The sequence below is a fragment of the Numida meleagris genome, chromosome 4, assembly GCF_002078875.1.
Source record: "Numida meleagris isolate 19003 breed g44 Domestic line chromosome 4, NumMel1.0, whole genome shotgun sequence".
NCBI classification, from domain to species: Eukaryota; Metazoa; Chordata; class Aves; order Galliformes; family Numididae; genus Numida; species Numida meleagris.
Window position 1 is genome coordinate 2832661 of NC_034412.1, and position 144179 is coordinate 2976839.

General features: G+C 40.0%; 2 protein-coding genes and 2 long non-coding RNA genes across 7 annotated transcripts in view; all 4 read right to left on the minus strand.

The window, feature by feature from the left end:
- On the minus strand, nucleotides 2331–12648 carry LOC110398235. The gene is made up of 3 exons (XR_002438275.1): nucleotides 12607–12648; nucleotides 10219–10277; nucleotides 2331–3976 (listed from the first exon to the last, which is right to left on the minus strand). It is a non-coding gene; the product is annotated as an uncharacterized LOC110398235 (long non-coding RNA).
- On the minus strand, nucleotides 53623–59095 carry LOC110398854. Its single transcript, XR_002438702.1, has 4 exons — nucleotides 59052–59095; nucleotides 55791–55899; nucleotides 55038–55497; nucleotides 53623–53701 (listed from the first exon to the last, which is right to left on the minus strand). It is a non-coding gene; the product is annotated as an uncharacterized LOC110398854 (long non-coding RNA).
- SI (sucrase-isomaltase) lies at nucleotides 61184–106847 on the minus strand. Of its 4 annotated transcripts, none has more exons than XM_021396956.1 (48): nucleotides 106564–106846; nucleotides 104920–105043; nucleotides 104155–104228; nucleotides 100319–100439; nucleotides 100120–100229; nucleotides 99290–99441; nucleotides 97145–97316; nucleotides 95884–95983; nucleotides 95122–95234; nucleotides 94440–94565; nucleotides 93552–93683; nucleotides 93266–93385; nucleotides 92540–92653; nucleotides 91580–91664; nucleotides 90343–90460; nucleotides 89800–89971; nucleotides 88994–89110; nucleotides 88157–88311; nucleotides 87487–87571; nucleotides 86546–86602; nucleotides 85791–85915; nucleotides 85309–85397; nucleotides 82623–82672; nucleotides 81942–82112; nucleotides 81364–81513; nucleotides 79695–79901; nucleotides 78672–78826; nucleotides 77119–77287; nucleotides 76201–76297; nucleotides 75977–76089; nucleotides 75770–75895; nucleotides 75376–75504; nucleotides 75157–75264; nucleotides 74827–74889; nucleotides 74445–74579; nucleotides 73870–73954; nucleotides 72810–72948; nucleotides 69366–69499; nucleotides 68878–68912; nucleotides 68670–68786; nucleotides 67136–67284; nucleotides 66039–66123; nucleotides 65880–65936; nucleotides 64940–65064; nucleotides 64580–64668; nucleotides 63567–63616; nucleotides 61749–61919; nucleotides 61184–61435 (listed from the first exon to the last, which is right to left on the minus strand). In XM_021396956.1, exons 2-48 carry the CDS (start codon nucleotides 105041–105043, stop codon nucleotides 61373–61375), a joined length of 5433 nt encoding a protein of 1810 aa, XP_021252631.1. In that variant the 5' UTR covers nucleotides 106564–106846; the 3' UTR covers nucleotides 61184–61372. The 4 variants fall into 4 exon arrangements, with proteins under 4 accessions (XP_021252631.1, XP_021252630.1, XP_021252629.1 ...); XM_021396955.1 differs by having other exon boundaries at nucleotides 79695–79904; nucleotides 106564–106845; XM_021396954.1 differs by having other exon boundaries at nucleotides 75770–76089; nucleotides 106564–106847.
- The window catches only part of SLITRK3 (SLIT and NTRK like family member 3), an 8310-nt gene continuing 7231 nt past the window's right edge, over nucleotides 143101–144179 (minus strand). The window contains exons 2-3 of the mRNA XM_021393603.1: nucleotides 143687–143822; nucleotides 143101–143187 (exon numbers count right to left, since the gene is read on the minus strand). Coding sequence (XP_021249278.1) covers nucleotides 143101–143187; nucleotides 143687–143822 — 223 coding nt within the window. The remainder of the gene's footprint in view (nucleotides 143188–143686; nucleotides 143823–144179) is intronic.

Below are 144179 nucleotides of genomic sequence, written 5' to 3' on the forward strand. Positions count from 1 at the left end.
GGTGCTGGGAGGCTCTGAGAGCAGTGTCATGGATCAGGTGAATTTAATTCTTCTGAGCTTGAAATGGACGTTCATTTAGGTACCTGGAGAGCTGAGAGCGATACGTTCAGTTAAGCAGTTTTATAAGGGTTGAAATTAAATGTCTCAGAATATCATTATCCGGCACTGAAAGCTTGTGCCAAGGCTGAGACTGGCTGCACTGGAATTGTGAGGGCTGAATTAGATCACATGCTAAGTGACAGGTGAGCTTAATAGGTTTTGACTGACACAAGCAGAGCTGGCATAAAGAGACTGCATTCCTCAGCCCTGTACTGAGCCTGATTACAGGCAAGATAATGTAAGTTCTTTCTCCTCAGATGAGAAATGGCTCTGCAAGGGCTCAGCTATTAAAACTGGCCCTGCTGTAGGCACTGAGCATTCATGGCAACGCGGTTACCCCAAAAGCAAAGAGTGGTCATCTTTCCAGTGCAATTACAAAGCTAGAAACATATCAACAAGCGTGCACTTCACACCATGAATTCTTTCTATTACAAAGGCGAATGGTCACCAGAAATAAAGAAAGAGAAAAGGGGAAAACCTGGCTGTGCTCCCAGCCAACTGTAAGTGCTGTTCTGCCCAGCGCTAACATGGACTCATACGGCGAGAGCAGCAGTGGGGGAAAGCAAGCAGATGAAGAACATAAGACAGAATAAAGCCAATGGTTGCTGCTTGAAAGACTCTTCTACCTGTGATAGTGCTAAGAGCCTGGCTTAGGCTGAAAATGTCAGAGAAACCAGCATTAAAATGTGAACAAGGCTTTCTGAATAGGATGTGGAAGGGGATACAACTGGGAGGAGTGGGTTTATTGGGCTCTGTGGCTCAGCAAGGACCGCACTCAGTGCCCAGTATCAGAGGGCTCATGGGCAACTCTGCCCGCAGGAGCTGAGATAGAGATTAGAAAGATGCAAAGTTCTTCTCTCTACAAATAATTTATGGTCTTTAGTGTTCATAGCTGTTTTGAAACGTTGTCTTCAGCCGAAGTTTAGGTGATAGCTCTGTCAAAAGCGTTCTCAATCAGCAAAACATTAATAAATACTTCATGGCAAAAATCATAACACATACATTATAAATATGACTTATCCTTGGAAAAGAACATAATTCAAAGTAATTGTTGACAATCTAATACAGAAAGGCTTTTTTTTCCACACTTCTCTGCATCATCCCCAAGACTTGAGAAGTTTGACTCAGTGCATGATGCAATAGGAAACAGATGGCAGATTTAACAGATTTCAGGTTTAGGTTATGCTGGGTGAAACCCTGTAAGAAATTTCATTTTTTAAAATATTAGCGGCCTCATTTTAGGAACTGATGGCAAAGGATTTTTTTTTCTGATAAATGTTTAACACTCTATTTAATCAAAGTGCTGGAATACGGGAGATTCGTGGTTTCCTTCCCTTTTGTTTAGTTTTCGTCTTTTGAATTAAAAGTAGATTTATTCAAGAATTTTAAAGGATTGGGTCTCACAGGACAAGCCTACAGTGAAAAACAGGTAGTAGGAAAATAAGGTGCTAAAATTACATAGCACGTTAGAGTTAGACTCAAAGCTCAAACAGACTCAGATATTCTTCCTCCAAAAAGACCTTTATACCAAAATACTTGTAATTAATTTGTAACTGAATATTTGTAACAGCCTTGAAACGAGAATAGAGCCATAGGTGGTATCTTCAGCCACAGATACGTGCCAGAAATCGTTATGATTACTAAAAGAAATCATGCTATCTTGTATTTTTATCCCTTATATTTGACTGAGTTATAAACCAGGAGAGAGCTACAGATTTCTTGGTTAGTGCTCATTGCAACCCTGAAAGCCATTTAAGAATCTCATCCTAAATCTTCATGCAGTTAAGATCTCATTTGACTTCAGTATGCATTGAGCTTCACAGTTGCCAGCATCACCTGCTGGGTTCGGCAAAGAGTACCAACTTAAACGAACCAAAAAGGAATATATTTTGTAATGTTGTCATGGAAATTCAATCTTCTGCCATCACAGAACCCCAGAAAGCACTACACAGAGAGCTAATGCTGATAACAGAATCTTTATATCTTGTTTTTTATATGAAGTGTCATTTCTTTGAGACCTGTGTACCAGCATCCACATAGAAAAGAAAGAATAAAAAAAGTAACAAGAGTTACCTTTGTGGATGCTGAAGTCTTCATAGTAGAATATCTGTAATGATGGAAAGAGGTACTGATGTGACCTCAACTTCCCACTGAGCGTTCTCCTCTGGCAGAAGCTGTGGTTTTTGCAGACAGATGACTTTGCAGGAATAGGCCGTACACTGACTTTAGGAAAAAAGTGAATATATTCGCATGTGAATATCATGATTTTTCTCATAATTCCTGTTTTATTTTATTGAGGGGATGACATTGCTTTGTGGGAAGGGCTTTATACATGATGTTGTTTATGCTGAGATGGTAATACAAATGAGAAGGGGGAATGCCCAGAAATTCAAGGTGGGCTCCAGATCAACTGGGATCCAGCTGCTGGGGTGCTTTGTCTGCACTGACTGTATGAGATGGCAAGCCTGGGAAGCAGGCATCAATACATTTCTGCTTTTCCATTTTGTTCCCAACCTAAACTTGCTAATCTTGGCAGCAGTTCAGAATTAGGAGTTTCTCTGGTGACCCAGAACCCTTGCAGTTCTGCATCTGTTTTCCAGCTCCTTCCCAACAGCTCCTTCCAATCTGCCATGCTGGTGCCCACCTGGCTTACACAGAGGTCCGTTCGTCTGCTCGGAAGAGGCTTTAATTGAGGAGCTTCTAAAATCACATTGTTTGATGAAGTTAAGGGTTTCAGTCTGGCTTTGGGCACATTTCTATCAACTGGTAAGCATGAGCCGCAGTTCTTCTCATTGAATGACAGGCAGCATTACAGCAGTCAGTCAAGCAGCTGTTTGAAGATGCCTCAGATGATTTGTCTATGCTGCGATGATTCATAGCTCCCTTCTTATTTCATAATAAGAAGAAAACAGACAGGATTCTGTCTTCTGCTGCAGCCCTCACTACGCTGGATTGCCTACCTGTATCCGTGACCTCTTTTATCCTATTTTTAAAATTTCAGCAGAAAAATAAATCTGAAGTATCACAGGAACTTCATTGTGAAATACAGACCTCTTGCCTGATTCTGGCAGTCGGCTCTTTGCTGCCAGCAGGCTGTTTTGAATACCTGGCCTGTCTGGAGGAAGCTTCTGGCATCTTAAAGCAAGCGTGGTGCAGAACTGCAAAGAGCTTGGTTTATCCAAACTTCTGTGTTTGAACTGTTCTTCCGCAGTATGTCTCTGCTTTGTGTTCCGTGGCACGGCGTGCCCCATTCTTTGGAATAGTGTCCTGACTGTGATCACATAGCTGAGTGCGCTAATGGCACTCCTAGTCCAGAGCGAAGCATTACTTCTCTCAAAATACTGGAACAAACATAACAAAATGGAGATGGATGTGGGGCTTTCCATGCAATTTCACACTTGAGGTTCTGACTTGTGAACGCTACTGATTTAACCAGAGAGTTACATGTTCTGTAGAAATCCTAGGGTTTAATTGTAAGAGGCGGTGTTTGTGCACAACTCTAACCGAAAGCATACCCGTTCTGAAAATTGTCCTATAAACGATTTGTCAGGTCCTACACAGGCGTATAAAATGAACTTACATGGAAACAAAAGACTGGTGGTATCTATGCTTTGTGCAGTCCAAAAAACCACAGGTGTGGAGCAATAGGTAGTTAAAACCGTTAGATCATTTTGTGCAACATCAAAGGGAACGTTAGAAGACATAAAATAAGAATTCCACTGAGTTGTAGGTAACTCTCTGGAAAACACCGACCAATTAAGGTAGGTCTATAAGGATCTTGTATGCGAATCTCCACGGTCACAGGGTCCATACAGAAGGGCTAGGTGCATCTCAGTCAATTGGGAATTCTGCACACCTTCAATATCAAGTTGGGTTTCTCAGAAAAGATAAAAAAAAAGCTCTTACCATCTAAACCAGCACCCGTGACTTACTTTCCAGATTCAAATTAACTCGTGATATTTGGAAAATACTGTCTGGATTAGAGTATTTTCAGTTTTAAAGAAGCAGTAAAACATCACAATTAATTTTAGTAACTATTTTTATAATACCTCTAATTTTAGCTACATCTTTATATGCCGGTGTCCAAGAACTGAATCTTATCTCTATCTGCTGGCCTGAATAATACATTTTCAACCTTGTTCACCATGTAGTTTCTGGTAGGCTTTTAAGTTTGTTTTGATTTGCACTGCAAGGAACTCTGAGACTCAAATATGGAATTTCTGAAGAATCAATCTAAGAACTGATCTTATTTGATGTCTTCTGTAGTCCTCTGGAGGAAAATGGAAGTATGCTAATGAAACTGGCTGAGAAAATGGGATACACTGTAAAAAGAAGAGGGCGGCAATATCACAGAGAAATTTGCGGATGACATTTGACAAATAAATAGTAGATGCTGTTTATAACCTAAGAGCATGAAATGTGGTGTTATGCATTGGAGAATGAACTATTTGAAAACGAACAAATTGGCAAACTTTATCAGGTGAAAATGATTGATAAATACATAGAGGCATCACTCAAACGGGACCAGGTGACGAAGATAAACTATAGGGACCTCAGGAATGGAAAGGGAGACGGGAAAGAGCAAATTAATATGGGCAAATTTTGTGATTAATTACTGAATAAATTACCAGCTGATCACAATAACCGTGCTGTGTGCTGTCTTTTTGTACTCCCTTGCACGGTGTGGTGTGCAGGTTGAAGGTACCTGTGGGGTGCTGATGACCACACTGCACCTCTGGGTGGTTGTCCCCATTATGACTATGCACAGTTATGGCCTTGGCAGGTAATCAAGCTGGTTGCATTATTTGCCACGTGAATTTCCAGCTTTTCTTTTTTAAATTAATCCCAAATAAAGCTTTCTTATGTTGTCACCTTTTATGAATAAGCTATTACGTTACACAGAGTTACCTTGTTAGTTGGGTAATGATCTAGTCTTCATAAACTTGAGTTTGATTGGTATTAATTATACTTTCTTAGTTCTGTGCTTGATGAGCTTTGCATCACTCATTGCCTTATTTGACCTGGAGTCTCTATCAGGCTGATAATTGTATAATTACATTGCCATTCTGTTTATCCCCTGTAAATGTTGACAAAATACTACGCTTCTTCCACTAATCCAGTTTTTGAATAGGAATTAGAAATCAATGATAATAAATATATTACTTTAGAATGATAAAATCCTTAGAGTTGGAAGGGACTTTTCCGAAGGCCATCTAGTCCAACTCCCTTGCAGTGAACACTGACACCACAGCTAGATCAGGTTGCTGAGGGCCTGATCCAGCCTCACCTTGAAACTCTTCAGGAACAAGGCATCAACCACATCCCTTGATAGCCTGTTCCAGTACCTCACCTCCTGCACTGTTGAAGATCTTTTTTTGTTTTGTTCTTTAAATGCTACCAAATAGTACCAAGCCACGTCTTGGAAACCTCTCTTTTCAGTCTAATACATCCTCACAAGTCCAATTCCAGACACTCGCAGAGCCACAGGTACTGCAGTTCGATTTGGTGGTGACTCCCAGATGCGAATCCCGCTCTCATTTGCTTTGTTCCATTTCTGTCCTTGTTCATTTTTACAAAGCAAAGGAAGGGAAGGCAACACGACACAACCACGGCTCGTAGCCACCGCCATTACACAAAGAAGAGCTAAGATGCTGAGGAAAAGAACCTCTCAGTAATTTTTCAGACTCCTCTGTTCATTAGTCACAGTTTTGACAAGCAGCTAACTCTAAGATTCACTCCATCTCCATGCTAGAAATGACAAATCACTCAAAGTTTAGGCAACAAGTTGATCAAAGGCTCAGCAGCGATAATGCTACACTTAGTAGTGATAATGACCACAGACACTTACCAAAATGGCTTTGTCAGCTCTGCTTTGCTCACGTATTTAAGCCACCTAACAGGTAGGCAGGCAGATAACCTGGCAGACAAACAAAATGCCTCAAACATGACCGTCGTAGACATCAAAATCTGAACTCCTCACATCTTCCCATATACACGTTGTTTTCTTCCCCTATTTGTTATGCATGGCGCTTTCTGATTTCCTACCCCCTTCTTTGCAGTATTGCACTCACTCAGTATGGATGACTTTGAAACTTTAAAAAAAGCAAACTTTATAGCCTTTCCAAGTGTTTATAACTTTTTTTTAAATGCATGTACAGAGCCAAATTTTGGCTGCGTAAGTTCTTCAGTCCCAAAGTCACTTGAGTGAGTACCCATATTTAGGAGATAACGGCCTTCAAAGTGCGTTTGATATCCCTTGGCAATCTTTTATGAGGATACTTTTTGCTTGTTTTTTTTTCCATTGCTTATGTCATGCAGTAGAGGAGAGAGCAGCGGCATAAAAAGAGAAGGCAATGTGTAGTAAAATGGAGAGAGCTATTAAGTGATTCTCTTCAAATAGAAAAGTTTACCTTGGAAAATTCGCATACTAATCATGGCTCAGGGACACACTGTTTTATTAAAATGGAAACATGCTGCTGTAGAGCACAAGCTAAATAAAGAAATGATCTTGTGCTCCAGTGACCGGCTATTACAATATGTAAATACATGATTCCGTATGAGCAAACTGTTATTAGCAAAAATTTGTGTAGGTATTTTAGTATAATGATGTAGGAAGACTGAAAGGAAACTAAGAGTCTCTTACCTAATAAAGAATCTCGTTTTTATAAGATCCCGCTAGCAACAGATTAGACATACTCATATCACGTAGATATACTCATATCACTGTCAGTACCAGTACGGGTTGCCTTTCCCATCCACAGCACAACTTTCCCTACAAATAACCCTCAGCAATCACATTGAAATTTGGAGTTTGTGTCCTAGCAGAAGTTCTGACATTTCAGTAGTTATTTTTGATCTGGAAATGTAAAAGAAGAAATGCTTCCTTGCAGTTCCAAGCTCAAGAGCGTACTGGATGTTTCCAGAATAACATTTCCTAGCATTGTTTTGTTGATCACCTTTAGAGGCAGTTCATTCTCCTATTTTATTGTTGGTTGGAAAGCGCAGGACAGACGCACTCAATCTTGCTCAATACACAGAGGACTCTCCCTCCCTTCTCACTGTGTTTGCAATTGCCTCGACTCAGAATCCTCCCACACTGTGACCTCAGCTGACCAAGAGAGCTGTAATAATAGCTTTCTTCTGTAAGTGAGCATTCATTTTTCAGGATAATCATGACGATTAAAGCCTACCTGTGTTTGCGCATGAAATAAAAAATAGGCAGTGTTAGAGAAATGTGAAGAATGTCAGCATCAAAGCTACAACAAGCCAGAAAAATAGAATTACAGGTTCCCAGTCCTGCGTTTCTATCATTGCCCCACGGTGATGCAGCATCAGTTACAGCACTGGGCTTATGGACTTCTGTACTTAAGTTTTTAAAACAGCTTTGGATTTTTCAAATGAAATGTCTATTTTTACCACTTAACCTTTTAAATATTCCGTGTATCTCTAATGCCATATTCAATAATTCCACCCTTAGAATAAATTGGTAATATAGTAAAGTGTCTGGGAGGTATGAATTCATGCAACAGCACAACTCACTGCTAACTTACTGTTGTTGAAGCTTTTGTGTGCAGAGGCATAAATATAACCTTGCAACTCTTATGCACTGGGAGCAAATAATAAAATTCTGTTTTCAATGTAATATATACACTCTGTTATTTTTCTAACTTCGCAAAGTGCCAAAAATTCAGTTCATAGTTTTAATTTCTGATGTTTATACAGACATCATGCTAGCAGCCCTCCGTTCCACACATGTTATATACCTGAGGAGGGGGAGAGGCTGAAATACAGCCACACCATCATGTCATGTTTTAGACTTTTGCACTTGGACATGAACTCTGCTTAAAAGCATCCTGTTTGTCCACATACTGGAAGGTGAAAGTTCGTTAACCCTATTACAAACTAGGTTGTAATGCCTTGGAAGTCTAGTCAGGGATTTCTTTTTGTGCCACAGATTCATTATTTCAGGATCTTTTTCAGAACTGAGCAATGCAATAGTAAATCAGCATTTCGGCAGGCAATTCTTGATGCTGTTTGCTGCACTTGCTGTTTTATCACACAAATCAAAGAGGTAGCATTGAAACGCCAAATGACAGCTCACTCATTCATCTAAATACTAATATACTGAACAAAGAGAAGAAACCAAAGGGAAAATAAGGATGAATCGGACTGAAATAGCGGAGCTCCATAATGGTCAGTCTGGTTACATATGTACTGAGCAAATACACACCCAAGTTAGCAGCTCTAAGTGTAAGAGTAGCCTTCTCATCCCATGACTGTTATGGGAAATCAGACAGCACACAATACCCTTCTTCTCTTTATGGAGATGTTAATCTAAATGTTTCTGCTTTTTACCTCCAGAATGCTATTCTTCAATGATTGAATGCATACTCTATGAATAAAATCTAGTGTATTTCCAGTCAATACAAAGAGATGGAACTGAAGCGTTCAGGCCAAAAGTTGCTAATCCCAAAATGCACTGGTTACCATTTATGCACCGAAACCGAGTATCTTTTGCATTACTTAGAAGTTCTGTAGGAAACTAGAATTACACTTCAGTGCTGGTCAGAACCATTCCAGCATAAGCAGCTTGTCACAGAAACCTACAGCAGCCCAAACCAGAAATGAGTCTTCCACCACCTGGAAGCACAGGCTGTCGTTTGCAATCAGGCTCTGCAGCTGCAGCAAATTCCTTTCCAGTCACTGCCATTGCAGAAGACACAGGCAACTTTACAAAACACTTTCTGAAAACACAGTGATCAAGTAGGCTGCCAAGCCAAGGGGCCTGGTAAGGATGGGATTCAGTGGCTGTAGACGCTTTGAGATTTTAGGTGGATCAACTTTTAAACCTTTGGTTGAGAAAGCCTTCGAATCAGAGCCCCACATTTGCGTAGTGCGTGGCTTAACCCCTAGGTTAAAATATAAGATAAAGGACAGATGACACACCTAACATCACAGATTCCATCTATTTTTAAACCCCTTCACTGACAAAACTCATAACATATTTCAGTCCTTACACTTCAATTCTTAACTTTCTAGGTGCAGAACAGGGTTTAATTTGATTGAACAGCACTTGTGAGCATCGTTATCTCGGTAATGAACTAGGCTTCTTCTTGACAAAGACAGGTTGGAACTGCAAGCAGCCAAGCATTCCTGAAGTGTATATACGTAATTTCTATTTGAAATGTTCTTCTCAGTCCTACCATTCTCTCTCCTAAGGTGTGGTGGACCCAAATCTGCCTTCAATTCTGCTATTGCCTTAGCAGATTTCTCTTCCCATTCTCACTATCACCATTATGCTTTTTCTTTTGAGAAGATTCCACATCATCCTTTCTTACTGCTATTTTGCAGTGCTTCCGTGTTCACATTAGCATCTTTCAGGTAAATTCACTTTCTGAATAGTAGCTTCCCTTAACATCTCAGGGCAGACATCCCTACATGCAGGTGAAAGAGTTTATCATCCAAATAAACATGAAAGGGTGTGTTTAATCACACTTAAATAATACCTTTTCCAAAACCAACCAATTTAAGGTACTCTGTGAAAATACAAGTTGCTAATGGACAGCACTTCTGAATTGTCCTCTCAGTCTCCTGGGTTCTTGGCCAAGTCCAATCTCCTTAATTATTGGTTGCAGCTTATTCTGACTATGCTGCCTTTAAAGAGGAAGAAGAAACTGAGACTTCCACTAAACATTCATAGTGACTAATTACAGACTAAGGAGCAGCAAAATTCAGTTGTGGAAAAGTAACACACTGGATTTTGCAGTGATATATATATTTTTTTCCCTGTGGTACACACATAGTGCTGTGAAATCACTATGAAATTGCCAATATTGTTCTTCAGTGCGGTACCCAGAAATTTGTTTAATACAATCTCTGCAGGTAATTTACGCTGGAGAACAAGGAGGTGGTACAACACGATAAACGAGATTTCAGTAGGAAGCTGTTTCCTATTCCAGGCCACCGTTGTGCTCCCATTGGTTAGCACGGCAGCAGCTCGCGCTAAAGCTGGGGTTTGAGTCAGGTAATTTCCATTTAAATACAGGTAAACTATTTCTTATAAATTAGTAAATGTGAACTGACAGTGGGAAAGGAAAAGGCAGTCTTACTAATACTTACGTGTGTTATACTTGAAGCTGGCTGAGAAATTAAGGAAATCTGGAATGGCTTATCTCTCTCTAGAAAGAAAATTAGCTTTTTAAGTGTATTGTCAGCACGTGTTACCTCCCCACTTACTGTAATGTCTCGCAGCAGTTGCATCTGCATTACGTTCATTGAGATGTTTTGATGGTACAATCTGTAGGCCTGCACTAGAAAGGTTATTTTATCTCCTATAATCAAATATGAAGCAATTTTAACAGACTAACACTTGGCTTTCAATGTAAATAACACAATATTTGGCCCAGAATTTCCATTCTCTTGCACCAGTCCTGTTGAAGTCAAAAGAATTGCACTAGAACAAAACCAAAATGGGGAAGCAAGCCCACGAGGATGTCCAGGGTTTTGTGGAGTGTGTGCACGCTGTGCATAGTCTTCGTCTCACAATCCTTCCCACATGCTGTGGGGGTTTGCAGGTACCATGTTTATCACTGGGGTTATTATTAAAAAGATATTTTATTCTGGGAATGAGCGTGAGACAAGAACTCTGCAAAGAATACTGAGGAGAATAACATGGCTTCAGATACATGGTAAGGAAATCAGTCAACAAGCTGCGCTAATTGCATCACTAGGAAAGGATACAGGTTGTATTTTTGGAACAGCACGGTTTAAATTCCTCCTGTGCATTCATAACGAGGAAATGAGAATAAGTAGAGCCTTTCCTCCTTTATTCATGCACAGAGATATTCCCTTGGTGGCAGGAGGTGGGTAAGGATGACTGCAAGACCATCAGTGTACATTTCCCACTTATGGAGGAGTATTTCATCCCAGTGCAAGCTTTCTGAGACTATCCATGGAGCAGCACCTCTATATTGTGACAATGGATTGTGATGCTTCTCCCCAGTCTAGAAGTCATGACACTGGGGATTTTGGTGGGATCTTATTCTAGGTTAGCCCTGCAGTTCTGACCTGGAGCATTTTGGAATCGTGTGGTTAAAATGCTTTACTATCTTGCTCAGCATCTTTGCGCCTGCTGTAATCTATAGCCCGTGAAAGCGATGATTTACAAACATTCCCTTGCAAATATTGCTTTTTTATTTTGTCAACACAGGCAAGTACTGTGGCAGTTAAACACTGCTTTTATACAGTTTCTGGAAGATTTGTGTTTATGAAGAAATGGATCCATTTACAGGTTTTGCCTTTAGTGCAGTCCTGGAAGTTTAAACACTTTTGCCTTACTCCTTTTTTTTCTCCCCGTTGTCTTCTCTTTCGCTTCCCTCTTCCTCATCAACAGTGAAATTTAACTTAATTTGTGGAGCTCAGAGAATTCTGAGTGAGAAAATAGAAGGAAGAGTACTTTACTATTTCTGCTTTCTTGTGTGTTCTTCCTTAGAAAAAAAACATCCACTAATAAACCAGTTCTGCTAGAACACCATTCTTCATCGGGCAACTTCAGAGAAAGAGAGAGAAAGTCAAAGTCATCTCCTTGGGTTTCAGAAGATGGGAAAATAAGAATTTTTTTCTGTAACTTCATCAATACTGACAATTTTCTCTTAAAGCCTAAAGAGATGCTGTAGGTTAGAAAGCAGTTGATGTTTACTGGAGGCTCCTATCAGCTCCTCTTTCTAGGGAGAGATACTTTGTCCTTCTGTGTAGCTAGAGAGGAATAGCCTTTCAATAGTATTTTTCTCTAATTAGAGAAAGATTTAATCTTATTAATTATTAAATAGCCTGTAAAACATAGCTAATCATAAATATGTATGCAAACCAACTCTGTGTTTATTTTGGCTTGTATGTAATTACTGCTTTTTCAGTTTTCAAGTCTTGATGACTAGCACGCCAATGAAATGTGTGTTATCCATGTACCTGGTAGTTTCAATACACTTCAGAAGATATTTGTAGCCATTAAGGTAATTTACATCTGTTAGCTTGTAGCACTTCCAGATGCAACAACAAAACCATATAATTTACAAGCACTAGACTAGTTGGAAAAAAAAAAGTCATCAAACGTGTATGACATTGTGACAATTTTCTGAAGAGATTTTAATTTCCCATATTTTCCCTGAAAGCTAAGAGAAAGGTGTTAGGAGCTTTTATTTCAGTCTAATGATTCATAATTGGCTTGGCAGGAAAATGACATTTTTAACTTCAGATTTGCATTGCACGTCAGAACTGATTGCTTAGTCATTACAGAACTCTGTTATCAAAATTCTGCAAAGGGAATGGTATTTTTAATTTGGCATTTAGTACCCAGTTCCAGCACCGGAAGGAGGGGAAGGAATGACTACCTGTAACGTGATAGAAAGCATAACAAGATAGCCAAGCAGCAAGGTCTTCAGCTACAATGAGTGAGGATCTGCTTAGATGTGATAGCAGTGAGCACAGAAACAAGAAAAAGAAGCTGCTTACCTTTAGAAGACTCATAAAGCCACCAGGTATGCAGGGATCTCCAGGTGAGATGCCCTCACCTCCACTGCCAACCCTTAAATGAGATCTGGAAGGGGTGGATCCTGCCTCCAACCCTTCCAGTCATCCAGGTGCATTGCATTGTGTGCACCTGAGCTCCCCTGGCTTGGCCCTGCCTTCCTACCAGGTGCTCAATCGCTGCTTCAAGCCGTGACTTAGCATTCCCACTACACCACCCCACTGCAGTTCACGGAATCATAGAATCAATAAGGTTGGAAAAGACCACAAAGAACGTCCAACCCAACCCCAACCCATCCCCCCATGCCCGCTGCCCATATCCATCAGTGCCTCATCTCCATGGTTCTGGAGCACCTCTATGGACAGTGACTACTCCGCTCCTTGGGCAGCCTGTGCCATTGCCTGACCGCTCTTTCAGAGAAGAAATGTTTCCTAATATTGCGTGGGGTTGGCCTGGGAGCAGGGCTGCAAAGAGGCTGTTTGTTGGGCTTTTTGTTGCTGCTACAGTCATTCATGTGTTGTTTTTTTTTTCCCATTTGTCATAGAATACCTGTGGCTCAGAATGGCAATGGACTTCTGTGAGGACAAGGTGTAGAACGCAGATATCCCTGGTGTTTGGTTTCCTTGTCCTTATGCTTAGAAAATGGGACAGAGATGAAGGCTTAAAACTGGGGAGAAATAGTTCCTTTCTCCTATTCATTTCACTACACTGAACAGTTGTACCAGAGGAAGACTCGAGTAACAGCCCACTCCTGATATTCTGTTCTAATCTGAATGCAGATCGTCTGCTAAAATAATAAAAAGCTGTGTTATTTAATACAGAGTTGTTAAAAACATTTAAATCCTGTCTGGATCATTGTGCACATTATTATTATTTTTAATATTACACGAGCGTCTCTCTTGATACAAACAAATGAAATTGCTTTCATGTATATAAAATATAATTATGCTCCACCAGGGATGAGGCAGTAAACAGCATGTATCAGTGCTCGAGATCCGTTGTTTAGCATTTAAAATATTGATTAAAGATGCAAATGATCTGTTCTGCATCATTTTGTAGTAATCACATTTCTTCCCGGGAACGCAGCCCCGCCGCACGTGCTCCCTGCTGCACCGAGGGCTGCAGGGGATTGAAGCTGCAAATGCAATGGGCAGCGATGCTGGCGTGCGTTGCTTGAAGCGGAGGTGACTCTTCCTCAAGGGTTGCTTGGAAACTTAGGAATGAGTTTCCCAAACTTGCTCGTTCTTAAAATCTGGACAACCAGAGGGAAAACTTTACGTCCTCTGTCCACGGAATCCATGCTGGGGATGGGTGCCAGAGTTACAGACCAATGGGTCTCGCTGCAGGATTGGTACGTTAGCTGAAAAATAGCTATAGAGTTACAGTGAGCGTGATACTATAAGGGCAAAACAGCTCTGCTCCCAAAAGGGAAACTGCCTTTCCTCCAGGATGTCAGCAAAATAACAGATAACTGAGAAGTGATAGATATAATTTATTTGGGGTTTTAAAAAGCTCGAGAGGCTATTAAGGAAGCTAAGAGTAATCACAGAGTAGGACATAATGGACTTGCATGGACTGGAAGCTGATTAAGAGAGGGAAACAAAGAATGAAGTAAGTACTATTAGCAAGTTAAGAACTGGACTGAAAACAATTCTCTTCCAAAATCGAACGGATTTTATTTATGGCACTGGGTGATATATTGTCATATTTATGACACCCAAGATTCAGATAAATGGGCGGCAAGGAATCCTGTCTATCAATCCAAACCGCTCCTCGCTCTGTTCCTCGCAGCTTCAGTCAAATGCCATTAACTGTCATTCTCAGGAAATCTAAATAGCTGGAGATGGGAAACGTTTTCATCACTTGGTGGATGAATAACATTTTCAAGTTCACAATTTAGGTGCTGCAGTCTTAGAATTCAACGTTAGTTTATTTATTTTCATTATCAGAATGACAGATGGTGTTGTCGTGATGAATATGGATACAGAAAATATAATTAAAAATACATTATAGAAAAAAAAACACAACAAATGAATAATAATAAAAAAAACAAACACAGTAGATCATCCAGTTAATGTTTCTGTGCAAATAGAAAATTTTCTCAGAAATGCTTCTGTGTGCTTTTTGTAGGCAGCTTTCAAGTGATAGGATTTCATGAGCATTTCCTGAGTTTTGCTTACTCCAGTTCCATCCTCGTGTTGTTAAGATTTTTCCAACCCTTGAACTCTTAAAATATTTCAGTGTGAAATATTATTCTCAGCCTTGGCATCATAAAACAAGATTTGTTTCATTCTTAGTCTCGAGGCTGCGTGCGTGCATGCGACTTCATGCATACAGGCCTGGAAAGGAAGGGTTGCTTGGTGTTAGATGGCAGAAGACTTTTCATTGCTAGATGCACTTTACAATGGCTGTGATGTCTTGAGGATGATGCAGAACAGCTGCCAAATGTATGAAGGGCATCTGCAAGAATATGTAACAATACAGGAGGGTGAATAATTTCCAAGAAAGAATATTTTGTCTGAGTATTAGGAAGAAAGGCTTTTAACCTGGACTGTTAAAAGACACGGAAACAGTTGATAGGTATCTTCTCTGGAGATCGTCAGAGTTGGACAAACATCCCCAAGGCTGGATGCAACAGCAAAGCTAACTTAATTCTCCGTGGTTGTCTTGAAATTTTAGCTCAATTATTCTAATTGGTGAGACGGTTCAGGAGAATGAGCGGCTGGGCTCTCTGCTTTGAGGGTTATCAAAGGAGGCAGATATGCTCATTGAGACAGTTGTACCTGTCTGAATTTCTGCTATTAGCGGGCTGAAGAGATTACGAATTTTAGTTCCTTGATGAATTTCTCAATTGCGCGTTTAATTCCCCTGCCCTAAGCCCTGCATTAGTTACAACTCTACTGCTCTTACTCAAGGCTAGTTCAGGACTGGAGATCCTGTGCCAGCACAATGGAAGGGTTTAGGCATGGACCTTGACAACTTTATAGAGCCGCAGTTTTCCTCGTAAAGCTCCTGTTGATGTTAGGAGCGTAAGGATTCATTCACTGTGTTAACTGCTACAAATTTATTGATTTTTGTCGTATGTTAGAAGGTGATAGTCCCATGGGCCTTTTTTAGGTTTTATATGGGACAGTATGAACTTTTATTTGACATTTTGTAAAATTATGTTCCTCTGTCTCTATGAGGGTTGAACAGAGGGAGAATATGATCTCTCAGTGCACCTCAGGCTGCTTCTATTTAATGATGCTAGGTTCCTTTTACTTAATAAGGGACTTAGTACTATCAAGACAGTCATGCAGATTTTATTACAAGTGTGCAGAGATGCTGCTTGATTCTATTCCTTGGATGGATGAACAGTTTTTGACGCAAATCTGTGTGAACACTTTTGTTTTTATTATTTTATAAAGAGGCCACCCAGTGTGCTATTTCAGTGGAGAAAAAGAGCGTTTATATGTACCTAGGGATGATGATTTGATGTAACAATAATAATAAAATATGCTGATGTGATCATATCGTTTTCACTGCATACGGGTGGAAACTGAAACTTCTGTTTCTGATGAGGTACTGATGATGAATAATCAGCTCCATATCCCAGAGAGGTAAACACAATCTGTGTCTGAATGTATATCAAGGGAAATCCTTCATGTATTTTCATGAGTCTTCGGGCACGGGCAATATTCTTAGATTCCTTTTCGGCACGATGCTTTTTTTATTCAACCTACTCATTTTTTTCCGACAGAGGTTGTGCTGGAGTGTATCCCATCTCCTCCCTCAGCTCTGGCAGAGAGGGAATGGGGTAGAGGGGAAAAGGGGGCACCAGGGCATGGTGGGGGGCCTGGGCTGGCTCTGGAATAATCAGTGATGTTTGCAGCTAAGTTTTTAGTATTACAAAAGCAATGTTGTAGAACGGGGCACTCAGCTACCACTTTACCTGCAAAACACATTATGGCTGCAAGGATGAGGTTTTAAGCGTCACATCATCCCAATTTTCTACATACATAGGCATAACCCTTAACAATGATGATTAACATATGCTAAATCATCTTTCCATATGATTTTTTTTAATACTAACTATTGCAGTGAGTATGGCCATTTATCTCACATCCCAATACATGCCTGAATTTTATCACCTGTATCCGAGGAGTCGTTTTCCTGTGTAATAAAACAAATCTTCCCATAATATAGCATAATGCAAAAAAGGTAGTGTGTTCCAGTAGATATGTTAAAAATGTGGAAAAAAGATTTTGGCGGCAGAAGCCATTTAGATAGATCAGTTCATTAGTGAAATTTGGCATAATTACTTTTCCCTCTCTGATTTTCTTGTACAGCTGTGTGGCCCTCATCGTATGTTTACCAAGTTCTCTTTTTAAGTGGAAATCCCTAAATGGATTTTTGTTTTTGAAAGTTCTGATGTTCCTATTAATCAAGAGTGTAAAAGACATCACAGATAAAAACAACTGAGAGATCTGAGAGAATTTTCCTAGTAATCAGTCTACTACTAAATGCTGCTGTGAAACCAGCAGAAACCAGAATAAGTTACAACAGTGTGAAAATTAACTATGAGATACGTGCTGTGGTCTTGCCTGGTATTTGAGAATCCGTTCTACAAAAAAAATGAATTTTTCACTTTGGAACCATAAGTTTCCTTCAGTTCTAGTTTAAGGATTACTAGACAGAGCTGAAAAATTCTGGAAAGTAGGTCAATATCTTAGTCACAAGAATGCTGAAAAACTGCCAAGAAATACACACATTTCTTTTTTGTTTCATCTTATACCTGGTAGTCCGTAGCTGTTTTTTTCAGAGCTAATATTATGCAAACGGGCAGGCACTCTTTTAGCTCAAGTTAATCTATTTCTCCACCATGGGAGGACTATGGATTGATTACAAAACAGAAAAACAGGCAAACCAAATTCTTGGGTTGTTGGTGGTATGGGCTTTCTGTTGAATTCTGATTCAAAACAAGATTTTCTGTTTCAAAGCAGTTCAGATTTTCCTAGGTGAATGTAATGTTTTCTTACTTTTTAATTACGTATTTGATGATGGAAACTTGTTGATCTACCACAGCGATATTTGAGGCTAATAACAGTGATGCTGAAGAAATCTCTCTTGTGTGCTCTATCTAGTTGTCATCATGGTGTTTAAAATCATTTGCAGAATGTAAGTCATTAAAATGTTAATGTTTATGGGTTTGTTTGCTTTTAGTTGTCTGTTAACAAAAATATTGGAATTTGACCGTTTTGTTCTGATGTTACTGCATAGCAGAGCCTAGATATGAAAAAATAACGCTTTTATTGGTGTCATAGACTTATTAATGAATTATTTGTTAATAACTTCACTTTACTTGAAGGCAAAGTTCTAGTAGTTGGATCACAAAAAGACAATAGTTAAATTAGGCAGTAGATAGAAGATGATGTTAAGTATGGTTCTCATGGTTAGGAGTGGATAATTAGTGTTGTATGGGGGCATTTGGAAGATACCAGACAATAGAAGATAATTTTATTTCTTTGCTATGCTATGATTCACTGTAATCAGAGTATTTTGGGGGCAACGGCCAGATTCTGCAGGCCTACAGCTTTTGGATACAACTTGCATAAACCTAAGCTGATGAAGCTAGTTTCACAAAGAAAGCAGATACCAAGCAGTTCTTGCTTTGGACATGATTTTTTCTTTTTTTGTTTTTGTCTAGAAAAACACCTTTTTTTTTTTGTTTGTTTCTTTTTTTTGGAAACATACTGTGATTACCCAGTAAAAAGCAAAAGTCGACATAATTAAAACATTCAAAAGGCAATTTGTAATAATTAGAACAAATAGAGCTTACCGAAAGAAGACGACAAAACTCCCAATTTCCGTAGTGTGGCTTTACCCCAGCGGTACCTCCTCCAAAAGGCAAACTGTAATCATGAAAGAGTTTGTGGTGAATGTTCACTTTCAGGCTGGGTAACAGATGGCATTCAGCTACCTATGACTAATACAGATAATTTTTTCCTTTTCATACTGTGAGCACAACATGTTCCAAGATCCAGAAAGCCATTGTACACAGGGAAGTAGCCGTGCTGCTCAGAGGAGCAATTCTTTTCAGACCACTGAGCAGCTGGTGTGTAGGGACTGCTCTGCTTTAATCTCCTTTTCTGACTTGCAGCCATAGGTGCTTGAATCTGGCATGACTCATTCCTTTGTCCCCTCCAAAATCCCTCCTTGATTGCAGGGAATTTCCTGAAACCAGGAGTGCATGGGGACGGTGTGGAGTCTCCTGCAGCTCCTCAGAGCCCGTCCAGTGCAGCAGTGCTCAGGATTTTGGTTTAGATTCTAGCCAAATGAAAAACGCCGTACTTTGTTAAATCTGCTCCGTGCCCATTGGAGATCGTACCTTTTAATTGCTTTCTGGTATTATTTGGAAAGGAAAGTGCCAATGCTGGTGCTACAAACGTCAGAGTATTTTTGGCCTGTTTCATGGCTGCTATGGGAAGATGTGTCAGTAGATGGTAGGTGAACCTGGTGTTAATGGCTTTGCTTGAGCAAAAGGTTCATTATTTTGGTGTAATGTCACCATGGGATACGAACCAAATCTTCCTGACTGAATCTTCTGTTTCCGTCCTTCAAGTCCACAAATGTCAAAACTGTGAAAAAAAAAAAACAAGAAACAAAAATGAAATTCATAAAAGCATAAGGTCACCAGAAGCATGCAAGATTTCCGGCATCAACAGCAGACGGTAAATTTAGGTTTTGCATCAAATATGAAATCTTTAACAATTTGTACAGAAGCTTTATGCAGAAGTAGTCCCAGTTAAAAGTCACGCTGAAAAAGGGAAGCTGAAAAGTTACATGAAACCTTCAACCTTTCTTCTTTTGGTGCTGCTGTTGGTAATCAAAACTATTTTGAAAGGGAGAGGGTTGCAATTCACATTGTAAAAAGACCCTGTTCTCTTCTTACTGATACTAAAGCCCCAGTGGTATTGTAACATGAGTAAAGAACTGTGTATTTTTGTACTCTATCCTCACTTCAGTTCTTTCGTTGGCTATTTTTCATTATCATCCTAAAAATGGGATTGCTGTAACGTGGAGGGGGAGAAAGAGAGGGAGACTGAACGCTGCTTTATTTTTATTCTGTTTACAGTTCTCAGTGCAATTAAACTTTGACCAGCGCATGGGCACAGCATAGGGATATAAACAGTTTTATTGCCAACTGCTGTTCTATGGGGGAGCGCTAACGGTTGTATCAGAGCTGAGTGAAGGGCAGAAGGGAGGGCAGAGAGCCCTGCCTGCAGGAGCTGCCTTGAAGGGTAAGGCGAACTGGCTGCAAAATGCATGAGAAATTAAAAACAAAACAAACAAAAAACCAAAAAAAAACAATAAAAAATATCCAGTTGTTGGATAGCACCAGTCAGCATCCACCACACATCTCCCAGTGCTGGAGGTTCCCAGCAGCAGAGTCTGGAGGATGTGCTCTGGTGCTGATGTGGCAGAAGCCAAACGTGTTTAGGAATTATTTTCTTCATTAAATTCCTTTACTAACTAGATCCGTAATCTCGGCTTAAAAACCTCCCAGTAAAAGCTCACGGCTGCTATTGGCCATGAAATTATACAATCCTTAGTTTGGATTCATTAAATAGTTATGTGGAAAGGGGAGCAAGCCATCTGCAATAAGCTAAAATTGCTGACACTGTGCTCGTAATAGGTTCTTTCCCAGAGGTTTTTATTGCAGTTATATAAGAAATCATTGACTTATGAAGTTCAAAGAAACTTTCAAAATAGATCTTTTTTGTTATATTTTTGAGAGATTTAGCAGGAGACCACAAGGATATGGCTCATAATAATTAGAGCTGCGAAACCTTGGGAAAGCATGCCTAGAGACAAGGGAAACTTTATTTTACAGAAAGTCTGAAGAATGCTTTAAAATGGAGGAATGTATTTAGAATCCCAGTTAGAGTAGCCACTGACTATGGAAATCGCTGCAGTTCGGTACATTAGACCTTTTATTTTAACAGTAGTTCAGAGGAAAATAATATGCAGAGCTAAACCAGAAAACCTTCATGTACTTGTGCAATGCAGTCCCTATTTTGGGTCCTCTTTCCTTTGTTCCATGATAACTCCATTATGAAGCCAGGGGGATTTATTATGTGGGTAATTCCAGGCTGTATCTAAGGGACACAGAGTCACAGTGTGGAGCAGAAGCTTCCACCCAGCAAAGCTACCACATTCTGGTAACCACACCACTGGGGTCTTCTCAGATGTTGGCAGCAGAATTATTGTGCTGGCCAATGGGGTGGAAATGAGATCTGGGAGCAAAGGAGGCCTGGGGAGTTTGTGGGGGTTGGTTCCACATGAGATAGAGGACAGCACTGAACACAAGCTTGGGAAACGAGCTGTTCCCATTACCCTTTTACTTTTTTTAGTGGGCTAAAAAGACCCCACTTGAGGCCTGATGCACTTTGTTTCATTATTCTTGCCACAGCAAACACTTAATGCCTCTTTCTTAGCTCTGCAGTATCTCTCTTAAGTTGGACATTCTTTGCCTTGTAGTCATCTCTATACTTTTTAACCTCTTGATCACCTGCCTGCTTAATATTTGCTCTAGACCAACACTGTAACTCAACAAATGCACTGAGAGATCGTTTCTTTTGCAGTCTGCACTGCAGATGACATCCTGACCTCCAGAGCAGCAGATTCATTAATTTTGGCAGCAAACCACAATTTCTACTTTAAAACTATTGATTCCCCCAGAAATACCGAAATGCCTTGTCATTAGCACCTGTTTAGACAACTACAGAAATAGTACAGCTTGGTCATTTATACAAGATTAACCAATTAATGATGCTTTTATTTCCCCTTTGTAAGAGGAGGCCCTGAGAGCGCATACACCATAACCACAGCACATCAGTTACACTTTTTTTCACCAGCATGCACAAATAAAACTCCTCGCCTAAGGGAGAAAAAAATCCAATTTTCTGTTTCAGAAAAAAGTCTGAATAGTCAATGAATCTTACACCATGCCAATACACATTCAGGATCAGTTAAACCAAATCCAGTAACAGCTACATTTTTTTTTTCTTTTATGTTAAGATCTACAAATGAAAATAAACAACCCCATAGGTAGTTCAGGACCCAATAATAATAAGTAGAATTTAAACAACAGTTGCAGGAACACAAAAATCAGTGGAATTAACAGAAATAGAGCTAAAGGGATCTGTATTCCTTTAAAGCTGCAATATTTGAGAACATTTAAGACAGATGCTATTTTTGCAGGTTCTTGGAGACATTCAAGGTCAGGCTTCCCCCACCCCACCCCCCCAACCCTTGTGAGACCCTACCTGCAGTACTGCATCCAGGCCTGGGGGCCCAGCAGAAGAAAGATGCAGAGCTGATGGAGCACATACAGAAAAAGGCCACAGAGATACAGATCTGGTGAAGTTTATGAAGTTTAGAATTGCATGGATGTGCCATCATTTAACTGTTACGTGACAATGGCTGAAACCTTTGGGAACGTGTGCTTGTTGATTATAGTTGTAATCAGTGTCACAATTTCCATATTTTCTGTCAGCATCAAGTACTGGAATTATCCTTTCGTGGATTAAAAATGCTTGATATAACTTTGGGAAACGCTGAGGATCTGGAGAAGATAATCTGCTTGATGATTGTGTTATGTTAGCTCTAGGCCTGCTTTAATGCTTAATGTTATAAAAGAGAAGAGGACCATTAACTTCAGAGGAATTCTTCGTGATGCTTGACATTTGGAGAGGTGAAAGTCTGTGAATAATTGCAGTTAGCAGTAATGTGCCTGTCCTTTCACTCTTATTGACGGGGGAGGATTTGAGGGACAGTTCTATTATCTACAATTCCTACTGTTCGAAGGGAACTGACATATATTCTTTCCAGTATCTATCCACTTGCCATAGTAACCTTTGAGGCTTCAGTACTGGGAGCAAGAGCCACCAAGCTCCTGGTGGGATGCGCTGAAAGCTTGCATGCAACTGAAGAGGCTGTAATAGCCAGTGTGGCTGTGACCTCTGCCATTGCTGAGTAGCTGCTTTGGTCACCACCCAGATGGATTGGATGCTCCAATCCAGTCCTGTGGGAACGCCTGGACAGGCTGGAGAAGTGGGCCCATGCGAACCTAATGGGGTTCAACAAGGCCAAATGCAAGGTGCTGCACTTGGGCCAGGGCAATCCCAGGTATCTATACAAACTGGAGGAAGAACTCCTCAAGAGCAGCCCTGCGGAGAAGGACTTGGGGTTCTGGTGGACGAGAAGCTGGACATGAGTCAGCAGTGTGCGCTGGCAGCCCAGAAGCCCGACTATGATCTGGGCTGCATTAAAAGAGGAGTGACCAGCAGGGAGAGGGAGGTGGTGGTCCCCATCTACTCAGCTCTTATAAGGCCCCATCTGGAGTACTGCACCCAGGCCTGGGTCCCTCAGTACAAGAAGGACATGGAGCTCTTGGAACGAGTTCAGAGGAGGGCGACCAAGAAGATCAGAGGGCTGGAGCATTTCTCCTATGAGGAAATGTTGAGGGAACTGGGCTTGTTTAGTTTGGAGAAGAGAATGCTCCGAGGAGACCTCACTGTGGCCTTCCAATACTTGAAGGGAGCGTATCAACAGGAGGGTGAGCAATTGTTTACGAGGGTGGACAGCGATAGGACAAGGGGGAATGGTTTTAAACTGAGACAGGGGAGATTTAGGTTAGATGTTAGGAAGTTTTTCACACAGAGGGTGGTGACACACTGGAACAGGTTGCCCAGGGAGGTTGTGGATGCCCCATCCCTGCAGGCATTCAAGGCCAGGCTGGATGTGGCTCTGTGCAGCCTGGTCTAGTGGTTGGGAACCCTGCACTCAGCAGGGGGGTTGAAACTCAATTATCTTTGAGGTCCTTTTCAACCCAGGCCATTCTATGATTCTATGATGAATGGAACTGGGTGGTGAACCTGAAGCAAAGGGAAGTTGTAGACTTATGCTCAGGAACAGCTCTGTAGTAATTGAAATAACGTCGCAGCATTCTACATTCTATTTTTTGCACTTCAAATGTAGCCTCTTGTTAGATTGAAAGAGTTACTTCAGTAAAATCAGCCCTACTAACTCATGCTTAGATCTTGAGTTCACACTTGGATCTGAAAGTCAAAGAGTTTTCTTTCTGGTGCCCTGTCATCAGTAATAAATGTTTTGCAACTCCTAACTTGCACCTTTCATGGCCTCATTGCCTTCTGTGGGTTGATCAGATATAATTAATTCACTTTGGAGTTGTTTAATGATGCATAAAAGGGAATAGATTCTAGTTCAATCTCATAACTGCTTTGCCTCTGAAATCTAACAGGATTAAAGCACCATTAAAAAATCCAAGTCGTTCTGTGAGCAGTGAAACTAATGAAGCCAGGATTCCTATGGATTTGTGTCTCTTGGTTGATTGACTATTTAACTGATTTATATGAAGATTATGTTATCTCTGCATATACCTATAATCCCTTCCTGCAGAATATTTTGGCAGTGACATGCTGGTTGCTACAGGAATTCCCCACTGGGATCAGTAGTTATTAGGATAAAATTGTTCAAAACCTGCTTTCTCTTTTACCTAAACCCCTACTTATACAAAACTGGAACAATTTAATTCTTTCTTTGTACCTTTTGCTGCTAAATTTTAGTGGGGAAAAGCATACATAGCCACAAGCTTGATAATAAGGAGAAAACAAAACAGACCAAAAAAAGTAAAATAAAGAGTATATCCTTCAATATGATCTACAGAAAAGTGAGCTTAATGAGAGCAATCCAGAGATGTCTCACAGAGCAATCTTGAAAACTACCAAAAGGATGACAGTATTGGGAAGGAAATGCCATGACCAAGACAAAGAAAACTGTGATAAGTCAGATCAAGGAATTGGACTACAAAACCACGTTTTTACTTTTGCAAGCTCTGTTATTTTACAAACCATCGGGAAATAGTTCTGTTCAAATGGAAGAGAAACCTTTAAGTTCACACCATGCACGTGCTGAATGGGCAACAGGCGCAGGCTCCCTCTCTGAGCTACCAATAGTAGGACATTTTTAGGAAATACTGATTAGATCTTTATTCAACTGTCAGATCTGTTTGAAATTGGCCCATGGATTCCACAGCCATTCCCAAAGCACTTTCACAAGGTCTGTTTATCAAAGGAGGATGCTACATCGGCACCCAATCCCTCACCTCCCAGGTCTGCAGAAGTGGCTGCGTCCAGAGGAGCGAGCTGGTGCTCACCTCTGGTGGCAGCTGCACAGGTGCAAGAGATGAAAACCTTCCACCTAAAAGATAAGTAAGTTAGGAATACTGCTTGTTAGTTTTTAAAGTCTGTATTCTTGAAATAAGGCAGAGGCTTACAGGAAACGTTAGAAATACTAGAACTATTTAATCATCCCAGTTCACTGGGGAATGGTGAAGCTTTATCTGTGAGGCTGTGCCTATACAGGAATAGAGCAAGCATTTATTTTCATATAATAAAAATTCAAAAATGCTTGCTTTCACTGCATCCTTGGTCTCATTCTCTAGACTTTATTTGTTATCCAATCCATGCCTACCTGTCACTGCTTCAGCGTTTGGTAATTCTTTATTTTAAATAACTGTGCTCTTTTCTACAACAGTGATTTTTAATAAGGAATGATTTCCAATGATTTCTCATAGATACCTATTTAGTTACTCTATTGTTTGTGGTTCTACCAGTTATAGGGAAATGAAAGAGCAGACAACCAGTTCTAAGTTACCCAAAAATGGGTGACAGTCACAATCCAGCTAAAAAAAAAAAGATTTGCTTACCAATCCCATCCCAAAGATCAGGGCTTGCTAAATACTCCAAAAGGAGGAATCACCAGTTAGAGACCCTTTCCTTCTGGCAGCCAGCCCTTAAATGAGGCTTGGGGAGGGGTGGAACCTGGTTGCACCTCTTGCAGTCACACAGGTGAATTGCTTTCACCTGTGCTCCCAGGGCTGCTGTGTTCCTTCACCAGGTGCTCAGTCACTGGTTCAGGCCATGACTTAGCAATTCCCATACACCAGTTGTAAGAGTAATGCATGTATAATTCAGGAATTCAATAAATCATATATTAAATGTCACTTACTGCTCCCTAAGCTTTAGAAAACTTAAGCTACAGTAGTTCAAAAATTCTCAAAGCGTTATAATCATTGAAAGCCAAGAAACAAGGAAACCAGGGAAAAATCCATTGCCTGGGAATTACATTAATCTACTCAGTTTCTCAGGAACTCAAGAACATGAATAGAATTAAAGTGTATGTGTTCATTATGGCCTGTGTAAATACTTTATCTGTGTTAAAAAATCTTACTTTTTAAAAAATATGTATGTTTGGAATTCCATAACTAGACCTAAATAACACTTTTTCAAATTTAATAATTCAAATCCTTGCGTATCCCATGACTCAGTAAGAGACTCTCCAAATGAAGCCTTAACTAGAAAACAGATCATATCAGAATAATGTACTTTATCATATATGTTCTGGTTATTGCAGTTGCATTGCAGTTACAGCAATACATAGATTCAGGCTGTATACATCCAACTGATGTAATTCAAAGAATATCATTTTTGCAATTGCAGCTGAGGTTAGAACAGACAGCACGTGTTAAGTTCAAAATCATTCGTCCATTTTCTTCCTTCTGATTCTTCATATAGGAGAACTTTAGATTGCATTAATGTGTCTTTTGTTCAACTAGAGCAAAATTCATTGCAGTATAATTCAATAAAAATGGGTAATTTTAATCAACTCGGTCTATTTCTCCTAGGCTACTATATTATGAATCAATAGCAGTAAATCCATAGTTAAGACTCGCAAGCCATTGAGTAAGGATTCAATGACTTTTCTGTTTCAGGGTCTTGCAGAAAATTATGGAGAAGAAGTAATTAAAGTTTAATGTCTGACATTCTTCTAGTCAAAAGATGTTTTGTACTTCTTTCCAAAATCTATGATTAATTAAGAAACGCCATATAGACCTTGTGACTTTAAACATTCAACTAATCCATTTATTTATCCTTCCCTCACTATTTCTCTGCCCCTCTTTTAATTGGCCTTTCCGTGTTGTAGATCTCTGTGAGTGAAACACAGTGGCAGAATTTCTGGCCTAGCTGCGGGAGGTGAAGTCCTGATGAGAGGTGGTTGTGTAGTGATGAATTCATGTCCTTTAAGGCCAGCACTTGAGGAAGCTCCTCCTTCAGGAAGCTCAGAAGAGAGATGGGTCTCCCTGCCGGACAGGAGGAGTTGAAGGCATCTTTCAAGATAAATGTAAATACGCAAAATGAAACATTCTGTGTTACCTACATGAGACAATTTCTGAGAGAACAAGTAGGTTGGTGTAAAGGATGAAACTTAAAGCGAAACTGGGGAGAACGGAACTCGACTAAAATACATCTCTTACCGAGAATTTCCCTAATTAAATTGAAAAGTTGGCACATTTGTCAGTCTTGAAAATTAAAAAGAGAATAATTTATGAATCGTGGTAATCCCTGTTTAATGTTACAAGTTTGAGATAAAGCATTTCCTAGACCTTTTCAGATCAGACCGCGAGAACTGGGACCTGAAATTCTGTAAACCAAGTAACATCAAATTATTTTAAGGTTACCAGCTTTCAGTGATGAAGATCAGGACAGTGCAAAACAGACCAGTTATGTTCTATCTGTGTGTGTGCCCAGCAAGCACTGGATGAGTTGGACTCATTGCTTATGCTCACAGTAATAGCCACTTTCCCAGCTCAATTCAGAAACCGCTACTCGTAATTAAAAATAGATAAAGTGGCATTTGAAAAAAAGTACAAAAAGAAAATAGAATTGAATAAAAAATGGCAGCCATTCTGATTTCCTGAGTAGAAATGTTAGGTCAGCTGTGAGAAGAAACACTGAAGATCCCATTCTCTATTAAGATGTGAATCTTGTTTTTCAGAAGCCGGCTGATATTTAGCATTGAGTTTTAATGTTTTCCATCTTGAAAGGGGAAAAATTCTTAACAGATTCATAGACATATCTTCTTTAAAATATATAAGGAAACTGAAATTCTAGCATCTCTACCACCTATGAAAAATGTAGAATCCCAGAAAGGAATCTTGAGAAATTCTGTTTGACTCCATAAAAGTTAACAAGTGGCAGAAAGAGGAATATTCCTTTGCAGCTAACAAGCAGTTTTGATCTTTTTTGCATGTCTGAAGGCTTGCTTGTGGTGTTAAATGTGGTACAAAACAGGGCCATGTGACTTCGTAATTGGAAGAGCAAGCAAATGGTGAGTGTTGGGCAGAGCCCTTTGGGTTCCTCTGAAAATGATTTGCATTGCGGGGTGGTCCTGCAGCAAAGGCTGAACTAACAGCACAGTCCCAGTGTTCATTAAGTGCTTTGATAAAGATTCACTGGCCAAGATGAATTAGGACAGGCAATACTGTTTTCAGCCTAGTAAATCATTTGTGGACAACAATGCTGGAATCGCATTTATCGGTAGAATTAGGTAATAACAGAAATATATGCTAATGAGTTTATCAAATTGAAATATGAAATTGAAAACCATAGCAGGCTGATAGGAGAGTAGCAATATTTTAAGATATCTTTGATACAAATTCAGTTCTGCTGCTCAAGTGGCAGAGATTTTTTACAAGATTTTAATAAAGGGGACTTCAATGACTGTAGCCTTAGTAGGGTTCATGCACTTTACAGCATCAATAATTTACAGTAATTTAATAGAGACTTGCAGAATATAAAACAATGCTAGCGGAAGATGGCTTTATTGAACCCTTCTTCTGTGGCCAAAGATTCTTTTAAGTATCCAGTTTCATTGAAAACACTAAACATTTGTCCGTCCTCCATATTTCCATTTTTGCACAGGAAAGAAACCTTGTTCAATAATCTTAGTGAATTAGTAGATAATGCTTGTTTAATTGCAAAGAAAACAAATACTTTTCTTGGGCCTACTTCTTAAAAATTGGTTTTATGACTTGACCAGAAAAGCATTTTATAGTTTATATAATACCTGGTTTAAAACACGTGCCTAAGTACACTGCTCACGTGTTGTTTGCTTGGTGTTCGTATAAATGTATATACCCAGTTCTGATCTTGGTCACATCCTCCTAAAAACCCCAGTACATTTGCAGTGATTGTAACAGAATTAGCTTTGCAGGGCTGGGATGGGGAGCCCAGTTTGAGTTACTGTGCCCTGATAGCCTTCCTGGATATGGTGGGCAACGTTGTAATGTCATGTTGACTTCATCTTGCTTTCTGAATGCATATACGACAATGAGCTCCATCTTTTTGTCTCAGTTTATGCATTTGGTAGCTCCCTGCCTCTGGAATCTCTTTATCAATCTTGTCTCAATTTAACAAAGAACTAGAGCTATTAGTTTAATAAAAATAAAAATCCGAGTGGAGACATGAGGCCCCTTTATAGATCCCACTGTTATAAAGGCTCTGCTTGCACTCACCCTGTTTTGTTTATCACGTAACCTACATGAGAGATCATCCTCAGACAAATGCTTATGAAATTAGTTCGTGTTACTTCAGCTGCTCATGAGGCTCCTTGTTTTATGATTCCCTTCATCACTTGGTTATGAAAAAGATAATAGGAAAAAACAAATAAGCAAGCAAAACGTTTTCCATGGTCATATTATTCTGAGATATTTGACATATATCCTCATCTATTTTGGATCGTTTTCATTAACTTAAGTAATAATTCAATTTTCTTTAGAGCCCGCAGTCTTTTAGGAGGATTTTTTGTGGTAATATCCTCTGAATTTGACTGGATTTGGCTAGGGAATTCTGAAGATTACAAACCCAGCGTTAGTCTCCTGCAACTCTTTCCATCCTCGCTGTTGTCACAAGACTTGTTTTACGTTACCATTGCATAACTTCAGTGAAGAACATAGGTCTAGTCGTTGTCATAATCAATTTTTTGATTATGTAGAGAAGGAAAAAAATGCTGGAGCATTAACAATTTTTAAAAGTACATTTAAATCATTATTCATTTATAGGGTTGCATTAATTTCTGAATAATGCAGCACTGCAGATGGATGATTCACAGCGATGTAAAGTCTTTTGTAGTCATTTAGAGCCTCATTATATGAATATATCACTCACTGTTTCCACCCACAGACACTTCTTGAAGTGATGAGGCAAAAATCATTATCACGCAGATGAAAGGGAGTGCCTACCAAAACAAATAAAACAACAATTTTAATTAGGCTAATGTATTTTAATTCCCACAAGGTTATAAAAGCACACTTCCAACTGTTTCTAACACAAATGGATCAGGGCTCGATTCTTCCCAGTTTGAAAAAGGGAGTACATCCAACTGCAGCTCCAACAGGGACCACAGCTCTCCTTAAAACAAGTCTCTGGTAAGTCAGCAGCAGGAAAACGGCATATCCAAATTGACTGAAGAATATGCTGATTTAGCAGCCCCAGTCCTATTTTGGCATGTAAATACATTAAGAAGCAAAACGAAATCTGAAACAGAACAGTAAAGACCGAAAGCATAAGAACCTAGGGGCACTTGCAGACCCAAGAAACCACAAAGGGATGGAGATCCAGCTCCCGACTGCTGACTCTTGCCTTGTTTTGCTTTATTTCTATTTGATTAGTGGAGAGATTACTTCTCTTTACTTTTTGGCATTGATTTCTTTCGTCTTTGTTTTCTTTTTGGAAAAATATAACAATTTTAGAGATAGGAGCACGTTATTAATGGAAGGATTTGCGTGTTGAGAGAGGCTAAAAGGCTTCATGAACCGGAAGCGATGCATTTGGTTTCATGCACATCCCCAAGGATAAGATCAGAGATGAGCAGGTCCGGGTGAAGCACAACAACAGGCTTTGACAAAAGAAAAGAAATCGGTAAATTTCATATGAACATTTTTTAGGTCTTTATGAGTTATTTCATGAACCACTTTTTAAAAAAATGTATTTATTTTTTGTGCAGTTATTTTTCACATTGAAGCTATGGAAAATAGGAATCTCTATGCAATTACCTTCGGGCAGCACTAGTTTGAGAGAAATTGTGTGTTTCAGGCAGATTTTGTTCAATAGTGTAAATTTTCTGAAAAGATGAAGCATTTAATTCCTTTATTTTTAGCTAACCGTTCACCATGTCTTCCTGTCACAAAGGTACTTGAATTGTAAAAAAGCTTGATGCTCAGAATCTGCCATTGTCTCTTCTTTCATGGCTATATTTAATCACACATAAAATCTGTATCTACCTGTTTGCAAGATTTCAAGCCTTCTCCTGCCCTTTCTCTCCTGGTCAAAATGGTTAGGTCCCTAACCATTGGGAGAAGGAGACAGGTATTCAGGAGGCTGGCCACTGCCACTGGAAATAAGGGCAGAAATATATTTATTTGCTGGAGATACTACAATAATCCTGAGCATACATGCTCCTGTTCTTATCAGTTTGGTATGAATACAAATTGGGTCTCGTTTGAAAGTGTGCATATAGCAAAAGCTGTAGCTTCTGGCCATTACAGGCACCATTAAAGGAAATGTAATATTCTATGTTCAAAACCATTTTCTATATCAGGAAGTGAGCTAGAAATTATTCAGTTGAGATAGTTCATTAATTATGCTGTGAACTAGCTTTCGCAGCCTCAATTTCTCTCTGGATTGCCCTTTGCTAGGCAGAAGGTCCATTACTACCTCACGCTTCCACTCCTCTCTCCCTTCAAAACCAACAGCAGAGCCATGGCTTCCTGCATGAAAATCTCCTCCATCAGGAGTTTTTTCCTCTAAAGCACGAGAACACTGTGGAAATTTTAGTCCCTCCCAGTGATTAGAAATTCACCTGAAGAGCCGTTCCTCCAATACGCCCAGGTACCTGCTTTCTCGTGGTGTGCAGCAGCTGCAGAAAAGACTACCTGGAGGTCCTTGCATATGGAAGGCAGTCAAGAAACTTCACACACATGATTGACATTGAGAGGCAAAGCTCTTAGGGGCTTTCTTGATATGGTAACATTTTAAGGTGAGGAAAGATAAAGACTACCATATTACTATAAAACACATAAAAGCAAGTAACGCAGGCTTGCTGGAAATAGCTACTGATAAGTTCGTTCTGAACATTACAATACACAGAAAGGCTTCACATTATTTATTTGCCTTAAGTGGGTAAAAATATGGAAGGATCATATACCAGATCCCACTGGTGGTATTGCCATCCTCAGACAGAACTCCCTGCGCATCATGGTCACTATGGGTTGTTCTGGCCCCAGTAGCCCCAGCCCTGCTACCACTTGCTCTGCAGTGCAGAAGGAGCAGAGAATTTGCTTGATCAAGACTCTCCCTGCTCAAGAGAGCGCACAGTGACCTCTCACAATGCTCGCCGCTTTCTCATGTTTTAGCCCCAGACAGTCACTGGGTGCTACAGCCTTGACATCCCACAGAGCGATCAGGGAATATGGAGCACTTTTCAATTAACTGCTCCTACCAACCATCTCCCACCTAGCTGTCATCTCTTTTAAACGTGTTTTTCTGAGTATTTTAAGAGATCATACTGCAAGATGGCATGGCTGACATGGTCTCTTACGGTGTTAGCACCAGCTACCTCAGATCATCGAATCTGACCAATCTCAGTTGCTGCATAAACAAGATTATTATTGCTCCTCCAAAATTAATAAAGTATGCACAAATCAGAAGCAATACATGTGAATGTAAATGATGCAGAAGGCCACTAATAGCATACATTTTTGCAGCTTACTGCTTTGCTTGGAAACCACAGCCAAACAGACAGCAGACTGATCTCCCCAAGGAAAGGCAGGTTATGGAGAAGTTATATTTCTATTACACAGCATTTGCATGGAAATGATTGCTTCCTATGGGGCTTGATTAGAAAGTCAAGAAGAAAAAGAGGAACTGCAATGGTAAAACACCATGGCACCATCATTATTATTATTTTTTTTAAACACAGAAGGGAGAACTTGTTATACCCACGTGAAGTGGTGATGATGGTGTCAGTATGAAGAGAAGCTCAGATATAGTCACCTGGAAGTAATGCATGTTAATCACCTGCTGCTTACAAAAAACTAATAATGTTGGTGATGTATTAAGGAAAAAGAAAAAAAGGTGTATTTTTCAGTTCTTATGGAAATCTGAATTTGCTTTTACATTCTTGATGAAATATGCAGTAGAGAAGCCAGGAACAAAACATGATACTTCCACACTCACTTATCTCCTAGACATATTTTAGGCACATGAGCAAGGAAACACTAGAAAGCTTTAAAAACGCCGCTCATGAGGAATTAAAATCATTAGACTTGTTTCTGACAGGCTTCATTAAGTATAGAGATGCTCTCTGGGAATTGAGAATTCCTTAATGGAGCTCACTGAGAGCTGGGCAAGAAGGCTGAAAAAGTCCCATTGAGGTGAGTGGCAGTGGGATGGTACCAGTACCCTAGCACAGCCTGGAACACCCAGGAAGTGCCTACAGCTCCAAGGGGATGGATGGAACAGCAAGCTCTGGGCATCTTCATCCAACAGCACGCTGGTTTTTGGAATGTTACAGAGGAAAAACAAAATGTGAAGGCTCTGCTAATGGTTGTGCATTCCATGGTGGATTTATAATCTCATAGTTTAGATAGGCTTGCTTAGCTTTTATTTGTGATTGTTCATGCTTGTTCCCTAATTGCTCCTTGCCCACTAGAGAACACAGCTATGTGTTTTATAAACCAAATGGGAAACAACAGTCACGGCAGGGCAGCTTGAAGGCAGGCCAGGTGATGCAGTGATTCAGCACCATCATTTTCCTAACAGGGAGCTGATGAGCAGAGTGATGGATCGTGTGAATTTCTTGGGAAGTGCAATCTGCTGGCACGAGCTGAATACTTTATGGACCTGCTATAGAAGCATATTTTCCCTCACTGGAGAGATTTTGAAGAGGACGAGAATACTCTCATTACAATTTTTGCCATCAGGACAGATTACTTTCTCCATTCTCATTAAAGCCTCTGTCAAAAAGAAGTGGTTTGGAATGTGAATGCGTGTTTCTTACAATTCACAACGTTTGTGCTGTAAGAATCTGACCTTTCTACTGCTCTGTGACTTGATGGGCTAGCTACTATTTCTTCAAGCTCCAACCATTTTTCCCCACATTGCAAAGAGATGTAATTAAGGAAGAATTACATGTTTGCTCATCATTTCTTTCAGCACTACAGGTCACACGTGTCCTACTGTAGCACTGAAGTTCACTGGGTGAAATTACAAAGCAACCATTCCTTTTTCTGGTGTTTATTTCTCCCACGTTATGAGAGTAAACTATGCAAGGTTGCCTTCAGACATGAACATTAATGATCGAGGCAGAAACTCACCATAGTGGAGGCTTTGCAAGACGCCCAAGCGTTGGCTAGGATTTTAAAATAGCTGCTTTCAACAACAACATTGTCTTTCCACTCCAGCAGTGTCCTTCTCCTTGCTGAAGACCTCACAGATAAATTTAATGCGTTTTATAAACACCTCCTGACATACTTTTCAATTTGTTAGTGTTGCTTTTCATCATTCTCATAATTTATGCGGCCATTGTACAGAGTGCAAAGTATATAGCCATTAACGAAGTATCTCCGGTGACATATTGTCCTAACCTCTGAGTATTGCTAAGATGAAATCCTCTCCCTAGCTGACATTTATATTAAGCTATTTGCAGTATTTATTTGTGAATAAAAGTCCTGAATAAAATCAATTCCAGTTTAGCTATATGGCTTCTGCCTTGGAAACCACAATATCCTGATAAAAACGTATATCCAGCGAGGAGATTATAGATTACATGCACCTGTTTTTGAGCTTGCCAGGTCTGTCAGATCTAAACACTGTAAGTTAATGTAAAATACTACCAACATTCTGCGTGGACAGAATTTTTATTAATAGCAGAGAAGAAATGCTGTGAAGCTTAGCTTATCTCACAGTGATCTGCTATGTCCTCTCCTCAGTGCTCATGGTTTGGCAGAAAAACACTTGCTTTAAAGGGGTTCTCTGGGTGCGAACACACTGCTTTTTGATTTCACTGGCCAAAGACACTTCAATGACTTCTTGTTGATGCTGTGGTACTAACACATCCGTGTGATAGTGAGAGGACAATGCAGGCAGAACTGCTGCCCGTGTGGTGTCAGGAAGGGGAAAGCACAGTTGGCTGTCTAGTATTAAGGCTAGCCTGGAGACCAGTCCCTGCTGGTAATTCAGTGGGAGGTTTGCTGCGTGGACTGGTTGACATTCAGAGGTCTGAAACCATTTCTGCAGGTGGCTTTCCTGGTTCCTACTATCGGGTGAAAATTCCAGCACAGTGCAGGAAAGGCAGAACGAGCTGCATCCAGAGATGTCAGCTCCACACTGCAAGCATCTTCAGCCGCAGGCACATCACAGAGTTATTCCTGCTTTCTTTTTTCCAGTTTTAAGGACTATACTCGGTAAAGAGGTAAGGGAAACTTTTCTCATAGGCAGACTTAATTCTGTACGGCTCTGCCTGCAGCTTCTTGCTAATGGCATTTATTCACATTTAAACGAATGAACCATCTCAGTTGTTCCTGCTCTGCCTTTTCCCAGTTGTCCTAGGGCAGTTTTCCAGGGCCATGCCTGCAGGAGGACACGCTTTGCTGAGCTAGATGGCATACCCTACTTTCACAGCTGATGCACTGGTCTCCTGAGGACTGGTACCAGTGCTGGCACTGGCTGCTCTGTGTTCAGGGATAGTTTATTAGCTATAACACTCCAGAACGGCTCCTTCTTCACTGGCACAAGTAGGAAAACCTGCAGTCTTCCTCCTATAGGATCCTGTGGGCTCGTAGAAGTCTGCTAGTTCCGAGTCTGTGCTGCAAAGCACCTCAGAAAACTGTAGTTGTGATGTAACATTTCTTTTCTCTCGACAGCCATTGTTACACACATAGAAGTGTGCTCCCTACAGAGACAGCCACAAAAAAAAACACACCCAGGAGCCTGGTGACATTATTAGAGACAAAAGGCTTAATGGAACTCACATCAGGTACTCACTTGAACAAAAGAAATTAATCAAATAATCATTATAGGTTATGGAACAAATTCCTGTGTGCCTGTAACACAATGAAAAGCACAACAATGCCAGCAGAGCAGCAAGATCCTAAGCCAGAGCAAGTGAGAAATCACTCAAATACAACAGCAGCAGGCACAAAAATAAGAGGAAAAAAGCTGCTTACCTTCAGAAAGCCTCAGGTAGGCAAGGGTCTCAAGAGAAATGCCCTCATCTTCACTGCCAACCCTTAAATGAGGCCTGGAAGGGGTGGATCCTGGCTCCATCCCATCCAGTCACTCAGGTACATTGCATGCACCTGAGCTCCCCTGGGTTGGCCCTGCCTTCCCACCAGGTGCTCCATCACTGCTTCAAGCCATGACTTAGCATTTCCACTACTGTGCCTGTGTTCAGAGGGAATCTAAACAGAAGTAACTCATAACTCATGCCTTCTCCTTGTCCTCTCCATACGTACATGATGTCAGCTTCAAGTTTTGTGTATCCTGGTGGACTCTCTCTCACCAGCCACCCCCTGTTGCACCCTTATGCTAAAAGTCTTATCTGTGCCTACATATAAAAGAAGCATAGCTATAGGGCATTTAGCATGAGGGTTAAATGTTTTGGAAGTTTAAATTAGTGATTTTTCATGTACTTTATACACCAATCTGCTCTGTGACATGAGCCCCATGGCACTTTTAGCACCTGCCTAATGCTCACATCCCCTCTGGTCTGGAGTTAGAGAGAAAGGTGAAGTGTTGTAATTTAGCCCTAAATCTCAAGGTTTCTAATTTCAATCACTTCATCTTCTGAATTTATTTCCCCCTATAACTTCCCTTCAGAATTCAATGAGGAAGCTCTGAGGCAGATAACAAGAATGATCAATCAGTTTGTCAGGCTGGGAAACAACATTCTGTTTGGGAGGTGAAATCACCACTTACATGGTCTAACAAATTAGAAATTACTCAGTAAACTCAGGGAATTTAGTCATCGAAACAGGGCTTTTCAGAGGGACCACCTTCTTCAGACGCATGGTTGTGAAAGTTTCTTTTTGTTCCCCTGCCCCAATCAATTAGGAGAAAAATGAATGGAAAGAGCTTTTTGGATGAGATATTCAGGAGGTGTGGCAGGGGCAGGTAGGAGCAGCTCTTGGGCACAGGGAAAGCATTCGACTTCTCCACTGGGAGCAGGAGGTTGGGCTTGACTGTTGATCATACTGGTGACATGCTGGTGATCCTGAGTGACCTGAGCCGTCTTCTACCTGGCATCAGCAAAAATCCTTAATGCTTAGAAACCAGAGTTTCCAACCCAATTTTGCTTGCCTAACGCTTACTTTTCTCTTGGGTGGATGAACGAATCGGCTTTTTGAGTTGCCCTGATCTTTTGAAGCAGGCGTCGTGGAAGAACCGTCTGCATCGCTGTATCATCTGAAAACGATGAAAAATTCTGGAAAAATTCAGCTAAGTGAGATTCTGCATTTGCTGAGGGAATTCCCAGCCAAAACGGACCGGGACGGGCAGATTGGCAAATGGAGCACCAGAAACATCTGAAGAGGGAATGGGGTTAAACATTTTTGTAAGATGAGGTACAATACGCAGTTGAATTCCTGCGGTAGCTTTCTAGAAAGTAAAATAAGATTTAATGTTTTCATTTGTTTACTTACATGTTTAAAGCAATTTATTTTTCAAGTGACTGTAGCACACGTCTCTGCTTGCTGATATAATTTTCTTAAATTGCTGGCTGGTTTTGCAAGCCTGTGTCTTCCCATTTTTCTTTAAACTTTATATTTCAAGTCTACGTAGAAAATTACCCACGAACTGAAGATATTTTCTCTGGAACTTACAACTTTGCTGTGCCTTCACTCTGGCAAACAACAGCAAAGACTTTTCCCTTTTAAATGAATGAGAGAAGTCATCATAAAAGATTTATTTCTGCTGCCCCATTTTTCTTATTTACTCCTAACATTCTACCCATTTGCCATGAGCTTCTTCACATTTCCAAAACAGCCAGTCTTCTGTGAGAACAAATTGTGCTATTTACTTCTGTTCTCGGAGGAAACTAATGGTGCAGTGGGTGAAACGTCCAGGACAATAAGGAGAACTGGTGCTGTGTATCCCCAGCTGGAGAAATATATCTTAAGTAAATTGCTCTCAGCTGAAATCATGGAATGTCATGGAACCAGAAAGTGATTTGTATTCTGCTCTTTGTGTTTCTGAAGCTCAGAGCCTGCCCGTGGGGAGGAAAAGGAAGGCCTGGGCATCACTATGTAAATCATTTGCTTTCATGGGGGGGGAGGGGAATGGCAAATGGCAAATAGATTTTTATTGTATTTTTCAAATGCGGTGTTTACTGTTTGTCTTTAATATAGTTCTCTGTTTTAAATCAAGGAGGAAACAGCAAATTATAAAGGAAAAAAAATAAAGTCATTTGAAATTGCAAGTAGATCTGTGCTGTCAACAGCTTAGCTCTCCGATTTGGTACAAGCCCCAGTCCTACATGCTTACCTGTTTATATTCTTGGGCTTGCTTGGTAAGGCTTGGCTTGTTTCGACGTACAACAAAATCCAGGATTTTTTCCCTCTCTTTTGTTGACTGACTCTGCACTGGTGCAGCACTGTCCCAAGGCTCCCAATGGCACACTCCGCTCTGGTTGACACCTGCTCTGAGCTGCTCTATTCAGTCCTGGCATTTCAGATGTTCTCCAGACTGAAAACTCACCAACTGCAATCCTTAGATACACAGAGTGGATATCTAGAGAATGTCTAGCCTAGAAAGGGCCCGGGTCAGGGCCTGTGATGCAGTGGCTTCAAGTGGCCGCCTCCAAACCACTGTGCCCACAGCAGGGGTACAGACCAGTATCCAGCACACCAGTAGCCAGCACTAAGTGGGGTCGCAGATGGATTCGTACAAATTCCAGTTCTGCTCCTCTTTGGGCCTGTTCCGAAGCACACTGAAGTTGAAAGATATCACTTCAACCTCTCCTTCAGTCTCAAGTATGTGGAGATGACATTGCTGCGTAGAGCTTGCATGGTTCATTCTGCAGCTTTAAAAGGGTTTTTTTTAGCTTTGAAGGTAGAAACATAAAACGATAATTTCAAAGGTACGTAGGTGCAGTGAGGCACTTCCTGCAATGTTTCAGTAGTGCTAAAAAGTCAATTTCAAAAACCTCATTAGGTACCTCCACGCCTTTGAAATCCAGGCTTTTAGTGTTGCTATGTGTATTTAACATGATTAGAAACGTCTCCCAAATGATCTTTTCCTACACTTCCTTTGCACATTGCATAATTTCATTTGACATTTTGTTGACAGTCACTGGTATATTCTTATGTTGAGTCTGGCAGCAGGTGAATCTTGATTAGAAATGTGCCATTTCCTTTGCAAATATGTACATCTGTATGCTAACATAATATGACTCTTGATGTCTCTGATATATAAAGAGTTTGATAAACAGGAAAGCAATTTCCCTCATGAACATGATTATTATCAGAATCTTATTTTTTTTAATTGTAGGAATAAGTTGTGGCTGTAAGGACATTTCGATTGAACCATTTCTGTTTCTGTTTTCTTCAACATTCCTTGCAAGATGAATAAGTTGTGTGGTAAGAATAAGACATACTTTCCACAGAGCAGATACTCCGTAAGTCTAGTGTGGATTGCCAGGATTTGAGCATGGGCCAGGCAAAACTCATTTCCTAAATCCAAATAGAATTCTGGATGACTTATAGTATCAGGATGTATCTCCGAGAGAAGTTTAAAAGTTGAGGGGCTTGAATTTTTCTTTTTTTTTTTTTTTTTTTTTTTTTTTTTGCTCGTCTTCATTGTGTATTTTGCCTTCTCCTCACCATCTTTTGGTGGAAAAATCAAAAATATGTATCACTTTTTTTTTCCATTTCCAGATTAGGTTCATGCTGTTTTTTTTTTTTTTTGAGTTTGAGTTCAGGTTTGCTTGAGAAAATAAAACCTGAATCAACAGCTTTTCTGGGCGAGTATTGAAAAGGGAAAATCTTGGAGTTCTGAATGGCACAGCTCTGCCTACCCCATCTGGGAGCTGGGGTGCAATGGGGCAGCTGGAGGCTGGCAGCTTGCTGAGTTCTTTGCCTCTCTTGGGCTCAAATACACAACTGCGATGTGTCAGCAATTAGTTCTCCATTATTTAATGATTTTCTTTACCTACTCTATGTAACTAACTGTAAGAAAGAGAAAAGGAACTCTATGCTGGGTGGACAGGCCCATTCTCAATGCAGAAAATGTTATCTTTTGTTGAACCAGAAGCTTCTTTTGCAACTTCTAGGATAAGAATATAGCAGTTCCTATTTTTCACAAGTCTTCTGTTCAAATTATTTACTATTTGGAACAAAGGCTGTCATTTGTTATGCATTTGAACAGTTATTCCTGTAATTGAGTCTTTGAATAGTTTAGGGGGTTATTTAGAACATAAATCATAGCTACACATTAGGCAGAGGGAAGAAAAGGTTTTATTTAATTTTGCATACCCACAGACCTGTAAAATTAAACAAATTGCAGAAGAAAACCAGCACAAGCCTTCTTCTGATATTACAGTGCAGCAAACATGCCATCTGTTACCAGCACTCTTCCTGTCCGCTGATGAGTCCCAGAGCACACAAGAAAAATGGTCTTTGTGAGACCCTCAGAGAAATATGTACCACCAACTTGAGAAATTGAATCAGAATAATATTGGAATGTGAAGATTGTGCCGTGGAAATCCAGTTATGATCTCTTACAGGATTTATTGTGTTGCCTTGAGAAGTTAGTATAGAAGCAAGCCCTTCCCAAAGAGCTTAGTTATCTTGGTTGGCGGTCTTAATGTAGCCACCACCGAGAACTTCACTTTTATTACTTTTGTTTTTCCTTTTCCTTTTGTAGCGTCTCTTTTCCAGGTGACCTTTATGGAACTCTCCATAAAAATGCACCAGATCTTGCTGACCCTAGCATCTCAGAGGAAACATTTGACCATATGACATCAGACTATTGTTTGCATGGAGTTGACTTGAATTATCTGGTATCAACTCTTAAAAACATAAGGACAATGAAACTGTATACGTTGAGGATGGAGATCAACTTTTTAACGTTTTTGCGCAAGTACATACCTCCTCCATGCACATTATATGATAAGAGACATCTGATTGAATTTTACTTATCAAGAGATGGGATATAGTTTCTTCTAATGTCTCATTTCATTTGAAGTTACGAAGTGATAAGCTCAACTGATGCTTGTTTTGCTAGGTGAGCCCAAACCACCTCATACAGCTAGTGGCTGGCTTCCTGTTAATCCAAACTGTTTTCATTAGCTTTTCTAACAAACAAAAAAAAATCTTAAAAATGTCTTTATGTTTTACTCTTTAAAAAGAAGTACTTCGAAATGAAGCAGTGGGAAAGTAAAAAATAGAAACAAATTTGCTTTGAAATGTTGAAGCAAAATAAAACACTTTGATGTCTCCTAAAACTATTTTCCTTAGAGGAGCCAATCTTTTGAATTATATACAAAGAGTCTGGTTGGCCTGAATCTGCATTTTTCAGCAAATACATTCTTTGACCAGCAAATAGTAAATATACACATTTAGGTGGTCTGTTTGAGCAACGGATAGTGCAGAATTTACTGTGGCTTTTTTTTTTTCAACGTTAAAAACAGATGTATGGGTGTATTGCTATAAGCAAGCTTTCACATTGTTCTGCAGAAGAAATTGCTGCGTAAAGTACTCAGATATATATCACAAACTCTTCTGACAGATCCTCTGTAGTTTCTGAAATTCCTGTACATACACCTCTAAATAAAGATATACATGCCAGGATAAAAGAATCATTTGTATTTATGTATACGAAAGCAAATCTCTTTTTTTCAAAGCAAGGTACTTGCATGCTTTCTATTTTTTGTTTTATTTACTTTCTTCTATTTTTAATACCCTTTTCTTTAGGTTTTATATAACGTATGTATTTGACAACACAGTCTGGCTGAGACTAATTTAATGGGAAAGGCAGACATTCTTATTTTTAGATACGTGATCTAAGTAAATGTTGAAAAATGTACAGTAATGCAAAGTTTTCTCTTACAGCATTTCTATTCTCATGCAGTTTCACAAGGTTTCTTGTTTCCATGCTTGTTGTGAAGTCAACACATCTTGACAATTTGACAGCTTATTTTATTGTTAAGGGGGACACCTAAAGACAAAAATATACACGTCTATATATCTTCTTCTCACTCTCTCTTAGCCTCACAAAGCATATTGTTAATTTGTCACTGATTATAAAAGATTTTGATCTGCTGGATCTTCTTCTATATATGCAAAATTATTTTAAAAAATATTCATTAAAAACTATGCATAGCTATGCATGAAAGCCTTGATCTGAACTGACAAAACGCAAGGGATCCCAGTTAAAGCAGCTACAGATTTTCCCATTTTGTAGCACATCTGTTTCTGTAGCCAACACACATTTCTGGCCCCATAATACCTGTCCTAAATTGGATAAACATAAGGTAGAATGACAGTTTTGCATAAGTGACTCCAAATAGCACAATGTTAGTTCAGCTGAGGCCACATCTTGCAGCAATATCGCAGAGTCCCAATGTTTTGGAATCCAAAATACATTATCCAAATAATGAAGTTGTATAAAAATATTCGAAGTCCAAAATTAACAGCATATACGTATATGCACGCGTACAATATCATGCTACTTCTTGCTTTTATTTATACAGGTAGTGGGTACACGAATTAAATCATTTTTTCCTATATTTAAATGGCCCGTCTAATCCAAGCATTTGGCATCTCAAACTCCTACTGAAAATACTGCTGTTATGTGGTTTTAAATTCCTTGAGATGTTCTTTTTTCCTAATGGCAAGAACATGCTGAAATGTTTATCAGGTCTTATTCTTTTCCCTGAGAAACTCAAAGTATAATTATGTTTCATAATTATCCGCCGTTGCCTCTAACAGCATTGTTCACCCTCTGGACCTGTTGTTCTGTTGCTGATCTACCTAGCACAGTGAAATTCTCTTCAGCTTACTTAAACAATATTAATCCCATAAAAAGTGACTCAGATAACGCCACCAGCTAAGACACAACATTCTCAAAATATCTTGCTGATGCTGTTTTATAATGTCCTCTTGGGTGTAATTAAGTTATGTCAAGAGGATTGTCAATCTGTGGCTAGAAGAACAGCAGCCAGGTACGAGGTTGTTTCGTTTGTGCCTTGGCTACCAGCTCAGATGAGCATTCACCTTCACTGTGCCTCTGGGAGTATTTTGGGAGCACCTTCCTGTGCCTGTGCAGGCGCTGAGGGCCAGGCTGGGCCTGTAGGGTCTGTGAGAGGGCTTACTTTTATGGGCCTAGCTGCCCTGCCCCTTTCAACCACCCTGCATGAAGGACAGGAGTACTGTTCTGGCTTGTATTTGGCTCTCATGGTCCAAAATTTGCTTTAAATTAATGGAAGTAGTGCCAATAACCACAGTGTGGAACATCACCTACTGGAACCAACACTGGAAGTAAAAGGGACATGATTTGGTCAACTGTTAGTTCTACTAACGTACTAAACCTGTGATTCATGTAGCACAGAGTGCTTTAAATGCTAGATTTAGTAGTTCATTATCTATTTAAGATTCAAAGCAAACCATTTAATTCATTGTATTCTCTTCTTCAAACTTTAATTATTACTTTTGTAGTTAGCAAGAGCTTTAAATGCGCTGCACGACATCCTTTGTTAGCGGTAATTCTTTATATTATGTAGCCATCTACTTTTTTCAAAATGGTGAAGTACTAACACCAGTGATCACACTTCCTAAAGATTTAGGAATTTAAACTAAAATATTTTACAAAAATTGCCTTCATTTTAACACAATCTTCGCCTTTTTCCTGGAGTCAACTTTTGAGTAGAAGCGTTTCGGAAAACAAGATGCTTGCACATTTAAGAATAAATGGGTCTGTTTAAACTTCAGCCACACTGCGAATTAAGGGAGTCTTGTGTTTGTTGTCTTTAGGTGCATCCAGTTAAAAAATAAAAGAGGCCATGAAACTGAGGTGAAATATAGATCTCCAGAATTTGAGATGAATCAGGAGGTTGCGTTCCTTCTCATTTATGCTGTGGTATTTGTAAATAAAATGACCACGTATTCCATATGCTCACCTTCTGAAAGTCAGTCATGGTTTCTATTATAAGAACAAGTTTAGGAATCTGTAGTGAATGCAAATAGAAGTTCTTGGTGCTGGATGTACTGTCCATCTCCTTTTTCAAACACGAGTCTTTCTTCAGACAAAGCGTTTGAGATCTACGTGAAATTCTGTGGGTGGCATTTAAAAACAATGTACTCCAAACTGAAGTTAGCTTTCATTGTTGTTAATTGCCTCCCACAGAAGTTCAAGTGGATTTTGAACTGAGGAAGGTACAAGAATATCTGAAGTGTTCTGGTATTGAAAAAAAAAAAGATTGACAAATTGCATTTGTACATCGAAAGCCCTAGCATTTCATTATTAATCATGTAGACTATACTGTGCTTTTCAGAAAAGGAACTTCATTTCTGAGTGTAATCTTATTTCATCACGTAAGACAATCGTAATTCTTTCCTTCCAGAATAGTTTGTTAGGATGTTGGAAAACAGTCAAACACCTAGCATGTTTTGACTGCGAATAGGGAAAAGCTATTAATATTTGATGATAATATTTCTGTAGTAGACCAAACGAAATTCTCTGCGAAGTGAAATAAAACACATAATAGCTGAACCTGCAGAGGAAATGCCCTGAACTCAGTTTGAAACTACCTCATTTTTAATAACATGTTAAATCATGTGACTACTATAGCAAATAACGTACATAGTGAACTTGAATGTTCCATACATCCTTCTCAGTTGCAAAATGAATGAACTGTAGGCAGAAGAGAAGATAGAAAATGCCCAGAGAAGGGCTGGAAGGGCAGAAGATAGCTGCTGGGCAGCTGTGGTGATGCCACACATGGCACAAGAGTATGCCCAAACCAGAAAAAAAGCATTCAAACTTCTATGCAAGAGCTCTTTTCCTCCCAGGCCTTTTCCTTGCAGCTTCTCATAGCTCTCCTGGCAAAACCATCAAGCCTACTCAGCACATCTGTGATCTATTGAGGCTACAACCACAGAAAGAACACGTCGGCTTTTCTACAAACAAGATGTATTTTATAGTATTTCTAACATAGCCATAAGGGTGGATTTTAGCTTGAAACTTGGCACTAAAGTTTCCACCAGTGCATTTTGCTTTCTATTGTTTTCAACAATTATAGGTTCATGTCGCTTTTTTTTTTTTTTTTTTTTTTTTTTGTGGTAGAGGGAAATGGAAATGTGGGGGAAAAGTCACCAGGCAGTGTTTAAGAGCTCTCTCGATACAGATAGAAATGGTTTTAGTGTTAAATTCAAGGAACACAACTAGAAAAGCACAAGGGTACTTGCTTATAAGATAAAGTTGTACATATCTGCCTCACTAAAAGTTTGAAGAGAGAAAAATGTGAAAAATTAAAGCCAAAAATACAGTTGCCCCGTGTTGGGAAGTACCATCACCCAGTGTGTGAGCATTTGCAAGTCAAGGACTTTTCACCTGCGGATTTTCTCCATTAGATTAATAAACGTTATACCTTTCTCCAGGAAGAGTTATTTCAAGTGTCAGCACAGGCTCAGTTTGTGAAATGGGCTGAAGATACTGTTGGAGGACCTCTGAGTGTCTTCATGAAGCCGTTTGATGACGTATTTTGTCCATACAAGCTCTGTAGCATGGATAAACTTGTACAGAAGTTATGATTTCTCCCTAGGTTTAGTTTCCCTAGAGACTCCTCTGTTCTGTAACTTTCTCTTCATTATTAAAGAATTTCCAAACTCTTTAAATCTGATTTTTAATCATTTTAGCCAGAATTCCTAGTGTAGCTTGTCTGTGCCAAACCCACGGATGTTCATGGTTGTATCGAGAATGCATAAAATTCCCAGTGCTCTTCAGATGTTGCATCATCTTCAGGAGAAGCAGCTTGGCAGCTCTAATGGGGAAATGATGAAAGAGCTCCACAGCAAGCATATCAAATAATTGCTGATTTCACAATACTGAGGGGGGAAAAAAAAGAATCCCTCCACATTTAGCAGAAAAGCAATAGGATTTATTACCACCAAAATCACTGAGTCAGCACAATAAGCATGCGGGTATCTCTTGATCACATAACCTCACTCTCCTGTAAGTAAATGTGCATTCTGCAGTCTCTATTTCTTCTCTTAATGCTGCTTCAAACTGCAGGTTCAATCCTTCCGTGAGACTGAGTATTGGTTTATATTACTGATTTGTTCACCACTTTTCTAGCCTGTCCAAACCATCTGCTGCTGCCTTGCATCTGACCAATAAGCCATGAAAGCTGTTCAGTTCTTAGTACCAGCGACCACCCAGGAAACCTCTCTGCAAGATTTATGGGAAGATTTGTGGTGAGCAGACAGAGTATCCTCAGCACAACAAATGATGTTTTCTCAACATTCACCTGTGTCTATTCAAAGTGCCTGAGGACAGCCAGGATACGTGATGGATTTTGCAATACAGGCTAAGCTGTGGTCCTCCCTCATGTGCATAAATGATAGCAATGGGAAAACTGCAGATGTTTGTAGTTGTTTGGTGGGCTTATCTGTGGCTTTTTTCCTTTTTTTGTTTTAAAAAAAGATATCTAAAAGGGCTGAAAGTATCTCAAGGCCAGCCACTGCTCAGCCAGTGCTCAGGAGCTATGAAGGGATTGTGGTTGAAGGAATTTTTTCCTCCTTCCTCACCAGTGGCAAATTCCATTGAGCCAAAAGCTGAAAATTCCCAAAGAGACACAGCGAGAAGTGTTTGGAAAAGGCTGTCGGAGGAGGAGTGCTCTGTTGTGTGCATCTAGAGGAAGCAAACCAGCTTGGTGCCATCCAGTGCACGTGGTTTTCCTTCACTGTTGGGGAAAGCTTTGTCACTGCTGTGCCCTTCCCTCCAGCCCTCACTTAGCCTCTTCACCATGGGCTAATAGCATAGCCTTGTTTGGGAAGTCAGGCCATGACCTGCACAGGGAAACAAGTGCTGCAGTCCAGCAGCAGAGGACTATCCACTGAGGACATCTCGGGAAACAGAATCGAATGCTTGAAACCCATTTTTGTTGTTTGAACGCATCATCAAGTAATAAAAATAAAAAGCCATTTTGCTCTTTACTTCTTCAAGCATCTCTGTATTTGCACCGCAGAGCTCTGTAGTAGGTGTCTGAAAGCCCAATGGTTAATGAAATTAAATTTTAGGAGTGAATTCGACCTGATGATGAATGCCTTAGAGTCTGCTTATTGACTTCGTTGGAGGAGGTCATAAAGTTGTTAGACCATGCATGAAGTTAAATTCTCCCATTTTCTGCTCTTTGCGCTTTAAAGGGGTTTTATTACATTCTTTCATTTTTTCCCCCCATTCCTGTTTTGTAATAATACTTTGTCTGTTACATTAATACATTCTGGCACGTCAAATTTATTGCATTCTTTCCCATTTTTCCTAACCCTTTCATTTTATTTTTAAAAATGGGTGGAGTGGGAGGACTTTCAGAGCTGGCAGATGTTCTGACGAGAAGTCTGCTAACAATAAACGTGTTTGCAGGGTCTAGCAACTTCCAGGATGCAAGGGTTTCAGTGGGTGGTGGTAGGCTTGCATCTAATGTAGGCCATTCCATCAGAAAGCACTCCCTCCTGCTACTGGATGGCATTTTTGGGACAATCCAGGGTGATGGAGTGGTGTTTGCTGAATTGGTCTGAAGCCAGAGGCTGAGTCCCCACCAGATCAGTCCAGAGCAGATGATTTCCACTTTGATGAGATGGGAAAGCGGCTCCGTGCAGCTTGGGTGGATCTAAAATAACTGATATCAGGCGCTGGATTTCTGGATATTCTCCTCCAAACCCAACTCTTGGTGGAAGTTTCCATGCCAAATGATGCTGTCCAGATAGCAGAGTCATTCTGAGTAACACATTAGTCTCCCATCTTCCCACCCTAAGGTTATTTCTAACCCTTCTCCGCAATATATGCAGCCTAGCTAAGCTGTTAAATAAGGAAGAAGCCGCAGTGCACTAAAAATATTTAAATTGCTGCCTTTTCACATTCTTTCACTGCTGTCTAATGGGCCTTCAGAAGCAGGTTCATTGTTTCCTCAGCACATTGTGCTGTGAGGCCTTGCAGAAAGATTTCTTCTGCCTCCAACAGTCCTTGCTGTGCCCCTCCGGGGATCAAAATGAATGCTGATTTCAGACTAATAAGCAGGCTGCATTTTCTGACAGCCTTTTCAGTGCAGTATTATCATCACGTATTGTCAATTAGCTGGAGAGAAAGTGCCACTCTCCCACCATCTTTATTCCTGTGACCGGATCCTTTTTGGTACATCATTTGTCAACATGTCAGCGAGGCGAGCTTGCTGGGGGTTTTTATGAGTCAGAAAATATTCTTAAAAGAAGTTCTTTCATTATCAAGTCTAGGTTTAGACCAAATGCTTTTGAAGTAACGCCGTTAGGCTTTGGAAACTTCAGAAGTTGACGACAAAAAAGGCGACTTGGAGGTTGGAATTCTTTTGTTTCAGCCATAATGCTGCTTTATTTTTTTGTTGTTGTTAAAACGTGCAACTCAAAATTAAGGAAATTAATTTCTTGGTCTTCCTTTTTTTTCTTTTTTTTCCCCTGCAGGAAGAAAACTCCTTTCCCACTGACAGATACCAGGATTCAATGCAGTGATGCTCCTGTCCCAGACAGCGTGATTTTGGGAGGCTCTCCTTTGGCTGACCGTCCTCCTCTTGTATATTTTCCTATGTCTCTGCTCTTCTGGTAGCATGGCAGTAAAAACTTTAATTGTACCCGAAAGTTAAACCAAGTAACAGCTCGGTCATCTCGCAATAAAAGCTCGCTTTATTCCACGGATGCTGTTTAAATTAAATATTCATGAGGTACCTATAAAGTAAATAAGAATAAAAGCAAGGTACTTGCAGTAAAGGGACTAAGGGTCTAAAGTTTCTCAGCAGCATTTTCTCACTGCTTACAGTCTTTGCTGTTTGACTGCAGCATGTTTGAGAACTGCTGCAGATTTGCTACGGAAGAGCTGTATTTTCCTCTGCAACAGATATTGAGCACTATCTCCAGTGAGCATCTCAGCGTGAGGATGATGCTCTCATGCACATCTTGTGATAAGTGCATAGCTGCTACTTTGTGTTTTACGCGACAGTGAAACAAATGGATTCTTTTTTTTATATATATATATTCAAGAAGATGAAAATGACTTAAAATCATAAAGTATCAGGCTGCAGGAATTACTTATTTTGTAATTGTTATTGAAGATAATTGCAGATGTATTACGATTATACAGCTTTAAGCCTTGCATTACAGAGGAACAGAGGTATTAAATTCCTCGATAATTTAAAACAAATTCCAAAGGACAAAGGAAACACATGGAATGTACACACACATCTACACACTCGAACAGAGAGCTGTAAAGTTATCCATGGAACTACATGGCACGTAGATAACTGCTTCATCCTAAGTGTAAATGTCCATAAAAACAAACGTCCTCAATCTCTAAATGCGTTAACTTCTTACAGAGTCACCGTTATATGAAAATAGTGTTGTTTGTAGCACCACAATAAGTTATTTTTATTGTATGCGTTATATATATTCAGGGGAAGGGAGAGAAAAATGGCATCTTTTGTCTGGCAACTAAATGGTTCCCAATGGACACAAGCAGTTTTCTGGAATATGCAGATGGATGTCTCTGTGAGTAAATATTTAACATCATCGACGCTTTTTGTATAGGTATATGCTACACATGAATATGCAATCCACATTCCTAGCAGATAGAAATACGTCCTCTCTGGGACCTTGCTTCTACACGATTTGAAAGAATAAAATAATCAAAACCAAACCCCAGGACGTTGTGATTCGTTACCCAATATGTAAAGGAACTTTCACACAACCTATGTTGGATATACATAACCTCAAATTTTGACTTTTTCAGGGTGCAGTCATTAAAAGGAAAGCTTATTTTGATTTTCTTTCCTTTGTTTAAGGAAAAGTAATTTCCTTTTTGACCCACACATTTATGTGTATTCTCGTAAATACACATTATGGTTTGCTGGAAAGGATATTCACTGTCTAACATCTATTAGTAATAAATAAAAGAATCTCTAAGGAATTATGTAGCAGTAGGTGGATAATTCTAACTTTTGTTCTTCCCTGGCAAGGAAATATTGAATAGAAGGAAAGCACGAATTACCTCTCCAGGACTGTAATGCAAGACTCGATGAGAAATGCATTAAAATGCATTATGAGAGGCAAAAACCTGACCCAAAATTCTTCTCATAAGATATTAATGAACGGTTCTATTTATATATAATATCTGTTTAGAATGAGCCTGGCTAAATCATGTTTATAAGCATATCTTCAGGTGTAAAAGTCCCTGGGTCAGATTTTAACTGCAAATTGACATTCCTTACACTCCTATGCACTTTAACTTCAGTTATATAGGCAGTTTTCCTTACTGCTGTGTCATCCAGCCCTGCCACACCTCTGAAATGTTAATACACTTGATTTGTATTTAAGGCCTGCTATAAAATTCTGCTCTGAGCTCAAGGACCAGAGGTGTTGCCCCAGTGAAATACAGCATGAGACCTAAGAGTCTCTGAGCTCTTCGTGCAGAACACAGCCATCATAAGGATGCTCAAAAAAGGGATTTAAATGAACTTTGCTGTGCCAGACTCCCAGTTCTCGCTCCACTTCCTCAGCAGTGTTTTTTACCCTGTATTTTCAGTTTCAGTAAGGTGACTCTTAGTTAATGACCACCTTGTTAATACCCTTCATTTTCAGAAATAATCTAATCTCAGATTATTTTATTAAAACCATCTCTTTCTGCTTTGTTTGCTAGGTGCTGCCATGCAGAAGGTGCTGAGATGACAAGAGAGAGTAACAAGCTCTCTCAGGAGCCCTGCTAGTGAAGGAAACATCACAACTTCCCTTGGTGGCCAACACCCTCAGCCTGTGCCAGCTCTCATCATCAGTGTTATTGCTTAATGTGAACTTACCGGTCAGCAGAGGGAAAATCAGATTAAGCTACGGCACAGTGGTTCCTCAAGTCACCTGAGCGTTGGGTTGTTCCAGTAGCAAGGTGTTTTCTCCATGCTCCTATTTCAAAGTTTGGAAGTTTTGAAGTCTCCTTGTGTTAATGCTGCATGGATGAAGAAAAGCACATTAGAGTTGCTTCAGAGGCTGACACACATTCTGACAAATGGGGTAAGAGGAGATACATACAGAAAGAATGGTGGTATCTCCACCTGCATTCAATATAGCTTTTGAATCAAAATATGCAGCCTTGTCTGGAGCAAGTTCAATGACAAAATGCACCAAGACTTCAGTCGGTAGTTCTGTTTCGCATCATTTCATCCTTTGAGTCTCCTGTCCTTAAGTGCAACTCCATCCTCTGACTTTCTGAGAAACCATTCCCTCTGTGGAAGGATTCGTGAACAATTTTATAGTCAGAGTTTTATTTATTTTTATGTGTATGCTAGGTAAGAAAATAGTCTTGGCCTGGGAGATGACGGTGAAAGAAGTGGGGTGGGATTTGTGATGAAAAAGGGTATTCCCAAAGAGAAAAAGCACTTCGATAAGTGCACCAAGACTGAAACTGTCATATTCACTATAAATTGCTTTGATCTGTGTAGTTCTTGGTTTGAAACTTTGAGCAAGAGAGGACTGATAACTATTTACTAGTCCATGCAGAGTGCATATAGAGGCATTTCTGTTCTGAATTCATTCCAAAACGTATTAAGATTCTGTTACCTGAATCTACATCCAAATAAGAAATCACTTAATGCAAGCCCTTCAGACTGCGCTGCAATTGTACTTCAGCATGTTTGGTTGGTTGATTTTTTTTTTGCTCTATGTTAATATAACATTTTGCTTGAATTATTTATGTAACCACATGTTCTTTTGAGCAATACTGTTAAACTGGGTATTTAAGAGAGGGCTTGATGATATGTTGGCAGGTATGTTTTCTATTAGGTGTGGAATATTTACTGTTCGTTAACAGACCCTCTCTATAAATAATAGATAGGTAGTTTGGGATTGGTACCTACCTAAGTGACACAGTTTGTTGCACGTTGCCATACTCCGGCTGCACCGTCTGAGCAATTTAAGAGCTGTTTTTCCATACAGCCCCTTTTTGCATTAGCAGTCATCCAGACACTTGTCACCAGGAGAAGCACGCTTCAGATTTGTATATAAAGGCTGCTGAAACCCAGAACAACCCAGTTGTCACTTCTTCCCCTCTTGCATCACCAGATTGTTTGCAGGATCAGAGGGAGGCAGAAAAGACAGACATAAGCAGGTGTAATGCTGAAAAAAAGTGCCAGTCACAATAAGCAGTTTGTCATCATTTTCTTTTTAGTTTTTATTGCCAATTTAGTCATCCGGAGGTTTCAGAGCCCCAGCAGAAATGTGGAACATCTTCAATAGTGTCTGTCACCCGGAGGGAGTAACCCAGAAGCAGTGAAGGAAGTGGGATGTTTCATCTCTCTACTCCCACTGGAAAGAGCAATCCCTCTCACCCCTCTCTCTGCATCCTGTCCATGTGGAATGGATTTTCTGAGTGGAAATGGGGCATTAATCCAGCAATAGACTTTGCTCTTTGCTGCCAGGCAGTGCCAAATGGACCTCTGATTTAGTCAGTGGGGTCAAGTGAAAGCTCTGGGCAAGCTGACCACAGCCCATGGAGTATGCTGGCCCAAGTCCATCACAGACAAGTTCACTTTTCTTGTGTAGTCTATAATATGGTTAGTCCTGAAGTGGTCAGGCAGTTAGACTTGATGATCTTTGTAGGTCCCTTCCAACCAAACTATTCTAGTCTAGTCTATTTTGTTGCACCCCATTCCATTCATTAGTAACATAACCGAGATTTCTCCAGTGGTTTTAGTCAAAAACTAAACAAACAAGGTGAATAAAACTACCCTTTTGGGGGGAAAAAAAAGTTATTTCACCTATGATAAGGTGTAGTTACGCAAGAGTTACAGAAGAAATAGGACAAGGATACAAGAATGGGGTAGCTATCCAAGAGTTCAAAGGTAGGCAGCTGATCAAAGGTTAAATACAAAAAGGAATTATTGTATTCAAGTTGAAGATAGGATGTGTTAACCTAAATAGATGTTTGGCTTCAATTAAAACTCTTAGAGAAAGCTTTTGTGCTGTGGGTAAGTTCTGAAAGTCAGGCAAACTTTTTTTTTATGGCTTGAAATGTTACATGGAAAGAGAGATTAGGCTATCAGTGAAGGATGGGATATCTCAATTTTCATTTGAAAATGTTTCTAGTTATAAAAGGTAGAGGGCAGAACTGATTAGATCCATTTAAAATTGCAGTGTGTAGAGGTGGCATGAAAATATTTCCTTTTCTTAAGTTAGAGATGGAATAGGTAGAACCCCTAAAAGCATTTTCTCAAGACTGATAGCTGCATAGAGGGAACAGAAGGCAAAGGCTTGCAGTGAAAATGAGAAAAGGAGGAGCTGAGGGAGAGATTAGCTCAATTGTGAGAGGAATTTCATTAAAGGAATCAGATGAAAACTTGTAGAGGAAACAAGAGCTGCCTGGTATGAAAAATAACAAAACATGCTTCCTAAGCACCACTGTTTGCTTCAATAGAAAATGAATCGGGGAATATTGAATAGCAACAAATTAATCTGAGAGTTGGTATATGCAGAACAGGATGTTCTGTTTTCTTTCATTCATTATTGAATATTAGGAAAGAACAGAATTTTGAAATGTCAGAGAAGCCTGTGATTGACCCTGCTGGAAGAAAGTGACTAATTCTAGTTAAGCCTTTGGACATCATCTTGTTATAGAAATGATCCACAAATATAAGCAACTGGAAGGATGTTGCATCGTCTGGTATACTCCCATCTCGGATATCTAGTCCTTGACTCGCCCTTGGTTTGGATATCCAAACTAATGTAGTGCTTGAACATTTTCTATGTTGCAGAGCAGATCCTCCAGGCCAGCTCTTACCATGGCAGCAAACAAAGACACAAACCTGGAAGAACTCACCTGGACCAGACTTTTCTTTCTCCTACAGGCACGCAGAGAAGCTGAGCAGGGCTGGAGGGGACTTCTGGATGACAAAGCCCTACCAGGAAGAAAACACCATTGGTTATCCCCAGTCCTGAGCACATCGAGGTAATGACCATGAAAAGGCCACAGGAGGGCAAAATCCTCAGGACTGCTTCTAAGGCAAAAACTGAAAACTGCTGACTTCCTGTAGCCTCTCCAAAACTTAACTTTCTCTATACTCAATGAAAAACTGTGGGTCATAACCAAATGACAATATCCAACACTGCCCATGTTGTTAAAAAGATATATAATCTATTCCTGGTATTTTAAGAGGTAATTTATGGAAAATAATGTTTTTAACAATTAGTTTTTGGTCATCCCACATGAATGTCAATGCTATTTGCCTTTTCTGCAAGGAGTTCTCAATGCAAATTGCTTCAATTTTTGTGAAATAACTGTAATATAGTAGTAACAGCTGACCCTGATTATTGGTTTATATCAACAGAAGTAAATTGTGCCCTGTATCTGCGTGAGAGGTCTCAAGTGAATGTTAAAAGGGAAGCATTGGTCAGAGCATTTCTAAATTTCTTGTAGTATAATTAGTATTATGTACATAATGCCTTGTGCACTAAAAATTCAACTGAAAAGTCGCAGAATTTCAGAATAGCTGCATAACAAGTAAAAAAAACCTTATTTTACACAATAGAATACAAAATATTAATAACTAATGGCGCTGACTATGTTGAAAAACTGTGTTTTGCAGCAGCTTATTTGCTCTATCAAGAAGTGGTACTGTGCTCTTCGTATCTGTTGAAGTTTCCATAGAAATAAGGAGGCAGCACTAGTTTTGGCAAAACCACTGTGTATTTAAACACCTGACCTTTCCACGGGGGTCCACATAGGACCCTTTGAAGTGTTGCGTCCCATTGGATTCCTTTTCCACAATCCAGTTTCAACTCATCATTGTTCTAGAATTCATAACAATTTGCATTACAATATACTCATGTTACTAATACCTGTGAAAACGTCACCAAACTTGTCCTAGTCCTTAAAACAATATGAGGTTAGCTTCTTCAGCAAGAATGAGGGATGGACAAACGCCTTCTTGGTGTAGCTTCTTATCAAAATGTCCCATTTTAGATGGGCAAAATCCCATCAACTGACAGTACAAAAACACCTTGAATTCTTATAAAACAGAATAGAGATATGAATAGTATTGCCTCTCGCTAGAGATGGAAGAAGCTTTAGAGCATCCAAACAAGCTAGGTTTTTCACCACCTCACAATACATCAAATATAAGAAGGTGGAAAGTCATAACTCCACCTTCCAAGTGAGAGGTAGAAATTGTGCCAGGGCAATGACGAGGTTTGAGTGGTGGAACAGCGCTCACTTTTCTCAAGCAGACCACATACCTCCCGTGTTGCCAGATGTCAGCTTCCAGCTGCTACTTCCCGACACCAAGGAAAAATCCAGTGCACTGTGTGTGTGTGGCAGCTTCATCAGAACAGGCCCAGCCAGGTGTGCATTGATTGTCACTTCTTCTTAGCAGCGAAAGAGCTCCTTTTGAAATACGATCATTACAAGGAGGTAGATCTGATTCTAGAGGCAGGGCAAATGGGAGCAAGAGAATTGCTTGTGGGAAAGTGCCTGAACTCACAGCCTCCTGTCTGCTTCAGTGGGATTTTCTACAGCAAACCGACCTGAATAGGAGCACAATAGCTGGGGGTGCCCCCGGGCTGCAGCTTTCTCCTCCCTTACAATGCCACCGGGTGGGGACCACGTGCAGGGAGCAAATCCTGCACTCAGAGCCTTGCTGCTGATATCCTTCAGCTGCACCACACGACAGGAGGAAGGATGATCATTTGGCAGCATCTTACAAAAGACAAAAGAAAAAAAAAAAAAAAGCATCCTGACTACATGCTAGTCCCCAAGAACCAGAAGCATTTATATAAGCCGCTATTTAGGCAGCACATGCTGTAACAGAGCAATAGCTCAAATCTGTAGCATGTCATCTCCCCAGACAGCAATAATGTCAGGTGTGACACTGCAGGAATTGACCCTGCAGCCTGGAGGCTGAGATTCTGACCCTTAAGTATCCTGGTAAGACTGGTATTTTGCTGCTGTGGCCATAGGTTTTCAGTCAGAATGCATTTAAGGTAACTTACCCTGTGGTTATTGCTGGGCACTCCTCTGAAAACGTCCTCCAGCTACTCGTCTGGCAAGGATGTAATTTACAGACCCGTCACCTCGATAGCGCTCATCACGTTATGATTTCTAGGAAGAAAGCTCCAAGCTATTTCCAGGCTTGCACTTCATGTGTTTTATTACTGAGGAATCCTTGGATTCTTCCACTTTCAAAGCATTAGAAAGGTAATTAGCTCTGAATACTGCTCGTTCCTACAGTCCTGTAACCGTATTTAAAATACAAAGATAAACTGCTAGCGTGAATCTTGAAGATAAGTGCACACAGGTGCAGTACACTTGCTACTTCAGACGTAGGCAGGAAACAGAGTGAAACGCATACCCATTTCTGCCATTTTTCTGCTTTCAAAGACCACAGAAGCAGTGGTTTCTTAGTGGGGCAGAAGGGGCCCAGCTGGAATCCCAGCAAAAGCCCTACCTTGGCCTTACACGCCAACAGCAGGGCTTTACAGCGTTTGGAAAACCACATGAAAGGTGTTTAAAGGGTAATTCCAGGTAGGCCAGACAGGGTGGCCAGTCTTATCATTATCTTCTCCCTGACTGGTGGAAGGGTTGGTAATTGGGTCCAAAATATTCAGTACTGAGGGTCATGCTGCCCATCATTGCAAAGAAGATGATCCCTCTGCCAGTAGCGCAGCCATGGACATGGCCTCCATCAGTCCTGCAATGGCTGGCCCATGGCTCATGCTCATCTGGGGAGCTCGGGTTTGTCTGGCACCATTACTGGTGCAGCAGGAAGTGACTGCAAGGAATTTTCTTTAATGCAGTCAGGATTATCCACCAGTACCTGAAAAGCTGAGGGGTGGTCCCTAGGCATTTCCTCAGTATCCACTGCTCTCTTACAGCAATAACACTATTCATCTTTCAGAAGAATATGACCATAATCTGGAGAGATCTGCACAGCCACCGTTAAGTACAGTTGCTGTGCTTTGCTGATTTTTTTTCCACATCCTTTCTGCTGTATCCAAACACACCTTGTGCCAAGAATAGATTTTGCTGCAAGCTGTCTCCATCCTGTCTGCTGATCCTTTGCTCAGGGCTCTGACCGTTAGGCTGTATGGTTATAATGACTCTGCAGCCACCTTCAATGTGCAGAGATAAAGTAATACAGAAAATACAAAGATAAGAGAATGTAGCAGGGGGATGACTAACTTTTTTTGTGAAACACTTGTATTTTTAAAGAACTCGGTAAAGAGAAAATTCTCTGCAAGAGGTAACCTTCCTGTGTAGCTGTTAGCTCTTTAATCCCACGTCTAAAAGCCTTTAACACTATTAACATCGTTAATGTGGTAGAGAAATGAATACTGGTGCAGGGGATCAAAGGCACTCATGCATGAGTATTTGCTTGAGGGTGCCCGAAACAAAACCAGTAGACAGAAAAGGGAGACATGGACTTGCAGTCACCATGATTAATCTTTGGGCTTTATGTTCTGGACCGATGTGACATTCAGTACCTACTAAGATCAAGCATGGGATACAGCAAAAAAGGTTGAACGGACTGATTGGGGAAATACAATGGTAGAATTAATTGGCTTCATCTATTTTCTTCCCTTCCACGTTAGCAGGATGGCTGGTACTTCCACACTCATTTACCTGCCTGAAATCATGATTTATACACATTCCAGCCTTCTAAGTAAAGTCAGTTTAGCATTATCAAGACCGTGCGCAGCCACTTTCCCACACCATTTACATGTGAAATTAGGAAAAAAAACCCAACAATTTCAGTTCTCCCAATCACACAGCTAGGATACACAGTTCTACAATGCCTATTAACCCGTTACTTGACCTTGAATTTAATCTGCAGGCTGGGTCCTTGGCCTGCAGCAATGGATTAAAAGGTCTTTTTTACTCTAGTCAATGAAGCTGCACCCATGCTGAGACCCATGTTAGAGACAGGAGATGGGTATTACATTGTACCTGAAAGGCCCTGTTCTTATCATCCTCTGTTCTATTCCCCCTGATACCTGAAAGTTCCTAAACAAAAACGATCCAACAAGCAAAAATAAAAAGAAGAGCTCAATGAAGAGGATCCCCACTTGTAAATGATGAAATAAAACATGTATTTACCTGTGTATATGATTATATATATATTCATGGATATAACATCACATATATGTAGAGCTCTGTTTATAAATATATGTAGATGTATATACGTATAGATAGAATTACACATATTGCTCTTAGGTGCATATAGGTATATATGCATCTACCTGTCCACACACTCTCTTGACATCTTTCTCAAAGTTCAGTTGTGCATATGACACCATGTTAAAATGTTCAGAGTTCAACTTCCACTCTGATAAGGAATTAAAAATGCAAAATGCCTCATTAAGAAGTGAGCTCTCCTATTGTCCACTTGTACAATGGTGCAGATACAAAACTGGGTACTGACCTAGAGCAGGGAGCCATATTGTCCAGTATCCCACTTCTGGCCACACTCAGTCTCAGTTTCAGACCAGTATCCATATCAAGTGGTGTTTTGAATATACTCTCCCAATTTCCAACAATCTGTTGGGTCTTCTGCTCTATTAATCTCCTGGTAGTCAGAATCTGTCTTCCTGTGCTATTCATGAAATACTCTGATGCTTTAATACCAGGAAAAATTGCACTGAAAACTTTAATATACCAAATATATGACTTCCTTCAAGTATAGTTTCCTCTGATTTTATTTATTTATTTTTTAAGTATGCTCAGAACAACAGCCAATAAAGTTAGGCAAGATTTTTGAAGGAAGAACTTCATATGTTTCGGGGAAGATGCTGGGCCTTCAGTGAGAATTTTCTAGCGGAATGTGCTTGCAATAGGCAGCAGGATTACATCAAACCTCAGGACGTTGCTATGGTATTCTACATGTAATTTAGTATTATTATTTTTATTTTAAGTGCTGGAAAGTGAAACTACTTGGAAAAAGAGTCAAAAATTGATCTGCGGGGAGAAAAGATAGGAAAAAAATATGCTTCGATAACTGGTTTAGGGATCAGTAGTTGTGCATGAGCTTACCCAGTCTGGTATTACTTCACTGTATAATTTGATAACTTCTTAATTCCAGAAATCTCAGCTTGCCAAAGTAGAAAAGACTTATGACTTTCCTGCTTAAACAGAAACAGCTCCTCATTATCAGTGCTCATTGTCCAGGTGTAGGGAAGGGCAATGGCAGATAACCAGTTGTAGACTACCCAATAATGTGTAGTGGTCACAAGCCAGTTAAAGAAAGTTTTACTTACCCATCCCAAGGATGAGGGCTTGCTGAATACTCCAAAAGGAGGACTCTCCCGAAAGAAACCCTTCCCTTGGGCAGCCAGGCCTTAAATGAGGCTTGGAACCTGGTTCCACCTCTTCCAGTCACACAGGCGAATTGCTTTCACCTGTGCTCCCAGGGCTGCTGTGTCCCTTCACCAGGTGTTCAGTCCTTGGTTCAGGCCATGACATAGCAATTCCCATACACCAGGATTCATCTCTTGCAAAGGAACTGTACCTGGAAGGCTGCTGAAGACTGGAGACAGTGCATGCAGGCTCTAAACCACTATGGTTCCAAGACATACAGAAAGAGCAGATTCAGCCAACTACTATTCAACTAGGTATGCCTTGACAGTCTTCTGTCACTAATTCCTCTTTAATGAAAAACCAAATGCAAGGAAAGCAAGGCAGACTGTTCTCTTACAGCGAAAGCCAAGTACAAACAATGTAAAGTAGGCTTAGGTTCAATGTAAAAGTGATTCCAGATGAAACAAAAGAGTCAGTTCCTCTTTGAACAAGAGGAGGTGGGCCTGCAACCACTTTGTGAGCAGGAGCATTGCTGAACTCCTTACCAGAAGATGCTCTGTTAAATAGGAATAAAAAGGGAGAGTCGACAAAGTTGTAGAAACAAAATTACTTTTACTTGGAAATCCAGAACATACATCCCATTTATGAAAATTCATGGGAGATGGAAACCAACTGGAGAAAGCATCATAAGTTTCTAGTCTTGTGAGGTTTAGTGCCTTTTGTATGTATAAAGCATGTAGAGTTGGTAAACACATGGTCTGGCTCCATAGAATCAGTCTTGAGCTGAGCTATGGGCTGTGCCCTGCATCCTGTGCGTGTACAAACTTTTGGAAGCGACACAATGGGGAGCACCCAACGTGCATTTCAAGCTCCAGTTTCTCAGTCTGAATGAATTCCTGATGATTATTACCTTGGGGATTCAGTAAAAGCCTTTCCCTGTGGCCCAGCCACATGGAGTTCAGCTAATGTGCCATGCTCTGGCAAGCACTCACAAAGCCAAGAACACAGAATGATGAATTTCCCCAAATAAATGTGGTAATAGAAAAAAAAAAGATAAAAATAAGGTCTTGGAAACCTTCATCTGTGCCCAACATTGCCCACATCAGTTAAGCAGGTGCGAAGTAGTAGGACGCTGCAGGACGGAGAATGGGTCAAAGGCTGAGTAACCTGCACGTCCCCTTTCTGCATCAATGGGAGGTCTCCTTGCTTACTTATGCAGCTGGTGATCAGTAGCTCAAGAGAGAGAGTGGAGTTCGTTCTTTTGGACAAAAATATTCATTAAAATGGTGAATTTGGACTTTCATGGTCTTTTTTATCCTATGTTTCCAGTTTCCTTACTTCACGGGGAAGTTTCATTAAATTCAGTACTGTAAGTACACAGATCCTCTCACAAGATGTTGGCTACTTGGCTGTTTTACTACAGAATTTCAAAGCAAAGAGCAGCTTTTAGATGATTTTTAAGCACAGTCACTAGAGATTACTACTACCTCTGACAGCAGTTTATTCCCATCAAATTTAATTGTAAACATGCTTTACCAATCTGTTTAGATCATATGCTGCACTCTTGGGATACAGAAAGCTGTTACCATGAATTGCTATTATAGTAAACATACAACATTAACTTCAGTGAAACAAAACTCAGAGACCAATGTCCGTTAGCTAACCTTGAAACTTGAAGTTTAATTTTGCAACTTTAGCACTGGGGAACACAAAAATCTGGCTGAAGTCATACAAAATATATGAATGACTGTCACAGGTACCTTAGTATCTCAGAGATCAGCAACTGGCAACATTGTTTTGAGCTAAATCCGTAATCTGAAAGCATTGACTTTGCCTGCCTTAAATACGTCTCAATACTTGCGCTTACATGGGGAGAGTTAAAATCAAGAGGATATAAGTTAAGTATAGAGTTATGCCCCAGCTGCATGCAGGATGCCAACTGAACCACCTCTGCGAAATTTAGAAAGCATGCGGTCAGCCAGGAATTCTTCCTAAACAAAACACAGAATTTTACATTCAGACTTTCAGTTTTGAAAGATGACACATTGAAGTGTTCTGTTTAAAACATAAATTTTTATTTATATGGAGTGCTTATACTTAGCTTTCAACAATACTAAACCCCGTCTCTCTTAAACACATAATACCTTGATAAGAACTGAATATAATATGTTTTTAAAGTACAATGTATTTTAAGATGCCAAGTGGCAGGGTGAAAACTGAAAGCCAGTTCTAAAACAACGAGGAAATTCAGCAATATGGCTGATGCTATTGTGCAGGCTTTTTAACTCCATTGCACTGTGTAGCTTTGTCCTAAATGAAGCTGAAGCTGGGTGATCCTCAAGACCTGTGATGGAAAAGAACCCAAAATTAGCAATTATACCTTGATGGTATGCTGTTGGTTTTTTTCTGTATTTGGCAGAATACAGTGGATTTTGAACCTAGATTACTAGAATTTATTCTTCTTTCTTTTCTTTTTTGTTTGTGCCATCGGTTATCTTAACCAGCATAGGTTTTGTATTTCTGATCTCGTTAGTGCTGAGATAAATATATATATTCACATATAAATAATATATATTCAAAAGGCAGCTAAATCTCTAGAGGTTTAAAAGCACACACACAGTTGTGAAGGTGCCGTTACCCCCAAACCAGCATCTCACCTGCTTGGTGGAGTCATAGGACAGCATGTGAGCTGATGGAATTGTCACGCCATTCTGCAATACAGTTGCATTCTGAACGTTGGTGGGCACGCCCAGGACTTTGATTTCAGTAAACATCAGGTTGTTCGGATCACTGTAACCGTGATGCTCAACCTTGATCTCTAAAACATTCTGAAAGGTAAAAAGAACAAAATAGGATGTGGTCATTAAGCTGGTACAAGTCCGCCTGTGTCTTTCAATTGCTTTCCTCCCTTTCCATGTGTGTAACGACAGGTGAACGGACAAACCTGTCCTCTGTTGGCACAGAGACTTCTTCTCAGCCTCTGCTAGGCCTGATCCATGATTAAAAGACAATTATTCATCATTATGCACTCTGCCATTTCAGACCTTTTATTGAACTGACTCTGGTTCTGGGTAGGGCCCAAACCTATCAGGATCCAGTGGAGAATATTCTCTGCTTCTATGGGCTGTTGCTTGTGCCCTTTGGAAGCCCCTCTAGCTCCCCAGTGGAAATGAGACTTTGGAGGAAGAAAGGCACATAGAAAGGGAGAGCAATATATATAAGCAAATACAGAATAGAAGCCTCTTAATGTTTCAAAGATAATCACATGCCTTTTTGTTGATTTTTCATTTTTAACTGTCTTTTATCAATGCAAAAACATCTAGGATGGATGGCAAATCTCTTCATTTCAGACTTAACAAGATACAAGTGTGAACTGGGGGCAGCATTTCCTGGATCCATTGCTGTGATTTTAGGTAGATTGTGGGCACACATCTTCTTTAGAGTGTTCTCAGTTCCACCACTGGGTCTCCAAAGATCATGTTAAGCTGCCTAGAGAGGGTGCCTGCTGGTTCACAGCCCTTGTGTGGGCCCATGAAAATGTGCTATGATACACTTCTGCATATTTAATGCAGTCGTGGTGAGGCTATTTATTTTAGTGTGAGCATTTCTTGCTGTTGGTTGATTCAAAATCTCTTTAATTAGACATTTTCTTACCAGCTTTCTGCAAGAGCAGGAGAAGGCGCATTTGTTTTACAATCTCTTTGCAGCTACAAATAGTGAATATTAGCAAAACATGCTTCTGTTCCTTACCAATTAATGTCCAATTATATGATAAGGACAGAATTAAATCAGAAGAACAAACAGCTGGCAGAAAATAATATGACAATTTAGCACCCTGGCAGATGAACGAAATAAAGTCTGTTTTCTATTACAATATTAAAAAAAGAAGTAGAAAAAATATAATTCCTGATATTCAAACGGTTACAATAAATATTGAAAACCAACATCCCAGAAATGCCAGTACTTTAACACTCCTGCTTACTGTCATCCAGGAATCCAGGTCAGACTTTGTGCTGGAAAGTCAAGAGATAAAGCTATCCCAAGCCGCAGCGGTGACTCCTCACCAGCCTGTGAGCAAAGCTGCGGATGGGACGAAGTTACTTTCCTGGCTCTGCCATCAGGCTGCTCTTTATGAGGATTTACAACATGGCACGGCCCCAGCAGCAAAACTCACTGTTCTCTATGGGATACCAAGAAGTTTCTGTAGGATGGGTTGAATGGACCCATCCTAGGCTGCCTGCAGAACTGCCATTCAGGTTTGTGTTATTACAGTTCCAAGCAATTGTTTGGATCTACATTTCTAGACCTTCCACAGTTTTTACCCTACTGAATGAGAATTAGTCTGTCATCTAATATTAACATTAGGGAAAGATATGTAAACTTCAGAAACTGATCAAGTAAAACACTGACAGTTAAAAGTATAACATTGATCACCTAACGTGATTATTCAGAAACTTGGAGCTAGCATTACCTACCTGTTGAGCACTAAATGATGTTAGCAGGTATGCACCATCTTCATAGGCATCTGACAAAAAGAATAAAATCGAATGTATTCACTGTTCAGCTTAGCTATATATTCTAATAAAATCAATTGAAGAAGCGTGCTTGTATGCTAAACTCATATTTGTGTATCTGCAAAGAGAGCAGTACTGTATTTGCACAAGAAATGTTTTTAGATATGAACTTTCTTGTTGGCTGGGTGCTACTTGAATGAAGACCAAGGTAAGACACAAAAGAAGGCCAACAAACACCATCAGAAGGAAGCTAGGACTCAAAAGAGAGAAAATGTTTCTCACTGAAGGCGGCATGGGAGTCATTTCCCAGCTCCATCTCTACTCACTGTCCAGTTACATACAGTCATGATAGATATCGACACTTCTTTCAAATAGCTGTTGTGTATCTTACCAAGCCTATTATTATTTAGCACTAAGTGAACTCAATCTAGTGCTGATGATAATGGACAGTCCAGATTCTGCCTTTCCAAACTACACCAAACAGACCACAGAGATCCACAATATTCTGCATTACTTCTTGTAATTTCGGGTAACAGCTTATTGTTATTGCAAGGGTAATAGGCTCTGCATAGATAGGATAAACAACATGTAAATATCTTTACCTGAAGACAATTTAGATTTAAAAATATTAAGGAGACTAATTAAAACTTTCCACATTGCCTATTACGGTGCCCGTAGGTTTGAGGATAAATCTTTGTTATACGTGCTGCCCTAGGTTAAGGAAACCATTTCATTTATAGAAAATATTAATTCTGTAAATCATAGCATTCTGACCATTCTCAACCAGGAAAAAAAATCAGTCTCCTAATTAATGCCAAAGTGGAGCTTTAATTTGAGTTTTGTCCCTGAAGGCACTCTCAGATAGAGCCTCCAGGAATGGGATTGCTTTGGCCAGCAGCATCTGGGCACCCTGTCACACCACTTTCACAGCTGGGAAGGCGTTTTGTTGTGATGGCAAGAAACATCATACATACCAATGCGAACCCCATCATCCCAATACAGCTGTCCTTCTGCTAGCAGACTGCCATTCAAAGCAACAGTAAGTCCCATCGGGTTTTTCCGGCTGTGAAGAACAGAATAGTTTTTCTTTTCCTCGATTCTATCAGTTACTCCCCTTTCCTCTCTCTCTCAAGCATTAGAAATACTGCCTACCATTGAACTGGTCTCTAATACTCATATGCTTGATCCCATAGTATTAAATTAAAAGGAGACCATTAGGAGGAAAATGAAGAAAGAAAGCATACATAAAGGTTACATGCTTCTTTATACCCTAATAATAATGATATGAAAGGGCACAAAACTGTATTTTAATGTTCCAGTTAATCTTATCATACCTGTAAAAAGTTGTATTAGCAGGTTCTTGCCAAGGCAGGATGTAACCGCCTCGGATATGAAGATTGATATGTTCCAAAGGAGCTGATAAAACTCTGCGTTCCCCCGTAGCATCAATATATTCATCCTATTCGTGAGAAAATAACAGAAGTCCTCTATTCAATTACTCTTGTTTTATATGTTTTTTTTAAGTATGAAATATTTTTTTTTCCTGTAGGTAAATCCCTTAGCAATTACTACTACAAATCCCGTAACTACTTAATGGTTTTAAGAAGAAATTAAAAGACTGTGTTGACTGCAGCAGGTGAACAAAGGTGGCTGTTCAGGTGAAACAGAAACTTCAATTTAAGCTGGGGGAAAGAAGGAGGAAAGGCCACATTCGGATTTACAGCATTTGTCTTCCCAAGAAACCATTAGGTGTGATAGAACACTGCTTCCCTGGAAGAGGTTAAACATCTATCTGCCAGTTGGAGGTACTGAATGAAATCCTTATTTTGCTTTGCTTGCACACACAGCTTTTGCTTTACATATAGAGCTGTCCATATTAAGCTCAACCCGTGAGTTCTCTTTTGCATTTTGTATTGTCTCCCCCATCCTAGTGGGAGGAAGAAGGGAGCAGCTGTGTGGTGCTTAGTTGCCTATGAGGGTTAAACCATAGCAATTCTTCAAAAAGAAGTTGTGCACATCATTCAGGGGTTAAAAGTGAGTCAATAGAAGAACTAAAGGCATTTTTTCCATCTTTTTTTTTCCTAACTGTGGTCATGTTAAGGATTACAATACAAGAAACTAAGGGCTGTTATAAGAAATTGGCTAAGACGTATCTGTTATATTGCCAGGAAGTGATACTAAACACAAGTTTGTGAAAAGGAAATAGTGGCTTCACACCCTGTTGCTACCCAGAGAGCATTGTAACGAATGCATGGAATTTTGAAGATGACTTACCGTGTGGTAATCATACCAGCGGGCATTGGGTAAGTAAGCATTCACCGTTACAGTATTCTGGAAATAAAGAGACGTATTTTAGGGAAGCTAAAGCAAAAAGGAAGTTTAGCTGAAGTGACGTTAATGTTTTCATATACACTTAGGTGCTTCAGCACGTACCGGAGTCATTACAGGGCTGATGAGCAATGCAGGTCCCCAGAGGAATTGCTCAAATATTTCCCAGGTTGCTTTGTCTTCTACAAACCTGCACATTAACAGAGCCAATGATCAGACATGGGGCGCTGAACTTTTCCGCAGTGTTCTCTCTTCAAGACATTTATTTCTGGTAATTTAATCTACTATTCTCAGTACCTACTATTTCCTCATCTGTATTTATTCTAGTATTAACAGCAACTGAGAGGTGATTAAATATGTATCTTTTATTTGTTTCCTTTTAAATACATAATTAATCTTTGCCAAGTATGCATAAAGATCCTAATGTGAAAATCATTAGAGAAATGCAGGCTACTACTTAACTTATTTTTTTTTCTGCCATTTCTTTGGCAAATAGATTTCACATTTTATCTAGATCAGAACATTCAGAGATTGGTTTTGCTGAGGAGGCATCAGCCATAGCGAGCAGTCTGGAAATCACTTTCAAATTTGTAACATCTTCGTCTTGGGCACATAGTTTGGAAGAAGCCAAGACAATACTTGTAACCAACTCAATGTTTGTCAGCCAAGAGAAGCATACGTATACTAGATCACATCCGGTAGTGTGGAATTAGACTATTTACAGGTACTTTTCCTCTTGATCAGGAACAGAAAAGGTTTTATGTGTCTAATAATATATATATTTTTATCCACTCTATCAGTTTGGATAGTAGAAAAAAGTTTTTCATGCATATCTCTCACTTATAGCAGAACTATCTCCATATTCTTTACTTAAAGTTTTTGTTCAGTTTTTTAGTTCTATGTATGTCTACCATCAAGTAAAACTTTGTTGCTGCTTTCCCTCTAGAGGCTAAGGGTGAGCTGTAAAAAGTATACATGAATCCTTCCTAAACAAATGTTCGTTGTGCATGACTTAAAACAGAGATCTACTGCTGTTCAAGTGACACTCTACACTAAAAGCTCATAATCACATTTCATGCATTTTTTTTTTTTTAAATAGAAAAAAAAGGCTTTAATCAACGGAAAACTATCATTAAGAGGGACCTAACTCCAGAATTTGTACTGGAAATTCCTGATGAGGAGGGCAAAGGAGGTACACTTACTCATGGAGCACAGGGCGGACCACAGTACTGCCGTGGACATGGGCCTCATACATCAACGTGTACAAGTAGGGTAAGAGGGTGTATCTGATATTCATCACGTGCCGGGAAATGTCCACAAATGTTGAGTTCCAGGAAGCAGGATCTTGCCTCTAAAAGAGAGGAAACTGTTGTTATTCAAAGTGGATTACTGTGTTTAGAACAGCTGTTCAAGACAAGAACTCGTCAAAGAATTTGCTGATAATTACAAGGCACTTCGTATCTAGCATCTCTTCCATTTTTCTTCTCTCATGACTTCATATAACCTATTAGTAGCAGTGGTAATTACCAAAGATGTGTCAAAATCAGCTTAGCAAGTTAGAGATGGGGAAATCCTAGAGGTCTTCGCACATTCCTCTGTCACTGAAATAGAGCACCTCCATTTATTTGTTTTTCAGTTAAGGCCTAGGCAACAGTAAAAACAGTAGGTAGGACTGTCATCCCAAAGAGGGAAAGAAGAAAGGGGAAAGAAGAGAAAAACCTGTGTGGAGTTCTGTAGAAAATGTTTCATGCAAGTTGCCCTGAAGGTGCGACACATCCCATGTACGTAATTCATTATCCCTCTCTTCTGCAGGGCAACACTCAGAACTCACAAAGAGACCCAGGCACCAACGACTGATGTCAGCGAGCACTTCCAATCTTTATTCAGCGGACTGAACAATACCCCGGCAAATTGGGTAAGACTGGAAGCAACATGATAACCCTGAATCTGCATTTTTAAAGGCTTTAAAAGTCCAATCAAAAGGTGTGCTGCAGCAAGATAAAGAAAACAGTTTTTGAAAAGGAGACTAATTCATTAGACACATGCCATGAAAATTGCTCTACTCTGCTACACCTGAAGTTTGAACTGGAATCTACGTACTGTTTCAATTTTTATTTCTCCACTTATCTAGTTTTACAGGTTTCTACAATATAGTCCTTAGCCAGCACGGGCCTCCATTTAGCCAACTATTTTCATTTATTTCTTAAAGAAATAAAGTATCTGATGGTGGCAAATGTGTAAAGTATATAAATTCCTGACTTTTACTCCAGAGTCATACTACACTGTTCCATTTTCTCACTTGTTGTATAATTACAGACAATCAGGGCTTCAAACACCAAGGTCAGTTTCGGTCCTTTAACAATATTTGCCATAAAAGCACTCTATTTCAGTCTTCCTTGTGCGAGTGAGTTTAAATAAAAATAGCCAACAGAGAAAAACATGCAGGAGTTGTATTCACTCAAATCAAAATTAGAATATTCTTCCTTCAAGTGATCTTAATACCAGAGCTGCCCCTCTGCAAGCATTAAACTTCCTAGGCATAAGAGAGGCTTACAGCAGAGCTAATATGAAAATAAAGACTATTATTTATTTGATGAAGAGCCAAACATGCTCTTTTCATTTCTGTTTTGCTTGGAATGTATTTTTTTCGAGGTTGAATGGATTCTGTAATGCTCAGGCTGGTCTCTACGGTTGCATTGCCCAACCATCAACAGCCATTAAAAATTTGCAACTCACCCTTGTTCCTTTCTCATTGTGATTCCTTGAATATGGGTAGAATGAACCCAGCTGCATCCAGCGAAGACACAACTCGTACTCCGAGTCATTAAAGAAGCCACAGATATCAGCTCCTGTCTGAAAGTTGACAAATAATCCAGCTGGAATACCATAAATTCTTATAAAGTATCAAGAAAATTAAATATTAGGTAATAACTCCTTAACTTACATATGATATTCCAAAGAGACTGAACTCCATCATACCTGAAAGGAAAAATAATTCGATGTTACCAGCTGTTTTTCTTTCCCCTTTCATATACTAATGGCTGTGCTAGATAGTATACAATATAATGCTGAATGAGAAAAAAAAAAAAGGTTTCACTATTTCTCTGATGTGTCATGTTTTTTCTTCTACAGAAAGAGATGGGAGCTGATTTGTCAGAAGCAGACAAAGAGATGTTGGGCAGCAGCACCAAGAGGTGACAAGAAAGGAGGTGGCAGAACAGGGAGCAGGAAGATGGCAGGGGAATAAAGGAGATCTCAAGACCCAGTGGAGAAGCAAAGAAGAAGAGGTCAACAAGGAACTGACTGTGAATTTTGGTTGCTGAACAGAAGAGCTTACTTCGGCTAAAATCAATGAGTCCTAAAATAAAGTAAATCACGGAAAAGGAATTACTGCACAGAATAACTATTACAGATCCTCTTCCTTCTACATACCAATAATAGACTTTGACAATTGATCCCAAGCTGCACTGTTATCACCCAGCCAATGTCCTGCCCATCTTCCACTGCTGGGATATGTTGAACGGGTGATGACAATCCCACGTTCCCTTGTGGCACTCTGCAAAGCTCTGACGTTGAAAATAGATGAAGAAATAAATGATGTGAGAACTTATTACATAAGGTCTTCTTTGAAAATAAACGTAGGGGCTTATGTTTTTATATCAAAGTGCACGAATACGTATGCATCCAATCCAGATGTGGTTTTTATGACAACTCACTGAGATTCAGATATACGTAGAAAATCAGATGTAAGTATCAGCCAACCTACGGTTAGTGAGCAAACCAGCAAAACAAAGAGGTACTAAAATGCAGATTTCCAGTTAAGGATAATTACTCAGTGGGAAAATACAAATGTAGCCTAATTTGCACATTTAATAGGTCTACACAATGTGCTATCTAGGGCACATCATTAATTTATTGCAGAACCTGAAAGCTTGCAGCACAGTTTGAAAATAATCTTCAGGAAACTACAACCAAGAAGGTAAAAAGGGATTTTAGAATACTAGATGTGGCAGCATAAGTTCAGTTTCCAAAAAGGTATCAGAAAAAAATGGATGGTGTTCTAATCACATCAGAAACACCGAGATGCCTTCAAAGACTGATGTCAAGTGATCAACATCGACTTGTCCAGAAGCACATGTATTAAAGCAGTCATTTTCATCTCACGCCAGGTATTGGGCCTTGCAGTACAAGCAAGACCACCGGAGGTGACTGCCTTGGCATTAGGTGACCTCTCAACCTGATCACATCTGGCTTTCTCATAAATAGCAGAGATTTAAATCAAGGGTCAGCATTAGTATCCTTCTGAAGATGGTGGACCTTATTCTTCTCTCCCAAAACAGAAGCAAAGCATAAGCAGAGATGGCTCATGCCTTGTCTTGCTGGTGACTAAGGGGAAGAGCTCCTGAGGCCCCCAAAGTTTGGTTGCAAGCCAGCAGAATGGGAAACCAATTCACCAGCCAGAACAATCCCTCAAATGATGTAAAGAAAAAAATATTCATATTCTTAAATAATGCCCTGCCCATTGCCACAAAATACCTCCAAAGGTGACCAAATCGACTTTATGGAAAAAAAAAAAATTAACTGAGCTGAGAGGAATTTACTCTTCCTAACTGCTCCATGAAGGATACCAGCACCTTTCCCTGCAGCACATGTTGCTGGTCCATGTGGGGATGCAGAGCTGCTCTGGTTTCTTACAGGAGTTCCTTTGCAGCCATGCACACATACTGTGAATCATTACCACAAAACGCTGAACTGAAATACTAGTTAGCGAGCTACACTGATTGAATTGCACTGCGCTCCAGTGCTAGCTCCACAATAACTGCCTCAACAGCTGCCTTCAATAAGACACTATTTATTTTTCCATGGGATTTGCAGCTTTAGCGATGCTGTAATTACAGCAAAAATACACAAGTCACTTAAATTACTGTAATAATTAAACTAGACTAATTTGCTGTAATTACTTCTTCCAAGACAAATAGTAGGTTTTCTAGTACCTTTTTATCTCTTTGTAATGTATTATCAAACATTTTCAGCCTCTGCTTGGTTTACCCCGCTTCAACTGTGCTCTGGGACTCCCAGCTCAAATGTGACATGTAAAGAAAGTGTATGTCATGCACAGAGCTGCTCAAGGACGAGCAGAGCTCGAGTGTTTTGCTGACTCAGGATGCCAGCTCTCTGCCTCAGGACTGAACCAAAACTGTATCTCTGAAAAGCAATTCCTCGTGTTACCAAGCCTTAGTTAAACCACAGCGCGATTACTGGATTCACTGTTAAAGGTTCTGGCTTTTACATCTTTGCAAAAGCCTCAGTATGAAGAACAGCTTTGAACTTGAACACAGGAACTTCCTCTGTCCAACTAATGAAGGAGTGAAATGATACTTTTAGGTAAAAATTTGCTGCTTGCTTTTACATTACAGGCTTTTAGGGCTTTTGAATGCAAAAAGTCTTCCTGTTTATATGGTGTAGTATTAAGGTAAATTATTATTACCATATATATGCAGTGTCACAGTTAATACTTAGGTTAGCACCAAAGAATAAATTGGGAGCTGAGTTGTTGTTTTTTTTTTAAATAACGATTTTTTGTAAGTTTGAAGTGTGAGAATGTCTATATAAGCAGTATAATTTATGGTACTCATCTCTGTTACAGTATCTCTCAAAACAGAGTAAATGTTTCACTACTTTTCAGTTCACACTTGATACACATTACCAAGCCATAATGCTATTCAAGTTATTTTCAATAGGGGACATTAATAGAGCCTTTCTTAAATTAACATTCTTAGAAATTCTATTCATTTTCCATCACTAGATGCGTAGTGTAAGGCTAGAACATCAGTGCTAGAAATAAAACAGGCTGTCCTAGCACTACCAAGAAAAAAAAAAAAGATGTTTTATATTTTAATTACAGCAATTAGGTGAGACTATCATGAGTAATTAATGTTAACAAGAGCAGATCCAAACGCTCAGACCTATTCTTCCTTCTGCCTTGTAAGGGAAGAGCAGAGCGATGCCTTTGGATTGAGCGCTCCCATCCGCAATGCAGAGCATCGCCCCGGGACGGCCCTGGTGGCTGACTTGTAACTGAAACCTCTGCTGAAAGGCAACGAGGTGTGTGTGAATGCAGTGGGACAGGAGGACGCTTGGTGCTGAGTAATTGCACTCTGATTAAACTACGTGAGAAACAGCACCGTGATCATTTTATTTAATATTACAGGTAAGCAGTTAAGCTTGCGCAATGTAAAATTTGTACGGACGGAATCCTTAGAACAGACAAACAAAGAATTGCTTTGTGGTGAGGAGTACGTTTCTTCAATATCAGACTTGGGGTAAACTGTCCTTAAAAAGTACCTTGAAAATTACACGTGCTCAGGGTCAGTGATTTTAAAGCTGCCACACTCAAAATGAAGGCATTCCTTCCCATGCTGAGACAGCGAGTGATGCACTGCAGGCGTAGACATGCTCGAGTTAAATTTTTCTAGCTGGCTCCAATAGCAGAATGCCTTTACATAGCAAAACTATGGAAGCACAGCCTCAGCTCAGAGCTGTGCAGACCCACCTTGCCTTCTCCCGCACATCCATCCCAGCAGCTCAGGTTCCTCCCACCCTGCTTGCACCATGGATGAGATCCCAGCACTAACTGAGCAGGAATGCGACTGAAGCACTACCAACTAACAGCAATAAATACAGCATTGGTGCTGAAACTTTCAATTCCAAACTGCACTTTGAACTCAAGTGAAGAATCAAAGCTATTTGGATGAAAAGAAAGATTTCTACAGGCATGGTAAACTCATGAAAATTTGGGGGTATAAGAATGAAGTCACCCATTATTCGCTTGCAACATATTTTGGAAATAGCAAAGAGTGTGCAAATCTCACTTACTCAAGAGTAGGTCTTGTTTGAGCCCATCCATAAAGGCTGTGGACATCATAGTGTCTAACAGGGGTACCGTCTGGGAGGTATTGCTGACCTTCCATGCATGGAGATTTGTAAGTTAAGCCTTCTGACCGGAATCCCAAATCTAACAGAAAAGGAACAACAATACTTGCCTTTTAATAATGAAGACTCAATAACAAGTGGAGTTACTTTTCGTTTGTTTTCATGATCTCTTTTGGGCATCTATACTGTCATCCCTTGCTTATTATAAAAGAGCATTTCCATTTTCATGAAATGGAATACCTCCAATCTTTCTGCGCAGGCACTGTGGTCTGTAAGCACGTTAATAGCTGGAAAGGCTCAAAGAGTAAGTAAGGTATACCCTAAATTGCAAAGATTTTGCTAATTTTTGTAAATCTTCCCCTTTGTGCATATATACAGAAATCTGGGGGTGGTGGTGCTGGTGAAGGCCTACACCTGAATACAAACGTACTGACAGTTCCTGAGAAACTATTTATGGTTCTGAAGACAACACTAAGCAGCAAGTGTATTCTAATAAAATATTAAAAAATAATCCCTGATTTGTACCATCTCACATCAGCACTTAAGTAAAGAGTTTAAAGCTAAGAATTTAAATTATTGTCATGCACAGATAAATGCTAGCTGAGCGTTTCAAGTATTTTACTGTATGGGTTAATGCTAATTAAAGGAGAGAAGGATATTTTTTGAAACTTTAATTAATTGCATTATTCATCCGAGGAAACTGTGGAAGGGAACTACATTCTCCACCATGCCTCTAGCAAAGCACCTAGATACAAAACAGGTATCAAAATCCACATGCAGGCAAGTAGTTAAAAATAACTTCAGTTTGTCAAAGTGCCATTGCTATCAGCTGAAACAGACGGGATGTAAGTGTGCTCTTATTCTAGGTAGAGAAGGGACACTAAGTTAGTGGTGTGGTTATGGTTTTATATACCTAACTTCAGACATTTATGCTGTGTATACCATATGAGAGATATATTAGCCAGGATGTCCCCAAAAAGCCTTAAGGAATGGTCAGACTTACGAGGCATATATGGTGGGTTATTTAGGACTTCGTTTCTACAGCCGCCAAATGCAGCGTTCATAAAAGTTGCCGGTTCATTCATGTCCTAAAAATGTAGAGCGAAACCTTATTGTATTTGCTTCCATCATACAAAACACACTAAATTCCAAATTACAACAAGCAGAACTGCGGGTGCCCTTGGGAACCTTGCAGCTGCAATCTCAGTTTGCGTCTCCACACTTGCTTGACACATATTCACACCAGGCACAGCGCAGGGACAGGGAGCAGCAAAGCGTAACAAGAAAAGCCAGTTTGAGTTTGGTTCCATCCGTTCAATGTCACAGCAAAGGAACAGAGTCATGACTGAAGCAGTGCAAATGGACAGCCCAGAGCTAAACTGGTGCCTTCAGCTGGGAGCTCAGGTTCTGCCTGGTACTCTTCTTCCTGCCCCTCCAGCCTGGTTCTTTGTTTTATTTAATGGCAATTTAGCACCAGGTACCTTCTGAACTTGAACACAGGCTGTGAAATGTGCTGATGTTGGTTAGTATCTGGCAGAGAAAAAAAAATACAGACATAAAACGCATTTCTCCACTTACAATCCACAGGCCATCAAACTTGATACTTCTTGAGGGATCAGTGGGATTGTTGTGGAACTCCAGGATCTCTCTCTTCCACCACGCTACTGTGGAATTGCGTAAGAAGTCTGGGAAAGCTGCATGTGCTCCGTAGAGCTGTAAAAATAGTAGGAAAACAGAAAGGATACGTAAGTGAAAGCATCCCACTGTTGGGATGCCAAAACATTTGCTGAAACACAAAACAATCACTTTCTTTTTTGTCTCTATAGGAGAGCTAGCCACTTTCCCCATCTGATTCCAGACACAAGATTTTATCAACTAGTTTGCTGCCATTTTTCTTTAATAAGGTACTTCCCTTCTCCCTCTATACTTGAGTCAATAGGCAAGCTGTACCAAAATTTACCTGTATTTGGGTTTGCTCAGGCAGTGACTCATTGACTTGAACATTGGGAAGAAATGGCCAGACCTATAGGACAAAGGATATTTTGAAACAATCAGATCACCCAGAATATAAACCATAAACAGAAAACCATTCTTCACTGCTACGTATATGAATGACAATGCAAACTGAAAACAATTCAGCTTACAATATGTATTCAGTGCATCATTTACATTCAGGCACAAATGTAGTATTAGCAGACTGCACCTATAGATAGAAATGAAGTCAAGACTGGCATGACACTCACTTGGATGTGATACACCTTTACTGTAATATACGTTTTAAGAACAGTACCCTGGAATATATAATGTCATCGGTATTCGGCCACTTCATGAAGACATCATCCTGCAAACCTCTTGAGAATGTAGGATAATCAGTTTCATTTCCAGAGATGGTTGGATCCTAAAATTGAATGCAATACTCTTTTAACTTGTGGTCAAACAGGATTAGAAATGCTGTTAAATACATTCTGCAGTGATAATTTGCAACTGGAAACCAGTATTCAAGACTAACCAGAATAATGATAAATCTCATTCCTTCTCCTTTTATTTTGTTAACTAGATCCGGTAACCCAGTAAAGCGTGTGCTAAGAGTGAAATCCAGTTGGCGTTCCATATGGTCAATATCTACATATTGAACGTCCTGCAATTCAAAAAACAAAGAACAGAAATTTCAATTTCAAAATATATATTTATAGATCATCTGCCCAAGAGTCACTTTCAGTTTAAACTGTCAGGACACAGGTACCCCCTAGAAGATGCGAGGCTGAAGAGCAGCTCAGCAGAAAGGGATCTACCATGGTAGTTGGATAGAGGCAGTTTTTGTTTTGCTTTCTGTTTTTGAAGGGTCTTCATATTCATGCTAGAAGTGCATGCATGAGCTCAAACATTAAACACAACCAGCTTACGAAGGGAATTTGAGTTGCTTTCATCTCCTCCACCAGCTGGGCAACTTCAGAATCATTTCTGTAACCATAGCGGCACAATTGGAATCCCAGGGACCAGTAGGGTGGCATCACTGGTCGTCCAATTAGCTGAAAATGAGAGAGAGTATTTGTGGTGAAAAGGTGAAAACCAACCAAGGAGAGCAAGTTGGTAATGGGTAAGAAACCTACTTCAGTGTACTCCTGGACAACAAGTTCTGGCGTTGGGCCCAAAACCATGTAGAAGTCAAGAATTCCGCCAATGGTGCGGTACGTCAGGGAAGGGGTTGGCTGAAGCGTCACGTCTGGAAATGGGGAAAGTGAAATGAGAAAAGGATGCCTAGATTAACACCTACTGCAAAGCACTGAATGTAAAAATAAAATGCACTGAGAGAATAAAGTGAGGGTTTTCTTACCCATCGCATTGCTGTTAAGCAGGAGAACTCCATGGGCATTGCTATCTTCTTCAAGAGCCATGTAGAAGGGATGATAACCATAGGAATTCAAATGGTCCTGCAAAAAAAAAAAATGCTGTCTACAGTGGAAACAGCATAAGCAATGACCTATTTACATCTATTAATAAATTTAATAAAAGATGAGACACACAACTGCCAAACCTACAACAAATAAGCTTCAGAAGTGTATACTAATAACCTACATGCCTACAAAACACACCTACTTTCAGCTTGACAACTGGAGTCAGTCTTGTTAAGAGTGATCAAGTAGATAGGAAATCAGAAGTACTGCTGCCTTTAAGATTTCCTAATAACAAAGAGCTTCTTCAAGACAAAACTTGCCTATTTCCCCCCATCCCCAAAACAGAGGTAGGAATCTATATGATCAGGAGATGCTAGTGATATTCTGCTGTTGTTCCATTATATTTCAATATACTGAAATAGTATAAAAGTCATAGCTGTGATAAACAACCACCGGTCATTCTCTGAAAACTGCAAACATTGTATATGCATAGACACAAGGTTTCTGATTTACCTCTGCAAGTACACACTGAATCGCTAATTAGTGCGAGTCTCTGACTCATACCTAACTTTCAGAGTAATTCATTGTGAAGCACAAAAAAAGGAGCAATGGGCTGTGATTTATAAACCATCGGTTACCACCCGTTGTATAACTCAGAGCCTGAGTGCCACACGATTCGTTTTGCTGGTCACAAACAAAACACAGGCTTAGAGAAAACCATTGCCATTGAGATGCCATTCAAATGATAAGCTTCAATAAATACAATCATACCCAGTAAGTGTCTAGAACCAGCAGACATCCTCTGGACTCTCGAGTCCTGCTCAACAATTCTATGCATTAGATTCATTTCTACTTACAGCAGGAGACTGATCCCTTGTGAACATTCCCCAGGTGTTCCAGTCCATGTTACGTCGATACGTGGTGTGCTCAGTTTCTCCAAATCCATATATATACTGGGATGGCAAACGGGTAGTAATCTGAATGAACATGTCGCTGAATGTGAAGGTAGGCAGCTGCGAATCCCAGCTGAAAGAGAAGAAAATAAAAACATAGCAATGCTCAGTGCTGGGTTTGGATGTCAGTCTCTTCTTTTAGAATATCGTTTTTTTTTCTCTGGAACTGTCAGTGTTCAGTAGAGATGGGATAACACTTCCATGGTCACTGAGAAAACCTAAAGCACATGAACTGGGGATGTCTAAGAATTTGATACACAGTCCTTTGTGCCTCTTGAGAAATACATATGCACAGGTATCAGTCACAGTGAGTTGCATCACGCTTTGGCAATTTAGTGAAAAAACGCCCTTCAGTTGAGTCTGATCATATTTTCCTCCCAGTCTGATCCTTGGTACCATATGGAAAACTGTGAGTTTGGTGCTTTTTACAACTCACTGGATTTGTTTTGCAGATTACACTGAAACAAATTCACGGGATTCATTTGTTGCATATCTGTTTCTTTACTGTGGATAACTAAACTGCAATCTTTGGGGGTGCTCTCCCAAAGAATTACATTATTCTAGAAAGGTGAAACAGAGAGAGAACTCAACTTGCAGTGAAGTTTTTTTTACTTCAAAAATGATGTAAGAATGATTTTATGAATAAAAAAACAAAATACACACAATGGCTAACATCATTGCTGCCTGTCTTCTAGCTCTGACAAGCTTTATCGAGGAAAGAAATGAATAAAGTACAGTAGAATATTTCAGTTAGAAGATCATGTAATCCAACTAACTGACCACTTCAGGGCTAAACAGAAGTTAAAGCATATTTATCACTGGGAGCATTATCCAAATACCTCTTGAACACTGTCAGGCCCAGGGCACCAGCCCCCTCACTAGGAAGCCGGGTTCCAGTGTTTGACTACCCTCACAGTAAAGTAAGATACTCAGATTGATTAATTACCACTTTACCGAAGTCCACCTGCAGAAGTTGCCCAGACATTACTTTCTTTCCTGCTCTGTTTCTGAGCCCTAACCAAATTGCCAGCTGTGGACATCTAAGGAAAATCTGAGAACATGTAGAATATCATTTCTGCCAGAGACTTGGGAGCTACCCTTTAAGTAGTCCTTGGAGATGTCCACATTCTGCATTTCCCCATGTTCCACAAGACTGTCAGCAAGTGTCAGACTATAAAGTGAAAGGGGAAAAACCTCAGATAATTGTGAGACAAGGGGTATTGCTCGGGGTACATTCTCCATCGTTCCTTTAGTCAGTGTTCTCACACAATGCAACTGTGAAGCCATCTCTGATGAAGCTGCACCTGGCATCTAACAGACAGCATCTTTTATGGAAAGGGTACAAAAACTGGTCTTGAGATATTTGAAAAAGGGAACACGCAAGAAAAAGTTTTGGCTTGGAAAAAGCTGGAAAAAATAAATGAAAAGGAAAAAAGAGGGTGGTTGCTATGGCTTACATGACTGTCCCTGTGCTTTTGCGTCGAATCTGTATGCCAAATGGTTTTTTCTGAACTGATACGTCATAGAGTCGCCCTTCAGCTGTACTCGTTGGGGAGGTTGGGAGATTTAATTGTACAGGAACCTCGTATCGTGGATTCTGGTAATCATAAATCTATGGAAAAAAAAAACCAATCAAATCATGTCAAGGAAATGCTTGAAAACTTATCTATAGTGATAGAAACTAGAATTAGTTAAAATGAACACAAAAGAATTGATGATTATTTTTGCCAAGATGAGTATTTTCTTCCAATACATATCTTCCCTGTATTGGGTTGGGAAAAAAAAAACCCTAAAGATGTAAATACGAATCAGGAATGACTTGTTTAATTATTCAAGTATGTTACTTCGAAGTACGTACCTATCTTTGAAAATTCATTAATATTTTACTTTTTTTAAAAAAAATACAGATATATGCATGTGTGTTAAATACATTTCTGATTAATCTTGTAGTCAACTCTTAGACAACTCAACAACATATATATATATTTTAAGGTTTCTGAATCCTTCAAGCTGACATGGATTAGTTCTTGATACCTAACTTTTTTTGTGCATCGCATCTCATCACATTCATTTCAGTCTTACCAAAGGCACAGTAATAAATGATGGTCTAAACAACACTGTATTAAAATTCTAGAATACAGGTGAATTAGTTAATGCAAAAATAAACATTACAGTCATGATAATGATTAATTTACTTGTATACCAAAAAAATATCTTTAGTTCCAGTGCTTCTGGCTGACATTACACATATACATTGACAATATACCTCTGATTCATATAACTTCATTGTAAAATCTAGTATAAACTAGGGCAAAAAAAGCCACAGATGAGGCCTAAGAGAAATAACAACTGTGTGGTTAAAAGGAAATACTGCTGTTGTCCACACAATACAAAGTTGCCTACAAAAACTTAAAATTTACACAAATAGAAGCACTTTTAATAATAGGACATTACAAACTAACATTTTTGAATAACATTACCTTAAATTGCAGCATGTAGTTGTTATGATATTTAACCTCCAAGCGTAGCGTACCAATTGGGGCAGTGTAATTGTCATTAGCTCTGGTATTGGCACTGTTTAAGATCAGGTTGGCTGCCAAACCTGATGAGGAGTATTCTACTTCACCAACAGAGTAAGCGTTGTCGGAGCTGAAATAGCAGGATGGACTGTTCGGGTTTGATGGTGCCTGCTGTAAGGGGAAATAGGTTGCAGGGTAGAGAGTTGTGCTAGGAAGCTGTACTTTATGCTACTAGCACGAAATCCACAGCTCCCATTTTATCAGATAGCTGTCACATGTTGAAAATTGGGAAAAACTTAAGGCAATTAGTGAGCAATAAAAAGCAATGCAGAACCCAGAAATCTCTATACTAAAATTCAGATATATAATATTTGGCCAAGATTGTGCCAGTAGTTCAGTCAGGAAACTGACAAGTTGCACAATGAAGATGGATTTAAGTTCCCTTTATCTGCCATCTTCAGCTCAATCCCACAACATAGCTGACTTTTTGTTTGCTGAAATCCGCAGAACTTACTTCCTTTCTAATCCTGTTCTCCTCCAGTCTCCATCTGCCTTTAGAAACATACACCAAAACTCATAAGATATTCAGGCAGACCCAGACTAGACTTTTCAATTGGCTTGAAGATATTTTTATTCGTAAGATTTACCCATAAAATATCCACTGAGAATTACATCTTATCTAAGATCTCCAGAGAACACAATCAGAATTATTCAGTTTCTTGCTATAATTCAACTTAAACTAGTTATTCTAAGATTAGATGAGCTGATGTAGGTTAACGCACTAGCCTTCCCTCCACCTCTGCATACCATCAGTCCTGCCTAGTTGTTCAACCTAAACTATGCCTGCTCCTCACATCTGAGCTGCTAATGAACATTAATTCATCTGCTGTCATCAAAATTGAAGCATCTTTCAACCTGAGCAAACGTTTAAGATGTACATAGTCCACAACAGGACCAGAGGTTGTTTTCTCATGAAAAGGCATTTCCAAAGATCCAACAATCACACAAAATCTTCCTAATAGTACAATAATTTCAGGGAACTCCATTCAGTATTTTGGATGTTGCTGTTTCAGGAGTAGCTAATAGAGAATTTCATTGTTCATATCTAGGAGATACAGCCAGGTATTATCAATTGGATGTATAGCTATCAACAGAGAGAGGAACAATTTAGTTTGCACATGAGACAATTTCCAGTGGATTCACGCATTACTTCTCAAGCAGCAATCCAAAGGAGTTAGTTTGACTTAAACTGTGCTTCTGTGACTATGACAGTGGGAGTTAAGCCTTTAAGGCTGGGGTACCTTTGAACCAGAAGGGGCAGTTGAGGATGCTGATCAACTCGATTCTATTCTTCCCAGTTCTATCATTATTTCTTACTACCTTGCAAAGAATACCACATTTGTCCTTCATTTCTAATGCACTCTAGAAGAACATGCTGTTACCGACTACCTTAGTTTCAGCGAAGTAAATAAAATCTGCTAGTACAGGTCAGCTGAAGGCTGTGCCCCCATGTGAATTGAGTCCAACCAATCTACCTGGCTACTTCTACCTCTGTACCCAATGCAGAAGGAAAACTATGATTCTGGAAATGTTCCAATCACGTCAGTTTAGGGAAATCATTGTTGCTTACCTCCCAGACGCAGCCAAGTTGTTCACATTTTTCTTGTGTTGGATTTATGCCGGGATAACAATCAAACCTTTCGTTGATACTCTGTTGTTGAGTCCACTGCAGCGTGTAAGATGTTCCCAGTTGAAGCTGAAGTCCTGTTATATGAGCAACCTACAAATATTAAACAAATAGTTATTAAATCCCACACATCAGTATATGGAAGAACACAGGAATAAAAACTCAGTTCCTCACTTGTTGAGCTATGAGTGCAAGTGGTCAGAAAAAGTTAAATATTTTGATTTTGAGTCAGTAACTGAGGTAACTCAGGTGCTTCTATTAACTAAAGAGAGTGTACAATGCACATTCATAGCAAGTTCAAAGCAACCTCCATGCTATCTTTAGTGTGGGAAAGCATTTCCTTCAATTCTCCCCTTTAGCAGCATCATGTTATATATTTAATGCAATTGCACTTCTCTTTGCAATCAAGTGTGCAACATATCCTGTGGAAACAGCATCAGTAACGAGTCCTATCATTTGCAATATATAAAAATCAAGTTGAGGTGATTTCAAAGATTCACATTTGCTTGTTACTGACTTACCTTATCTGAAGGATTGTAGGTGATATTATGCTGAGAATTTTGCTCTACGTTGTTCTGGGAGACAGTAACACCTGTTATTTGCTGGAGCACCCCCAGGATTTTGATTTCTTCAAATTTTAAGTTGTTTGGATCAACGTAACTGCCGCTTATGACATTCATTTGTAGACGGTTCTGAAAAATAAGGTCATCATTTTACTTGCAATCTTTGTCATACAGTGTCTCTGGACAGCACAGAACAGAAACGAATCATGAAGCAGATGCTGTGGATTCAAACAGGATGTAGGTCTTCCACTCCCTCTATGGAGACATTTTCCCAGTATAGGTACAAAGAGTTTTTTCAGTTTAACAACTTTTTCAAACTAACAAACACTACACCCACCTCCTTCCTGGCACTATAAAGATTCTTATGCTTTATAGTTCTCTCACTCAATAAACATTGCAGCTGAGTTTATGAAGTGAAAACAGAGTTCTTTAGATACTACAATTAATTAAGGTAAGACAAATAAAAGAGCCTTTCATCTCGCTTAAAAGACAGCATCTTGAAAATGACTCCTCTTGACAGTATTAAACACTTCGCTTCTCAGTAAATAGTGTAGGAGAATAAGGAGGAAGAAAAGAATGCCCTTTCATTATACACTTGATAAAACCTGAGAATAAGATCATTTAAAAGAGAATACCTACATTGGAAACTGTAAATTCGTAGTAAATGTAGTTGTTACTCTCAACTGTTCCTGTAAGGTAAAGAAAGAAGTCAAACTTGCAGTGCGGAAAGGAACAAGTAAAAACCAGGACTTCGTCACCAAGCAAATATTCATCATTATCATTATGGCATTCTAAAGCTGCTCTGAGCAGACTGTATGCAAGCTACTGGTGGTCTCGACTCTTATTTTGTATTCTTCTTAAAGACCACATGGAGCTCAGAGTTTAAGATCATCTTAACCCTTATCTTAACCCTTGCTGTAGAGGACTACCCATTAGTAAAAGGAAGCAATTAAACTATAATCTACTTGTACATGTGGAAGGTTATTTGCTATTGAAACAGTACTTATGCACTTTGAAAATACCTGTAGTATTTCCTCTTATTTTTCCATTTAGATCTCACAACTGTTTCTGTTGAGACATATCTCCTAGACCTGTAATCGATCTTGCTGATGTATTCTAGTCTCCTATTTCTCTATATTTGAAATCTGTAGGCAGATAGAACTTACTAGCTGAGGCCCAAAGTTAAGGAGAGTGACTATTCACAGCACTTCTGCTTTAACCTTAAGAACTGGTACCCTGGCCAGCAATCTGCTTTCTGCAGAAATGAAGGAATGTAAACGAGATGTAAATTAACATGGATTAAGGCTAAATATAGTCCAAAGTGACATGACGTGCTTTGCTCTCTCCATATGTTTTCACTTTGCAGGTAAAAAGCAAGCTTATGAGTTAGACAGGTTAAGTAATCACTATAATTTCCATCAGAGAAATTTAAGTTTTACTATCTTCTCTTTGAACATCAGAAAGTTCTAAACTCTTTTTTGTAAGGCCCGGAATTTTCCAAATTTTTCCAAAACGTCCTTGAAATTACCTTTTCTAAAAGGTAGGCTATTTTTTATTTTTTTCTTATGTTCTCCTAGATCCTCTTGAATGTAGATATATATTTCAAAGCTAAACCTCCAAAATAATCAAAATAAGCGATTCATAAAGAAAATGATAACATATAAATGAGATACAAAAATTGACCACACCTGTCTTTTTTTTTTTTTCCTTGCAAGAAAAGGAAAATTATTTTGTAGCAAGCAAACCCGTAAACAGTTTATCTAAAAGGATGGCAACCTGTAAGTTTGGGCCAGGAAATAAAATCACTGCATGTTTTATGGTTTTGTTACTCAGCAGAAGCGAGTACAACAACAGCTGAGTTATTTTAGGTCTTGACAAAGCAGTACATACAGCTGTCATAGCACCAGCCACCCAAGGCCTTCAGTACTTATCGCTGCAGTAATCAGCCAAATCACTGCTCTATTTCTTCACAGCATCCCAAACTTGTACGAAATTTTTAAGAAGCAGAGGCTTCCAAGTTTTTCTGTGAGATGTGATTGATACGGTTAAAATAACAAAAGGGAGCCCTACAGGTCAGTTGTGTCAAGTCTTCCAAGCTATTTTCTTTCCACTGAGTTTTCTCACATTGCCGTCACAATTCCTCTGGAGCACAGGTATCTTTCTTTGGGCACTTCCTGCACCTGTCCTCCTGTCAGACTGCACAAAATGCTCCACCAGCATCTCCTGCAGCATCAGGGTGCAGAAACCCTTCAAACTAGAGGTTTCCGAGCTAGGATTTCTGATGTACGTGTTCTAGTAGGAAATATCTGACCGGGAGTTCTCCACTTCAAGGAGACCAATGAATGAATCCAAAGGTTCTGACAGAGGTCGGCAGAGCCGTGCTGCTTCTGGCCTTGCTCCCTGCAGCTGCCTGACCCAACCTCCCCTGCGTGAAACCTGACAATGTCAGCTGAGCACGAGGAAGGGAACATGATCACACCTTCCCTCCAGCTGCTGCTCTGACAAAGACAGTGACCTCCAGCAGAGGGAAAAATAACAATGAGAATAGATAAGGGGGATGCAGTTCTCAACGCCAACTGCTGGACACGATGAGACATGAATTAGAGAAGATACATATTCAAACTGCTTGCTGATTTTTCTAAAATACCTATAACATAGGACAAACGCTGCAAAAACAGCCTAAGAGACTGAAGTACTTCAACTAATTTTAATTTCATGGAAACTGGATGCTCACCTAAATCTTCAGAAATACTATAGAGGCTGGCAACATGACAAGTATGGCCTATACATGCCTACTCATGTGCTCACGCACCAGATGGCATGGCAAATTTTGGCTTCAATACCATACCTTTGAGTTAAGAAAATTGCTACAGTTTTCACAAGCAATTTAAATAATTCCAGAGAGTTAATAAAAGTGCTGCTTTTTCATTTTCTGCCTATTCTTGGTGTCCAACACTAATTATATGCATTCTTGCACCCGTTGAAATTAATTTGGATCTAGACCAGAATATATATCAATCTTGACACCGTGGTTTAACAGTCAGCATGCTAATGTGCCAAAGCTGTGCATACAGAAGGTTATGCTGAAACATGAACACGTGGAAAAAAAAAGGATAAAAAAAGAGAGAGACAGACGAGCTAAATGACAGTCACTCTTCTCCTCTTAAAAATGATGAGAAACCAATGACATAAGAGCCACTATTAATTGTTTGTAACTGTCCACAATGGCTCATTCTTGCTCTATAAAATTAACTGAAGAATGGAAGTCTGTAAGCATACTGAAGTTTTGTTTATTGTATCTATTTCACCAGTAATAAATGCTCACCTGTAGATTCTCCGTCATCCCAGAATAACTCCCCAGAAGCTGCATTGTTCTCATCCAGGGCAATTATGAGTCCCAATGGATTCCTGCGACTATAAAAAGAAAGTCTTTGTCTTACGGATGTAGCCACTCGCTAGGCAGTTTTAACAAAACCTTCTTGTTGGTGTTAAGAGTGTGACACTCTGCAGGTTTGCAAAACTTTGAGAATTGTCTTAGATTGGTCCTTTACTGTCATTCATTTTCATGCAAATGTATGAAAATACATGGCGAACTGACAAAATGCCATGCAAATAAACCTTGAATTAATCACTACATATTTAATGTAAATAGAAGCAGAAGTGAGTTGTGGTTTACAGTTATTCCCAAGTCTCAGAGTGAAAGCATTAAATTTGATGGGCTACTACTGATTTGTAACCTGACAGTCCTGAGCCCATTCTTGAATTTACACTAACCTAATCATAAAAGTATTTGTTCTGGAAGCATACCTTTCAACTGTTGTAGTAGCTGGTTGTTGAATAGGGTAAATATAGCCTCCTCTCAAGTGGAGCCCCAGTTTGTCAGCTGGCAGGTACATCTTGGTCCATTGTTTTCTCTCTGAGATTCTTGCCCCCTTATTGACAGCCGCGTAAAAAGAGAATGGGTTTGTTGCATTACTCACTGCTGTGAAATTTGATATTTAAGACAACTTCCTTCTCAAATCATTCTTTTAGAGGAGGTGTTTGGGTTAGGAAAATATCTATGTGCCAACGGGCACAAAAAATAACACATTAATTTGTTAATATAATGTTATTAATCAACACATTTCAGCATTGTGTTTTGCTCAGTCAACACAGACAACAAGTCCTGTTGGGACACCGAATATGAGCAATGTCTTTTTACATCCATCAAAACATCATCACAATATTGGGAAACTAATTTGCAGAAAAAGATTAGTAAAAGTTAATTGCAAGAGCTCTTGTATTGTAATATTTAACTTTACTTCAAACACGACCTTTGCTAAAGTTTCAATTCAATCAATTTTCCAGCTTGTGCACCATATTTCACACTTTCACGTCCTTTTCTTGAGGCTTTGATTCGTGCATTTACCCTACCATCCCCACCCTCTTGCTTCACCGTTTCTTTCTTGTAGGCTTTTCTTCAGGTCTCTGCCATTGAAACATGGCTGAAAATCTTTTTTTCCCCCCCCCCCACACAAAGAACATTAGAAAGACACCCTCTAGTAGCCTACGCATTTACTTACCGTTTCATAATCGTACCATACTGCATCAGGAATATATGCATCGATTACATCCACACCCTGGAAGGAGGACAAAGAAATAAATTCGTATTTGAAAGCAAGGTAATTAATAAACAACGTTTGCTTGTTATGTGACAGACAAACTAAAATAGCATGACAGAAGTTGATGCTGGATTACATTCTGATATGATACAAACATGAGTTGAATCAGAATATGAGATCAGATGACTTTGTTTATATAGAGGTCTGGAAAATAGGAGCTGTGCTTAATAGCACTAAGCTCAGCAGTTTCCATTTTCACAGTGACCAGAACATGTGGGCTCTCTCACTGAAAGCAATAAATGAAGAGTGGGATAAAAAATGAAAGTAAGTATGGTCTTTCAAGGAGTCCAAAGAGAGGTCGTTAGTCACCAGTGTTAAGTATCAAAGAAAAATAAATATAATCTAACAAAAACTAGCAAAAAACATACTTCCCTTGGAAAGAGAACTGTGCTAATGCTAATAGACAAGGTCCTCTACATTCTCTGAGCCAAATGGCTTTGCTGCACATCTGCTCAAGGCAGAAGAGTTCAGACTAGAATAGGACCAGAGCAAATTTCCTGGGATCTTCCAGGAAATGAACAAGCCTGTTTTTGTGGTTCGGATTGTTCAGTATTAAAAGGGAGAGGGAACGTAATTTCAGAACGAAATACACACACAGTAAAGGTGCTATAAACTTAAGTGCTATTAACCTTCAAGCTGAATAACAACATTGTCACATGAATGAGAAAAACAGAAAGGTACTTTCTAACCAGAGGAATAAAGGAGAGATATCAACAGTGTATTTGGGGATTTTACGCTGCAGTTTCCCCACCTGTAGAGAAAAGAGCTGGAACTGATGACTTCAGGTGTCTCTGGTCCCCAGTAAGTCTTTTTGAGACAGGCATGAAAATAGCCAAACCTACCTGATCCATTACAGCAGAAATAAGTAGCCCAGGACCCCACAGGAACTGCCTATCAATTGCCCATGTCCCTTCATCAGAGTAGAACCTGGAGAAAGGACAGAGTAGTAAGTGGCTTTGAGGAGCTGTACCATCATCAAGAATCCTAGTATTTCCAAGAACTGATTGCCTAGAATAATGACTGAAAAGTCATGCAAAAATTATTTTTTATTATTATTTTTTTAAATCTGAGGCCATTTGCAAGTCAGAAGATAAGGTCTGATTAGATTAACATAGTATTGATTGTACATATATGAAACTGTGTGTGTATTCATACGTGCACGCATGTTCTCAAAGTAGTTGTTTTCAAGAATTTGGAGGCAAGGACATGTATATTCTAATATACACATCATGGCATGGAGTAATTTGATTAGCTGGCAACACCATTTCATAGAAACTCTTCAGAGTGACTGACAATAATGCATGCATATATACAGAAATTACAGATGGTTTCTGATTACTCTTCTGATTACACCAAAATGGTACTTCATGAACTCAGATGTTGTCTCTACATATACTCTAATAGGCATTTTCAGAAATTATATACCTATTTAGATAGTCCCTAACAACACTCAGCCTGTCTGTATTATTTATTCCTAATAAAATTCTCACAAAGGCCATCTGGTACACTTACTCATGCAAAACTGGACGTACAACTGTGTCCCCTCGAGTATGCGCTCTATAAAAGAGCGTGTACAGGTAGGGCAGCAAAGTATAGCGAATGTTCAGGTAGTGCTTGGAGGTCTGCACCAAGACTGAATCAGCTCCAAACACAGCCGGATCCTGAGGCTGAAAATAAATATTAGACGATTATTTTCATGGTGCAGGAAATACCCTGTCAATCATGAGAATTGACTGTTGTCTCAGAGCTGGGCGTGGGTGTAGAGGGAACATCACCAGGGCAGCTGATCTAAACCGACCAAGGGGATATTCCATATTGCATGGTGCCACGCTCAGCAAGAAAAGATGATCAAGTGGAAGTAACAGTGGAACTCTTGCTATGAAAGCATCTGTCCTTTTCAAACAACTACTACAAGCGTTGAGGCTCTGCTTCTCAAGATGTGGCCAAACATCACTAGCTGACATAGAGTTGTTCAGAGTTTTCTCTCCTTGTTTCTATGTGGCCATTTCTGTTTGTCTGAACATTTTTTTTCCTCTCTTTTCATTTCATTTAACTGTCCATATGTCAATCCATAAGCCTATCATACTTCCCCTCCCTGTTTTTTTGAGGAGAGGGAGTGAATGAGCCATGTTGTGGAGATTAGCTAGCTATCAGTGTGAAACCACCACACACCTGAGAAGCTGAACCTCTTAAAGGTAAGCTTTCATAAGAGACCTCAAGCTTCTTCCATTTTCAAACTGGTCAGCTACCTAATTGTTAGCGATAGTAATGATTATTAGTGATACTACAAAAGGAAATGTAGCAGAAACAAAACAACCAAAACAGTTTGTAAGAGAAGGAACAACTTACTATGTATCCTTCAGCATTGTGATTCCGGGAAAATGGATAAAATGCTCCTACTTGCATCCATCGTCTGCAAAGTTCTTCCGTGGTGTCAAAAACGAAGCCACAGATATCTGCTCCAATCTTTAAATAAAAGCAGAATGCGTTGGACAGGCAGCATACTGCACCTCTAATCTCTACATATAATCAAAAATTTAAGGGATGTGTCAATTCATCTTTCATTTCTCACCAGGGTGGCTAAGCTATTCAACGCATTTCTACTTTTCTTCTTTCAACTAGATGGTGTACAAAAAAAAAAAAAAGAAACCAACTGCTTCCTAAGGCTGCCTATCATCCTTTTTCTTCCAAACTTTTACCTTTCTTTTTGGTACTAATAGCCCAACACTAGGAAAACAGCTCAAACTCATACAAATATAAATATTTAAGAGGAATCTGGTCATTTCACTTACAAATGGACTTTTTTATTTCATGGAAAAATGAATAGGAAAACCTCAAGGTATTTCACATCAATTGCTAATGAATAAAATAGTACTAGAAGTCTGGCATAAATAAGATAATGTCTGTTGCCCACATCTGTCTCACCATAAACATACAGTACCAGAAATTAAAACAAATTTTCTAATTACCAAAAAAAAAAAATCAGTCATTGGAAAAACTGTTAAAACCAGATCCCTGAAGGGAATTAACTTAGAACTGAAATGGTAAAATGGCTATATAGACAGTGTTTGATCAGGTAACCCATTATCACAGAGGTAAAACGGCAATGTTTGTCTACTTGTTCTGAACGGAGATAACAAACTAATATTTCATACATAAGGAAATCCAAAGAGGTTGAATTCCAGCATTCCAGGTACTGCCCATCTTAGCTGTTCCCATGTTGCTGCGTTATCTCCCAGCCAGTGTCCTGTGTGCTTTCCTGATCCAATGAATGTAGACCTTGAAATAAGGAAGCTTCTTTTTCCTGGAAACACTGTGTTGATGGCTCTGAAAACAAAACAAGACTGGAACTATGCAACAGAAAAAAGATCATTCAGACATCAATAGTTCTATAGAAGGCAGAGTTATACTGACTCATTTTCAACAATCAATTATCTCTGGGACCTTTACGGTTAAATAGGTGTCTTTTAGAGAAGTTCAAGACATTTATTTTAAACCACTTTTCTACAAATCTCTGATTGACAATGTCTGACCTAGAACTTAGCAGATTTTGCTTTTGCTACGTTAGCTTAAATACAATATAACATTGTCCAGAAAATAGGTTTATTTAGAAGTGAAATCTCTTGGCTGTTTTGAAAAATGCAGACCATGTACTCTTCTGAAAACTTTCTGTAAGGATATTAGCATGAGTTCCTTACTGTTGCGTTGCTATGGCCATGGAATATCCATACAGACTGTGGACATCGTAGTGTTTGCCCCACTTCTGCACTGCATCCATACAAAGCGTCTTGGAAAACATGAGTTTATCGACAATATCTTCAATAAAGAAACACAGAGATTAGTTTTGAAGTGCATTTTGATTCTGAATACTTCCAGTCCTTTTTTTTTCCCCCAGTGTCCACTCTTGACATTCAAGCCCTTTTCCCTCTTCAATGCTCACATTAAGGCTACTGTTAGAACTACAAGAACGAAATGCTTCCTATGGCTGCTAGTTTTATTCATCTTTGCTCCATCTGTGCTATTTTCTGCGCTTCAGCTTTGGGTATCTCATGACAATCAACACACTACTGCTAACAGTGCTACAAATGCAGCCTTGTTAAGGCAGTGGAATTTAGTAAACTGATGGATAATGTGTATCAATTTGTTCAGTGCATAACATAAAATGGTTAACTCAAATGCTCTATCCTTGCCTAGGTGTGATTAAGTGGTGATCACAGGCTCCATTCAGTTCCAACGCTTCCTGGTACCTCTCTTATTAAGTCTTAGCACAAATGTACTCCTCACTATTGGCTTTATCACAAGACCAAGCATACTCCTGGAAGCAACAACATGGCCTAAGAAGAATCTCCTTTCTTTGCATTAGGTCCTTGATTTACTGTAAAGTTGCAGACGAAGCCTGCAAGGTCTCCACTGAGACATATTTCCTCAGTGGAGCTACTTAATGGCCCATTAATGCTGAGAAAAGCCCCCAAAGCTAACGCATTGTTTAAAGTTGTACCTTTCAGGCAACTAACATATAATCCTTTCCTAATTTTCCCTCTTACATGCAGAACTGGACGGAAATTTTATTTTACTTAATTTGAAACCTTCACCTGTGTTTGAGGTCAGAAGAAATAACAATTTTACTTCCAAATTTGACGTTAAAACAACACACTAACTACTGGCTTTAAGTGACTGCATTTCAACTGCAGGCCAGCTGGATTTCGCCTGCAAGCAACTGTTCACCCATACAAGGAAGCACTGTACACCCGTAGCCTAAATTTCTGAATCATTTTTGGACAACATGATGGCAAAGGTTTCTTAGAGTCAGTACTTAATATTCCAACCTCATCCGTGAGAACACGAGGAAATTCACTTTACATCCTTGTAAACAACTGTACAATAACTTATCAGGTTTCTGATATTTTGTTCTATGGTTAAAGGAGGTGGACTTACTGGGAGTGAACGGAGGATAGTTTAAGTCATTCTGCTCACAACCTTTATTTGAACCTTGAACAAAGTTGGACACCTCGTTCATATCCTGAAAAGGCAAGATGCAGGCAGTGAGATGTAGATTGTAATGAAGTTTCCTCAAGTACATGTTCCTAACACAATCTCATGTTCTATTCCATTATCCTTTTAGGAGTATTTACTTAGTGGTAGCACCATATTTTTAGGTAAGAATGATACCACTTGGACACAGAACTGGTCCATTAATACGTCTCTATTTTGGACAGATTTCAGTATGCAGGTGAGCATCATGTTTTAAGAGTTACACCTCATCCCTTCAGAGACAGAAGCTGCAGGACGTGCTCACGTATATATGCTGTCCTTACCCATGATTGGCCCCACACACATCTCAAGAGAAGATCCTGAGTAGAGAGCTCGTGTTTGGAGAGAAATGCGGAACCAGCAAGATGTGCGGTGACTTCTGCCTAGGCAGTCTGATTTTTCCAGATCCTAATCTGGGACAATGATTGCAAATGTGCTAACTTGAAAATCCATGAGCTACCTGAAGCATAGATTTATAGATGTGATGCGTTATACCCTCTATTCAGGACATGTTTAAGACACATTTTCTGTTTGTGTATGCAGGTTTCCAAATACTGCCATTCTGAGTCCAGGAGTGTGAAAGCATTTGTCTTGATCAATGGTTCATCCACTGAAGCATTTCAGACCATGACTGATCATGCAGCAAACAGCACACTGAGCATTTAAATGCCACAATAAGTGATTCTAATTCAAATTTAAAATTGAAATCCAAATTTGAATTGTAAATCCAACAGCAAAAGACATGCACATCCTGCACTGATTTCAAGTTACTAATAATAGTAAACGTCCCTTTCAAATGCAATGTTAATTGAATTTAATGAACATCTATCCTTGTCAATTTTTTTTTTTTTCTGAATTACTTACAATCCAGATCCCGTCGTATGGCACTGTGTTATAAAACAGTCTGCATTCTTCCACCCACCAACTGGTGCAGTCTGGGTTGGTGAAGTCTGGGTACACGGTTTCCCCTGGCCATACCTATAGAATTCAAAGGGAAATAATAGAATATACTGCTCACTGCATTGGATTAAGGTGAAAATGTATAATATGAGTTCCATTGGTGTTTTTTTCCCCCCAAAATAATTTGGATCAAGTCCAGTGCCCTCTTGACTACCAAGTTGCACTACCAGCCTGTATTGACACTACTGTCAACCAGCACCTCCAGATACCAGATTTACATTCACTGAAGTTCATAATTTGATACAAAATTCTTAAATCTTCTGATGAATGCGAATCATCAAAAGCAATGGTGGCATACTAGAATATCATTTTTCTTGCATCAGCTTTCAGTGGGTGAGTGGGGACGAAGGTATTTTTTCTCATCTACTACATGAAACATCTACATCTACTTTTCCATAAAACTTACATTAATATCAAACAGGATTTTACCAAAAATAGAAACATACAGCATACAAAATTCAAAAAATAAAATCAAAGATTGAAACATATCACATGCTAAATTAGACCTTATAATCTTAGTCCTCACTGGCTGCTACTGGAAGAAGCGACTTAGAAAATGAAGAGTTTAAAACGAGCCTCCCCAAACTGAACCAAACCAGCCACATTTAAACTTCACAGAAATGCATTTACCTCTCCAACTAATGTTGTTACTCCATCTGATTCATTAATCCAGACTTTCTTATTCTCCCCCCTGACATAGCTGCCATATTGACTACCATCAACTAGAGGTTGTGTGCTAATAGCAGGATCCTAAAAAAGGTTAAAAAAAAATAGTTAGAAACCAGGAAACACTTCATCAGTTTTTACAGACTACCGGAATGTTAGGCAGGAAGCGTAATGATTATATAAAAAAATGCGTAAGATAATTATGAAAAGTTATAATGATAGTATTTACAAGGCAAAAAGAATTACTTACCAATATGATAATATATTTTTGTCCATGGTTATGCATGTAAGTCGCAAAATTAGGAAGATCACTAAACAGCACTTTGTCGTATGTAAAATCTTTCTTTCCCTCCATGTAATCAATATCAGTGATCTGAGCATCCTGAAAGGCAGGAGATTTCAGCTTAAACATGAGAAGTGGTATGTAAAGATTTTTAATACTTTTCTAATGCAGTTTCTCATGACAATTCCTGTTTGTTCTTACTATCTAAATGAATTATACTGAAATATCTTCTGTACCTAAAAGGAACATTTCACATTAGCAGAATTCAAATGAATGTGTGTATTGGCATTCTTTTTATTAGACCCTGGACATGTGATATTTCTTTGTAGTTGCCCAAATTCTAGGAACGCCCATTTAAATACAAACATTCCTTCCTCAACTCTTAACATAAAATCAGGGTATATTCATACTTTTTTAGCCATTCTTCAAAAGCAATCTGAAGTCTATTTAAAAATTACGTGTAATTTACCATTGCTTATCAATTAAGAATAATCTGTGGTTCCATAATTGTCCACTTGACATTGAAAAAAATATTTCAGTGGACTAGATAACACTAGAAAATAAATGGATACAGATGGAGAGTATAACTGAAAAATTATTACAATAAATTGGGCCAGTAAAACTTGTTGTAATTAAGTCTCCCCTGGTGTCCCATTCTGATAATGGCACTGCATTAAAAGGTGTAAAAACTTTTGACACCATAAGGCTACGTATAGTAATTTATTAGAAATTCACTAATTTGAACTGATGTGAAATAAGCGAGGTTTGTAACACCACAGTCACGATCTTTGGGCAGCTTCTCCCACAGGACTCCACCTTGATGGGATTGTTGCCCTCCTCAAAACCTGAACTTACATAAGGGAGTCCAATCAGACGGTTCCTGTCCACAACAGCCTTCACCTCATCCAGAGACCCGTAATTCCAGCGGCTGAGCTGGAAGCCCAGACTCCAGTAGGAAGGCAACATTGGGAGTCCCACAAACTGCATGTTGAGAGCAAAAGTCATTAGCGGTACTAATAGTGGATGCAACTGGACGATCATGACATATCACTAAGAATATTACTTACTATAATATTACCATATGAACATATAATATTTATGGGCATGTATATTTGGGCATATAATATATATATATAACTTATAACATTGCTGTATGAATAAGAATTTGTCCATATATCAAGAGCAAGGAAGCGTAAGTCATTCTACTTAGATCAGCTCATGTGGAGCTCAGTCAGGGTGTACAGACTGAGAACAGTTGCATCATGTCTGCACGTGTATCTCCAGCAAAAGCAGTGCTCTAGGTGCTGCTGCCTGTAGCAGGCCAGCTAAAAATCTCTACACCCCAACTTAATCCCAGCTAGCTATTAGACTGGTGACATACTAAGAACAATTGTTCTTAGGTAAATATGTAGCAACTCACATTAGATAACACGGCAAAGACATACTGTTACATAAAGAAGGAAAAGAATTAAAAAGAAGAAGAAAACAAGTACTTTAAAGGATCTGTTCAATGCGTAGTCTCTTTAAATAAAGGTACCTGCAAATACTCTTGGACTACTTGCTCTGGAGTGTTCCCCAAGAAGATATAGAAATCAAGGATGCCGCCAATGGTTCTGTAGGTCACTGCTGGAGCAGGCTGTACTGCAAACTCTGCCGGACAAAGCGTGCACAAAGCCAACTATGAATACCAGCTAAATCTAAAATAATTTTGTCATACTGACATTGAAAAGTAGAAAGTTTACCTTAAGAAAAAAAATCAACACAGATCAGAAATATCTAAGTAACACAGAACCATTATTTGAATTTGCAATGAAGGAGAAATGTACTGACACGATACTTTTAAATGCCCATATTTGCATTTCTTTACATCCAACAAAGACAAAAGAATCAGAACAAATCCAGTGACAAAACCTTTCCTCTTCAAATTTTCAGTGCAGCTTTCCAGACTCAAGAGAAATGAATAGCACATATATATATAGGTAGGCTTATTTCTCATTTACTTTCAAGTGATGCTCACTCCAAATTCATACTCTGACTGCTGTCCTACACATCTGCACAGAGCTGCACAAGGCTTCCAATAGGTTTCTGACACAACTTGCATGTTAATTCTGAGCCACTCGCTGCTTACATTGCCAAATGCTGAATGCTACTACATGCTTACAATGACTGCCATCAGATAATCGAAGGTAATGTTAAGACTTCATATGCAATATTTAAAAATGGGCATTTACATTGCTCACAGATTATTTTAAAAGATATTTAGCTGCAATAACTGGAGCTGCGGAGAAAGCTTTCTTACCCATGGCATTGCTGTTCATCAGGAAAACACCGAAAGAGTCTCCACTGCTGTCTTCCAAACACATGAAGAAAGTCTGAACTCCATATAAGTTATGCATTTGCTTCAAGAGGAGGAAAAAAAAAAAAAAAAGAAGGAGCTTTTTAAACCTGCTAACAGTGTCTGTTTGGGATATGTTTCAATCATACGGATAGTTGCTTCCCTAAACAAATGTAACACTGACAAATGGAGGCTCATTAGCTAGTTATAAATAAAGTGCATTAGGAACAACAAGAGTTAAAAAAGCAAAAAATGACTACTGTTGTTTGAATCAGCACCTCACCCGATTTTAATCCACGTATACTCATAAATTATAATGCTGTCAGCAAATCACTGCAGGGAGGAACCGACAGGCAACACCATGTGCCTGTGTGCACCAATGTTAAGAAAAATTTGGAACAAAGCCTGCAGAAGCCTCAGTACAAATATAATGTTACTGCTCTGTAATTGTCAAAAAAGATGCGTGCCCTGGAAATCATCTTGGAAAAAGAGTATGGACACAAATAATTGCTGACAGACAAGTTTTATCTCTTAATTAAACAGCTGTTAAAGAGAATTTTGTCAACATCTGCCAAACTACAAGGCCATTAGCTCAACATGCATACGTCATATGTCTGGTCATTAGGACATGCTGTTACTTATTGTTTATCGGCAGAGGCTGAAGACTCATATGCTCATATTGAGCAAATTATTTTGAACTTCACACCAACAGAGAAATCAAAATGTTTATAAAAGCTATCCCTCAGAAAATTCCCGTCAGCATCCCCTAGCTTTTAGTAACATCACTTAGTGCCTAACAAGTTTTGGTGGAAAAGCTCAGTGGATCATAGAATCACAGAATGGCTTGGGTTGGAAAGGACCCCAAGGATCATCAAGTTCCAACCCCCCTGCCACAGGCAGGGCCACCAGCCTCCAGATCTGGTACTAGACCAGGTTGCCCAGGGCCCCATCCAACCTGGTTTTGAGCACCTCCAGGAATGGGGCATCCACAGCCTCTCTGGGCATCCTGTGTCAGCACCTCACCACTCCCTCTGGGAAGAGCTTCCCCCTGACATCCAATCTAAACCTTCCCTTCTTGAGCTTAAAACCATTCCCCCCTTGTCCTATCATCATCTACTCAAGTAGTATCCCTAGTAGTGGATGCCATTAATGTTCTACTACATCATAGGTTTGGATTCCAGAATTCGTCTGCAAAAAATAGAGCACAAAAGAAATAGGTCCTTACATCAGAGGGACCAACATCCCTGCTGAATATGGGCCAGGTTTTCCAGTAGAGATCATGTCGGTACTGCTTATGCACGTGCTCTCCCACGCCATAAATGTTGTTGCTAGGTAGTTTGATTGATAGTTGTAAAAACTGGTCAGCGTACTGCAGTGGTCCGATGGTAGTATCAAAACTGAAAGAAAAATAAGAAGGAAAGAAAAAAGGATTACATCAGGAATCATTGCAGTGGTTGTTTCTACTCCTTTTAGCTAAGCTGCTGTCATGGTTTTGACATGCTGGATAGCAGGGTCAGGTCTCCATCCAGAGACCTGAGGAGAGGGATGCAGAGGGGAACAGTGTGCAGCTGCAGTAGGTAGAGAGGCCCTTGCATGGACTGGGAGGCAGGCACTACCTCTCAATGCTATAGGAACTTCACACTAGTGGCCTCTATTTTCAGGGATACATTCACAATGGCTTCTTCCCCCAGAGCTTCCCACCCTGCATCTGTGGCACTGGATTGTGAATCCACGTAGTAAAAGTCCACTTCGTTAATAAAGTTTCTTCTGTTAATTTAATTTTGCGCGTTTCACCAATCTCTTTCATTATAAAATGTGCATCTCCCAAACAAGGATTAGGGGAGATTTAGAGACTGAATCTAAAGCTACGTTCATTTCTTGTTTACTCAGGGGGGACTCAGGCAGCTGGGAGGAAATCTGAGTAGTGCTGAGGCACAGAGAGTGAGCAGCAGATCCCTACTGCCAGACAGTGGCCTTTTAATTAATCAAAAGACTTAAGTTCATTAAATTGATCTTAACCATATTCACTTTCCTCTTTTATTCCTCTGAGATTTTCAACATTTCCACCCGGCAAATGCATGAAAATTGGCCAGAAGTAGCTTTACTTCCCATCAGTCATTGTTTTTTAAATGAAACAATCGCAACAAGAAAGTAATTATGAGTTAAACCAGATTTAAATCACAAAGCAATTGGAATGAAGCTGATCCCAAGATCTGAAGGTTATTTTCAGCTTTATTAAAACAAGAGCTTACATGGATCAGCAGAAGCTCAGCCTTTCACCATAAGCAGAGAAAATGACTTACTTTGAGATAGAAAACCACACCAATAAGTTTTAACATCGTACGCAGTTTCAAAGTAATATTCTTTGATCTACTCCCTTTATATTGTTTTAATTACAAACTTTTAGAGACTGTATTTTTGTGGGAGATTGTGTTATTTAGCAGTCATTATATTCATAAGAAAGAGAGTGATACAACTCTCGGTCTTCCAGGGCACTGTTTCAGTATGGATCTATTGAACTAGAGTGTTCATTCTCGCCTTCATATACCTGTTTAATCAGTCATGGACTAATGAATAATAAGTCCATCTTTTGTGTTCTCTATAATTGCAAATCAATCATTACAGAGGATTCTAAGTAAGAAAGCAATGCTAACAACAGCATGAAAATAATCGCTACTTAATTAAACTTGAAGCATTGATAATACAACTGTCCTAGAACTCTGACAGGTAATCATTCTTTAATTTAATAAGCATGTTCATCCTGACACTTCCTCCCTTTTAATGGCTCTCAAAGATATGCAGCTAGTTCACATCTATGTTTGTTTCTTTATTTTTAGGGAAAAAAAAATGGGATGAAAGCATTCAATATACAATACTTCAAATATTTTACAGCACTACATGATCAGCTTATCACTGGCTTGCAACAACTATTCCTCTATCATAAGTCTAAAGAGCAACCTGGGTTTGGTGATTCAGTGCTAAGGCGTGATTGTAACAGCTAAGATAAAAGATGGAATGAAGAGTATTCGTGATTTGAAGCACTGGGAAGGTCTTCAGATAACAAATACTCCTTGAACAAAGTGGCTGTAAAGATTTTGTATCTAGTATCAGAGGGAAGGGAAGGGACAGCCAAACTCTTACAACATCTCTTCATACTGCAGCATTTCAAAAGGCCTCACAAGAGTCCTTGCAAAATGTCCATCAGTCAAAAGACCAGAAGTAGGTAACATATCCAAGAGAGTACCTCACACATTGCATCTTAGGCATACCTTATTCACATGGCAACTGATTTTCTGTGTGGCAACACAGGCCTTCAGAGAAAACCAGCGACATCAGTGTTAATCAGAAAAAAAGCACCAATATTACTTACAGTACTTTCCCATTGCTCACTCTGGTCACCACGATACCAAAGGGATTTGACCTCACTTCCACTCTGTAGTTTAAATTGGAGGCTGCAGGTCCACTGAAAGAGCCCACATGCTCATGGGGAACTTCAAATCTTTGTGTTGTAGGATCAGTAATCTGCACATATTTAAATGTGTTAGGCCTTTAAAAAAAAGATGCCCATCTGAAACTGACGATCTGATTTAGCATCTTCCTGTCCCTATCACAGTCTCCTCCCTCCATTCTCATTATCATTCTCTTTCCATTTTCATGACTCATTTTCAACTATTTCCCTACTTATATTTGACCTTGCTTTTCCCTGGTTTCCAGAGAAACCCACCACAGGAGGCAAGCCTCCAACAGAAGAAGCCTTGCTCAACCTCAGAATCCACCAGTACCCCATGGTCACTACACAGACTGCTGAACTTTCCATGAAACATCAGAAGAGCTAAGTATATCTGATAAATTTATTAAGAGAGATGGTCAGGCCGTAAATAAAGAGGAAATAAATAAAATATTTGGCCCTAGAATTTTCTCCTACAACAAAGAGAAGAAGCAGATACTGTAAAAGCTGTGTGTTTAAAGGTCTCAGTAATTTCTCCATAAGGAAATCCCACTGTGCTGAACCCTCATTAACCATACGCATTGCAACACCAGAGAGGACAAAGAAAGGAACAGCTGATCACTTTTCAGTGGGGGGCATGATGGTGCAGCTGAAGGATTTATGGAGCCCTCCTAAACTCACTGCACAGAAACGGCCTGCCTAAAACCACGTACAGAACATAAACCTTAAAACAACGTATGAAAAAGGTTAACCTTGAACCGGAAGCGATTTGGTGTCTGATACTCTCCTGTGAGGAGGACAGTGTTGATATCTTTTCCAAAGAGAGAAGGTGATGGCAGTCTTGTTAACGTGGCCTCAAATCCTAAGGAAAACACACCAATTGCAATGTTATTGTTTGAAATCAGACACCTAGATGTGCATTACAGCCAGGTTCCCCAGCTCCCAGCTTACCTGTTTGAGTTGATCTTGTTGACCCATCCACTTTATACCCACGGTTTTTAGAGAAAAAACACCAGGGTACACTAGTATCACTCTGGGGACTCCAGCAGCAGCCACGCGACTCGCAGGTGCTCTGATTAAAGGACAGGAGGGACACAAATGAATTGTTTTTGACACAATAAATATTCTACGCTACAACAATTAAAATGCATATGAAGTGTTTTTTTACCCCAAACACCAGAATACGTAGTAACGCTTCCTATCAGATAAACTCTTTCTCCGAAAATCTATTTAGTCAATTCAAATATAAATAACAAGGTTTATTTTTTCTTGACTAAGAGTAGAAGCATAGACAATAACTTTTTCCTAAAACCTGAAGATCCTCAGGAAGAATGAACCTTTAAGAAATTATTGAAACATCTGAGCTGTGACAGATGCACCAGAGACTAACCAACACTCACACACTGGAGATTGGATAGCATTTATGGTTGGCTTGACATCTAGTAAACATCTGGCTGGAAAACATCACATATGCATCATTTATCATTGTGTATGGGAACTACATTTCAATGTCATTTCCCAGCATTAGAAATGTTAAGGTTGCTTCTGTAGAACCTTAGATCCAGATAATTTCTTTTCCAAAAACAAACAAACAAACAAAGCATCCAAGCAATAAAACCCACTGTTTAAAGCATATATCTCAGTGTAGTGGCATCAACCTTTAATCTACACCTCTGTATTCTAATAAACTGGAATATGTTTGCCTTACTGTTAGAAATTAACTTATTCACCAATTGTCTGCTCGAGTTCTGTGTTTGAAGATAACACTTGCGTAACACATCACTGTAAATGTCCACACGTTTTCCCATGTTAAAAACCAAACTAATTACTTGGGAGCAAAGGGCTGTAGTGATACAAGAAGCATCACTGAGGGCAAAGGCTATGATCTCAATGATCTTGGGCATCCAAATCCAAAATGTGGATCTTCAAGACCTCTCCTTCCACCTGCACACTAGCAGAAGCTGTTTGTGCTCAAATATTTATGTTGTTTATGCCATACTTATTTAAAATAGTCTGCAGATAAGCCAAAAATCCATTGCTACTGGTGCAGGTTATAGAGCCCATCCTAGAAAGTTCAGGTCAAATACTTGTCTCATTCTCTGAACAGAGAAAGCTCCAGCCCAGAAATAATAAAAGTGCCAAAGGAGAGCACAGAGGAAATTCAGAGCTATTAGCTCAAGATATTTCCGTGCATTTATTCTGCAGTGATTGGGCCAAGCACAGCAAGTAAACTATGTACCAACAATCAAGTTACGACCTCAGTCTTCTTATCCCTTTGTAGACCAGTGGCTATCCCAACAGCCTGAAAAACAATTTATCCTAATGCTTAACAGTTCAAGTATCTCCTTTCCCAACTTCATAAACATGCTTTTATTTTTCCCACCTGATCCTCATGCGTACTTGTTGAATATTTTCACCAATTACTTTACAGTGCACTGATAACTCTTCAGGATAGATTTTATTCTAGTGGATTTGTAAACTAGAAATGCGTATTTTTGTGGCACATTGAGCTTGCTGCATGAGGAAGTAAATGCACAAGTGCAAGATCAGTTATACTTGACACAGAGAAAGGAGCAGAGTTCATCCAAAGGAATTGTCAAGACTTTTATAGAAGCTATCATTTAGTGTAAATAAAGATAGGAGGTGGTCACAGCCTCTGAACTATTAAAGTAGTGTAATAGATACCAACACACAGCAAAGTCAAAGAAAATAATCAAAGTTTCATTAGAAATAATACTGGAAATAAGGAAACAGCGTATGGTGGGACACAAAATGAGACAGCTTCTGAACACTCAACTTAGCACCAAGGACTGAAAGAACTGCTTGGCTGTGTGTCAGACTGCAATGTTTCTCTTCTTAGCATCCAAACAAACTTTTGCCAATAAGATATTTCTGAAAATAATAGCAACCAATCAACCAACAATGAAGTCTCCCCTCAAGCTTTCAGAGGTCCAGTACTGGACAGCACTAGCTCTGCTCATGGTGGTTTAGTTTTTACTAGTGCATCCTTGTCTTATAAAACCAAACAACAACTTTTCACAACAGCGACTAGTTAATAAAATCCTGCTCTCTCTCAGGATTTTTATCTCTGGCAATCCCGTGATCGGTTAATAAATACCTCTTTGCTTTCTATGCTTCTATCCTCTGCAATCCCAGATTTCACCTAGAATACTTCAGTGAATAAAGAAATCAAGAGAGATGCTAAGCTGCTACTGAAGCTCAGGCAAAGCATAATGCTCCCAGATGCTTTCTATTCCGAAAACCACTAAAGGAAACCACTACAGAGCTCTTTCCTAATCAAATCCCTGTAGTTTTAGAGCTCTGACAGTTGTAATATTAGAATAAACCTAAAGAAGGACAACAAAAGTGCTTGCAAGAGAAAATATATAAGGGGATGAATAGAAACACTGGAACAGGACTCTGGATTGTGTCATGCATGCACCTAGCAGCTTTCTTCAGGGCAAACATTAAAGGTGATGTTTACTTCTAATATTCTGAATTCCACTGCCCAGAATTCACTAACAGAAGAGCATACCTAGGAATCGTTTATTTTACCTCTAATTCCAGAGCAAGTACCACGGTGTTCAAATCTGCATCTAGCCCTCTCTTTTACTTTCTGTTGGTGATTTTATTTTGATTGTCTTTAATTACTCCTGACCACTGAGGGCAAAATGAAAGAACAGATTTACAATACGGCTGCAGTTGCAACCAGAGCAAAACTGTTTTCCTTACTTGTGATAGGCACAGAGCTTAACATGGGGTGACTGGTCTGAAGGTAGTAATTAAAGATTAAAGCAATCTGCATGACACCTATCGTGGTGTGCTTGCTTCTGGAGCAAGGAACCAAAGAGAAGAGAAACATGCTGTGAGCTGAGCCTTTACTAATCTGTTAACCTGCAAGACTATATTGAAATATATATCATAATACAACTCATGGCGTGACAGTATCATTAACAACTGTCACTTCTGCAATTAGATTGGGAACTCACAGAGAGATTGGGACAGTTGGTTAATCATTTTTATATCTCTGTGAATGACATAAGCATCACACACCGTAATATACTCGCTATCTTTTCTCACAAGCTGCACCCCACAAAGAAAGAAAGAGGCCAGGCACCCATCAGCTTCCACCAGAAAATGAAAACACCCATTATGAAAACGAAAAATAATGATGATTAGAAAAATAACAAAAATAATCTTTCTGTAGAAACCACCGTAAGAGTGTTCTGCAGTTGCTCAGAGGAGAGACAACAATCAAGAAGGAGATTAGGTGACATAGTGAGATTCAGATCGGTTCTGAAAGGAAACTGACAGCGTTCATTGCGTTATAAAAATCTCATGCACTTGAGTAAAGTGAATCTTGATGTGTTATTTCGAAAATATGCTTCACTGTAAATGCTAGCAGTTGGCCATCAGACAAAGAAATTGCTTAGGCAAAGTTGTTAAAAACAGTACATATTTCCAACCGCTTCTTGTTTGACTAATTTTGTTCCCTCTTATCACCGAGCTGAATTACTGGGGAGTATATTGGCAGGGGTCTTCAACCCTTGACAATAAACTGCTGCAGTGGTTAGAAAAAAATCTGGCCTCCCGACAATGGGATAAAATTGGTTGTGCAGGAGTTACCTTTCTCTGCTAAGTATTCAGACATTCACAGACAAAAAAAAAGTATGAGAACAATCAATATGTTACAGAAAAGGTAGATTTGCATAATTAAATGTAGGATTTTATGTGGCAAAGCCTATTTTCTAATTTTCTTTTTTTTTTTCACTACAATGTTTTCAGACCTTTGTTGCTACTCGATCCGGGATGCAATCAATTCGCTCCACTGTTAATATGTTCAGACATTGTGGTGTAAATTCTGTTAGGGAAATAGATTAATGAGTTATTTTCAGAATATAGGAACATCTGGATTATCATTAACTGGTTCCGCTGACTCTTTCTCACCACCTTGAACCTCTAACCATTAACATAGACTCAAATGAGTTTAAACTATTGCTACCGTGATTTACCTTACTGCTGCACAGAACTATCCCAGATAAAAGTAGGAGAGCTTCACTTTTGATTGTCTGCACAAACGGGTGACGTAAATTATTTTAATTGTGAAGATATATTGTAAATCAGTTTTCAGTAAGGATAGTAACCCAGCCTGTGCTGCTTCTTTAATAATTTATGCTGAATTAATATCAGAAGGGCTTTCTTTTGTCTGAGTATTGCTGTGTAACTGATCTTATGAGCGCTCCTTCCCATGAAATACTGCTCATCCAAAGGAGCTTGAGTTAGAACATCAGATAAATGCACCTTAAGGTTCATTTAAGAATATAAATGTAACAGGAAACGCCCAGATTTTTAAAAAAGAACAGCAGAGAAATGCTCGCTCTTCTTTTCCCTACTTGAATATCCACGTTCTTTGAGAAGTCTCAGCAATGATTTAAATGATGCCAACAGGCAGTCCCTGGAGCGCTATGGGACTCGTGAACATCTCAGCAAGCAGAACTGAGCAGTTCCCACCGAGGGTTTTGCCTCTGGCCCTGGAATTGGGAAGTACATACCTGTAGTTTTGACTGCAGGTACCCCAGCTGCTAAAAGCGCAATGAGGACAATGGCCACCGCCACCACCAGGCAGAAGAGGACAATCAGAGTGACTTCCAGGCCACTGAACTTCCTCTTGCCCATCTAAGTCAAGAGGAACACCATTGGCATGAGGAAAACAGAAGTAATAGCTTGGAAAACTCTATAAATTACAGCATTCGTTTTCAGTTCTTATATTTTCATACATTATTTAGGTTTTAAAGCATATCTCCTAATCCTGGGATTAAAAATAAATCTCCTATTCCAGATAAGTCACACAGATTGCTGCATTATTACACTCATGGTCAACCACTGAGAAATGTGTTTTGTTCCCACTAAACCACTTTTAAATACACAAGTAAGAATTTTCTCCTGAGGTTATTTATGAGGTTTCTTATATTTTACTGAAACACCAGAAAAAAACAACACAAGACCATTATTGCTGAACTGCACACCAGCAGCAAAACTAATTAAAACTGATCTCCATCATGCAGATCGATATACATTGGCAGCAGCAACTGCATTTCACATTTGGTTAAGAATATTTAACCTTATAAAACAGCATTAAATACAGAGAAACAGCTTATTTTTAGGCAAAGTAAGAAAATGCAGCCATGCGTGTGCATTGCACTAGCACATGAAAACGCTTCCAAGTGCTTTAGTGAGAACACAAAAGAAAAATACTGCAGAAAAACTTTTGGGGTGGTTTGGGTTTTTTTTGTTTGTTTGTTGGTTTGATTTTTTTGAAGTAACATTGTAAATCTATTACACTTTGTTGCCGACCGTTTCCTACAAGCATAGTTTATTATCCCAGCATCATCCTTATTCCTGGAAATCCCACAGCCACCAGAATGAATAGAGACAAAGCAATAACGAAACACCAGCAATCCCCAGAACAGTAAAGCTGGTACTTAGATAAATGTACCCTTTCATATGGAGGGCCACAAAGATGCTCAGAAGGCTGAAGAATCTCTCCTATGAAGACAGGCTGAGAGCTGGGTTTGTTCCTGGGGAAGTGCCCCTGCCTATGGCAGGGGTTGGAACTGGATGAACTTTAAGATCCCTTGCAACCCAATCCCATCTATGATTCTACGGCGATTATTTTAAAAGCTTAGATAAATAACACAGTGCTATTCACATTTTCCCCAATAACATCAAAATTAGTAGCTGTTTTTACGATTGCAGTTACTTCCTAGGGGAAGTAACACATTTTAAACCTGCCACTACACTGCATATTTAAAAGCGTATATTTAAGACCTGTTTCTACAATGAGGAAATTATACTCCAGCAATTCCTCCTCTGAGTTTCCTGTAGCACTGTCAGAATACTCAGCAGCTAGGAGCCCTAACAAGTAACGTTTATTTTTCTAAAAACCAAGTTATTAAATATTAAGAATAAAGAAGAATATTAAAATTCTTTTCTTCAAACTCTCCCCACCACCCTGCAAACAGCCATGGCATTGTATTTCAGCCTTTTCATTCTCAAGGTCTTCCCCACGACCTGAGACTTCAAAAACAAGGATGTGTAATTTATAATTCATGCACGCAACTTCTGCTGAGCTACTTGTACTCACTGCAGACCTTTTCTTTGCTGCTAGCATAGCTGGAATAAATGGGATGACGTACCTTAAAACCCCTCTGCTTCCTTCATCTGCTGATCCTGGTTGTAAAGCTCAGTCTCAAAACCAGTGTTTTATTCTCTGCTGTTATCAGTTCATTGCATTGTTTGCTAACCAATCTACCAATGGCAGGCACATACATAATTACAGGCAGGTTGCAGAAACTTTCTGAGTTAAATTAGTTACTGTGGTTATTGTAGCCAAGGAATAGCTGGTTAATTAATAATATTTTGGTTCTGTATTACTCAGCAGCTTCTGTAAATGAAAGAAAAGCAGCAATAAAATGCCAATAAGTTGGTCCATATTGCATGATTTAATGGTTTTACTGTTCTTTTCCCATATCATTGTTACTAGATGCTTCATGCAACCTTCACATTCCTTGTCTATCATTTCTGCTTTAATCACTGTATGAAGTCATTGAAGGTTCTCAAATGAGGAAAAAGACTCTAAAATAATTGCTAATAGATAATCAAATTTATGATCATTTAACATTTTCAGTAATGTACAACGAATAATTAATTCTAATATTAATATAAACAGATTTCATGGGATTGTAGCAGTAAATGTCAAAAGTATAATAGAAAGATGAAGGATTAGCAAAGAGTTTACAGGGAAGAATCTTCAATCATAGTATGCAGTCTTAGTACGAAATTGAGCTTTATCTTTTTCTTACAACAGATATAATCATGACATTAAATCTCTACTTTCCAAACTAAACATTTTGGTTCACGCTGTTCAGAGTCCTTAGAAATTATTTTTCACTGCAGTGGAGATGGCTGAGAAGTGCCTTGTAGATTTGAATTGTTCACAACTTGTGATGGATGCACTCAACTCCTGCACTTGAACTAAGTCTTGCTCGGGCTAGTGAACCTTTGTAAGCCTCAGCATGACTGTTCCCTGAACCAGACAGCTCACTGATAGCAGAGCATCAGAGCTCATGGCCATGACCACAAACAAAGAGGGAATACAGCACTAGATAAAGCAGGTGACCACTGCAATTCCTTATGGGAAAATAACAAATTACATCAGAAGTTGAGAGCAATATGATAAGACTGCTAAGCGTGAAGATGAGTCAATCACTTTACCTTACGGCAAACAGAGCCTCATGTGAGCTCTCCTTACTGAAGAGGCGTGCTGCAAAGCAATGATCTCCTGTTGAGCTGGAACTTCTCTCAAGGTTATTCCTCAGGTGTTGAGACATCCTCTCTAACTACCGCTGTTGGCAAGCAAAACTTCAATTTTTCAAGGTACCCAATTTATGTTAAGATTTAGCAGCTTGAATATGCAGTAGACTAATCACTGTGACTCTTGTCATCATGATGAATTAATGGTATCAGTTTACTTACCATAATAAACCAAACTCCTGCTATAACGTTAAAACCGTGTAAGTGCTGGATGTCTCTTGCAGCATAAACTTACTCAGTTTCCAAATATTCCCCTCCTTCTGGCAAGTGCAGGTAAGAGAAGTGACCCCTCTGAGAACAAAAGGAATGGTTCTTTTTTTCCCCAAGTCCGTCCTTAAAAGGCTCAGAATCAATCATACACACAGCACTGTGGTTCTCCTGGAATCATTCACCTCTACGCAGACCAATGCCACGACTCCCAGAGACCATTTTTGAAGTGCAGCCTGGTATTTAGGTATCTTAGCCTCTCCGTTTTACTGTAACATCATCATGCATGTCTGCACACGTGCAAACAAGCTCTAGAAATGTAATTCTAACATGCCTCTTAATATTGCTAAATATATTGCTTTATGAGTGCACACCAAGACACAACAGTGTCACATGTATTATGAAGATAGCAATGATTCTGGAGGTTTTGTTTGTTCATCTCTGTTTTCCAAGTTTAATTTAGTTGTACCAGGAAAGCATTTAGTTCAGCAAAGCATATGGCCATGTGTTTCATTTAAACATGTCTACAATCACACAGCCATCTATACAGCCATTTGCTTAAGTGCTTTCCTGAATTCATAGTGCTGCAATCTCATATTATCAATCAACTTGTGCACATTTTCTATGCAATTTGAGAACATAAAAGCACTGAACAAAAAGGTCTCCCAAGAGGGTTAACCAAGCAGGTTTCCCAGCTGAATGTATTTTAATTTGTATACAAAGGATATCAACAACAGAGCTTTCAGGTCAAGATGAAGTATTGAACTCCAAGAAGCAGGAACTGTCAGGGAAGGACATCTATCAAAGATCCAAGAGGAGCGTGTTGGTTCTCCTGTATTTCCTGCACATAATGTTGGCATGGGTGAAACCGCTCTGAGATATCAGTTCAGCAAGATGGGAGCTCTTCAGTGAAGTCATGGTCATACTCAAGGGAAAAAAGGCGGCCAAACACTTTTTAGAAGTAGTAGTGGTGAATTCCATTCTCAAAGACTGACCCTCAACCCTGGGAAAAAGAAACTTGCTTGATTTACATTGTGCACATTACAAGACAGTTGCCAGCTGCGTCTCCTCCCTTCTCTGAAAGGAGATCTGAGAGATACAACTCTTTTTCTTCCGCAGGAGATATCGGTCCTTATCACTGTTCTGTGTACTGAAGTGCACATGCCTGTTCAGAGCAAAGACCCATAGTTCTGTTCTCCTCTCCCAGCTCAGTTACTTATTAGCTGGATGTCAGGTGGTGATTCATCATCTGCATGCTTCATGGCTTTTTTTATTTTCCATGTGGATGATGAAGATGATGATTCTCCAAATGCTTTGAATTGTTTGATTAGCAATGTATACAGCTTTTTACCTAGAGAACTGCATAGGATCTGGCCTTTCCAAAGAATCACTGAATTGCTATCCCATGGAGACATACAGTTGGAGTGCTCAATGGCTGCCCCATGCTTGAGCTCCTTTCACATAAACAGGGACACAGGGGTCATGTGCGGGGCATCTCCAAACAGTACAGGCACACATATGCTATGGTTTCTATCTACATATATCTGCATATATATGAACACTACAGACCTCGCTAACATTGAGTAATAGCTTATTTTTTTCTTGAGGAAAAAAAACCAGATATCCCAGTTGAGCAAAAATCAAATAATTTGGTCAAATCAACATTTTGGGGGAGAGTATCGCATTCTACGCGACATGACTGCATGGTTTGTTGGCAGGAGACCCAACCTGTTCCTGCTGTAACTCAGTCAGCTTCTACTGGTGATGACTTTCCTCCCAAGAATTTCAGGACACGCTGGCAAACTAATGAGGCAGATGCACACAAGCAGAAAACCCATCCAAATTCTGCACAGCTCTTAGGGGACTCCTGGGAACCCGCAATAATATTCGACCATCAATTAACAAGCAGATCACACAGATGATATTCCTGCCCCCCAAAGTCTTCTTATTTGGCACTGAAATCACAAAAGACTAATTGCAGCATTCAAATGAAAAAAAAAAAAGTAAAAATAGAAACACAAATTCTCTCCACACTTTAAAAGATAAGACTTTAGAAACACCAGTGTAATGGGCCCAGCCCACAGAGAGCGCTAAGCATTACTGCACATTTCCAACTATTGTAGAAATAACCCTTAAAGCCCCCCGTCTTCTGTCTTCTCTACATTTTACATCATCAGTGAATAAATGCACAGTGCTGAAGCAGAGGCTGGAGACCAGCACACCCTGTTTAGACAACAGTATCTTACACTTTGAGACAATGCCATTGGATGTTCTCTCTGTCTTGACAGGTATGGAATCATTAAATGACCTGGGGAGTGTTTAAACAAGAGTAAAGGAAAAGCTAGGTTGATAACTCTTCATTTATTACATACTGTACATTAGTGTCTTTATCAGATGAGTAAATGGAAATCTGGATAAAGGCCTCACATCTTTACTCAAAACTACAAAACAAAGCGAGAGTTACAAGCTTAGTAGAATTCAACCTGAAAAGGTTCACTGCACACCTTAATCAGTTCTTAAGCACTTTGCTAACACATCAGTGAAGGGATGGAACAATTGATGTGGTTCACTGCACAGTTTTGCCTACTGCACTACCACTCTCTGGTGCTCTACTGGCACCCCTGAGTTTTGTACGGAGAGGGATGGCAGAGAAAATCCTGTCAGAAAGTTCATTAATGCCTATAAGAAAGCAAATGCTTGCCACAACATAGGCATCTTTCTCCTCTTTAAAGCTTCAGTAAACACAATGTTCAACATAGACCTTTGAAAGTCTGTGTGAGACAGCTCTTTTATGGAAATTTCTAGACAGAAGTCTTACCTGCACTCCCTAGGAGGTTGTTACTGCAGCTCCAGAGCAGAGCATGAAGGCATACCACTGTTAAGCTGTGCAACTTGTGACAGGTTTCTGAAAAGAACTACAAATTCCCCTATTTAGAACAACAACAACAACAAAAATTAAAAAGGTAACCAATTTTATAGAGAAACTGAGTGAGAAAACTTGTCATGAAGAAGAATAAAAAAAATAAAGTGTACTTGCCCTGGAATGTTCCTCATGTACTGAACCAAGATTAGGGTAAATCTGGTCAAGGGAAACAACTGAGAAAGCCTCAGGAAACGCATTGAAAACATTTATTTTCTCAGTGGGACTCTGAAGAGAACAGATATGAATTCCTTCAGAGTTGTCTCCTTTTCCCAAAGTGCATCACAGTTCAAGATAACATCATGTGAACTTAGTCTCAAACAGAAGTGGTTTTCATTTTATAGCATTTGGCAGCCAAAAGATTTTGACTTGGTTTATTAACCAGGTAGAGAAATAACTTCAACAGAATAATTGCACTGTCATGGAGAAGCAGAACATGCTTGAAGTTCATTTTAAAGTATGTGTAGTTCTAAGAGCAATTCAATTAGACATTGTATAAACTCTACCTTATCATAGTTAGATGAGTTTCTGTGCACCTAAACTGTGGGCCTTAATCCTGGTTCTAATAACACCTCTGAGCCAACAAAGTATGACAAAGACAACGAATGTACTCTAAAGGTGAATCCAAGTGTTACATTTGAGTAATTCTTTCAAGTTACAGCCCAGTAAAGGCCATGGTGGTGACTTCAATGACAGCATTTCCAACTGAACGTACGCTGTAGAAAGAGGAAGAAATTCCGCGTTTCTTAGTGCTATCAAGGAAATAACTTGTTGTGAATCTCTAAATTACAGCAATATAGCAATCACTGCTGAAAGTTTTACTGTCGTCAGGGCAGTACATGTTTCTCATGCACTTGCAGTGAACTGACAGCTGTTAAGACCTTGAATCAAAGACAAAACATTTTAAAAATGCTTCTTTTTTTCCATAGTTTGTGAAGACAGAAAGGAGAAACAGAGAAGGCACCTAATGTAGAAGGAACAAGCATCATGATAGCCTGAACCATAATGGTTAATGTAAATCACTTAGTTACATCTGTAAATTAGTAACTGCTGTTCTTCAAGCTAGTAAGCGGTAGGTCCTAGAAGGGCCAAATCTTTCACGTTGTTGATGTCTATTACGTATCCATGCAGCTGAGAAAGGCATTACAAACTTGCCTGAAGGAAGGCATATTTTCTCTGTGGCTATTCATGCTTCAAAACATGGAAATACCAAAATATGTTTCACATAGTTATGTGATCAAAATCTATTGTCATCTTTGTTCTTTCAACAGCAGTGGGATTGCATTAGGGATATTTAGAAATGCAAATTGTCCTACAAGCAAATGATTCTAACTGGTCATTTGTAGCCGGAATATGAATTTTAGGATACCCTTCACCACCTATAAATAAAGATGAAAAACGAAGGAGAATCATTGTTTCCAGCTAATTGCTAGATCCTAATAGCATATACAACTCAAAAGAACATCGCCAGTCACTCTCAACCACATCCTATCAGCTCTGCTTCCATCCCTGGGATGCTCCAAAGGAGACAACTGAGGGCATTCATGGGCATGTAAGGCTCAACAGCTGCCCCTATGCCATTATCCCCTCCAACTTCTTTGGGTCCCCCGCCTCTCCTCAAATATCTGAATCCACAGAGTGCATCACAGAGCAAAACTAACCTAACCAAGATCAGATACTTTTTCAAGAAAAGCTGACTGCTCCAAAAATGAAGGCATTACTGAAAGGTGGAATCTTGGCAGCATGTTGGGTCAGATTTATTCATGAGGCATGTCATGAGCTGACAGACTGAGCCCACTCTGCCTGCTAGTTCTGGAGTCTTTTTACTGGGAGCAGCTCTTAGTTTTACTCTCAAGTATTTGTTCACTCCAGTTCTTCCCCTTGTGTGATTTTTTTCTGTATTCCTATCTCAAACGTACCAGCAGAAAGAAAGCTTCGCTTCTGTTAACAGACCTGGAGACTGAGCATGAGCACATCAAGGTTAACATTCTAATTGCAGATTACAGCTTTGAATAAAAAAAAAGCATATGGCTTCATATGAAACCTAATCGGTGAGAAATAGAAGGACTATTTTCACAAAAGAAAATCTTATTAAATCTCTTCAAAAGCAAGTACTTCTCCCTCTCCTGAATCCCTACAAAAGAAGGAGACTCTCTCTTACACCTCCTGGTGCACATCATGATGTTTTTCTCCCTAGAATATGATAAATACATGCATGAGCTTAACTAAAGGATGTACAGTCTAGAAAGTCAAATACAGGTGAAACTGAGGTTTGGATTTAAGAACCCCAATCAGCCCATTCTGCATTTTGGCAATCAGTATGCACATTAACTAAAATTAATACCTTTATGACTGCTCCCTTGTCGCAGTCTGAAGATGCACATGCGCAGACCACTGGGAAGCCCAAGGTTCTGCCAGCTCTGACCATTCTTCAGTCAGACAGATGCCAAATAGCAATTCCTAGAGCAACTTTAAAACAAACAAAGCAACAACAGCAAAAGTCAACAAAAAAGCAAAAAATTTGGAGACTTTTTTCAAACTTCCTTTGATTCTGAAGTTGTGTATGCCAGCAACTTTCATTATTTTCTCTAAAGGGGCATCGATAACTTCATTTAATTAAAAAAGATGTTAAACCATACCAACTACCTGATTATGAAATTAATAAGATGCAATACTGACAAAAACAACAATAAAACACTCCAGTTGGTAAATAGTTCTCCAGGTCATTACTGAACAGAAGCTGAAATGACAGTCTCCCTGCCCTTAGAGTGAGGAAAAGAGAATTCTGAAAGCAACTGCTTAATGAAATCACTGTTTGGGCCCTTCTGCATATTTTTGTGTTTTGGTCAAAACTTTCTTCTCACTGCTTCTATGACTTTCCTTGGCCTTCCTGCAGATGGTCCTCCAGCCAGTGTCTGTGCTTCTTGCTGCTACTGAGCAGGAAACAAAGCAAAGACACCATTATTATATACTGTACTTTACTATATAAACTTATATACATGTATTTATATAATTATATGCTGTACTATACTATATATATTATTATATAATGTACTATAATACTGTATATTATATACTGATTCCTAGCCAGCTTTCTTACTTATTTAGACATATTATTATATTCTTTGCAGTTTTATTTTTTCAGTAAACATTATAGACATTCGTAGTAAGAAACAAAACTATTAAAGGCTTAGGAGCTTTATCTCAAAAGGGCAAATAATTAATCGTAAAAATGGAAAAACGTGTATAACCTTAGTGCTCAGGATCTCATTTTCTTCTGCATCTGCTCCTATATGGTACTTAGTAAATGCTCAGCAGGTCTGCAAAAGTGATGCAAGGGCTGATGGAAGGAATTCAGATCAGGTCGTGGTTACACTGTTCAGAATGCAACAAACCTCAGAGTTCAAGGTGCTTATGATCCCCACATCTTTTAACCTGCACAATGACTTCTAAGCTGCAGCTTTACACTTAGTAGAAATGGCTGTGTCTCCATAACAAAGACTAAAATCCTGAAACAAATCATCCCATCATATGCTTTTGCTTTATGCACGCATCCTTACAAACATTTCAAGTTTCTGTTACAATTAGACTTATGGTTTTCTCTCTCATCACAACAGTTGGCTTTAAAAAAAAATGCCAAAAACGTTATATTTTGATAGTCACTTGTAATCTCGTGTGCAAGTCTAAATGAAAACATCAAACAGTGCAAGACTTGGAACAAAGCTTTGGAGGCTGGCAATACTACAACGAAAATGATGGGCCAGGTTCTTCCTTGCCTTGGCTGGTTCCCCTGCTCCTCCCTTTCCGTTCTCTCTCACTGTCTTACCTGTCTTTCCTCTTGTAAGAGGCATTGTCTACAGGTGATCTTGTGGGACACATAGCTCTTCAATTCTTCCTAGATCACAACTCTATTCAGGCCTCCATATGCAGCAAGGAGTTAATTAAGGGCTAGGAGCATTTCGCTGGAGGCAGGACTGGGAACTTGGCTCTCCCCAGCTGCGTTTGAAGAGGAGAGCACTGGTTGTTGCAGTTGGCTATCCCAGACTCAGTCACTACCATATTTTCCACTCTGTAGATTGATATTAATGACAGCCCGAGTCAAGAAATTCAATGTAAAAAAGATTGGATACGCTAATAATGTAGTTTGCACTCAGGAGGCTGCAAGAGTGTTGAAAGGAGAGTGCGTCTTAACATGGAAATGAAGTGGCCACGGGATGATCTACTTGCGCTGGGAGATTTGTCATGTGGAGAGTGTAAACAAATCTTAAGAACAAGGCAAAAAACAACTTATATTAATGGGACAGAGCAATGCAAAACATCGTGGCACCAAGCCTTGTAGCGACAGCGATATTAAAGAAGCTCGGATGAGCTGCAAGATGCATGAGACTCCTGGTTAATGAATGGCAATGTTAATACCTCAAGGTGTAAAGGGCATGAGTGTATGTGTCTTTGCTAAATGCGTAAAAACGGTACCAGACTTTGGAGCTGCTTCTAATAATTTCCAGCTGTCATACCTTAACCATCTTTTTGTGCTGTTAGCCGCAGCCGTGATGTCAGTGTCGAGAAACAAACATCGCCAAAAGAAAAGGCAGCCCAGCAGCAAGTGCTTCACAGCATTTACTTTCACGTTTTTTGCTATTTCTGACCTCAAGTTGCACCAGGGGAGGTTCAGGCTGGCTGTTAGGAAATACTGCTTTTCCAAAAGAGTGGTCAAGTGCTAGAATGGGCTGCCCAGGGAGGTGGTGGAGTCACCAACCCTGGAGGTGTTCAAGCAACGTTTAGACGTTGTGTGGAGGGACATGGTTTAGATAGAACTATTGGTGATAGGTGGACGGTTGGACTGGATGATCTTCTAAGTCTTTTCCAACCCTGGTGATTCTATGATTCTGCCTCTGTCCTTGAATAAACAGGAGAGTTAGGGGTTACTCCAGAGCAAAAAATGAGCTGGGAAATGCTTTCATAGTGACCACCACCCTAAGGAAGCTACCTAAAAATACACAAACATACCCTAACCTCTACAAATACTTGGCAAATAGTCGATCTTACAGTTAATATTGAACTGTGTTATTAATGAAATATTGATAAGGAATCTGTCTTTTACTAACTACAGACTTAACAGTGCATCTCATGCATTCAGCAAACTTTGCTCAAGTGAGGGAATGACTCGACTACCAGTGCAACCTTGGACTGTCCATAAAGTTTATGATAGTTGAAAAAAAATTCTTTCCAGTGATACTTTTGTGTACAGACATAACTATCTCAAACTCATTTCCAAAAAAAAAAAATAATCGATGTTAAAGCAAATGAGGTTGTTACTATAGTAATACAAAACTTTGCATAGCAGTCCTAATTTATCATGAAGGAAATATAAAAGCTAATGAATTCAGCACATTACATCTTGTGACAAAGGGGCAATTTTACCTAATTTTATTCCAAGAAGGCTATTTTGAAACTATTATTGAAATCTCGTTTTCTATAACGAAGGGACGTGCAAAGGGGCAATTTTACCAGAAAGTCTTTCAAGATTAGGAACATTATATGACCTTCATATGCCCCAAAGCATCACCAAAACAATGTGGGAGATCCTCCCAGTGTTACCATGTTTATATTTTGTCCTTTCTAATAGTTTCACCGTACTGCTGTGTCATTGGAAGAGTGAAAAGAAAAGGGAAGGTCTGAAGTTTGGAGATTCTTTGACAAGAACCTCGTTATGTGAAAAGATGCGTGTACTGGAAGAAGTGCAGGTGGTGATACCTATCCAAAAGGAATCTAAAGTCATCTCCATAGCAGAATAATAAGTAAAACGCCAGGATTGGTGTGACAGTAGAAAGGAAAAATGATTACTCACCCACAAGAGAATGTCTCGGGTATTACTCACAAAGCTTGTTGTCATGCCAGGTACCACACCACCCCATTACCTGTTATTGTAACATCTAAAGAGAAATGTTTATGTAAAACAGTCCTAGAATGCTGCTGAAGTTCTTTGAGGTCTATAACCAAGGAAACATCTGATTGTATACTCATTTTTTCTTTCAACTACCATATGTCTCCAGCAGAACATCCAAACTAACCCAGCAGATTTCAAAGCTACAATGATTCATTCATTTAATTCACATGTTTTCAGAACAAAATTGTATATCCTCATACAATTAACCAAAAAAAAAAAAAAACCACAACTCTTCTATAGTTAGGCACACAAAAATAGACAACAATGTTTGGCTGTGCTTATTTAAGAAAAACATTCCAAATCCAGAATAACCTTTCAAGTTAGAAGTAAAACACTCAGCTATAGCCACTGTTTCTGCCTGCACACGTTAGTAACTTGACAAAATAATAGTAGTAATAATAATTATAATAATTTAGAGCTCACCTGTGAGCAGTGCTTCAGGAGGGAAAACATTTGATCTCAGTTTTTTGTTTTAGCCTTTACTGCTCCTGAAACAATTCCCTTACAATAACAAGAATTCAATTTGAAAGTATTTCACTGAAGTACAGAAGCAAAGATTTCAATACTTCCTGCCTTTCTGAACTACAGACAGCACCTTGAGGAAGCATAATGGGCCATTAGTGTGAGTCAAATGATATGTTCATCTGTAAGTTCCCGTGCTGTGAGCTGAAAATCCCCAGATCCAAACTGTCAAAATCAAGACTGTGTGGTGGACAAACCATAACTGGATTGCAGGCAGTCTGCCTTACTGGCATACTCATGCAGCTGGTCATCTCTAGCTCGAAAGAGTGAGGGGAGTTGGTTCCTTAGGACAAAAATATTTATAAAAAAGTCTGATTTGGACTTCCAAGATCTTTCTTATCCTGTATTTCCAGTTTCCTTACTTCACAGGGAAATTTCATTAAATTCAGTACTGTAAGTACACTGATCCTCCTACGAGATTTTGGCTACTTGGCTGTTTTAACTACAGAATTTCAAAGCAAAGAACAGCTTTTAGATGATTTTTAAGTACAGTCACTAGAGATTACTACTACCTCTGACAGCAGTTTATTCCCATCAAATTTAATTGTAGACACGCTTTACCAATCTGTTTAGATCACGTGCTGTACTCTTGGGATACAGAAAGCCATTACCATGAATCACCATTAGAGTAAACATTCAACAACAATTCCTTCCGTCAAATAAAGCTTCAAGACCGATATTTATTAGTTAACCCTGAAAATTCAAGTTTAATTTTGCAACATCACTGTCGGGGAACTAGAATATCTGGCGGAAGACTTCCAAATTGAGGGGACCACTTGACTATCCCCATTGGTCCCTTCCAACCTAGGATATTCTGTGATTCGATGACAGTAAAGTACCTCCATTTATTTGTTATCCATTAAGGGATATTGCAGCAGTAAAAACAGTAGGTAGGACTGTCATTCTAAAGAGGGAAACTAGAAAGAGAGAAGATGAGGGAAAACCTGCGTGGAGTACTGTAGAAAATGTTTCACTCAAGTTGCCCTGAAGGTGTGACACTTCCCGTGTACGTAATTCATTATCCCTCTCTTCTGCAGGGCAACACTCAGAACTTGCAAAAAGAGACCCAGGCACCAATGATTGATGTCAGCGAGCACTTCCAATCTTTATTCAACGTACTGAACAATACCCCGGCAAATTGGGTAAGACTGGAAGCAACATGATAACCCTGAATCTGCATTTTTAAAGGCTTTAAAAGTCCAATCAAAAGGTGTGCTGCAGCATGATAAAGAACATAGTTTTTGAAAAGGATACTCTAATTCATTAGACACGTGCCATGAAAATAGCTCTACTCTGCTACACCTGAAGCTTGAACTGAAATCTACGTACTGTTTCAATTTTTATTTTTCCACTTATCTAGTTTGACAGGTTTCTGCAATATAGTCCTTAGCCAGCACGGGCCTCCATTTAGCCAACTATTTTCATTTATTTCTTAAAGTGATACAGTATCTGATGGTGGCAAACATGTAAAGTATATAAATTCCTGACTTTTACTCCAGAGTCATACTACACTGTTCCATTTTCTCACTTGTTGTATAATTACAGACGATTTGGGCTTCTAACACCAAGGTCAGTTTCATTCCTTTAAAAGCATTTAGCAAGCTTCAAATATGCTTGCCTCAAGTGATCTAAATCCCAGAGCAGCCCCTCCGCAGGTGTAAAAAAAATCCCAGGAGAGGGGGAAGCTTGCAGCAGAGATAGTGTAGAAATACGGACTATTGTTCATTTGTTAAAGAGCTAAACATGTTCATTTCTCTTTTGCTTGGAATTTACTTTTTCGAGGCTGACTGGATTGTGTAGTGTTCAGACTGGTTTCTACATTTGCGCTACAAAGACCTGGCCATTAACAGCGTTAAAAATTTGCAGCTCACCCTTGTTCCTTTCTCTCAGTGATTCTTTGAGTACGGGTAAAACACACCCAGTTGCATCCAGTGAAGACACCAGGCAATGGGTCTCACAGCTCAAGAACCACCAGTGGGGGTGACTGCCTTGGCACTGGGTGACCTCTCAACCTGATCACACCCGGCTTTCTCACAAGCAGAAGAAATTTAAACTGGGTATTAGTATTAGCATCCTTCTGAAGATGGTGCGCCTTCTTCGCCTCTCCCAAATCGGAAACGAGGCCTAAGCAGAAATGGAGTTAAAAGCCAAGCCAACCAGCAACATGGTGTAGATGAGCCACACAGAGAAAGAAACCAATGCACTCTTCTAAAGTTCCAGCTCAAGACTTTTCTGTGCATCACAAGCACCTCCAGGCTTTGGGGTCAGAGGCTGGAAGGAAACAGTAACCACCTGGTTAGGACTATCACGACCTTCTCCAAGGCCTCTGGAAAATAAATAAATAAATAAATTTGGCTTCCTTCTTTGTTTCTGGGAGGGGGGGACCATGGCTTGCTGATGACTGAGGACAAGGGCTGCTGGGGCCCCCAAAGTTTGGTTGCAAGCCAGCAGAATGGGAAACCAATTCACCAGCCAGAACAATCCCTCAAACGACGTAAAGAAAAAAATACTCATATTTTAAAATGATGCCCTGCCCATTGCCACAAAATACCTGCAAAGGTGACCAAATCGGCTTTATGGAAAAAAAAAATTAGCTGAGCTGAGAGGAATTTTCTCTTCCTAACTGCTTCATCAAGGATACCAGCACCATTCCCTGCAGCACATGTTGCTGGTCCATGTGGGGATGCAGAGCTGCTCTGGTTTCTTACAGGAGTTCCTTTGCAGCCGTGCACACATACTGTGAATCATTACCACAAAACGCTGAACTGAAATACTAGTTAGCGAGCTACACTGATTGAATTGCACTGCGCTCCAGTGCTAGCTCCACAATAACTGCCTCAACAGCTGCCTTCAATAAGACACTATTTATTTTTCTACAGGATTTGCAGCTTTAGTGATGCTGTAATTACAGCACAAATACACAAGTCACTTAAATTACTGTAATAATTAAACTAAACTAATTTGTTGTAATTATTTCTTCCAAGTCACATAGTAAGTTTTCTAGTACCTTTTATCTCTTTGTAATGTATTGTCAAACATTTTCAGCCTCTGCTTGGTTTACCCTGCTTCAACTGTGCTCTGGGACATCCAGCTCAAATTTGACATGTAAAGAAGTTACATTCAAAGAATGAACTGGGAGCTAAGATCTCACTTTCTTATTAAAGAACAGAAGAATTTCAGTACATTTCAGTTCACACTTGATACACATTACCAAGCCATAATGCTATTCAAGTTATTTTCAATAGGGGACATTAATAGAGCCTTTCTTAAATTAACATTCTTAGAAATTCTATTCATTTTCCATCACTAGATGCGTAGTGTAAGGCTAGAACATCAGTGCTAGAAATAAAACAGGCTGTCCTAGCACTACCAAGAAAAAAAAAAAAGATGTTTTATATTTTAATTACAGCAATTAGGTGAGACTATCATGAGTAATTAATGTTAACAAGAGCAGATCCAAACGCTCAGACCTATTCTTCCTTCTGCCTTGTAAGGGAAGAGCAGAGCGATGCCTTTGGATTGAGTGCTCCCATCCGCAATGCAGAGCATTGCCCCGGGACGGCCCTGGTGGCTGACTTGTAACTGAAACCTCTGCTGAAAGGCAACGAGGTGTGTGTGAATGCAGTGGGACAGGAGGACGCTTGGTGCTGAGTAATTGCACTCTGATTAAACTATGGTTAGAAACAGCACCGTGACCATTTTAACTCATAATGCAGCTCAGCAGTTAAGCTTGCACAGTGTAAAACTTCTGTCGATGAAATCCTTAGCTAAGTGAGGAGTTAGTTTCTTTAATATCAGACTTGGAGTAAACTGTCTTTAAAAAAAACCGACTTGCCTCTGCTCAGTGATTTTACAGCTGCCACACTCAAAGTGGAGCCTTTGCCTGCCTGTGCTGAGACACAGAGTGATGCAGGTGTAGACATGTCTGAGCTACACTTATCTAGCTGTCTCCTATCGCTGAAACCTTTCCTTTCATATCTTGGAACATCATTCTGCTCTCCTGAACTTCTATTTTTCCATTAAGACAGGAAAGTTAATTTTTAAAAAAAGTTTTAAAAAAAACCCTCAAGCATAACCGATTTTATTTTATCTTATGTCTTTCTGGATACTCTTAAATGTAAATATATGTTTCAGAGCTAGTCCTTCTAGATATTTAAAGTGTTTCATGGTGAAAATAAATACATTATTACTATTGTCTGCAATTGAGCCATAGAAGAGGAAATAACACAAGAAAGCAACGAAGAAATAAACAAATGTACTGGAAAGGTTTGTCATTTTCTTCCACGTAAGGAAGGAAAATACCCTAATTGCAAGCAAACTAAACTGCTTCTCTAAAAAGATGGCAACTTTTAAGTTTAGGCCAGGAAATAAAATCACTGCATGTTTTATGGTTTTGTTACTCAGCAGAAGCGAGTACAACAACAGCTGAGTTATTTTAGGTCTTGACAAAGCAGTACATACAGCTGTCATAGCACCAGCCACCCAAGGCCTTCAGTACTTATCGCTGCAGTAATCAGCCAAATCACTGCTCTATTTCTTCACAGCATCCCAAACTTGTACAAAATTTTTTAAGACGTAGAGGCTTCCAAGTTTTTCTGTGAGATGTGGTTGATACGGTTAAAATAACAAAAGGGAGCCCTACAGGTCAGTTGCGTCAAGTCTTCCAAGTTACTCTCTTTCCAGTGAGTTTTCTCACATTGCCATCACAATTCCTCTGGAGCACAGGTATCTTTCTTTGGGCACTTCCTGCACCTGTCCTCCTGTCAGACTGCACAAAATGCTCCACCAGCATCTCCTGCAGCATCAGGGTGCAGAAACCCTTCAAACTAGAGGTTTCCGAGCTAGGATTTCTGATGTACATGTCCTAGTAGGAAATATCTGACCGGGAGTTTCCTGCTTTGAGACCAACGAGCGAATCCAAAGGCTCTGACAGAGGTCAGCAGAGCCGCGCTGCTTCCTGGCCTTGCCCCCTCAGCTGCCTGTCCCAGCCTGCCATGCATGAAACCTGTTTCATCTGCTGAACACTTACAGATCTCTCCTAAAAACGTGCACGCATAATTCGATATCTTGATTTGACAGCTAACTCCAGGCTTATATCTTTAAAAATAAAAACAAGACAAAAAGCTTGGGTTGAATCCAGTTACAACCATAAAAGGTATACTGTAAGTTTTTTTTTTTTGAGAGAACAGAACTGGCAAAATATTATCAATCCCAGTTCGTCACAAGAGGTGCAGCTGACAGGCTTTGACATAATTATAGTGACTTTCCCAGGAGGAAACAAGTTCTCCGATTGCTTTAGCATAGGCGAGGCTGGCGACATGACAAGTATGGCCTATACATGCCTACTCGTGTGCTCGTGCACCAGATGGCATGGCAAATTTTAGCTTCAGTACCATACCTTTGAGTTAAGAAAATTGCTACTGTTTTCACAAGCAATTTAAATAATTCCAGAGAGTTAATAAAAGTGCTGCTTTTTCATTTTCTGCCTATTCTTGGTGTCCAACACTAATTATATGCATTCTTGCACCCATTGAAATTAATTTGGAACTAGACCAGAATATATATCAATCTTGACACCGTGGTTTAACAGTCAGCATGCTAATGTGCCAAAGCTGTACATATTTAAAGAATATTAGGTCTACAATAAAGCCTAAACATGTGGGGAAAAAAAAAAAAGGAAAAAAAGAGACTAAGTAACAGTTACTGGTTTCCACTTAAAAACAATGAAAAATTAATAACATACATAAGAGTAACTATTAATATTTTGCAGTGTCCACGCTAGCTCATTCATGCTCCATAAAGGGAGCTGGAAAACTGAAATGTGTAAGTATATTGAAATTATGTTCATCATACCTATTTCTCTAGTGATGACTCCTAGCACGTGTCCCCAGCAGCTGCGTTGTTGTCTTCCAGGGTAAACATAGGTCCCTTTCATTCACATAATGACACTTGAAGGTCAGAACGTAAGGTCTGATTAGCTCATTAAGAGTTAAGCATACACAGAAATGTGCATCTATCTCCGCACGCCATGTTCTGAGCATATTTGTTTTCAGGAATTTGGATGCAAGGAAATGTATATTCTAATATACACATCATGGCAAGATATAATTTGATTAGCTGGCAATGCCATTTCATAGCAACTCTTTAGAGTGACTGGCAATAATATATGTATATATACAGAAATTACAGTTGGTTTCTGATTACTCTTCAGATTACATCGAAATGGTACTTCATGAATTCTGATGTTGTCTCTACATATACGCCAATATGCATTTTCTGAAATTAATTTCCTCTTTAGATAGTCCCTAACAACACTCAACCTGTATTATTTATTCCTAATAAAATTCTCACCAAGGCCATCTGGTACATTTACTCACGCAAAACTGGATGTACAACTGCGTCCCCTTGAGCATGAGCTTTACAAAGAGTGCGTACAGGTAGGGCAGCAAAGTACAGCTAGTGTTCAGGTAATGGAGCTCTTTCAGGGGAGGGTCAGCTGGGGGTTAGGGAAAGGTTCTACCCCAGAGTGCAGTGGGCACAGAACAGGATGCCCAGGGCTGCTGAGCTCTGGCAGCGTTTGATGACCACTCTCAGATGGGGTTTGGAATTTTGTACTATAACTGGAAATTATTAGAAGCAGCTCCAAAATTTGGTACCGTTTTTACACATTCAGCAAAGACACATACACTTACGCCCTTTACACCTTGAGGTATTAACATTGTCATTCATTAACCAGGAGACTCATGCATCTTGCAGCTCATCCGAGCTTCTTTAATATCGCTGTCGCTACAAGGCTCGGTGCCACGATGTTTTGCATTGCTCTGTCCCATTAATATAAGTTGTTTTTTGCCTCGTTCTTAAGACTTGTTTACACTCTCCACATGACAAATCTCCCAGCGCAAGTAGATCATCCCGTGGCCACTTCATTTCCATGTTAAGACACACTCTCCTTTCAACACTCTTGCAGCCTCCTGAGTGCAAACTACATTATTAGTGTATCCAATCTTTTTAACATTGAATTTCTTGATTCAAGCTCTTATCAGTCAGAGTGGAAAACAAATATGGTAGTGACTGAGTCTGGGATAGCCTGCTGCAACAACCAGCGCTCTCCTCTTCAAAGGCTGCTGCAGGAGCCACCAGTCTTTCCTTTAAAAATCTGAGCTAAAAACATTAGAATGTTGTCTGAGAAAACCAAAAATTAAAAGAGCACTGTCTGGGCATCCAACAGCTTCCTCACTAAGAAGCCATGATGAAAGACAAGGAACTCCAGGAGAATACAGCCATGCGCACATAAAAAATACATTTGGTCAGTTGAGGCCTAGTTTATAGTATTACTGCCCTGGGTCAATTTTCATGACTTTTAAAATGAGTGTTTGCTGTAGTAACCTGCTATCTGATACACTGGCAGCCCCAGCTGGCTCCCAGGGCTCTCCTACAGGTCTGGGCTGATGGAGAAGACATCAGCTTCAAATGGAGCCCTGCTTTGTGCTACAGCCACTTGTGCCCACACTTCTTCCCACTGCTTACCTGGAACAGCTCTGTAGTTCAGACTGCTTTTACAAAATGGATGCCTTTTTAGGAGAAATGCATCAAAAATTGCGGAAAACATACGGATCAGTATGCTTATTTAAGGTTGCCCATTGCTACCAGCACGTCATCTTTTCTAACAGTAATTATTTGTGCCATTCTGTGCAGCACAGAAGTAGAGTGCCCCCAAAGGTAAACTTATCAATACTACTTACATGAAAGAAGGAACACAAGAGAATGTCAACCAGTACACCTGGCATGTGTTATTACCCCAGTTTCTGGTCTTTATAGATAAAAGACATTAAAAAAAAAACATAAGGTACCTTGCTGTGCAGAACACGGAGCTTGGAACCACACTTTCAGAGTAACCAACACACATGAAGCACCCCACACAATCCACTGTAAATTACCAAAATGCTAGCAGCAGCTCTACAGGGACCAGTAAGTAGGTATCTTAGTTAATATTATTTCCTTATCAATACAGTCTTAATAATGAGGTTCAACCTTTTATTAATTCCGCAGATTTAACAAGGCATTGCTCACACTTTCAGTAAACTTTGCTCCCAGGAAGGAATAGATCGACGCCTGCTGCCATCGGATAAATTACTCCTGAACATTTGAACCCAGATGGATTTAGAAAGTGCAGTATATTACATCATCCTTTGTTTGAGCTGTGGCATTACTCAAAAGGCTTGTTTTTACACTCGCACTACTCCCAGTGAAATATTACGATAATATCCAAAGAGACACATTTCTGTATGATGGTCCTAGAATGGTGCCTGAATTCTTTCAGGGTTATATTTCAGGAAACGTGACTATATATTTATTTTCCCCTTTAAAACCGCTATCTGTTTTCAGCAGAACTTCCAAAATATCCCGTCAGCCCTTAAGGGTACAAGGATTCAAGAAGAAATAACAAAAAACACCACTATTAGTGGTGTTACTAATAAACATTAGTAAATCGTCATGTAAATTAGTTTATTTGCAGCTTTATCAAAACCAAACAGCCCAAATTTTTCCACTGACCTTGAGAGCAATATCCCATTTTGCGCCTCTGTGGAAATAGTCATCCACAAAGAGATCCTGTCTTGATTCAGTACAACTGTAGTCCAGTTCTCACTCGAAGAAAATACTCTTTTATCATCTCTTTGAGTTCTTCTGAATGAAAGAGCAGTTGCACTCTTTTTGCACAAGAAAACAGGAACAAGCAAACAATACCTACTGCATCTTCCCTTCCACGTCATACTCTTAAGGGCAAAAATAGAGAAGAAAAACATTGCCACTTCTGTTATTCTGTTATAGCAAATCATATTATGTTTTCTTCAGTTCTAGTGATTTTTTTTTTAAAGATACAATTTGACATAGAAAGTACATCCAGTGGTCCTTCCTGAATCTATCATTCACACAGACATATACACCAACATTTCATGTCTTTGCCTATTAGGAGTGCTTCAGGAAGATAAATTCTTGATCACTATTTTTTTTTTTTATTATCACTCTTGAAACAATCCCTTTGCAACAACAACAACAAGCAAATTTCAAAGTATTTTATTGACGTATAGAAGCAAAAGCCTTCAGAGCTTCCTGTCTTTCTTGACGGAAGAGAGCATCTGGAGGAAAACATAACAGGTGACCAACATGGGTCAAACTTCACAATCTGTAAGTTTCTCTGCTGTGAACTTGAATTCCCCAGGTTCAAGCTGTCAGATTCAGGTACACGTGAAAGTCAGATTGCATGAAGAAAATACGAAGGGAGACGTTCTAGTGAAACAAGTAGGATCCAAGGGAAATCCTAATTGCTTAAAAAAAAAACACCATAAAAAACAGAGGACTATGTGCACTATCATTGTAAATAGAGGCTTGCTATAACTGGTAGAGAGCTGGTACTGCTACTACAAATACCGAATATATTCAAAGGAGGAAATTCCATCATATAGCCCAATAGAAACAACTAATTGCACAACCTTCCCATTCACCAGTCAGAACTTGAATTCTTATTCGGGTCACAAACGTGAGAAAAGATTATTACTTTAAGCCACACCTCCCTTTAACCTTCCAAACCAAACCAAAAACGGAGGTAGGAAAATGTTTTCATCGATGGCAAAGTCCAAGAGGAATTTACCCCACCAGATGTGGTGGTGCTCTGGGGTGCACTGTGATTTCAAAACACTCTGAAGATGCTTAGGTCAGTTTGATCGTTCATCCCAAACAAGCCCCATGCTTGTGTTCTCCTGCTAGTCTCCTCAGAGTAAATACACTGATTTGATTTAGTCCTTAAATAAGCCATTCCTACTCAAGAGTTCTTTCCCAAATGCCAGCATTCTTCATGCATTACCCAAGTGCCAGTGCTGAGCAGCACTACCAACATCCACACATCTGAGCACAGGTTGTGCAGAAAGAGCTCAGCCCTCTGTAGCTTCCACAAGAGCCTCCATGCTGGTGGGTATTTATTTCAGCAGGCCCTGGTGCTCCAGAACCTCCTACCTGGTCACCAAGAGACAACGTGCAATCACAACCCAACATTTGGGAAAGCATTAGGCAGCTACTACAGCCTTTTTCACCCAGGAAGAGGCAAAAGGAACGCTGCTTTGCATACAGGTTTATATCAGATGGCCTTCAAAGTTCTCACTCAACAAGAATTATTATGTAATTTCAATTGCTTCCCGGGAATTAATAATTGATCAGAGATCATTTGATGATCATTAACGTTTATGCAATGCCAATGAGATATTTTCCTCTGGGTTTCAAAAGTATAGTTAGTGCACATACATCATAAAAGAAAGAAGAGATAAGAGGATATCATAAAAAACGTCACTGGCAATAGCCAGACAAAACCAATTGTACCTAACCTCCCCGTGACCACGCTGTGATCACGCAGTGTCTTCCAAGTGATCACATCTTTGCCTCGAAAGAAATATTTATATCCAGTAGGAAATACTTTCCATGGTTTTCTCCATGCACAAGCCACAGATGTTAGATAAACTGTTTATTCTACTCAGGGGTCATTGCCCAGAAGTCAATGTTACGCAGTGATCCAGCTTTGAACACAAGACACGTGGTAGAGATACTATGATAAGATATTCACTTGCAATTCTGGCAATCCAACCACAAACGGGATTCTTCCTAAGGCATTTCTGTCCCTCATGCTTACGCAGCCCCAGTTCTCAGGAAAGGAAGGGAAGCCGTTTCCGTGCTACCCACTTGCTGTAACACAGTGCCCCTGTTGCTGCACAGAGCTGCTCTAGTTTCAGAGCTGCTGTCACTCCTCTCAGCATCCAGGGGCTTGCCGCTGCAGCACAGTCACTGCAGAAATGGCTCGGTGTCAGAAATGTCCCAGTGTAACGCTAAAGGAGATGCCACCATCCCCACCTCTCGCACAAAGAGGGCTGGGCCTCCTCCTCTTCAGATTGGCCACTTGCTCCAGGCGAGGATTCAGACAGTTCCCCTCCCTCCAGCTCCTGCTGTACGTATCGGAGCTTTCAGGTGTCACAGCTTTCAGAAAGCTGCTTTTCACACACCCTGGGGTGATGTCACACCTGCTGGCACCGCAGCTGCTGAGTGTCCTGCCCTTCCCTGCTGGCATTGACAGATCTTTCCCTTGGCCTCAGCTGCTGTTTTCTAGTCTCTTTCCTCCTCTCACGGAGAAACAGACAAGTGAAACAGGGGCTTCCTCAGGGTGAGGTGAAACCAGCACATCGAGTCTACTGGTGCCTTGTGCAACTGAATTGCCCCAGCGTCCACAGCACTCACAGAAGGGAGAACTTGCCTATCCCAGTGGGACCCATTCCAAAAGGCTGCAGCTGCTGGGAGAACTGCACGAGCAAATCAATTCAAAGGAAGCGTAGTAACAGTCAAAAAAAAACCCAACCCCACCAAACTGTTCGTCTTGAAACTACTTCAGCGAAACAGGTTGCTCTCTCCAAAGAAAAACCAGCTGCATTTTTGCTATTTTGCAGTAGCCCAGTAGGCTGAGAGCAGGCATCCGCACGTGGCAAAGCCAGTACAGGGACCGGGTGCTTGAATCCTGCCTTGGGAAGGCTGCTTTTGAAATGCAGGGACAGTTCAGCCTCTCTGCTGTTGCCACCTTTACCCTTCATGACTGCTACCAGAAGCCATCAGTTAGCACCAAATGATGCTGACAGCGCGGGCACTGAGTGTAAACACGCTCTGTTGCTTAAGGTCTTCGAGTCATTTCTGTTGATTTAATAAGATGCTGCCTGATCAGCTAGTGCTATAGCTGTTCCATCCTGCAGGTATGCCTTCACTGCTCAGAATAGCACACCTAGTGTTGTTAACAAAATAGATATCTGCCAATGTTGTTAATTACCATAACTATTCAATATCTATTAGGGATGTTGGCCTCTGCCAGAACGAATAAACTAATTGATGCAACTCAGTTCTTAAGAAAATGATTACTTCAATAATTACTTCCAAGTAGTTCCAATCTGAAGGCTGAAAAAAAAAAAAAAGGGGGGGGGCCTCTGATACTTGAACAATGTTTAAAACTGCACTCTTTCAAGTCACTGGCTACAGTGATCCATTCATTCATGTCCACTGGGAAAAGCGTAGTTGGAAAAATCTCGCATTCCTGACCTTTTCTAATAAAGGGAGGCTCTGTATCCAAGACTCTGGAAAATATATGAAGTCTCCGTGAGAAGAAAATATCAAAGAAAATAAAAATCAGGAGCTATGAAGGGTGGCCTCCACTGAAAACCCAAGATCCGCAGTGAGTTCCACCAGTGCTTCGCTGTGTAACAATACTACTTCTTACCTCCACAAGGTTAAGCATACAGTTCCCTCAATATAATTATCAAGCGGGGGATTCAACTTCCATCTGTCTCATACCTATTTCTTGAGAAATACAGTTGAACAGGTTTTGATTTCTGAAGAGAAATGCTGAACAACAGTACGCGGGTGTAAACGTAGCAAGCATTCCATATAACAAATGCTTATTTACAAACAGAGACTGTATGTTGGTGTCCCCTGACAACTCAGTGCTTTGCATCACTCCCACCTTCTGAGAATTAACACCAAAACAACTCAGCTCAGTGTTTCCATCTAGGCCGTCTGCCACACCTCTACAATAAAACTAACTGATATTGGTGTTACATCAACTGTATTACGATTATAACGTAACGAGTGTGATCCAGCGTAGAGCAATGTGCAAGGAGATGAGTGGAGATGCTCATGTAGCAAAATACTACTGACTCGTATCTTGATCTCATGGTAACTATCACGATTTAGCAGTTCTGTAATCTTGTACTTATTTTTATCGTTTGTAAATCCATCTCCAACTGTAAACACGAGCGTGACTCATCTCATAGGCATGTTCTCCAGAAGGTGCTTACACAGTATTATTCAATGCTCACTATTTTCTGCTTCTATTTCCTGGAGATATTTAGAGAAATAATTAGAACCGGAAGATACAAAGCTGCTCCTTTTATTAATAATACAAGAAATGGTGACATCCTGCTCGTACACAGTTATTTAAAGCATCCAAATGCTCCTAAAGTACTCTATTTCAGGAAATAATATTCATATTAAGCTTTAGTATTTTTGATTTTCAGTCAGTCAAGTTCTCTCGAATTATTACGAACTCATAAAAAGTAACAAAAGGGTACAATTTTTTTCATCTCCCTTGAGTACACTTGTAGCATTTCCCTTTGCTGAGCACATACTTTACATCTAGTCGCCAAACTAGAACCTTCCTGCGCAATAGAGCATCGGCCGTTCAGATATTCCAATTGCACAGTTACCTTCATTGGAAATTCTGATCACAACAAATCCACATCATCTGCTGAGGTTTCCTAACCCTGCAGATGGGAAATTCTATTGAAGAATATGGGATACTACTAAAAAAAAAAAAAAGGCAAATAAATAAATAAATGACAGAACCCCAGCCTTTAGGATCGCAAGCTTTTAAAACTTTCACTGACTTTCAGTGTTCTTTGCCTACGTGTCCTTGTGAATATTTACTGTTTCCATCAGTAACATGCAAGACCTGGCACCTAAAATAGCGAGTTCAACAGAAAATCATTTCAGCACATTTCTGAAGGAAACTCAGTGCTCTCCTTGATGTGAAAGATCTCATCTCATCGAAAGGATGCTTATTCCCTCCCGTGCCTATGAATTGCTATGCAGGAGCCATTCCCTGCTTTGCTGGGGCTCTGCGTTCACGGGGACGTGCCCACACAAAACATTGCCCTGGGAAAGCAATAACCTGAATCATGTCTTTCATGCTGTAACCCTACCGTTAAGTGGTTGTCACGTCTCAAATGAGCACAAAACCAGACAACACACCGCACCTTTGCTTGGAGAACTATTCTGCAGTCTTCCCTTCAAATTTATTTGTACAACATACTTAATATGATGATCCTCGATGCCCTCCAGGCTGACTTCATTTGGTGGGTGTACCCTTGGTGCTGCTGACATCCATGTTAGCTGAAGACTGAGTTTACCCTCCCAACACATGTTGCATACAGTTCTGTCAGTACTCCCTGCCAGCATGCATTTGCCTTGATTTAGACTGCAATAATCTGCTCATTTTTGCTAAGATGCACGCACGGTTTCTATGATACTGGAACAAAGATGATCTATGGCAGCCCCTCCAGGCTACGGTACAGGTCCGTGCAGTGCTGCTCCTGCCAGCCATTCTCCCATCCCTTGGCACTGCAGGTTCCCCTGCCAGCTCTGCTCTTGGACACCTCGAGAGCATCCCTTCCGCTCACAGACATATCCCACAGGATGGTCAAATTAACACGGCAGCATCAGCCCCAATATGAGTTTTACCCGAGGTGGGAGGGAATCATTTCCACACTAATTTAATTTCAGGCTGCGGAACAGGGATTTTTCATCTCTGACTGCTGCACTCGAACACGACGCAGACATTATTTCAAACCCCTAAAGACGGGCTGAGTGGCTAGTCAGATTCAGACAGAAATTCCTCCCTTTTCATATTTCTGCTCACTCTGGCTCGCAGCACACTTCGAATAGAAACCCACGTCTTATTCCTTGCTGTCTTTACTGGTGGACTGCTATCTTACTGCTTTCCCTTTCACCAAGCATCTTTATTCCCACGAGCAGGCTCAAGCAAAGCAACACGCTATTGCCTACACAAAAGCCAGTGGCTGGGATAGCAAATAAATCTCCTGTGCTGTACTGCTGGCTCTCAAGTGAGAAACTGAAGATGACACACCTCCCATTAATTTCTGAGGTTTCTTATTTATTAATCTACATTTCATCTATTTTGGGTTGCACATGCGATCTGCATCTGTATGTGATATAGGGCATGCAAAGGACAGCTCCCAAGAATGCTGCTGGTCGTTTACGTGCAGAGTTACAGTAGATAACACTTAATGTGAAACATGTAGTGTCTGAAACACAACACTGAGCTAAGGTTACTTGTGCAGAGGATGCTGAGACAACGGGCAGTGAGGCATTGCAATATGGAAGTACAGCAGGGGCTGGAGACCAGGGCTCCCAGGTTTTTCAGACACACAGCTTCTTGCTACTGCTACAAAGACATGCTCAAGGTAAAACACTATAATAAAATTGCTTTGGTTCCTCTGAGCTCTTATAGTTTATTGCAACAATCTAGATAAAAGAATTTCTGGTCTTCGTTAAAGCTATTCAGAAGCATCAGGCAATCTAAGCCAATTAAGCCAATGCAAACAAGGGTAATGATGCACATGGGTAAATATAAATGCAGCTCTGTCCTAGGGCAGTTTTCGAGCAGATTCAGAAGCTGGCACTACAAAAGAAGTTGAATCTGATGGCAGAATCAGCATTCTCCTTAACTGCCTTTTTCAACCCAAGCAGGAGCAAGAGCATGATTCTTTCCTTTTTGGGTGCTCTCCTGTATTGAGGTGCATGGGGATACCAAGCACCCAGGATGGAATACCATCTCTCCATACAGCACCTGACACAGCAACTTGCACTCTTCAACTAGAACTAAAAATGTACTTTTTCATTTCCCAAAAACACTGTTGATAAAGTCTGCTGTAAATTACACTCCCATGAATCTACAGAAACTCAGAGGCAGATCCTGCAGTTTCTGGGATTTCCTGAGGTCCACTGGCAATCTTCTCTTTATAGCTAGAGCTGTTTATTTCCCATGCCACACAACCCATGTTTAAACGGTGAGCTGAGAGTGAAGATGTGTGTTACTTCATCAAGTCTGCTTACTATATCTACCAGTCCTTGATAAAGGTATTGCCCACATCCTCCCTGGTGTCACCCTTTAGGCAAATGCACACAAGTCTAGGGGTTGTGTATTTGGGGATTTCACTGCAAACATTTAGTTCAGTCTATAATATATTATTAATAGTTCTCAACGCAGACAGCTGAGCTGTATATTCCCACTACACCTCCACGGTGCAGAGATAAGCGTTCTACAGAGAGGTAAACTACAAAAGCAATATTAAAGGATTTATCTAAATCCACAGAGGAAATCAGCATCCAGGGCTGGAAGAAGGCACAGGAGGACCCAGCTGCCAGCTCCTCACTTACACCAGCTCAATAGCAAGCACTCATCCACCCTTCTGGACATCATCACAGAAAAAGCATCTCAGTGATTTTTGACATTACCAGCTCTTGCTATTCCAGTCACACTACTCACTGGGAAAGGAAAATCACTTCCACAGGTGACATCCCTCCTTCATGCACCCCACCCCAGTCTTCATTTCAGCTGTAATACAGGGCCAGCTTTGGTACGACTTTTGACCACAGTTTTGAAAACTGACTTCCATGACTTGTGATCATGGGTCACATTTCACAAGATCTTCAGAAGATCAATAAGCAGAAATTTCTACCAAGTTGCCCATTGAAAACACCAATCACACCTTAATTTTTTCTTCCCGTTTTAAACATTTAAAAATCTCAGCTTCTGATCTTATGTTTGTGTTGTCAGCCTGTTACATTTATCTCCTTTGCAACATACGTAGGAACCACTAGAAGTATCAAATCCCATTGACGCACCTTAGTTGGACATTTTTTTTTTTCTGTTCTCTGCCATCCTCCAAAATGAGGCTATCAGCCAAGTTCGTTACCGCAAATATAACACAACACAGAGTTGACAAAACTCACAAGATTAATAGAAGTGGATTAGTGCATTTTTTCCAAACACCTCTGTCTAGCAGTTGTTTCCCTTTTCCTGACCTTCCTGAGCTTGCATTTAATCCACTTTGGCACTTTCCTCAAATTAATCTTTTTCTTCAAGAACCAACTTGTTACTGATGCAGGCTCAGAAAAGTAATTTACAGCCTCCTCTGAAAAAACTTGCTTGAGGATTTTGGACATGTAGCCTTTCCAAACACTATAAGCCACAAGATTTTTGCTCACTCTGTGCATGTCTGGGCTACAGAGAAGGTTCTGGAGCAAACAGTAAGCACTGTTATTATTTATTCTTTTAATTAGAAGAGGAAATAGCCCTTAAGAGCATACATTGAGCACCAACTCAATGAGCGCTGTAGAATTGAAAAGAGTAAGTTCTTCTATTAAAAAAAAAAAAGTGTTCTGAGGTGTTTACTCAAGAAAAGAATAGAAATTTGAGCTCACAAATGATTCAAGCTCCTGAGCTAAAGAAGTGATGAGGACTTCTTGTGACTTCAGAGCGAGACTTGAAATGAGCTGGGAACTGGATAAAGTTGCCCCCAGTAGAATACAGGCCACCAGCTGCCTTCCAGCTCCCGGTTATTGCCCAGTCCCTTCCCCTGAAGAGAAGCTGAAAGGCTTAAAACATGACCAGCTTTTCCTTGAATAAGCTCAATGCTGTCTCCTGACAAATACAACACCTGCCCATCTACCTCCAAATTCAGAATCGCTGAGTTTTAATTTTTCACAAGGACGACACTGCGCTCACTCAGCTGACCCAGAGAGCACTTCTATTCTCCAACCCGCTCCAGCTGCCTGCAGTTAATTCCCCAATAACTCCCTCTTCCAGATCTCAACCAAACATCTGTGTCTTCACTACTTACCTCGTGCCCATCCCTCCAAACCCAAAGCATTTTGCTCAGTCAGCAGTCACCATCCTCTGTCCAGCTCCATGTTTCCAGTGTCAGACCTTTCTCTATCGGTTTGTCCTTCTGGCACTTTCACTCACTAGATCTAAGGATTTTTTTTTACTTTTTTTGGTGATGTTTTTGTGACTATGAAGATACACATTTCTAAATTAACGTCGTGGTTCATTTAATGCGTTCCTGGTCCTCTGAACTCTGAGATGGTGGGAAAGTTTCCAGTCGCCTGCTCACACATCAGCTCACAGAGCTGCAAGTATTCGTTTTTCTTATCTGAGGTGACTTTCACTTTCTAAAAGTAGACTGCAGATTCATGACAACCAGAGGCTTTATGCCCATCTCACATGCGTTATATTCCACAACAAGCACCTAAATCCGACTCCATCACCCCAAGCAGTTACAGGCCCAGGAGCTTTGGGACACTGCTCAAATGAACAAGGTCGAGGCATTCAAATAGGACTAAACAAGAATAAAACTTAATCAGCCGTGACATTCCTCAGTCACAAAGTCCAACAAGTCCAAACAGAGTATTACTGATATATTTAGGAATGGCAAGATGGACAACAAAGATTACGAACTGAGTTGTAGTTTGCATGGGCAATTAGGTGAGAAGTCAGTAAACTGTCTGATATTCATTCAAAAGGATTATGCATTCACAAGCTCCTGCCAGTTACACTCACTTTTGTTGGTAATGGAAGCTCAGTTTTGTGATTCTACTTCTGATATTCTTTCCTTCAGTAATTCATTCCTCCACTTATTATCTGTCCTTTATTTCTTCCTTAAAGAGAAGCATTAAATATAGAATGCATAATACATTTTATTAGAAAAGCAGCTATAGAGATGCACAACATTGAGCATGTGCCTGAAAGCGATTTTTCTACCAGCAAGACACTACTTCTTCCCTACAAACTAAATTTATGTGAATCAAAGCACACAGAAGTTGGTATTTTTAGTATTAAGAGACAAAAAAATACTCTTAGCTCTAGCCCTACTTCTATTTTTTTTTTTTTAATACTATGATGTTTTCTTCCAATTTGGTTATTAGAAAGCTTACGTATTTCCTTCAGGTGAAAACCTGAAAATTGATTATAAAATATTTTGGTTCATAGCAACATTCAAGTAATTTTTTTTTTTTCATCCATTTATCAAATAATCACTAAATCAGTTTCTCCCCTCCCTCAATCAGAGTTAGAAACTTGTCAATGGAAAAATTATTAATTGGAAGAGCCCGATCCCTGTAGATTCACAGTGTATCCTAGCAGAATGCTGCCATTCCTGTGACTTAACAGTTACTTCCAGGAGTGGTTTGAGCAGGAATTGCCAAAGGAAAACCTCAGGAAATTTGTGTTCGTCTGATGTTTTCTTTCGACACACAAGGACAGGGGCGGGTATCAGGTGGGTGTAAACTCAGACAACAGCCTGGGGAAGTCTTGTCTTCACGGGTTGGCATCCATTCACAGGCAAACCCATAGAGACATGGCTGCCCAAGGGTAGCAAACATCTCTGAGCCATCTCCCCCAGCTCTGGGGTACCAGCAGCGCTGTGCTGGGAGCGATGGATCTGCTGTGATCTAAACCAGCAGAGCCTCAGGCACCTCTGTGCTTTAGGTCCTGTGATTTATTTGGATGCTTATCTGTAGCAACAACGTGACTTTGCGTGCCTGATCTTCCAACTACGCCGCTCCTTTTCAACGTGAAAAACAGCAAACCTCAGCCACACACATGGCAGGGTGCGTTGTTCTGTATAGCAACACTGCAAGTAGCCAAGGCTCATTATAGACTAAGTTTATCCTGCAAAGAAGAGGTTACTACTGAGAATAAAAGAGATTTGGGTACATTATCATTCCCTTATTGGGTTCCAATTCTGAGCTTTTTATGTGAACGACTGCTTTCCTGAGGATGCAGGCATCTTCTTTAAGGAGTGACACCAGAAAACCTCATTTCCCAAGCTCTCCCAAGTCTCCAGATGCTCAGCAAAGCAGCAGCTCTCTCAGCTTTCTGATACTCCCTGCTCAAATTCAGATGCTTCCTGCTCAGGAAAACCAGCCGTTTGTAGACTGTGTGCCCACGGGTATCCCACAAACACCATATTCAAATGGTTGGCTTGACATCAGGACTGCATGGGTTAATTATAAAGCGATTAATTTTTCCGCTCCCCTTCTACTCATCTCCATTCAGACAAATATGCTGAAAACGCAAAACACAGCAAAGGGATTGCTTTAACCAGAAGATAGCATAGGGACTCAGCACATTTTCTGCATAAAAATATGATATTGGTCAAGAAATGACTTTTTTTTTTGACGAGGCAGCCATGGATCACGTTAGGTTTCACTGCAACACTGATGCAAAAAAGATGGGGAAGCACTTTCCCCATCAGGTGCTTCCTTCCTCCAGATGAAATAATAAGGCCCAGCACAATGAGGAACCTTCAGAGACACGCTTCACTCCACCCCATATATTTAAAACCGCAAGGTATCCCTTTGCATTTCTGTGATTCTCCCTTGTTTGTTTGCCTCCCGCCTCGAAGGCAGCAAAGAGCTTAAGGAGAAATAATCCCTTCTCCCCTTCCCGATCACACTGCAGCTTGCACATGACAGCAGATTGGCAGCAGGGCAGCCCCACGCTGCTCTCACGGCCAGGAGGGAGTTCAGTACAGGAGGCAGGAAGGGGCAGACCTCAGAGCAACCACCAGCAGCACAAAACCAAAACCCTTGCCAAAACCCAGCAGCTGATCAAAGGTCTCAGCGATAGAAATATGCTGTTGTCACAGAATATATAACTAGCAAACCAATTTTTTTTTTTTTCGTTCTCGCTTTTATTACAAAATTACACTTTTAGTTAATAGTTGCACAACCACCAGATTGTTTTGATGCCAGTGCTTAATGAAACACTCTGATCTCATTCAACCCCACCGAAGCCAAGTGCAAAATCCATCCTGATATAAACAGTTTTCCAGCTGAGTTCTTCAAACATAGCGTGAATTAAGGTATAGCTTGTTCTAACAATGAAGTGAAATTATTCAAAATCAATTATAACACGAAAGACATCCCGAATTAGAAGCTCACTGAGCTTACAACTTAACATCCTAGCCCCAAATGGAAATCCATGCATCACTGAATCCAAGCAATCAGACTCCAGAACACTTACTTTAGAGGAAAAAAGATGAATTTCCTTCCTGCCCCGTGCAGAAGCTGCTGCTGTTAGCTGGGAACAACCAACAGCAGCCAGAGCAACCGCAGCTGAGGCTGTTTCACCATCAGAACTCTGCAAGCATCACACGGCTTTCCAAGCACAAACAGCCCACAGCTCCTTCTTCCTCAGCCTTTAAAACCAGCCCCCGATTCACCTTGGCCACTGCTTTATTTCACATATGTGGAACAGCTGTGGAGAAGCTAATGACTTGCTTGGAGTCCTCTGGAGGAGGGAAAGCCTTCCAGGCTGGTGCTCAGCTACGGAGCTGCGCTCCTCTCTACATGTAAATGATAACCAAAGAGCTGTGTGCCAACACGGGATTAATGGAAGTAGCTTCTCGCTGGGTTTTAAAGCAAAGGACACACTGGTGATATGCTATTTTCCATAGTTGCATGACTATTCATATAGAGAAATAGAAATTTATATAAACGTATACATATATATAGGTACACATATACATGATGGGCATATACATACATACATATATACACACGGTGTTATCTACACATACACAGATTTGTATATACATATATATAAATATATATATACCCACAAATATACAGACAGCTTTCCTCTTTTGAGCTAGCTACAGTTATAAATTCTCCCTCCCCCACAGAGCCAAGATGATCCGCGTTGCCTCTGCTGAACTCCCCACGGTTGCCTTTCCATCACGAATTAAATATAATACTCATTATTCTGCAATTCTGGTTCCTGAGAAACTTGGCAACACCTCCGAATGACTTCAGATGCAGCAATTTCTCCCGCATTGCCTCTGCTAACCTGTTCCAGGAGATGCAATATGCTGCTAAGATGAAGCGTCCAAAATGCTAATACGTCTGAGAAGTGCCTCCACTGACCTACATTAAGAATGTAGGTCTTAAGGTATACATTTTTAGCTTTATCACCAAAATGCCCGTATTTTAATAACAGTTTCAAAGCAAGCCATATGCCTGAATCTCACGGAACTTACAAAAAAAATGATTTCTACACTCGGACATGCCAGCATATACACATATACATACACATTTAGAGACTGTATATACGTATATAAAGTACGCACTCAGCATCACCAGTTCCCTACACACATCAGCCCCTCTGTCTCAGCAGAAGTACCGACGTGGGAGGCGGTTGCCACTGCTTTGAGCTAACAGCAACTAATTTTAGGTTGTTGTACACGGAACATCTTTGCATTATCCCTGATGCATACCTGTTAGAGATCCATCTTATCAGTGCTTTGTGCTCTGAAGGCTTTAACAGACTTTGGCTGGCTTGCAGGGCTGGCAAAGCACAAGGCATGTGTAATACCACCGCGGCTAACCTCGGGAGGCTGCTTACAAAGCTGAGTTACAGGTAGGCAATCCCGTCGATACATCTTACAGAATGAAGTCTTGAGGTGCAAAACATCACTCTACAGAAAAACCCAACAAAGATAACCGTATTTTCAATTGGTCTCCGTTTCTCTCGCACGGTCGACGCGCAAACCGAGGCGTCACAACTCATTGTCAGCCAAATGGTTATCTCTGCATGCAGGCAGGTGAAAGCAACGTGGAGAACGCCAACAAATCTGGAGGCTGCTCGAGAATGCGGGCCGGATGTGGGGGAAAAGGGGTTCTGTGAGACATTTGGTCACCTGCTCTAAAAGAGAGGTATCTACAGGAGCTGACTGTCCCCTACGCAGCGAGGTGCTTGGCTTCGTGGTGCTGCTGCTTGCATTGCTAGCCATGGCACAGTTCCCACTTGTGAGAGCTTAACCCAGCGGTGCCAACGCCATTCCCCCCATCGGCACCGCCAGCCATAGTGCCGTGGCCCCACATTGCCCAGTTGCCCACAGGAGGAACACACACATACATAAATATACGCATAAATTGCACACATCCGCCTTCCTCACTTTGTTGGCTTAAAACTAAAGGGCATAAATGAAGACACTGAACAGTCACTGACTCTTTGCCCGAATCAGTGAGGGCAGCAGAACAAGGACCCGATAGCAATGAGTTGCCCTTTCTTGGGATAAAACACTAATATAAACCGGATCTGAAAAATATCTTTACTTGCCATAGTTCTTTGATTGCCAATACTATCCACTTTCCAAAGCAGCCAGGTTTTTGGGTCACTGCAAGAAAACACAACAGAAGTGATGCCACAAGAAACGTCGTTCTCTGATGAAGAAGAATGCATTAGTTACACATCTTTTCCAGCAGTGCTTTCACGAGGACCAACCAGGTGTGCCCTTGCACGGCAGTTTAACCGCATCAGTTGAGCTCTGGATGAGCTTTCTAAAGAACCCAGAGACCAGTGGCCAACGTTCATTACCAGGGCTCAGGTTTTTGAATGTTCACTTTTCATGGGAACACTACACTTTGTTTTTTTTAAGTGCTCATCACTGTCCTAAACCCTGTGCCATGCAACTGTGCGGGACCTTGGGTCTCTGATTGCTTGGGGTGAGAGCTAATGGTGCAGCGGGTTAGCTGGCCACATCCAGCCCTGCAATCCCACTAACAGGAGTTCCTTGCATCTTCCCTTGAGCCTAACGTAATGGGCGCTGTCAGGAATGAGAGGACAAAGAAGCACGAACACATTGCAATACTGGCAGCTCCTGTGCTCTTTTGGGCACGGCTCCTTCATTCTCCAAAGCAAAGAGTAGAAAGGAAAGATTTGAAAGTCCTACTACAAAGTAGTCTTTGGTGAGAACTTCCACACTGCAACGTTTTCATTTCTCCAGTGATACTCTCAATAAAACCAGTCACAAATTGTCAGCAACACAACTATAATTAGCCTTGATTTCCAAAGCAAAAGCATCCAAAGTTCAATAGCAGACCTCTGTTCAAGGATTATTCAGATAACTGTCATGAAAACCACAAGCCATTTCATTTTCTTTAGGACTACTGTTTCATGAGTCTCCGCCAGCAATGGTGGCAGGCGTCAGCACCAGCAGAATGGATGGCAAAGCCATCATATTCACCATTTCTCAGGTCCAGCAGTGACTCTCCCCAGTTTGGGAACCCGTGTTTTAAGCCATTCAGTGCACAATCTGCATCTCTACAGAGAACCTCCCTTCTTGGTACAGTGCTACACAACAAGCCCAGCTTCCACGACACATGTCGTGGGCAGGAACTTTGCTCCCGTTTGTAGTGGTATCTATTTGTATTCCCTGACTCAGAGAGATTTGACCCTTCGCTAACCTAAAACCTTTCTTCTGAATTCATAGGCTATATAGGATACTCTTGAGAGATTTAGGCAGTTCCAGTAGAAAAATAAAGATGTTAGAAAAAGTAAATGGACATTCAGTACATCACACGCTCAGTACACGACGTATGACTGAGCTTTTAATATTTTATATTGTGCTATACCCTCTGTAATTATCTATTCTTTTTAAGGCACACAACTTCTTAGTATTGCATATATATACATCTTCCTAATGTCAAAAAATAATCCTTCAATTGGGATGAAAATCCTTCACATCAGTAAAGACTGACGCAGCACCCACTCCGCGGGCATTACCCAGTGCAACCCTTGGATGGGGAATTCCCATAGCAAAGCCAGTAGCTCAGTTCTTTTGAACTTTCTCCCATCATTTTCCCACCAAGAAAAAAAAAAAAAGAACAATCTGACACTCTCCTGAAAACCACCACAACATCAGCAGATTTGAAAGAGAAAATCCCACCGCAGGGGAACGCTTCCAAATACTTTCACAGCGATCAAAGATAGACAACCTACACCATTTCACGCCAGTAACCTTCTGGTGATCACCATCTACAGCAAAACCAGTGGTTTCAGCAGTAGCCCCTATCTCCCCCAGCGACCTACACAAAAATACAAATACATCACTTTCAAAGAGCTGGGAAGCCATATGAATCAAGCAAAAGATATTTAAATACATATATATATATGGAACCCAGTTCTCCGTACTTGTAACTATTTTTGCTCTCAAAGAAAAAGGCAATAATAATAAGGTATTTCCAAATAATTTGAAACTGTTATGTGAACAATCTGGTTGGCTAGAGCTACCCAGAGATTGGCTCTACACTACACATGAGATCTAAACTCCTCTACCAAGTTCCATGTTTCGTGAACCTACTGTGACACACTGATACTTGCCTTCATGCAAGTTCTCTTATTTCATCCTACAAAGTGCTAAAAATTGGTTAATTCGTGAATGAGGTCAGTCGAGACGGTTACTGAATCAGTCCCACAGTTTTTCTCTGTGCTGTTTTCCACGTTATTCAGAAATAGCCACAAGGAGTATTCAGGATATTTGAACCCACTTAACATAGGCTGCAGTTTTCTGAGATCAGACTTTCCTCTGCGTTTGGGTCTGTTGGCTAAAACTGAGCTGCAATGTATTCCACCACTGGTTTCGTCAGGAGTGGGATTAGGCCTCAGTTCCATGCCCACATAAGGCTTTGGTCCAAGCATATTCCACTTCTTCCACAAGCACGATCATGCTTTGAATTGGGACTTAGATATATTTTCGAGAATAAAATAGTTTTTCTTTTCAAGAAGAGGGGAAGTGTATTTCCGTACATGTTAGCTTCACAGATTATTAATTTTTTTTTTTTTTTTTTTGGTACAAAGAGCTAGGTTTTCGTATGAAGAAATTATGAAACCACAAATGGGGTGAAATTCCTCTGCACTTCTTGCATGGAAACAACTGTGCTGAATTATACAGCCCACACATAAACTTATTGTGAAACTCAGATATGAGGAAGTCAGATTTCGAACCAAATCTTGGTTCAGCAAATAGGAATATGCAATGTGCAGCAGAGTGTATCCACGTTGTAAGAGCAGATGCCTTTGGAAGAAGTGCAATTCTGGAACGAGTTCACACCTAAATGTCTGCTGTGATTGCCAAAAGCCATATTCTAGGGCTGAGTAATGCAGATAACCAGTGAACTTCCAAACCTACAGCCAGATTCTGCACACTCCCTTCACGTGAACATTTCTGCTGTAGACAGAGCCAACTTATCACACGCTGCTCATGTGAACCCTTCAACTTCATTTGAAGTGGGTACTTGAGTAAAGAAGGAGCACTGCACTCAAGAGCTGCTGCTAGCATACATCAGTCCTCCAGAAATGGAGACCACTGCATATCGACAACCTGTAGAGACCTTTCTGTCGTGTTGCTGCGTTTATAGAGAACACAAGTTGGCCATAACTGCTTAAAACCACATCTACAAAGACGATTTGCACAAAAGTGGGTGGTTGGTTTGTGTGGTTTTTTTTTGGAAAGGTCCCTGATAACCTCTTGAGCTTCCACAGCTTCGCTCAAACCCCACTGACTCTCAGAGCAAACGATGCCCGCAGCCATAGAATCACAGAATCCTTAGGGTTGCAATATTCACTTGACCAGGGCACTAAGGCTCCTGGCATCCCACAACAGACTCTAAGAGGCGGTGTGCATTCTGGGGGTCGGACTGTTTGCACTACGGCAACTAACATCACCACCGGCACAGCCAAAGATCCGCGCATCAAAGCTCAAGTCGCAAAGACATCTTCTAACCCAGCTCAAATACCACGTTACACCAATGCCAATACCAAAGAAACACAAAAGAGCGCTGAGCACCGCGATTATCACTTCCATTTCCCTGTGCTCAGCCGTTACTGGCTGGGACTGGGACTTACCTGGTGGCTCCTGTCCTCTCCACCTGTAGGAAGAACGTGAGTACAGTCGATGAGTGAGCAAAGCAAACACACAGCGACAGATTTACAGCACGGCTCTGAGCACCACCACACGCTGAGCTGCTGAAGCTGATACCACCTGCTTGTCAAACACCAACGGAATACGCTAAAAAAACAGAGGTATTTATTTCAAGTACTATCCCACCAAACAGCTCCAGCATGAAGGCGGATGATTTGACTTTATTCGGTTCCTTCCCAATATTATTAATGCCACCAATAATACTGCTGCTAATGATAATAATCCCTGGGAATTAGGAGTAGCCCAGGTCACAGCATGTGAATATCCACCGGTCACAGATCAGAGACGCTGGATCCACTTTTGTTTCCTGCAGTGGGAAGTAATGTTACCACCCGCCCAGCCTCAGCTCGACACAATGAAATAGCAAAATAGAAGTCATCGTAACAGACATCAGATATCACAGCTCTATATTATTGA

Excerpts from the sequence above, each read along its gene's own strand:
- SI (XM_021396953.1), bottom strand. The coding sequence starts at position 105,043 with ATGGGCAAGAGGAAGTTCAGTGGCCTGGAAGTCACTCTGATTGTCCTC. Across the intron at positions 92,654-93,265 it reads TAACAACATTAGTTGGAGAG|GTATGGCCAGGGGAAACCGT; the intron begins GTAAATGCATTT and ends TGAATTCTATAG. Across the intron at positions 77,288-78,671 it reads AAAAGCACAGGGACAGTCAT|CTGGGATTCGCAGCTGCCTA; the intron begins GTAAGCCATAGC and ends CTTCTCTTTCAG.